This window comes from Melospiza georgiana, chromosome 12, assembly GCF_028018845.1.
Source record: "Melospiza georgiana isolate bMelGeo1 chromosome 12, bMelGeo1.pri, whole genome shotgun sequence".
In the NCBI taxonomy this organism is placed as follows: Eukaryota; Metazoa; Chordata; class Aves; order Passeriformes; family Passerellidae; genus Melospiza; species Melospiza georgiana.
In genome coordinates this window covers 1519391-1641286 of record NC_080441.1, presented here as the reverse complement: position 1 = coordinate 1641286, position 121896 = coordinate 1519391, and the positions used below count along the sequence as shown (strand labels likewise).

At 41.0% G+C, this 121896-nt stretch overlaps 2 long non-coding RNA genes across 7 annotated transcripts; both read left to right on the top strand.

Annotated features, from left to right (window-relative positions):
• Positions 1-7807: 7807 nt before the first annotated feature.
• Positions 7808-72795, top strand: LOC131088357 (uncharacterized). Of its 5 annotated transcripts, XR_009115101.1 has the most exons (9): positions 7808-7934; positions 13013-13117; positions 23996-24313; positions 26407-26576; positions 28754-28850; positions 29354-29641; positions 30019-30168; positions 58723-58806; positions 72663-72795. It is a non-coding gene; the product is annotated as an uncharacterized LOC131088357 (long non-coding RNA). The 5 variants fall into 5 exon arrangements; XR_009115102.1 differs by lacking the exons at positions 58723-58806; positions 72663-72795 and adding an exon at positions 35032-37056; XR_009115099.1 differs by lacking the exons at positions 58723-58806; positions 72663-72795 and adding an exon at positions 35032-37056 and having other exon boundaries at positions 30019-30901.
• Positions 72796-94292: 21497 nt separating this feature from the next.
• Positions 94293-106201, top strand: LOC131088356 (uncharacterized). 2 transcript variants are annotated; one of them, XR_009115097.1, is made up of 4 exons: positions 94293-100676; positions 100774-100911; positions 103753-103925; positions 105447-106201. It is a non-coding gene; the product is annotated as an uncharacterized LOC131088356 (long non-coding RNA). The 2 variants fall into 2 exon arrangements; XR_009115095.1 differs by having other exon boundaries at positions 94295-100911.
• The last annotated feature ends 15695 nt before the right edge of the window (positions 106202-121896 follow it).

Below are 121896 nucleotides of genomic sequence, written 5' to 3'. Positions count from 1 at the left end.
CTTCTGAGCATTGTTCAGTTTCCTCCTTTGTAATAGAACCCTATTAATTTGTCACTTATTTATACAGAACACATTACTTATCTTCATTCCTCATCTTTGTTTAGCTCCTGCAAATATATTTTTACAGCATAATCCTCTCATTTGATATTTCATTCAGCACTTTTTGTAAATGACATGACATTTTTCCTTTTCCCGCCTCTGAATCACTGAAGATTTTCTCAAGTGCTTTTGTCCTAAATGCATGTTATGGTCTCCTTAATTTTGTGCTTGTTATTGTGTACCCTTCAATCACAGCTTTCTAGATCACTTTATTCTTAATTTTTTGTATTACTTTTCCACTCCTGTTTTTGACACTATAATTACTATACAGACCTGACATTATGCATTAGGTTCCTTTACTATATTATTTTATCTGCTTTTAATTCTCATTTTAAATTTTGTTTTATTAGCAGTGTTTCCCTCCTGTTCTGACAACTGCACAGCCTATTCTGATTCTCCCACATCCCTCCTCATCCTGCCCTGCTTCTGCCTCCCTTCCCCACTGGCTGATACCATCTTGATGAATAAATTATCAAGATTGTTCTACAAGAAATCTGTCATGGGGTGGGTGACCTCTTTTAAATCTTTTAAATTTAGCTCTGAATTCCACATCAGCCCTCCATGAGCTGCTCTGATGGAAATGTGGAGGAATGGGTGCCTGGCAGTTCCTTCTGAAGCTTTCCTGTCTTTGTTCTGCTTTCCCATCCTTCTATAATTTATCACCTTTAGGACACAGTAAGTGCCTTGGAAAAGGATGTTTTGCCCCAATTATGGCTTGATTGAAGTAAAATTCTAACAGCTGTACTCAATACACAACCTTGGGATACTCTAATATTACATATTAAGAAATAAGCACACTTGGACACAAGAAAAATGTGTGGGTTTTCCCTCCACCTTTATTCTTTCAATAATAAATGATGGAAATGTCAATTTATGATTATGATAATCACTTCTAGATTTCACTTCAGTCAGGGTAAGGTAGAACTGGAAACCTCTGTTAAAACATTCTCTAATAAATTTTTCAAATGTTCTAGATTAAGGAAACATTTGTATTGCTTGGCTTTTATTAAAACCTTAAAGGAACTCCTTTAGCAGTGGAACAGAAGTCCCAGTGGAGACCCAGTGAACTTTCAAGGTAAAACATTCATTTTAATGTTTTCTGTTATGAAAATGGTGCAGAGATCCCAAACTTTCTATAATGGTAAGAAACATTAAAAAGCAACAGAGTAAAAACAAAGTGGTGTCCTGTCCCAGGCTGAGGAATTCTGAAACTCAGAAGTGGAATAGAGAGGGCAAATCTTCTCTTTTTTTGTACAAATGAAGAGTATTTTTAACATGTTAAAAATGCTAACATATTGCTAACATGTTAAAATTTGTTAACATGTTTGTGTGTAAGGAATAAGTGAAAAACTGATAACTAAGTGAATTCATTGACTGAGAAGGAGCTGAACAGCAAAGATTCTTACAGATTTTGATTTGTTTAAAAGCTGTTCTTCAAACTCTCAATGTACCTGTAGTTTATGAATTTCTGAATTTATTTTACATGGAGTTTAGTAGGCCCAGGAGATGTTTGGGGCACTCAGGTGCTGCAGACACAAAATCTGGGTGCAGGATGAGCATCAGAACCATGCAAGTCTTGCTGTATGAGCACCCAATCCCCACACAACAACAGCTCTCCTTTATTCCCATTATTGGATCACTGTTTTATCCTTTATGAGGTCTCCTTCTGCCTTTTCTGAGGCTTTCAGAGATGTGCTTTTATTACAGGAGCATTTAGAATTTAATTTCTGGTAATTGTGGCTCCATATTAACTGCATACACTTTACGTACATGAATAAGTCTCATTATGCCTGTATCTTTTCCCAGGAGAATTATCCAAGGGACAATATTCACCATGCTCAACTAGGCAAAGCAAACTGATCATTTCTGTGCCAGCAATTCTGAAAAAAATATAAATCCACCAACTGAAAATCCAGTCTTGAGAAAGCAAATCTTTTAAAGGAAGTCTCAGCCAGCTTTCTTGGAGGCATTATTCTCCTGAAATATCTCACATCAAAACAGAGAAAAATCAGTTTCATTTCATAAAAGTGTGGAGGACTGTGGGGTTTGTGTGCACAGGTGTGAGATGCAGGGAGAGAAGAGAAGAGCACACAGCTAATTCTTGGTTTGAACAAGGGTTTTTCTGTGTGCTGAAGGAGTCTGTGGGACCACAAAGGGAATAATTTACAGCAAACTTTGGAGGTTTTTGGGAGAAAATGATGTATTTTAGGGAACTGGGAAGAGAAATATCTGTATTTTATCAGAATGTGTTCCAGCCTGAAGAATGGCATTTTATACAGCACGAAGCTCTGAGGTTCAGAATTCAGCCATGGCAGAGTTTGGTGCAGATATGCAAAATGTGCATTTCACAGAAGGGTCAGGAGAGCTCTGAGAGCAGGACATGAGGGGTTGGTTATGGCCAGTAACTGCAGCTTGATCAGATGATAAGGGAAATGCAGATTGCAGTGGAAGTGTGGTGTGACATAATGCAAAAATGCCTGTAGAATTGCAGATGTACAAAACTGAGTTCCTCAGTTCATCAGTATTTGCATGCAAATGCAAGAAAATACAAGACTGTGCTGACCAAGATCTTACAGGGCTTTTCCACCTGTAACCATTGCAGGATTCAGCAGCGCTTGCTGCAGCTTTTCCCACCTCTGAATGTCCACTGAGTCCCCCTGTGGCTGCACAAGAATCATCCACACTCATCAGAATCTTTAGCTAAAGTCAGTAATTACTAAAAAAAAACTCAGATCAGGCATTTATTTTATCTTAAAGAGAGGCATGAAGAAACCAGCAGCTGCTTTGTTTGTTACTCAGTATACAAAATTTCTGTAATTTCATGTAAACCTTTTGGGACCTTGTTGTTTTTAAAAAGGGAAATGAAAAACTTTTTCAAAATTCTGCTCAGAACACAAATGGATTTGTTCATCTTCCATTTATTCTATATTCTTTTGATAATTCCACAGTCCTGGGGACTCTGCAGTTCTGGAAACTACTCTGCTCCATTATGGTTCATTGGTACTGGGAGAGGGAGGAGAACCTCCCTCATTTTTTGGATCACCACAGAAGAACTCTGAATTAATTCCAGAGGCTTTCCCCCTTCTGCAGGGAAACAGTGAGGATGAGCCTCCCTGACACTCCCAGCAGGATTTCTGGGCTGCTTGGTTGTTTATTTACCACTCCACTGTACAGCACTTACAGTGATATTTTCCATCTGCCCAAAAGTGTTTTGGGGAGAGAGAGACAGAAAGTGAATCCAGTACTTACTTCCAAGGCAAAAATCGATTTTAACCAGAACCAATGCATTTTTTATTCCTTTGCAGCTCAGGGCTGGCTTGGTATTCATGGTGCTTTTCCTCATGCAGCCCGTGTGCTGAGTTTCATTTGCAAAGAGGCAAGCACAGGGAGAAGCAGAGGAGCAGAGCCCTCCTCCCTCCTGCAAAAAGCAAATTCCTTTTGTGAGCATTCTGTCTCTCCATCAGCTGGAAACCTGCTGCCAGTGAAATCCTCCCCTGATGTCCAGTGCATCCTGGAGCAAATCTGCAGTTGTCTGAAAGGCAGTTTGCATAGAATCAGCAAACATCTGCAGGAATTCAGAGGGAAGAGGTAAAGCATCAGCACAGGGAGAGTGATCAGAGACAGCCAGGTGCAGCAGATGCAAATGTTATCAATGAGAAGCAAGGGAGCCAGGCTGCTCTAGGAGGCCCAAAATGCCCAGGAAAAACAGGATTTGGTGCCTGTCGTGACACACAGAACAGATGTGCAAAAAACTACAGGAGAAAGTCAAATGACACTGCTCAGCTCCAGCTTGGTGGGAAATGTTTGGTGTCACCAGCTTCTAATCTAATGGATTTACTAAACTCCAATCTAATGAGTGTGGTACAATTTTCCATGGTACTGATGAGTGTGGGTGCAATTTTCCATGGTACCCACTCAGTAGACATTGATGAACACTGTAATTGTCCTCGTGCTGATAACCTGCCCCAAAATCAGCATTTGGCACCCTCGTGCTCTGGCTGTAGAAGGAGAGCCATTCACACACACACAGGTGACTGTAATGTGCATTTTGTTCATTTGCTCAAGCACATCACACCCCAGATATCCAGTTTTATTTGCTTCTGCATTTTCAGGGCAGCAGAGACTGAATCTTCTTGGGAAGACCTGTTTATTTTGGTTTGGAAGCTCTTCCTTGGAGGTACAGTGGGCTTTTAGTGGAGTTCAGTGGAGTTTTAAAGTTTTTAGTGGGTTTTTAGTGGAGTTAAATGACTTTCCCCGGGGTGTGAGAGTTGGTAGGGACACAAAGAGCTGAGGCAGGGTTTTGTGGCTCCCAGTTTGTGTTGCCACCGCCAGCCCTGCTCTCAGCACTCCCATGTTCCACAGAGCTTTCCTGGCTGATACCAGGGGCAGAGGGGACATTTTTGGGGTGCTGTGTGTGGCCATGGGGCTCACACAAAGGGGACATTTGGGGTGCTGTGTGTGGGACCATGGGGCTCACACAAAGGGGATATTTTTGGGGTGCTGTGTGTGGCTATGGGCTCACACAGATGGGACATTTTTGGGTGCTGTGTGGGACCATGGGGCTCACACAGAGGTGACATTTGGGGTGCTGTGTGTGGCCATGGGCTCACACAGAGGTGACAATTTTGGGGTGCTGTGTGTGGCCATGGGGCTCACACAGAGGTGACAATTTTGGGGTGCTGTGTGTGGCCATGGGCTCACACAGAGGGGACATTTTTGGGGTGCTGTGTGTGGGACCATGGGGGTCACACAGAGATGACAATTTTGGGGTGCTGTGTGTGACCACGGGCTCACACAGATGGGACATTTTTGGGGTGCTGTGTGTGGCCATGGGGCTCACACAGAGGTGACATTTGGGGTGCTGTGTGTGGCCATGGGCTCACACAGAGGTGACAGTTTTGGGGTGCTGTGTGGCCATGGGCTCACACAGAGGTGACAATTTTGGGGTGCTAAAGGAAAAGAATTGAAATGCTGAGCAGCAAATTATGTCAATTTACCTCCTCTTCCACTGCCCTCCTTTTAACTTCCTTTTGTCTCTCTTAACTTTATCTCACATAATTTTTCTCATTTTATTCATGTTCTGATGATCTTTCTTCCAGACCAGATTTTTGTATGCATGGTTATACCCACTCTTCCCATACACATCAAGATGCCACTTTTATTCCTCTTATTAATGATTCTTCTCTGTTCTGGCTTTAAATTTTAAACACCAAAAGATTTTGGAAGTCTCAAAAATGTTACTGCTTAATAGTTCATATTTAACTCATGTTAAGCTGCTTTTATCTTCCCAATGTCAGTCCTTCTGACTGTCTATCTCCCTTTAGACTCCATGATCAGTTTGTTAATCATGAAGTAGAGAACTACAAATGTTTAGAAATATATTTCAATGAAAATTCACATGGTGGGAAGGTGTTAATAGAGAAAAAAGCTAGAACTTCTGGAAGATTCAGGTCACTCCTCAAGTCCAGGAGTAAGATTTACATTAGGGCCTGAAAAGCAAATTCCACTACTGACTGACATTTCTTTTTCCTGGAAAACAAAGTTTTGGAAACCTTTAATTCCCCACTGAAAGAAAAATGGAGCCATTTAATAGTTTTCAGAAAGGGGGAATGTTATTCTAAAGTTTATATTGGGCGTTTGCTTGTCGGTCCCAGATTCCATATCAAAATATTTCCATTCCCCAGCACTTTGAATAAAGCAGAACAGGAGCTGAAGGGCTGTCACAGACCAGCCTGGAACGGGGCCTGCAGCAGCTTTTGGTTCAGAATTCCAGCCCAGCCCTTTGCTGGTGGTTTCCCTGGCTCTGCTGAACAATTGCTGCATTGTAGGCAATGGTTTTAGACCAGCGAGCCAAATCCTGCCTGCCTTTCTCTTCAGCTTCTCTGGGAGTTCACAAGCAAAGCATCAGAGCTCAGAAAACGGCAAAAAGTCCCATTTGTGAGCTAAAGGGAGAGTTTGGGGTCGGTGGAATGCAATGATGAGGCTGCAATGCAGCCAGGCTGCAGGCAGGAGCTGTGAACCAGCCAGGTGCCTTTGGAAGGGCTCAAAGCTGTCCCCAAAGCAGAGGGAAAAGAGCAGTGGGATGAGAATTCCCTGTGGTCTGCTTCCAGGGGCACTGGGATGGGAATTCCAGGTACACTGGGCTGAGCATTCCTGAGCTTTGTTCCCAGGAAGATTGGGCTGAGAATTCCCTGTGGTTTCCTTCCAGGGACACCGGGCTGAGAATTCCCTGCGCTCTGCTCCCAGGGGCATTGAGAATTCTTTGTGCTTTGCTTCCAGGGGCATTGGGAATTCCCTGAGCTCTGCTCCCAGGTGCAGAGGCAAGGGGGAAGCTGAGGAAGAGGAGGAGCTGCTTTGCAGAGCACTCAGAGGAAGGCAGGGAGTGCCAAAGGTGGGAGAGCACCCCGGGCAGTGCCAGCACCCAGAATTTGTGCCCGTTCAGGTGAACACCCTGGACAGTGCCAGCACACAGAATTTGTGCCCGTTCAGGTGAGCACCCGGGCAGTGCCAGCACCCAGAATTTGTGCCCGTTCAGGTGAGCACCAGCAGGGCTCTGCTGTCACAAAGGCAATAAAACACCTGTGGGCTGTGGGCTATGGAGCAGCCCTTTGCAGGAAATGCAAAGGGAGAGCAAATTAAGGTGCAGAGACCTCATCCAAATCCAATTTTCTGAAGCATTAGAATCGCCTAAACGGAGCTCTGTGACTGGTTATTAAATTATGGGAAGTCCTTTATTGCCTCTCCCCACTTGCCTGGAGCCCTGAAATTCCTTTTGGTAAACAGGACCCAGGCAGGGCTGGGTTCAAACTGAGACTTTCCCCTGGTTCCACTCTATTGGAAGGAATAAGGAGAGATTTCTGATGCTCCTGCTCAGTCCCCAGATGGATGTAGCAGTAATTAGAAGGGATTTCTCTGCTCTTTTCCCCCCTTTACCAGTTCAGATTTTCTGGACAATAACTTTCTCCAGAGATTCAAGTGACAGTGTTTAAGTTAGGAAACAACACATCAGAAATAGCTGCTGGTTGCTGGATTGGCAGTGTTGGACTCCAAGAAGCCCCACAAAAATATGGCAGAAACTGGAAAAACTTTAATTTTTTAATCAATTTTCTTCCCAGCCCTTCTTTCCTCCAGTTAAGTGATGTTTTGAAATTCCTGGCTGTTTTCATCTGTATGTTGAAATAATTTGTTATTAAAAATGCTTCTGTGTTTTCCCCTTCCTTTTTAATTTTAAAGTATTTTCCTGAAGTTAAAATTAGTTCAGGGACAGTTAAGAACAGCAGAGATGCAGTGTTTGGCATTTTTTGCCCAACACTGCTTCAATAAAATATGTTTTACTGATTAGATGAATGTACATGAAAACTAAATGACATTTCCTTAATCAGATTGTCAAAAATCTGGGCAAAACTGACACATAACCCCAAAATTTGGACATGAATGTAACAGAGAGATTCTTTGGAACCAAAAACCCCCAAAAGATCAAAAAGCCTCTTTAATTCTTTAAGAAACTGTAATTAACTTTTGTAATAAACGTTCCTTCTAAATGGCTACACAGGGAAGCATCTTCTGAGAACAGAATATGAAATAATCTTAAGGCAATTACAAAGAAGTTTTTGATTTTCAAAATTTAGTATAATTACGTGATTTTCTTTTGTGTGCAAGCAGCCTTGGCATTGAACTCCCACAAAATGATGAGTCATGTGGAGCTGGTTGTTTCCCTGAGAACAGCAAGAAGAAGGTGAAAATCATCTTTTGAATTCGAGAGCCCAGGAGTGCCACGTGTGAATTTAATTTTACAGCAGAACCTATGGCACAGAGTTCCCCCGATGCTTGAAGAGGTGAGCTCTGAGCCCCTGGAGGCCTGGCAGGGTGGGCAGGGGTGGAATCTCATTCTCTGGGGTGTGGGGATGCTCTCAGGCTGCAGCAGAGCTGACTCCACCCAGGGTTTGGTTTCCCTGCCAGGATGGTGGCAGGGCGGGAGCTGGGAGAGCCTGCTTGAAATTATTATTGTGCATTGAGAGGTGAAGGTGGTGTGGGCACTTAGCAGGTTCCTCCTGCCAGGTTTGGCAAAAACAGAGAAATTCAATGTTCTACTGGGTGCCTGTGTGGGTGCAGCAATGGGTGCTGCAGAACAGGCAGGCAGAGGGACCCAGCAGTGACACCCTAAATCCAGTAGCTGAGTCTGTGCCCTTGCACTGAAAACTGCTCACCTCGGCTGTCTTAGCCCACAAAACCTTTTGGATTCCATCCCATTTTTGTCTGCACCCAAAAATCACTGTTAAATTACTTACAAATAATCTTTGTAATTTCTTTCAGCTTTCAAAGTCATCTTTACTGCTAAATTTATGTCTGAAGGTGCTTTGTCACATTGTGCACTGTTCTACCAAGATCAGAGATTCTATTGTAAAAAGACACTTTGGATTAAGCAGCACCCTCTGTATTTTTTCAGAACTGAAAATATTTTTTCTCACAGGTTTTGTTTTATATAAACAATAATCAGAATTGAGTTGCTTTAATTTAAGTTCCTTTAAAACCCACAATCAGATGTCAGTGGTGCCCAGTGACGGGATGAGCGGCAGTGGGCACAAACCATGATGCAGAAAATCTGTTTTAAATATAGGAAAAACACCTTTTTGGTAGTTAAGGTGGTGCCATAGGTTTGGGACAGGCTGAGAAAGGGAATTCCTGGAGAAAACAAAAAGCAGACTGGCCCAAGGCCCTTGAGTGGAGCCTGCTCTGAGCAGGGGTGGGAGCAGCTGAGCTCAGGAGCTTCCACCCCGGGGATTCTCAGACAAATATTAATCAGCAAAAGGGATTGTTCCCTGTTTTCCGAGAAAGGAAGTTGTAATTAATGCACCTTTTCAAAATGAGCTATGTCTCTGTTAACACAGTCTTTAGAGCAGGAATCTCTATTATGGCTCATTTTCCCCCTGCATTCTGGCCCTGGCAGGAACTTGGTGTGCCATCTCTCTTCATTAGGAGCTCCATGACACATTCCCAGGAGCAAACAGGGCCCCTGCAGGACATGTGCCGTGTGGCTGCAGAGGCACTCAAGGATAATCAAGCACATTAAACAATAATTTGATTTATTCCATGTTTGCTTTGTATGGGGATATAAAAACTGCCTGATGCCTAATGCATTTCCAGGCAGGCTCTGGCCATGGCACAGATGTGCGCAGGCAGTGACAATGCAGATGTTGGGTGCACAGTGACAGTGCAGATGTTGGCACAGCAGTGACAGTGCAGATGTTGGCACACAGTGACAGTGCAGATGTTGGCACAGCAGTGACAGTGCAGATGTTGGGCAGGCAGTGACAGTGCAGATGTTGGCACACAGTGACAGTGCAGATGTGGGCACAGCAGTGACAGTGCAGATGTTGGCACAGCAGTGACAGTGCAGATGTTGGGTGCACAGTGACCGTGCAGATGTTGGCACACAGTGACAATGCAGATGTTGGGCACGCAGTGACAATGCAGATGTTGGGCACGCAGTGACAGTGCAGATGTTGGCACAGCAGTGACAGTGCAGATGTTGGGCACACAGTGACAATGCAGATGTTGGGCACACAGTGACAGTGCAGATGTTGGGCAGGCAGTGACCGTGCAGATGTTGGCACAGCAGTGACAGTACAGATGTTGGGGAGGCAATGACAATGCAGATGTTGGCACACAATGACAATGCAGATGTTGGGGAGGCAATGACAATGCAGATGTTGGGCACACAGTGACAGTGCAGATGTTGGGCAGGCAGTGACAATTCTGTGCCCACAGCTCTGCTCTAGGAGAGGAAAAATATAAACCAAATTCTTTTTCAAGAATTTGTTTTCTTCCAAAATTTGTTTTTTCCCATGTTTATTTTTTCCCAAATGACAAATAAAACTAACTTATCAAAGGCAGAAACCTAAAAAAAAAATGTGGCAATTATCCTTTCAGTTTTCTCTGCATGAGGGTGAGCGCTTGAAGACATGAAATTTTTATGATAGACCTAAAGTCAACAATTTTTTTTTTTGTCTGAAGCAGGTAAAGTTTATTCTGATTGTACAGATATCGAGGGTTCTGCTAACTGAAAATGGAAATATAAGGTTAACTAGACAAAAAGTTAAAAGCAAACTTTATAATAACTCCAAAAAGGTGATTTTCCATTTCTTTGTTAACACATATTCTAATTTGGATGGCTGGAGTGTTGTGAGTAATCCATTGCTATGGAACATCATTTATAAAACACCACTTAACAAGTCTTGTGTGAAGTATCTATTATTAGCAGATTGTTGATTTCTAAAGAGCAGAAAAAACCATCAAAGTTAGAGGTGAGATAAAGGATGAAATTTCACTTTTGAAAGTAGTTTTTAAGGAGGCAAAACAAACCATGGAAACTTTTAGCAATTATTATTCCTAATGGAACACCATTATTTTAGAAATTCTTGAGGGGATAAATCCGGAGGTCAGGTTTAGAAACACACAGAAGCAGCAGCACGGATATGAAAAATAAAATGTCACATCTGAGAGCTCTTCCAGCACTATTTTGGCACAATATCATCCATTCTCCAGCCTTGTCCTGCAGCAGCAGCCAAGGTCACCCGCACCCATCCATCCCCAGGATGCTCCCTGGGCTGGGCTCTGCAGTGCAGAGGGGCAGGGTCCCCACTCCTCATAGACAAGGCTGCCCTGCACTCGCGCTCCAGAGTCTTCCCTTGCTGCCTGCTTTTTTATTTTATTTCATTTTTTACAAATTCCAGGTTGTTTTTTTTTTTCTTTTTTTTCTTTTCCTGGGATTGGGAGTGCAGGAAGGCAAAGTGTTCCTAAATGGGGGCCAAGCCCAGGTGGGCAGGTGTGGGATTTTCTGAGACCCCACTGAGGGGAGGAATGATGAACTTGACTCCATGTTCTTAGAAGGTTAATTTATTATTTTGTGATCTATATTATATTAAAGAATACTATACTAAGCTATACTAAAGAATAGAGAAAGGATACTTACAGAAAAGATAATAATGAAAACTTGTGACTCTCTTCAGAGTCTGACACAGCTTGGCCCTGTTTGGTCCAGCAGGTTTTACAAAATCTCTGCATTCTGATGCCAATGTCCATTTAGTAATGGCCAGTTCTGAAGGAACTGGAGCTGTGAAAAATGGGGTTTATGTCAGATATTGCAACTCCTCTTTAATTTCAATTCCAGAGAGTCAATCTTCAATCTCCCACTGTGGTCAGGGCACTGGAGCTCTGCATAATTCACAGGTTCTTTGATAGACAGCACTGATTATTAGCTTCTTCTTCTTTTTTCTTTTTTTTCTTTTTTCCTAATATTTCATTCTTTCAGAATATCTCTGCTTTTGAAGGCAGAACCAGGAAGTTTTTCTGAGGATAGCTACAACATATTGTATAAAAATACTTTTTCCAAGACTTGCTTACCAACAAGATTTTCCCTTTATTGTTTTTCTAAATTAATAAAATCAGTGTTTATTATGCATTAATCATCTCTTTCTATTAGAGAAGTGCAATAAACACATTTTATTCATTTATTTGTATGCTACCACTCAGATCCCCTCATGTTTAGATCATGGCTGGGTTATTCAGGGCTCTCTGCAGACCTATAACAAAGAAACAAGTGCTCCAGAGAATTTACAGTATACATGAAAGAGAAGATGAAATAACAGAGCAAGACAGACAATCAAGGCTGGGGAAGAAAAGGAAGATAAAAAAGTGAACAGAACTAGGCAGGAAACAAGAGTCACTCATGACTCCTGGTAAAACAAGGCACAAATGTGAGAGTATGATATTTGATCAAAAATGCTCTGAGATTCATGCACAGATGTTACAAAAAGAACTAAGATCTGCTTGCATTATTTCTAATTAATTACCTAAAATCACAGCCATCTTTACATTTTAGGGACTGAGACTCCCTGGCTCTGTTGGTATTTCAGGTTATTTTCCATTTCTCACAGAATTTTGAGGGTTTTTGTCCTCAGGGTCATTGGCTCCCCTGGTCTGCTTCTCAGTTTTGTCAGTAATGTTCTTTGTGGACAGTCATTTATTTCTTTGGGTGTTTTTTGTAATTAGTGACTGATTTTGAGAACTGATCTTTCATTCTCTAATTACAGAGATGCTGAGAGGTGAGTTTTATTATTTTTTTATTATATCTAGAATATGCCCTTGGTCAGCATTCTACATGACTGTCAGCTTTCCCTCTTAATTGCTAACTCAAGATTCAGAACATGTTTCTTCCATTGAGAAAACCTTGACCAAAGCTAGTTTCTATCTTCAAGGAAGATTATTTTCCTGTTGTCTGACATTCTTCACCGGGAAATGTTTAAATCTGAATTATTTCTCACTCTCTAGCTTTTCCTGTGCTCACATATTCCTCCACAGCCCCATGCCCTACACATGCAGGTGTATGGAATCCTTGTAACACCAGAGGAAAACACTTCTCTCTAAGTACACACCAATTAATTCCTGTTTCAGGACTGTAATGGCTCCTGTTCCTTGGTGATTTGTCACTTCAGCCCCTCGTGGACACAGCAGAATTTGGTGCTGCAGCGTTCTGGAATTCCCTCCACACCTGTGCTAAGGGCACGGGCCCTGCTGATGAATGCCCCGTGCTGCGAGCACTGATGTGCCATTAATCACATTAAGAAATAGGCCTAACAAGCCATAATTTAAAAGAAGGACTGTGTTCCCAGCTCTGCTTTTAGTCAAAGTGAAGCAGCCTGTGCATATCTCTGCATTGAGGGTGCACTTTTGGGGGTGTTTTTGCCATGTCCTTTTCCAGGCATGCTCCCCATCCCAGGGAATGGCACAGAGCTCCCTCCATGCCCAGGAACCCCCTGAATATTAAACTAATATCTGCTCAATATTGCCCTAATCACAGCCAGAGCACGGGCAAATTACTGACCCTAATCCTCATTTACCCTTTCTGTGACAGGATCAGGACCTGCTTGGAGGGCTCAGGAATCCCACCCAAAACTGGAGCTGTTCCCCCAACCCCACTCTGAAATTGCCATCAGCAGAAGCTGCATTGTTTGAACAGGTAAGTGACTGCAAGCAAGAGACAGAATTAGCATCATCTCTTCTTTAAAACTACACCTGCCATTTAAAGTTTTAAAGAAATGAGATCTTAGCCGAAATCACCTTTGTAATTTACTAACGCTCATTTCCATACAATTTTGTCAGAACAGCACAAACTCGGTGTTGACACAGCCTGAGCCTTCAAAGCTGGGCTCGGTTTGTGCAGCTCTCCTGTCTGTCAGGATGACACTGATTTTCTCAGATTTCACACAAACTTTCCACTCAACTCTCAGTATTTTATAGCCAGCTTTGAGCAGGTGAGGAGCAATTCCCTCTGATGCTGGGCACAGACCCTGAGCGAGCCCCTGCCACGCCACGGGTGAGTGCAAAGGGAACAAAACACACTTGGACATTGGTCTGTGGGTGGCTGTGAGAGGGAATGTTTGCTCCTCTGACCTGGCTCACGTTAATCCCTGAGCACAGCACCCCAGGTCCTCTCCTCAGAGCTGGAATTGCACCCAGGACCTGCCAGACCTCACACGTCCCTCCTTGTTTATATCTGAATTTTAAAAAAGCCAAGCATCTGCACCTGCTCACCTTGAACAGCCTTCTAAGAACTATTCCAGAAAGTCAAACCCTAACTTTTTACAGTCCCTCTTTGCAAGTAGGAGGAAAAAAAGATAGAAATATCACATTCCATGAGAGGAAAATGGGAACTAAATTTGCAAAGGTCACTTTTTACTTGTAGCTGCAAAGATCTGTTATCTCAGGTGTTGCAATGTCAAAATTCTTTTATTCACTGAGGTGCCGCCTCTCCTTGGGCTTGTGAAAATTCTCCTACAGTTACACACATTTAATGAGAAGCAAACAGGGTGTTTAAAACCCTGGACTCTGCAGGAGCCAGTGCAGGTAGAAGCATGAATTGGTTTAATATTCAGGTGTTTATTTCAGGGCATCGCAGCAGTAAAAAGTTTCTTGTCCATACACTCTTCAGGGAAACTGTGAAAGTCCAGAACAAATCACAGATGTATAATAATATTATTAAGCTTCTTAAATAATATTTTAAAATACTATTTTAAATAATATTTTAAAGTAATAAAAATAGTTTTAAATAATTTTAAATTTAAAATAACAAAAATAATTTAAATTTAAAATAATAAAAATATTATTTTAAATAATATTTTTAAACTTCCTAATTTTGTCTTAGCTGTCAGGGGAGGGGCTCTGCAGGTGAGAGCCCACCTGAGCCTTTCCCACCACAGAACCGGGTTCAGATCTGATAAAATCCGAGTTTGGAAACGCTGGTTTATCTGTTTGTGTAGGGGTACTATAAAAAGCACATCACCATGGCATCCCAGCTCTTTCCAATTAAAGAAAACCATTCCTACCATTTACTTAGCAGCTCTGACAATAGCCTGCAGCAGCAGTAAAACAACTTGACTGCCTGGCATTTTACAAGATAAATTCCTCACTACACTCTGTTTTTTCTTGCACTGTTGCTTGCAAAGACTTTAAAAGTTACTGCTCCTTCAGCAACTGGGACTGGTGGTGTTGCACTCATTTGGGCCATGGATCACTGGCTACACTTTGTGCCTTCACATGCCACTTTGAGAAAAATCAATTTCAGTCTTGAGGAGCTCAGACTGGTGTTGCAGAAGATCAGTGCACATCTCCAGGTGCTGCAGGGCATTGGCGTCTTGATGTGGATTCAACAAAACATGACATAGGTATGGTGCAAAATTGCTTGCTCTCATGCTAAGGGATCCTCTGAGGAAAGTTACACAGTAAATCGGAATGCTGGGAGGGCGTGCAAGGCACAGCAGCTGCAGTGAACACTTCCATGTTTCTCACAGTCTTAGCACAAAAAAACATAATTTATGTTGCTATCTATAAATGGCTGTGCTAATAAGTGTTGTAGGTACAACAGGAAATCAGATAATATTTAATATAGAGATTAGAAATAGCATGTAGCTCATAGAAAGAAGTATTTTGAGCCTAATAATAGTTGGAAGTATCTAAAAATCTTCTGTCTAGCATTAATTGTCACCTAAATCAGATATAATGTCAATACAGTTACTCTCTGCCTTTGTTTAAATTTTAAGTCTCTGCAGGGTTTTTATACATGTGCAAAGCTTGTGAAGAGGATCACTGACTTCCTTGGCCCTACTGTATTTCCACACAGACACAAGAGTTAATTTCTCAATGTCTGTAATTTGGCAGGGGTGTAGCCCTGTCTGTCTGAGGGGCTCGGGCTGCGTTTCCACAGGATGTTAACTGTGAGCACAGCAGAAATGCTGAGCCCAGAAAAGGCATTTTCTGCTGAGCTCTCAGCAATGGTCCCTGCCAGATCGTGTTTCTGATGGCTTTTGAAGGAGCAGCTCTGCCTCCAAAGAGGTTGTGCTAAACCAAGAATCGTCTGTTTGTAAGAACTGAACTTCCTGCTGGGCCAGGGGCTGCCTGTCCTGCTGCAGCTGGGTCAGATGGGCTCTGGTGCAAGGGTAAAGCAGAATATTCCCTTCCCTGGGCACGCAGGCTGCCCTGATGCGGATCTGTGCTCCTGTCTGCATCCCACCAGCTGGGAGCTGCTGCTTCTTCCTCCCCACAGCACCAGCAATGAAATCCCATCTGGAACCTGCTGGATTTCCTTACCTGGGCCCTCCCCAGCCAAGTGAGCCAAACAGAGCAGACTTAGGGGAATTTTGCTGATCAGATGATGGGGCTGGGACAGGTTTGGGGTTGCTCAAAGGAGCAGCTCCACCAGGAGACTGTGGCAGCATCACAGAATCACAAAATCACAGAACAACAAAATCAAAAAAAATCACAGAATCACAAAATTACAGCATCACAAAATCACAGAATCAGTAAATCACAGCATCACAGAATCACAGGATCACAGGGTCGAAAAATTACAGAATCACAAAATCACAGCATCACAGAATCACAAAATCACAAAATTACAGCATCACAAAATCACAGAATCAATAAATCACAGCATCACAGAATCACAAAATCACAGAACCACAAAATCACAGAATCTCAGAACCACAAAATCACAGAATCACAAAATCACAAAATTACAGCATCACAAAATCACAGAATCAATAAATCACAGCATCACAGAATCACAGGATCACAGGATCGAAAAATCACAGAACCACAAAATCACAGAACCACAAAACCACAGAATCTCAGAATCACAAAATCACAGCATCACAGAATCACAAAATCACAGAATCAATAAATCACAGCATCACAGAATCACAAAAACACAGCATCTCAGAATCACAGAATGAACTAGGTTGGAAAAGACCTTTAAGATCACCTTGTCCAATCTGTGACCTGGGATTATTGCACCAGCCCCGCTTTACCTGGAGAAGGAGGTGTGAAACAGCTTAATTGATAAACAGGGTGTGGATCTGAAACAAACAGAGGCTGGAGCTCTCCATTCCCAGTGGAAGCACCAAGCACTCAGCCCAGCTGCAGGCTCAGGAGCAAAACCAAGAGAACAGCAAGGAAGGGTGAGCAGTCAGACTTCTCTGATGATTTATTCCTATTTTCTTCTTTTTTTCTGCACAGTTTTCCAGAAGATGCAGTTAAACAAGCAGGTGTGGTATTGAAATACACTGTGCATTCTTCCCACAACAAATATGGATCTGTGCAGAGACAGCCAAAACTTCCCCAGTCATGCCAGCTTTGCTTGTGCTCTGTTTGGAAGGAGAAGGCAGGTGAAATTCCCTGCCAGATACCAGCTCTGTGCAAAAAACCAGATAAAGGAGCTGTACAATATGACCGAATTAAGAAATTCCAAGTCTATGACTCAACTTGATCATAAAGCCAATCTTCACTGAAATCTGAAAATGAAAATGAATTTCATGTGAAATATGAAAACCAAACAAGGATGTTACAAGTGCTTCTTTATGCAAATTCTGGATTTTTTTTTCTTATTGTTTTCTTTAAAAAACAGGTGGTAATGGTGAGGAGGATTTTGTGACAAATGATTTTGACATTTACGCATTTTGCTGAATGCTAGTGGACATTTGTAATTTATTGTAATGATTTATGAGCAAAGAAGCCTAACATTGTTGAAGTGCTGATATCTTTTCTGCAATTCTGGCAGATTTTTTAAACAACAATATTCTCCTTTTGTAATTCAGGGTTTCTATAGCACATAGAACATTTACTTTTGTTCCTACAGGGGAAATTTCACAATGACATCACCTGCACTTTATCTTCCTTTTTTGGGAATATCTTTGAGCACAAATCAGTTTTTACATTCCTGATTTTATAATACTCCAGTTTCAGATCATGTGTATCACAGGTGGCTGAACACCTAGTCATCCAAAATATTGGCAGGATATCCAATCTTGTTTAAGTTCCCTTCTAATGGGAGCAAGGCTTCTGTAGGCATCAAATACACTCAATATAGCTATTTTCAAGAAAATCTGAAGAAAGAATCACTTTATCTTGGAGGGGGTGCTGTTGTTCCACTTTTGTTAACAAGAGTTTTAACAACTATCAGGAGCCTGGTTGATAAATTAGAACATCAGAAAAATGAAAAGGAACTTTGGGCAATGAGTTACAGGCCACAATCACTGGAGCATTTTGGTGCACAGATCCCTGCGGTGTTTCCTGGTGCAATTTGAGCTTTTGATTTCCATCTCATTTTACTTAACAAAGAAATCTGCCCCACTCACAAAGAGGAATTCCCTCACTAGAAATGAGCTGTTCAAAAGCTGAGTGGAACAATGCAAACATTTCCTGGAAATCCTCCTTGTGTTTCTGTGGGATTGACTGTCAAGCTCTGAAATGCATTTGATGAAATTACGGCTGTGCAAACCCACTTGTGTGAGCCCTAGCATGTAATTCCAGACTGTTGTCATGCTGTTCAAGAATTGTTCTTCCTATACATTGGCTTTCCTGACCATATGCTTAAAAGTTTATTTTCAGGAGCAGAATCAGTTGATAGGGCTGAGTTATATTTATGTTATCTTCACTGGTGCACTTAAAGAAGGAAAAACTCAGTTTTGGAGGTTTTCCTAATTAGTCATCACCTTGAATGGAGTGGGCTCGAGGAAGAATGCCTCAGCCATGCTCTATTTTTCATTGCTTTCTGTTTGTTTCTTGTGTGGAGGGTAATGTTTAGAGCAGCATTACCGCTCATTACCCTGCTTAGGACACGACTGTTTGCACTAACTGCCAGAATCTTTTTTTGGAGAAAAATATACTTTTCCACTTAGTTTGCTGTTTCTAAATCCAACAAATATATCACATGCCATTTCCTTTTTTTTGCAGTTTCTGCAATACCATACTTCATGCACAAAGCTAAAATTATCTGTGTGTTCAATTTTAGGTGATTTCAAAATTAGCTCATTTGTGGAAAATATTTTGGAATGAGTGTCTAAAGCAACTCTACCCCTATCCCTTCTCATACAAGAGAAACAAACCCACATTTTTTCTGTCTTCCTCTCCTTGCTGCCTCAAGTGAAAAGCAGATTTTTTTTCTATGTTTATTCTCTGTTTTGCTGGGTTTTGGGACAACTTTGAAGAAGATACTCTAGGCAGATAACACAGAAAGAACTGAAACTCATAAATTAATTAGATAATCTCCTTCCAGCCTCAGCTGGCTCCAATGAGGGCTCTTTAAAACCTCATCAGATTGTTTGGAGCTGTAGTGGCTGCTCAGGAGGATCTGGAGCTCCTCCTGTTCATGGCCAAGTGTCACTCCACGCTTGCAATGATTTCCTCTTGTTAAGTCTGGGATAAAGGTGTCTTAGCTCAGCTCAATGACATGTATTTTAAATATTGAGTGGCAAGGCGGTTTAGAAGGCCAAAAGTGTGATTTCAATGTATTTAATTCTGGTTTAGCACCACTCATTGCCCCTGGTGGTTTTACTGCTCTGTAAACAGCAAATGTATCAGGGACTGAATCAAACCCAAACTCTGCGCCTCTATAAGGAGTACATTAACTTGTCAAAAACTCATTAAAATGATAATTTGTGAGTGTTTTAATGAAACTATTTTGACAGAGAGACAGGAGAAGCAGCAGAAGGATACAAGAAAACCGTGAGTTAATTACCTGACCTTAAAAGCCTCACCTAAAATATCAAAAGAAAAAAAAAAGTGTTTATTTTTGCTTCAATACTTGTGACACTCCTCACAGATACATCTTCTTTACCTGTGGTGCTATAAAGGACCTTTTTGAGACATGAATGATTGGGAGAAAAACAATGCTCTTACATTAAACATCTTTATTAATATGGATACTCTGTGATTTAGCTGTGCCTAGCTTCCAACCGAGATGTTTTGGAAGACAAAGTACAACCAGAATTTAGAATGAATGTGAGAAATAAGTATTTGTGGATGGATACTTCACTGAAAAGTCGAGTTTAATCCTTATTCAAATTGAATTTCCTTTGAGAAAGCTTAAGGCTATCAATCTATTATCAGACAACAAAACTGACTATTACTCATTCCAGTTGGATTTGGTTTTTTTTTTTTTATTAAATCTGAAAGAAGTGTGGTGAACTAATGTGTTTGTAAACCACAGCAGATTGACAGTCATGTTTGATTTGGGAACAAAAGAGCTTTGGTGCAGTTTGCTTTTCCTGATCCTTTTCCCTTTCCTTTTGTCCCTTGCTGGTTTCTCCTGCTCTGTTATTGTTGTGGTTTGTTCTTCACTCGTCCTGGGCTGAGTTAGGGCAGGGTGAGGGGTGTGAGGGGTGGGATTCTCACCTGGCTGAGGTCTCTGTGCTCACAGACACCCCCAATGTGACACAGAACTGTTTCCATGGCAGAACCTCTGAAACCTGGAGGGAAATCCTGGTGGCCATGGATGCCTGTGGTGGTGTTCACAGGGGTCTGAGGGTGAGGGGAGAGATGAGGATCTGACTCCATGTTTCAGAAGGCTGATTTATTGTTTTATGTGATATATTACATTAAAACTATACTAAAAGAATAGAAACAAAGGTTCTCATCAGCAGGCTGGCTAAGAATAGAAAAATAAGGAATGACAACAAAGGCTTGTGGCTTGGACAGAGAGTCTGAGCCAGCTGACTGTGATTGGCCATTAATTAGAAACAACCCCATGAGACCAATCCCAGATGCACCTGTTGCATTCCACAGCAGCAGATAACCATTGTTTGCATTGTGTTCCTGAGGCCTCCCAGCTTCTCAGGAGGAAAAACCCTAAGGAGAGGATTTTCATAAAAAGATGTCTGTGACAGATGCCAAGTGTGCCTTGCCTTCAGCAGGACAGAGCAGGGATGGGACTGGCCCTGAGCCCAGGGCCATGGGGAGCAGAGCTCTGTTCCAAAGGCAGGCAGCCTGTGAGAATCCCTGGGTGGTTTGGCCTGGAAGGGACCTTAAAGCTCCTCTGGTTCCTCCCACTGTCCCAGGCGCTCCAGCCCCAGTGTCCAGCCTGGTCCTGGGCACTGCCAGGTATCCAGGGGCTGCTCTGGGCACCCGTGCCAGGGCCTGCCCACCCTCACAGGGAACAATTCCTGCCCAATATCAAACCCCAACCCACCTTCCTTTACCTCAAGGCCATTAATGCTCATCAGTCATTTCCTCGTTGTCACTCTGCAGCTGTGCTCATCCCTGCCCTGGACCAGGGATCTCCTCATCTCTGAGCCTTTTATATCAACTCTATTGCTTTCCTCCCCTCCTGCTCTTTAAAATAATATTGATTTGTTTGTTTTGCCAAAAGAATGCTTTTAGGGGGCCAGCCAGGAGCAATGAAAGTCACAGATACTAATTAAGGCAGTCACACATTAATAGATTGCTTTTCTAGAGGTTTGAAATCACCATACGTTGTAAAGTCAAAATTAATCCTCTTTAAGTGACACGTAAACGAGGACAGGTTATTATTTGGAAAACAGGAGCAAAACCTGTAGCCTCTACCTCATTAAGTTATTTTGGTCCAGAACCACAATAATCAGCATTGCTTGGGGCTGAAACAGATGCCCAGGGTTGTGATTAAAGGAATGTTTATGCATATGTTTGAGATAAAGCCCCAGAGACGAGGGCACAGCAGGGTTCTGTATCCAGGCAGTTCTCCTGAGCAGGGAGGGGACAGCAGTGACATTGCTCACCTCCCTCCCTTTCTGGGAGCAATGCTTTAGGGAATAAAACTCGCACTAACAGCGGGAGTCCAGCTGAGAGGTTTTGCTCTGAATGTGCTGCTCAGTCACAGCACAAGCAGCACTTCAGGTGGATTCAGTTCCATTTTTTCCCCCCTGATAGTTGTATCATTAGGATTTTGCTTGAATTTCAGATGTTAAGTATACAATAACACAAAATGATTAATGGCCCATCCTCGGGAATCTGTCACGTCAATAAAACTGGTCTTTAATAGCTCTGCTACAATTCCCAAGCTGAAAGAATTTCAAGAGTCACTTAAGACAAAACCTATTTTTCTTTATCAGAATTCCTTAGCAGTTCTGTGCCTGAGCACAGAGGACAGGAAGGGCTCAGGAACCACGCAGAGGATTATTGCCCCATTCTCTCTCTCCTGTTCAGGCAGGAGAACAACAGAAATATTGCTTGCAGTTCCTTTCCTGTATCTCCCACCATCCCAGTGACCAAATTACCCTGTGCTGCTGGAAATATCACTGACTCCAATAGAATACAGGAGCTGCAAAAATTCCAAAAACATTAATAGGAATGTTCAAAAAACCCCTATTTGTTTCCTTTGTGACTTTTTGTGGGACCAAAAAATCCTTTATGAGACCTCATCCACTTCTCTTGGGGGAGTGTCTGGAAATCAGTCATGGATTGGATGGAAGGTGAGGACAACTTCCAGTTTTTGCATTGTCCATTTCTTTAGCCCCAGTTTGTGCCCCCGGGAAGGCAGATGCAGCTCCTGGGGTCAGGTAGGCCTGCTGAAAACTGAATGGCTCATAAAAAGGAAAAACAAAACAAAAAGCTCTAGATGTCTGGAGATGCTGCTGCTGAAAAGCTCCAAAATTACAATACTCAAACTGATTGCATGAAATTTCCAGCTGTTAAAAGCTGAACTTGATTCCTCCTTTAATCACTCTGAACACATAATACATGTCTAAAATTAAAGGTCATCCACTCACCCAGGGCCCTACAAACGTGCTTTGACATTAAAAGGTCTACAATTAAAATCCAGCAGGAGGGACGGGGCAGGGCTGCTCCTGGGGCCAGGGACCGTTTCCATCTGGTGCTGGGGCTGAGAGAGAGGGGCTGGGTGGGCTCGGGCAGGGGGACCCTCCTTGTGATGGATTCACAGGGGTCCGAGGGTGAGGGGAGGGATGAGGAGCTGACTCCGTGTTGCAGAAGGCTGATTTATTATTTTATGATATATATTACATTGAAAATATACTAAAGGAATAGAAGGAAAGGTTTCATCAGAAGGCTGGCTAGGAATAGAATAGGAAAGAATGGTAACAAAGGTTTGTGGCTTGGACTCTCTCTGAGCCAGCAGACTGTGATTGGCCATTAATTAGAAACAAGCACATGAGACCAATCCCAGATGCACCTGTTGCATCCCACAGCAGCAGATAACCATTGTTTGCATTTTGTTCCTGAGGCCTCCCAGCTCCTCAGGAGGAAAAACCCTAAGGAAAGGATTTTCCATAAAACGTGTCTGTGACAATGGGGATCAGCAGGACCAGGCACCGCCCCAGATGTGGCACAGCTGGGCTGCAATCAGGCTGCAGCCAAACGTGCCAGTGCCAAGTTCAGAGCAGCAAGGGGGGCTCAGCCTGGCCCAGGGCACCCCCAGAGCTGCCCCTGAGCCCTGGCAGTGAGAGCTGCAGAGCTCTCAAGGCCACCCCACTCTGATGCATCAATGTTTAGGAGGAATCCGGCTGTTCCTCTGCTTTTAAAGAAAATTATTTCTTTACCAGCAGAGCAGAGAGTCTCTTTTCCTTTACATTTCTGTCAAAAAACAATTGGTGTGTCAGGCTGCATTATGTCTCATGGTTTGGTGAAACACGAGCTGACGTACTGTAACCAAAAGGGATTTGAACATATCATGTCAGAAACTGGGAGCAGGAATGCAGCCTCTTGCTCTCTCTGTCTTGGCAGGAGTTCTTGTTTTCAACTCTTGTTTTAATTCCTCTTGATTGCCAATTTAAAAAAAAAAAATCACTGCAAAGACAAGTGTCCAGTTCTGCTGCCTATGCTCAATGTCCCTTTAATCTTTCCTTCTGTTCCTTGCGAAAATGCAAAAAAATAATGAAAACAGAAGAAAGTCTACCCAGGTCAGAGAATTTGCTTACAAAAATCACCTGTGAGACTTGACAACCTGAAGAAAGATTAATGAAAACAAAAAGAAATTTGGAAATTAAAGACACAAGAAAAAAACCCCAAGGAATCAATAGAAATCAGTGCATAAGAAAGCAGAGAAACCTGATGCCAGTCATCATCATTTTGGGGGATGATACACGTCAAAGAGTGAAACTGAGAGATTGGCAGGAATATTTTTAAAGGAGAAATCCAGGGCAATTTCTGCTGCTGTCTCAGTGTGATGGGATTAGGAGGCAGCCCCAGGCATCCCCTTGCCCTTGGGCAGTCTGGGTTTGTGTGCCCCTGACCTCTCCTGATATCCTGCCCAATTTATGAACTCATTCATTCACTGCACTGGCTGCTTTGCACTGGTGCTTTTCCAGACACTGAAGAGAAGGAAATATAATCCCATTAGTGTTTGCTCTCCTTCCCACCACTTTGTCACTCACTCTCTTTTCTGCCACTGCTCTGTGCCTTCTTCTCCTTTCCTTGGCTCTGTTCTTCCCTTTCACATCCCCTCAGCTCATTGTCCTTTTCCTTTCAACCTTCCCCTTTCTTGTTCTCCAATTGCCTTATGAACTCCATTCTTTTCCTGTAATATTTTACATTTTTGCTCACTAGAATATTCTTCTCTTGTCCTCCCCAGGAGCTGAATTTTGCTGGAAAGGGCTCAGAAGGAGCTGCTGCCTCCCCAGTTTCCTTCTGCAGTGAGAGTTGCCTGAGCTGGGGCTGCTTTGGCCTGCATTAATATTTACAGACCTGGTTTATGGATCTGAAGATTGATTTAGCACGAGAGTAATGCAGGGGAGCAGATGAGCCATGGGAATGGTGAGCTCTGCTTTGCTGAGATTCATAAATCCAAAAGCCACGCTGAGGTGAAGAGCTTTCAGAGGAGCAGCACCTAATGCCTGAGAATCATTGGATGTCTGAAGTCTTAAACAAGTTGGAAACTCATCTTTCACAGGTAACAAAAAATGATCTTTAATGGTTAAACACATTCTCCAAACTCTTACAGAATTACAGCCTTTCTCTTTAAAATGTATAAAGTCTAAGGAGTTCAAGGAACAGCAGTTTTCCCAGGCAGTCAGGTGATAAATGTGCTATTTGCTACCATCAGGTATGCATTTTCTTACAAAAGCACTGCATATTTAAGATACTCTTGGCACTCTCATCCTTTTCTTTTTCAAAAATTATGGGAGTTTTTTTGCCACGGAGTTTTTTGTCTTCTAGACACTAAACCCAATTATTTTTCAAGGTCAAACCATGCAGTACAGATTTAATTTCAGCATGGACACGTGAAATTGTAATCAACTCATAGTTATTATTAACTCCAACAGAATATTCCTGTTACAAGTGGAACACAGAACGACTTTTGCCACCCCTTGCTGCAGAACTGCTGTGCCTTCAGTCCAGCTAGAAAGGAACATTCTGGAGTAAAATGTGACATTCGGGGGTTGGTTATGCCTCTTATGCACAATAAATTCAGTGATGGAAGCATCAGAGCTCTGAAGCAGAGGATTTAACCCATTTACCCTCATTTAACCCAGGATTTAACCCCTGCTGGCAGGGACAGCTCAGTGTCTGCCACACAAACCTGGGGTTTGAGGGGACACGTTCCCCTCCTGGCAGTGGGAGGGAAGGCACCTGAGAAATGCACCTGGCAGCAGTCAAGGACTCTGCTTTCTCTTTGTGCTCTGCGTTATTCTGTGCTAGAGAAAGCGAGCTGAACTCCAGGGTGAGCCTGCATGTGTGTTTGTGCAGTCCGTGCACAGATGCTGCCTTTTACCTGTAAATCCATTTTGCTTTCAGACAAGCAGAAGAAACCATTTTCCTTGAACCACTGAGCTCTTCAAACTCTACCAGTGAGACATGCCTAAACCAGTCAGATTATTTTGCTATTTCCTGCACACTGTTTGATGTATTGTGAGCACTTCTCCTCAGTTTAGGGCTAAAAGCTTGACTTGTATAACCAAGGCCCATTATAAAAAAAAAAAAGAAAAAAAGTCAAAGGCAGCACACTGTGCAATTAAAGAGTAAAACTGCAAGAGAGTTCTGTTTTCAAGAGGGTTTTTTCCTATCAGCCCATCATGCAAAGTGATGTTTATACAGCTGCTGTGAGTGTCTCGTGTGTGCTATACCCGCACCACAAAAATGCACATTTGGGAGAACAGAGCTGGAAATGCACGGGAGAAGTCACTGCAGAGGAAAACCAAAATAGACCTGTGGGGACCTTCCCTGGATTGTGAATAAGGTGTGGAGCTGGGCACAGGGTGTGAGGAGAAGTGTGGTTACACATGCCTTGGCTCTGCTCAAACACTGAAAGGGATCCGGTGCTAATGGAGCCTTTTCCAGCACCATCCATTGCTCTCCTGGAGGAATGTGGTACCTGGTGGCACTTGTTCCTTGGCAGAAATGATGTATTTGGTGTTTCCATTTGGGCAAATCAGCCCAGCTGCGTCCCAGAGCCCTGCTCTTTGCTGAGCCCCACTGCAGCCCCTGGAACTTCTCTGGGTACTGAGAGCCAGCAAAGGAAATTAGCAAAACTTGGCAAAAGTTTGGGGAAAAACTCACCCAAACCCCCTGGGACTGCTGTTTGACTCTGTGTCTGGTCTGCATTCATTACTCTGATGGGAAAGTTTGAAAATAGAGCAGAAGTGTTGCATTGAACACAGTGGCTTTCAAAAATGTCCTGAACATCACTAAACTATCAGTGCTACCAGGAGGATCTGATCATTCCATGTTTGGCTGTTTTTACTGCTGAAAAATCTCTGGTCTTTATCAATTTGATATTTGAAGAGTCAAACCATTCCCCCCAAATGATTAATAGAATCCCCTGACATATAGGGGAAAAGGTTTAAATTTTTTTTTTTTTAAAGTAATCTAAGAATAAATTGTTTTCATATAGATTTTTTTTTTTCTGAACCTATATTGAAGCATTTGAATTGTGCTCATGGAGCTACATTTATAAGAAAAAGTATTATCTTTTATTAGATCACATAGTATATCTTGAAAAAGAAGCATCTCAGGCTCACAAATGCTTTCTTGGCCCCTCTGCAGGGATATGGAAAATAATCTTGCTGGGAGGAAGAGAGCTCAAGGGAGAATATAGATGTCCTGTTAATCAGGACATAAAAAAGAAAGGAGAAGCTGTGATGTGACAGTGACTGGTGGGAGAAAATCTGGCAAACAGCAGAGAGAAGATCGGGAGATATGACAATTTGGGAAATGTATGTATAATTTATAAACGCAGACTTATTTTATCAATTTCGTGTAGCACTCCTGCTCAGTCTGAATTTACCGTGCCGCTGGCTGGCTGGGGCTGTGCACAGATCACACAGGGAGCAGGCACAGCAGAGACCCGGGACAGATCACAGTGTGGGGGCTGCTCAGAGCAGCACCAGGGCCAACCAGGCTGCTTAAACCAAAGGGAACTGGTGGGATCAGGCTTTATCTAAATGGGAGCTGCCCAGGGAGGGCAGAGGGGAGAGCAGCCCTGAGAGCTGGGGCTGCAGGCTTGGGGCAATGCTCCTCACTGGGGTTAACCCGGTGTGGAATCCTTCTCCACTCGGGGTCACCAAATGGGGTGCTGCTGTTCACAGGGGCCCCGGGATGAGGGGAGAGATGGGAGTCTTGACTCCGTGTTTCAGAAGGCTGGTTGATTATTTTGTGGTATGTAGTATACCAAAAGAGAATTATACACTAAAACTATACTAAAAGAATAGAGGAAAGGATTTCATCAGAAGGCTTGAAAAGAATGGAATGGAATGGAATGGAATGGAATGGAATGGAATGGAATGGAATGGAATGGAATGGAATTATAATGGAATGATAATAAAAACTTGTGACTGACCAGAGAGTCTGAGCCAGCTGACTGTGATTGGCCATTAATTAGAAACAAGCACATCAGACCAATCCCAGATGCACCTGTTGCATCCCACAGCAGCAGATAACCATTGTTTGCATTTTGTTCCTGAGGCCTCCCAGCTTCTCAGGAGGAAAAATCCTAAGGAAAGGATTTTCCATAAAATGTGTCTGTGACATAGGCTGACCAGCAGGGCACAGGGCATTAATACCACAGAGGAATTGTCCAAATCTCCAGGGTCTCACAGGGTCACAATGTCCCAAGAGAAGCTTTGGATTGCCTGGATTTTCATTTGCCTTTTTGCCTTTTATTCTGAGAGAAGTCTGGGTGCTTTCTCCATTAACACGGCCTCAGCAATAATATAAATTTACAGTCTACACTCACTTTGTAAGGGCTGTAGGGTCTCACAAGATGAAACTGCAGTCTGCAGTGCTTTGTGTCTGGAGTGGGAGCTTATCTCATTCTCCTGGCTCCTGCTGTTCAGACTTTGGCTCTTCCTGCTCATTTTACTGATACAAAACGTTCAGGTTTGGCTTCCCATCAGTGAGTGTTTACCACAATCACCTTCCCTTCCTCCTCCCTGGCTATTATGGCTCTGAAGAACTCTAAATGAGGGCTGAGCACAAGTTTGTGTGTGTGTGTTCTCCTGCCCTGAGCAGGGAGGATGTTTGAGAGCAGCTGGAGAGGAGGCAGGGTGTCCTCTCCACACCAGCACAGGTCAGCGCACGGATGTTTGCTCTTCCTGCCTCCTTCAAAAGGTAAATACTGCCACGAGTTTAAATTGTGGGGTTTTTTTTTTCTTTCACAAGTCTTTAAGCATTTAGGATCACCAAGGTCCTGCTCCTGTGCAAACCACAGCAGGTCTGACAGAGGAACGGTGTGTTCGTTTTGACAGAAGTGTCAAATCTGTCTTGAGTTTTTTTTCATTTGCCATATAACGCCACTGAAGGAAGCACAGAGGAAGCACTTGAGAATTGCTTCTCAAAACCAAGTTCTTCTGGCAAATCAAGAGACTTTTTTCAAACAGTTATTTGCTATTTTTAGTTCCTGTTGTAATATCCACTTTTCTAGTTGCTTTTTTTTTCTGTACCAGAAGGAATAACAATATCTTTAAGGAGAAAACTCGATTTCTGAGGCTAGTCTTGGTTCTTAGAGCTAATCTTACTCTGTTTCTGATACTTTTTGTTTGTTGTTTATAACAAGAAGTCTTCTCATGCAAAGCAAACAGTTATGAAAATGTGTAAATATTTCTTTTGGAAATGGAGGCTTTTAAGCCAATTTCAGTGAAATTATGCTCACACTGATGTATCAGAGCAGAAGCAGCACACTGCATGTCTTGCTTAGACTGGGATGTAAAACTGCACTTTGGGGCAGCCTTGCTAATTTAATTGTTTCACTTCTGTGCAGCCTCTCTTTATTTTTTTTCTTGATTTTTTCAAATTATTCTGGAAGGCATCTTATCCCATTCTAGTGAATGTTCAATTTGCATGTTTTGAAATATATCTTTTTTTTAAAAAATTTGGAATCTGAAAACTAAACAAGAGAAGTATCAGGCAAAATGCAGAAAGGATCCCTTTAGCTGCAAATCCAGAACAAGAAAGAAGTTTTGGGATGTTCTTTACAGGAGCACAAGAACAAGGTAGGAGTGCAGTCCAAGGTCTCCTTACTCACATCCCATTTAGTTCTTATCAGTGTGATAATGAAGCACAGCTGCATTCTTTTAGCTGGTTTTAACATAGAACACTATAAACCAATATATATTCATGATTTATCTATTTTCTGACAATATAAATTTCTTTATTTTCTATATCTAGCTATAATAAAAATACGTAGATTATAAATTATAAATTTCTGTGTTTTCTGTACCTATATATAGTAAAAATAGATTAAAAATTATAATTTTTTGTATTTTCTATATCTGGCTATAATAGAAAGAGGTAGATTATAAATTATAAATTTCTGTATTTTCTATATCTATATATAATAATAATAGGTAGATTATAAATTTCTGTATTTTCCATATTTCTATATAATAAAACCAGGTAGATGATTATTATTGTGTCTTACCACTAGATGTGTAAGTTTAAGAGAGAATTTAAGACAGACATCCAAATTAAAAGCAGTTTCATGCTTTTGACTTAGAAATCATGGTGGTGCCATGAAGAGCTGGAATTCCTGAGCCTGTGTGGAAGGGCTGTCTCCTCCTCCTCCTCCTCCTCCTCCTCCTCCTCCTCTGCTAGGAGTTGGCTTTGCCTTTCCATTCCTCATGGCCAAGATTTCCTGACCAAACTATCTTTTTCCTGACCAAAGTTTCTTTTTCCTGAGCAAATTAGAGCCCAGTTCTGCTGCAGCACTCAGCACCAGGTCAGCCCCAGCCCATGATGAGTGCTCAGAAACCACAAGACTCAGTCCTCAACGGATGCTTGACAGGTGCTGTAGGCAAATGTTGCTTTAGCTCCCAAAAATTGCATTTGAAGGAGTCTCTGGCCTCAGGGATGCTAAGCCCGTGCTTCTGCATATTTCAGTTCAGCGTGGAGCTGAGGCATTGCTCAGGACATTTTATGTCCTGTTCCATTAGAGATTTGTCCATTTCTATTAACTCATGGAGTCTGAGAAATGGGAGAACGTCCTGTGAATTTCTCGGTGTAATATGTGAGTCCTGGAGTGAGCATGTAACACATTTTATTTTTTGTGCGTGTGTCTGTCCTGTCTGCTGACCTCCCTGTGTCTGATACCCATCTCCTACCAGTGCCTGTCTTGCAAATATTTCCTCTTCTGAGCAGAACATCTTCCTGCTCTTTCTCCAGGTGCTTTTAATGCAGCTGAGTCTCTGCTGGAGCTCTGAGCAGTTCTGAGGCAGTGGTGTCCCCTTGGATGAAGAAACATCACCCAGGAAACACCAACAGGGATCAAGAGTAGCTTGACCATCTCCTCAACCAGAGAAATCCCATCTAGAGGTAAAGGGAAGTTCCTAGCTGACTCCTTTCCACACTGACCACACACCCTGGTCCAGTGCTCAGCCAGCTGGAAACAAGAGGGTACAGAAAGATCCTTTTTGACTTATGTGCAACTTTCTTTTGGCATCTTGGGCTCTCCAGCACTAAACACAAATGAAAGTAAAATATCTGCAAAAAAACCCCAACACTCTCAAAAAACTTTTAAGAGCACCCAGTGCAAACCCTGCTCAAAGAGGGCTGGACAGAGCCATTGCTCAGGATTGTGTCCATTCAGGTTTGAGCATCTCCCCAGAATCATCAGGGAGGTGTTAACACGACTGAACAGCTGCTACAGCCAAAAAGCAATTACGGTTTCAGCAGGACATGGTTTGCTTAACAAGGCCTTCCCATTTTTCCTGATGACTGCTGGAACAGAGCAGGGATTTAGGAGGAGCGGAAGAAACAGAATTGGACTCTTTAAATAATTACAAACTTCTTCATCCTGTGTAGTGCCTGCACAGTGTGGAACCTGAGCAGGTCCTCAGAAGAGATTTAGGGAAATGTTGAGTCTGGTGATGAATAACCAGTGAAAAATCTTCCCCCGGATATCCCAGCTGGAATTCCAGCACGAGCTCACCCCAAGCTCTGCCACGTTTGGTGTGGAGGAGCAGATGTCCAACGCTGCTCCAAGAGCAGCACGTGGGGCAGCACTTGCTGTTGGATTTGTGACTGTGTGGTTTCTGCTTGGGGAGCTGTGAGCACGTGTCTTCTGTTATTGGAGATAACAAATATCTATTAATATTGAACTTAAATTTGGGTCTTTGCATATTTAACAACTGTATTAGTTTAAATATGCAAACAATAGCACTTAACTTATTCTGGATTTACTTCATCACTAAAATATTTGTGCTCCAAACCTGGGATATTTTACAGGTTCTGAGACTGACTTTGCAGACAGCTTGTCAGTGAGTGGGGGTTGCTTGTGTGGCCTGGTGAGATGTTTCTGACAATCTGTTGCCAGAATATCTGTCTATCAATAAGTTTATCAGCAGACTTCATTTATTAAAGAGAAAATTAGCAGCTAGCTTTGTTTTTCTTTTCTGCTTAAGGAGTGGAATGAATTACCAGTTGGATTGTTTTGCTGTTGTGTGTTTGTGGTGGTGTGTTTTTGGTTTTTTTCACCGCAGTATTTGCAGTTTGATTTGAATTACCCGAAGGCATAAATTCCATTTTCAATGATGAGGATTAAAAGAGAGCACCGAGGTGTTACTACAGTCAGACAACATCCACAGTGTCCTACATTAAGCATTCCCTGAAAGTAAAGATTTGCATGTTCCACGTTAATTATCCCACCTCTAATTGCACCCCCTTGCCACAATACCCTAATGAAAGTGCTATTTATATTAATAAAGCACCACACTCCCAGGAACAGCCCATCACACTGCTCCTCACTCTGCATACAAACCCTCTGAAATGGAAAAGGAGAGGAAGAGCTCTGCCCCAAGCAGAGAGCAGTGAGATGGCAAGCACAGCCCATCGCCAGTCACACCTGACTGCAGATCAAACCCCAGGCAGCCTCTCCTCCTCCCTCAGGGGTATTCCTCCTCTTCATCCCCTCAATTAGCATGGAAAATGAACCCTGTTCCTGAGAATATCGGTGACTGGGATTTAGCAATGCTCACATCAACGTGAACCCCAGTGCATTTTCCATGAGGAGGCATTTTCCATTGAGGAGGCAGCAGAATTCTGTTGTGAGAGTCCTGTGGCACCCCTGTTTGTCGCATTCTTGTCCTCTGCACCTGACAGGAAACTTGAAAAAGCCCAGACTATTGCACTTCAGAGGGAGAAATTTATTTTTTGCCTCTTCTCAGTGGGCTCACTGTGCTGGCTGACACTTCTCAGTAATATTTAATCTCGGTGTGGAGCTGATGCAGAGTGACTCCTCTGAAGCATCTTAGCCCTTCTCTTTAAAATAACTCTGTCACATATTCATAAACAAAAATAGAGGTCAGATAATGTTACTTGTCAGGTCTGGCTATGCCCTGGCTTTTATTAGAAAGTGTACAGAGACCAATCTTCATAAGAGAGCAGCACTGCTGCATTTGAATTACATGCTTTTTGTCCTTTTCTTATTTGAAAACCCTGCCTGCTTAATTTGGCAATAAATTAAGCACTGCTGTTAGAAGCAGATTTTCATTGAGACTGAAGGAGCAATGTCCCCGCTAAGGAGAAATGATTGCAGAGAGCAGGTCTGGGTCACTCATCCTCACCTCAGCTGAGCTCTAGGACTCTGGATTTGGATCCCAAGCAGATTTAGATTCTCTTCATGGCACGATCAGCCTCAACAAACAATGTCATTTTATTATCCTATGAAAGATGGCTTGATCTGCATATTTCCCTTTTCCCTGCTCCTTTCCCCCACTGGCCTGACATCTCTTACCCACCCTGCCCTCTCTCCTGTGCTCATCATGTATAAAGTCTGTGGCCCATAAGGCTCAAAAGGGAAAAAAAAGCTATTTATATTAAATAGATATATATACTTATATTAAATAGATATTTATATTAAATAGATATATATTTACTTATATTAGATAGATATTTATATTAAATAGATATATATTTATTTATATTAAATAGATATATATATTCATCTATATCAAGCATTCTATATCAAGCATTTTTAATACTTATATTTATTTATATTTACTTATATTTATATTAAATAGATATTTATATTAAAGAGATATATATATATACCCATCTATAAAATTTATTCTATATAAAGCAATTTTTAATGCTAAGAATTAATTTCTCAACAGGAAAGTAAAATTATCTAATAATATACTTTACTAAAGCTGTTCCATGGCAGTGAGCATGATTAAGAAAGAGCAGTTTTCATCCTGCAAATTATATTTTGAAATTAAATTTTAATAACACAGTAATGCTGTCACTCATGTTTCCTATATTTTTAATAAGTGAATTGATTACCCTTCAAATCTTGTATAAAACTGGATTTCTTTCCGATGACAAACTGAAAGTAGTGCTTTTCCCAAATTATTAAATTATAGAAATTAAGGGGAAATTCCTAAGAGATTTAATTTTCACTCCACATTTAATCTTCCCATTTGTGTTTATAGAGGTTTTCTCTGGCTCTTGTTTCTAAAATGAACCTCCTGGTGAACATTAATTCCCACTGAACCCATATGAGCAGACATTTATTGACACTGTTAAAATAAACTCAGTCCCTCCAAAGAGAGCTTGGTTATACATTTGAATTTGTCTATTTATCTTTGTTTTCTGTCCAAGCCAGTAGCCAACCTGAATAGCTCTCTTCTACTGGCTGTAATGACTTGAGTGCAAGAGCTTGGCAATTATTTCATTAATTCCACTGAATATTAATGCCTGTGGTTGCCAAGATATTTATGAGCTGCTTCAGTTCACTGGCCTTTTGGAGCTCACTCCCCTTGGAAACCCCTTCTCTCTCTAAGATCGGCACCTTCCCCTGAAAAATCCACATATTTGTGGTTTATTTTGCTTTTGCCACGCGGCATGAAGGGGAGTTTGTACTTTTCCCTGCCCACCTGCTTTTTAAACCAGAATTCCTATGGATTTGAGTGTTTTATGTGGAGCCTTTCCCTGCACTCAGGAGAGCAAGAACATCAAATTAAGGGTTGGGACTGCTGGATTACCCCAATTTCAGGATAATTCAGAGGAATTATGGACAACCACAACTTCCTGGAGCCCCCATCCATCCCAGCTGGGCTGTGAGGCACCTGAACAGGAATTCCCCCAGGCAGAGCTGATGTTAAACTGTAAAGTGCTATTAAACTGTATTAAACTGAATTCTCTTTAGTTCCCACCTTTAGTGTCAGACAGGCTCCACTGAGGAGCTCTCACTGGTGCAGAATTAACTCCTACAAGCAGGGCCCTGTGTTGGCAGAATGTTGAAAAACCTCCAGGATCTCATTCCCAGGGGCACAAACCTCACTGCCCTGTTGTCCCCTGACTTCCCCAGCATTAGTGTTTGCTTCCAAACAAAACCAAGACCTTCAATTACCCATACAAGTGGGCAGGAACACTCTATAAAACTGTAATTTTGGACCTTTGTCCAGAAAAAAAATCCATCCACGATCATGTAGGTGGAAGAAATTGCACCTTGTGGGTGAGCTGTGCACAAAGAGCAAATTCAAGAATAAAATGTTCTCTTAAACATGAAGTGTTTTCTGTTCATTAATGGTGCAGTCCTGGTCTGCAAATGCATCCTGCAAATGCCACAGAGCTCCCCTGGAAACCAGAAAAACTCTGGGAAGGGTCTGAGACAGAGAATTTCTTCTCCATGCCACTCAAAAAGCAGAAAGTGGAGCAGAAGAAATCTCAGCTGTTCAAAAAGTGGCTACATATGGTTCCCAACAAATCTTATAAGCTCGAATTTGGCTAATTCTAAAGAAAAGCTTCTAAACAAAGCCTGAGGGAAAACACTGGAAGAAAATTATTCAGTGGGAATGTGGGCAATTATTTGGGCATTACAGAGCAGAGGTTAAACTGCTGCTGGCAGCAGGTTCCTGCAAGGTAAGGCCAGATCAGCTGTTTCATCTGCTAATTTCAATTAGCTGATTTTCCAAAGTACAGACTGATGGAGGAGATCAGTCTAAACATTATTTGCTGCTTGGATCTGTAGGTTTCACAGCTGCCAGTAAATACTGAATTTCTCAGCAGTTCAGTGTCTCAGAAATGCTCCCAGTGGTGGATTCTTCTGGAAAGAGAGTTTGGATTGTCAGGAACCTCAGAGCAGCAGCCACTCTGGATCAGCCCCAGGGATGGGGTGGGATTTTTCCAGGCCCCCCATTCAGGCTGTGTTTATCCTGATTTTCTCTTGCCTCCTAGGTTTGCAAACACAACTCAGTTTCTCTGCCAGCTCACCCCTCGACCTTCTGCTGAGAGTGACATTCTAGCACCAGCTCTGGCGGCAGTTTGGGATGTGGATATTTATCCACTGCAGCTCTGGACCAAGCCCATCGATTCCCTGCGTGCAGAGGATGAAATGAGCCACTGGGCAGCTCTGACTTCCAGCCCTTGCTGGCTGGGGTCAGCAGGGAGCCAGCGCCCTTTCCGTGGATGACACCATGGCCTGTCACAGAGCTCTCATTTAAAACACTCCTCTCAAATAGATGAAGATACGCCCTAATCACTAATCAAAGAGCAGCTTTAATGCCTCAAAAATGTGGAGCAAGCTGCAGGCATCAGAATAAATTACAACTGAATTTGAGCAGTCATTGAGTAAAAAGTTCAGGGGCCATGCCAGGGAGAGCCCTGGGAGTGGGTGATCCATCATTAATTCAGCCTGGGAGGTCACTCCTGCAATGCTCCAAATGCCCATTAAACATTTACAGCTTTTTATTTTTACAGCTCTGTGCCGCATTCAGGGTGATGGGCACATTTTACAGAGCTGTTTTGTTCAGTTCTGCACGGCACAAGCTAAGGGTGTGATTAACACACAATTATACGCAAACCTGGATCTGTGGGTGTGCAGAGAGCACTGGGGTGATTTTTGTTTTCTCTCATTCCATTGCTTGCACTGCTCTTTCCCCTCCTGCTTTCACTGGGCCTTGGCAAGGGTAGACCCCAAGGCAAAATGCCTGCAGGCTTTCCTGCCTGTGCCTTTCCTTCCTGAACTCTGACATCCCAAATAATTCAGCAGGAACACCTCAGACCAGTTCCTTCCCTTCTCTCTCCTTACTCCCCTTCCTCTTCCTTGCAGCTTTATTGCCTTTATTAAGGCTAAACATTAATAAAACACCATTTGAATTCTTGATTTAAAAAACCACACGAAAAAGCTTTTTTGGGGGACAAAGGCTTTGGGGGGGGATGATAGAATATAAGGAAATGAAGATAGTGCAGAAGGTAATCTCAGCCCTGAAGAGTTGCAGCTGTATTAATTACCACAGATTAGGAACAGGCCACAGCTGTGTCTAATAAGGATGAGAGCTATAAAAGAGTGAGTTAGGGGGTGAGGAGAGGGTTGGAGTTTGTTTGCTGTGAGGAAGGAGTTGGTGCTGCAAGGAGCTGCTTGTGAAGCCTCACTGAGAAGGTATGGCACTTTTGCAATGAGATAACAACCTGAATTCACTGTTAATTTTGGTTTTGAGGTTGGTCCTGTGTGGTTTTGAGCAGATAAATGCAGCTGATGCTCAGCATGGTGCAGCACAGCACTTTGCACAATCCCATGCACCAGGGCTCACCTGCAGGGAGGCAAAGCCTTGGTGCTTGCTGGCATTCCAGGTAATCAGGCAAAGAAAACACCAGAGAGCCCAAAATTACCTCTTTTTGTCAGTGCTCGCCCTGCAAAGCTGAACTTTTCTCTTAAAACACCAACAGTTTTCAGAAGTTTGTTGTGGCAAAGAGTTCTTGGAGATTTTCCTTCTCTAAAAATAGAAACTCTTATTTATAGGAATTAAACTATCATGCATTAAAGAAAATTATTGCACCAAACATAACTTTTTCTTGAAGATAAAAATAAAATGCTTTACGGTTACGTGTTCAAACAGTTGATTTATTCATGCATATAAATCTTCCCAAGGATGTGTGCATTTTCAGTATCTTTTTTATGCCTTAATTTGCCGCTTATTCCAGAGTGCCTTTGTTAGAAAAATCCATGTAATGTCTTAAAAATATCAATTTGTGGTACTCAAATAGTAAAAAAATGAAATTAGAGGTTTGTGATGCATCTTTCCATCTGTTTTTACCTGCACAAAACTTAGGAACAGTGAGAAGAAAATGTCACTTCATGTCTAGTAAGTGCACACCTGATGAGGGAATTGGCTGCTCAGGCTCATAAAATGGCTTGGACTTAATAAAGCTGGATTGGCTCTCAGCTGCTTCCTGAAGGAACAAAGTTTGGTGTGTGAGGCTGTTATCTGTGCAAGAATTTTTTCATTGAACAAGTAATTCACTGTAATTAAAATAAAAATGAAATGGCTTTCACTGTAATGTCCTCAGAGAGTTTACCAAACTAATACCCTAACTACATAAAGGCAGAGGTAATTTTTCATCCATAAGGTTTTTATGGAAATACGTCCATTATTTCCCAAAGCAGAAAATGATACATTTTATTTAAATTGCATTTTTTAAGCAGGAAGATTTTTTTGTAATGGAGTTTTTTATACAGCACATAATTTATGGGCCCTGGGAACAGGTGATTAAAATGTTGCTCTCAGTTGAGGGGGAACCTTTGACACAGTTGAAGCTCACCTGTATTTACAATGAATTTTTCATAAATTTGTACAAATTACATAAATAAATATAAAATAATATAAATATATATATTATTATAAATATATATAAATATGAGAATAAATTACATTTTAGAAAAATATTATATATAATAACATTATGTATAGAAATAGATATTCAAAATAAATATAAGTAATGATAGAAATAATTATTATGAAATAATAGAAATAAATATAAATAATATATAAAATTTATACAAATACAATTTATGGATTAATCTCCACATGGAGCTTTCCCAGGACAAGAAAGCACAACACTTCCTGGGCCTATTTGTGTTTGTCAGTCTATTCTGTGTTTACAGGGCAGTTTATTTTATGCTCTGCTTTAAAAAAAATATATAAAAAATCAATATGGGCTGTTTTGAAAACAAGCAAACTGCAATTAAAGGCATTGATGGACAGCTCCATTAGCAGCCAATCTGGCCCATCTGTTCTGCCTGCTCCGAAGGGGTTAACAGCTTTTGGCTGGCACAGCCCTGCCAGGCTGGGGAGGGCACAGGGCAGGGCTGGGGCTGCTCCTGGTGCCCGGCAGGACTCGGCAGCAAAGGGCTCTGTGAGTTATCTCCTGAGTTTGTGGCTTCCTCTCTTTATCAGCAGCACAGCTTTCATCACAGGGAGAGACAAGAACCATGGGAGAGGCAATAGTTTTGTCGATATATAGATATAATTTGTTTATATATATAATTTATATATATAGATTATATAGTTATAATTTATATAGGTATATCTTTATATATAGATTATATCAATATAACTTTTATATATATTATATGTATATAGTTCTTTCACGGTATACTTCGTAAATTACAATTTATTATAATTATTGCTAGTCTACAAACTCTTCAGACTAAAATTAAACTTTTTGAGTTTCTCCAAATAGCACGGAGAAAAGTTCCTCCTTCCTGTGAGTACCTGGGCGGTGGCTCAGCCAAGAGGGAGAAGGCAAACTGTGGTAAAAGCAGGAAAACTGAGAATGCATTGAAGGGATAATTGAGGAGTCATCACCCCTGCTATTGATTCCCTCCCAGCAGGGAAAGCTCTGTAGCAGATGAGAGCCTGGCTCTCCATTCTCCCACCCTGCGGAAAAGTGGTTGTAGGGGAGCATTTGGTTATTGCTCTCAACTGGGTACAGACCCTCGAGGGCTTTGTTGGGCTGGGTTTGACTGGGTAAAAATCTTCAAGGGCTTTGTTGGGCTGGGTTTGGCTGGGTAAAAATCTTCAAGGGCTTTGTTGGGCTGGGTTTGACTGGGTAAAAATCTTCATGGGCTTTGTTTGGCTGGGTTTGACTGGGTAAAAATCCTCAAGGGCTTTGTTTGGCTGGGTACAGACCCTCGAGGGCTTTGTTGGGCTGGGTTTGACTGGGTAAAAATCTTCAAGGGCTTTGTTGGGCTGGGTACAGATCCTCAAGGGTTTTGTTGGGCTGGGTTTGACTGGGTACAGACCTTCGAGGGCTTTGTTGGGCTGGGTTTGACTGGGTGCAGACCCTCGAGGGCTTTGTTTGACTGGGTGCAGACCCTCGAGGGCTTTGTTGGGCTGGCTTTGCTTGATTCCAACACAGGCAGATTCTCTAGGAGATTGTTTAAGGAGCTGGGCGGGTGAGCTGTGCTGCAGTGGCCCTGTGTTAACCAGCCTGGGAGAGCAGCTCCAGTGTGCCAGCAATGTTCTGCAGGCTCCTGCAGGACTCTCTGAGCTCTGCAGCAGAAGCAGGAGCCTGCCACAGCTTTTGCACACCTGAGTTCATCCATCTCCATCACTTCTGAGTCTGCTGCAGCTAAGGGGTGTGAGAACTGCTGTGCCCTCTCTGAGAGCCAACCCCTGCAAGGGAGCTCCTCACAGCACAGAAAATCCAGGTGTAAAACCACAGCATGAAGCACAAAGTCGTTTAACAATGAGTCATCAAAAATGTCTCTGATCAATTAAAAAAAAAAAATCACAGAAGTATTTCTGAGAGGCTGAGTAACCTCCAGAGCAAGAAATAACACTTGTAGCTGTGAAAAGAACTAAGTGAACAGGGATTATAAATGAGAGAACTTTATTCATAATAATGTCATAGGAGGAACAAGTAGAGGAATAATATTACTCTATCAAATATCTTCTGTGTCTAAATCCCTGTGAAAAAACATAAGGAAGCAATTGAAAAATATTTACAATGAAAGGAAGGAACTTGAGGCTTTAGCATGGTGTTAAGCTCATGATGTAATTGGTGTTCAGAGACTTGAAGGAATAATTCACATTTTATAAATTCTAAATAATATTTTAATTTTACATGAGTATATCTCAAAAAGAAAAAAACCCTCAAGACTGAGAATAATATCTGGGATTTTTATGGTTTCTTTTTTTTTTGATGTAAGAACAGGATACTTATAGGTGAGGCAGCTTTATTTCAATTTTGGGAAAAGCAGCCAACCAAACCTACTCCTGCTTTTTCTTTCCACTTTTCCTACTCTGATCCCCAAGCAAATGTCTCAATGACAGTGCCCAGATGTACAGCTCCAATCAGTGGAAGATAATTAAAACTTGAGGAAAGTTTTCCTGCGCTTCTGCTTCCCCCTCCAACCCCATGGCCAGCCCCGTGTGCCGCTTGGCTTTAATTGCAAAAATCTCCATATTTTGCTCCTCATGCCTCAGGTTTGCTGCTCTGCAGCTCCTGTGATTTGTTTTGAAGTAAACTCGGCTATTGATTCATTATTAAGAGGGAGTGGGGTTAGCACAGCCTTGGAGTGAGGTTTTTCCAGGGGTTGTAATTTCTTGAGCAGAAGGCAGGTTCTGTTTGATTCTGCACTCTCTGCACAGAAATATTTTGCAGGCTGAATTTCCAAGTACTCTCCAGTACCTGAGCTGACTTATGTGCCCATAATGAAAGTTCTGTTTGCATCAAGAGAGATATCCTGCTATCCCTGGTGTCGTATTTTGCCCTCTCTTTTGGGGGGAAAAAGGGAAATAATGTTGTTCCAGTATTAAACATTCCAGTTACAGCTTTGTTCCGAGCAGACACAGCCTGGCAGGTTCCCACCCAAAGTTCCTCTGGTCAGCAGTGAGAAATCCCAGAGTGTCTGGGAAATATTTGAACTTTAAATGTGAGTTCAATGCCTGTGAGTGAAATTTGGAGGAGTTTTGCTGCTTCTTGTCATTTTAGCTTCAACCTTTGGCAGCCTTGTTGTGTGGACCCCCAATTAGTGCTTTGGTCTCCTTCCCAAAGGACTTGCTGTGTTTTATGTCTAGAACACATAAATTTTTATTTAATTAATGAAGGAAATGAGCAGAAGGTGTAAACCTCACTGTTCAGCTTGTAAATTGTATCACCAAGGTGTGGTGGGTTTGCTTTGCTTGCTTATTTAAAAAAAAAAACAAACCTAAGGTTATGGTCTCTATCCAAGTCCTTCCGTCCATTAAATTCTGAGGGAATTTCAGATCTGGATTTTGCATACTTTGAAAATCAAATTAGTCTTCAATTATTTAGGGACTTGTCTCCAATTCTCCTTCTGAATGCAAATTCCTGAAGACATTTCTTACCCAGAAGAGTGTCTTCCTCATAGATTAACATTACCAAAGTTACTTTAGAGTTTAATTACTGTTTTGTGTAGGGTTTAAAATCAATAGTCTTGCAGGGGCTCCTGCTCTGAGAACTGAAATTTACAGTATCTGCATGTCAGGTGTACAGCAATATTTTACATTATAAAGTTCTCCTCACCTTGCAATGGCACACGAATGCCTTTAGCATTGCAGCAGACCAGAAAACCCAGTCTAACCCAGAAATATGTCCTGGCCTATGAAAGTCCTTACAACTCTGGTTTCATTATGTTCATCACAATTACAGCAAGCCAACCACCCAGACTCCTTGCAGATGTCTTTAATTCATGAGCTTTGGGCCCATTTCTCATATGGAGTTTTTAAGGTTGTTTGATTTAACTTTTTAATTTTTTTTTTGTTGTTAATAGATTGGTCATCCTCATATCTTAATAAAACAAAAATTGAATTATATGCTCTGCTAAGCAAGCATGACAGGACTTTTGCTAGCAGATGTAGAGTGTGAAAACCTGTGGGGAAATCCCATTCACTTTAGGTTCCACCTGAGAACGCTGCAGTGCACTGCAAATGGATTCAGCCTGAAAAACACAGGAGCAGGGGAACAATGGAAATCAATGATTTGAACCTAATTAAAAAGGCCTGATAAAAATTCTGGAGAGCCAGATGGCAAAGTCAATTTCTCAGTATAATATCTGTGCAGATAAAGAATATGATTAGCTGTTGACATTCTGCAAGGGTAGAATGATCTTATCAGCAGGATGTCAAAGTATTTCTTTAACAGTATTAGACTGTGCTTTTATAACTATTGTACACCTGACTTAATGGAAATCATTTTTCTTCCAGGAAGTATGAGACATAATGTTTTCCTCAGATGTCACAGTGCAAAACTCACGAGTTGGTTATCTTGATAAAAGCTTTAGACTCTGACTGCTGAAGGCAGACACCTACATGACTTGAACATTAAAGCTGAAATCAAACTCCAATTACAGGTGGTGCTGAACACTTCTGTATCTCTCTCTCCATTTGTGTTTATGGATTCCAGACAGTTCTGTTGAATGAGAAGGAAATTTTGGACAAGGAAGTTTCCTGTACATGTGTAGTGAAGCAAATATTTCAGTGCCTTTGGCTGAGCTGTTTGGTTTTGTGCAAAATGCTTAAAAGGACAAAATGAATAAATGATGTGCTGGTTCCATGGCTAAAATAGTCATGCTGGAGAAAAGATTTCTGGTGGCTTTCAGCTCCTCCTCCGCTTCCTAGACTGGAGACACCAAAGAGGTGGTTTGAGAGTTTCCTGGGAGGGAGAAGGGCCAAACTGAAATGTTTTTACAGGAAGAATTAAATCTAGGAGCTGGACATGCCAGGCAAGAGGGGTCTGATCACACACCTAGTGAGTTAAACAGGACTTGCAGCCATACATCATTTTTTCTCATTGCCTCCCCTTGAGGTGCTGGCTGTAATCATTTCTAACAAAGGTTTCCACGTCCATTTACTGCTGTGTGCAGGGATCTGGGATGAACGTGGGTGCTAGCAGATTACCAGCCTTTAATTCTGGTTTGCAAACCCCTCACCTGGTGTTACTGATGTCAGCTTTTGGGAAAGGATGACTTGGGAGCTTTGTGTGTCCCTGGGCTGCCCAGGCTGGCTCTGTGCTGGGTGCTCCTGTCCCTGCACAGCTTCTGCTGCAGCAGCTCCTGGCTGGGTTCTCCAGACAAGAGCTGGAAAATGAGGAAAAGAAGCATTATTTGCTAATTGGATCCATTTCTCTGTGAAGTGCTCTGGATTTCAGGGCTGGAGCTGTTCCAGCCTGGGTGCTGGACACAGTCCAAGCTGCTTTAGGGACAGTTTGTGGCCAGGCCCCATCTCATTATTCCCTTTCCTGTGCTTGGTGAGTGATCTTTTACTGTGCAGAGCAGCAGAGACACATCACACTGAACATTTCTGGGGTATTGCTGAATGTATGTCTGAATGGGACTTCCTTATTTCTTTCACCCCTAAAGAGAAGCAATCTGCATTAACTTCTTGTATTTCATACAATGCTACCTTTTATTATGTGCGTCAAACTTCTGTGTTCATAAATATTAGTGTTTCTAACACAGCCATTTATTCTTTTGAATTCAGACAGTAGGAAACAGAAGTTACAGCTCTTCAAACAAGCCTCAATAATTATGGACAGCCTGTGAGGCAAGCAGCTCAGGTATCAATTTTAGAACAGATGAATCTTCCTTAAAGTGCACTAATTAAAGTGGCTTTAAAGATCTGGGCTGAGGATAAAGCAGATGATGCTGTACACCAGTAAAACACAGCTCTGTCTGACAAGGCTTGTCTGGCACACAGTGCAGGGGGAGCAGCTCTGAGCAACTGAGCACGGAAATCTTTCTTTATAGTTTTCAGATAAAATCAGAAGCAGAACTGCTGACTAGCAATTGGCAGAAAACAATATTCAGATCCCGGCTTCAAAGCAACCTCAATTACTCTGTTTCACTTGTGTATTTTAATTTAAACACTCCTCTGAGCCCCTTAATACCCTGACTGTGTCTCCCTGGGAGTTTGAAAGGACTGGCTGCATACAGCACATGGCTCATGGCAGTTATTGACTCCTGCCCTTTATGGAGATATTAGACCTCATTATGCTCATGTCAGAATTTGTCTCTGTCCATGCTGAGCATTTAAAGAGGAGTAACACTTGTTATAAGTGATAACTGATGAGGTGACACAGAGGAGGAGCATCTCCAGAGGTGCAGTTTGGGATAATCAGGGTTCAATAAGTGATCCCCAACTGCTGCTGGGCCCAGGAGCTGTCACTGAGGAATTGTTGCACAGGTAAATGCAGTAAATGCAGTCCCACTGTCCCAGTGGAAACTCTATTGACAGCCCTTCCTCCATCCTTCAGACAATTTAGAGCCTGAAATTCCTCCTACCGTGGAAACAACAAGTGTAGCACAATTCACCTGCTGCCTGATGCCTTTCTTAACTAAGACTGAAACTAATATGTTCTCTGGTAAAAGCTATACCTCTATTTCCCCCGTGATATAATTCATTGGTGATTGGATCCCATCTAATCTTCCTGGATTTTGAAAGCTCCATTTTTCCTTCTAATCTGTGTTTTGTACTGCTTAGATATCAAGATAATATTTGTAATGCAAATGACTGGTGCAGTTTGTATTTTTGGAGTTGAAATTGCAATAATCATTTAGTCCTTGGAGTGAAAGTCATTTTGCAGCCTTTATTTCCTCACCCTTCTGTTCCCCAGCCACTTGGTGTGTGTGGCTGTTCTAGGTCTGCGTTTCTTGATGCTGTAGTTAGTTCTGTTTTATTGTGCAGCACATCTGCAGCACTGCTGGGAGTGTTTCTGATGATCTCATTACTGGATCAAAGCTTCAGTCTCTTGGGTCACAACCCTGCTTAATGTTCTTGTGCAGACCCCTCCAGACTTCCACTAAAAACAGCATTTTGTGCTCATAAAAGCAATTGCTCAGGACATAAGCAGCCAGAAAAGGAAAAAAAAAAAAAAAAAACAGTATAAAAATTACTTGAGTTTAAAAAATGGGTTTGTCTTGCATTTAGGTGCCTCTGCTACTCTTGCCAGTACAAATACCTACCTGTGTTTTCTTACCTTGCGTAATCCTTCATTTGGAAAAAAAAATGCAAAGGTGTGGGGAGGGCATGAGAAGGAAGGGGTTTGCAGATCCTCTAGCAAAGAAGATTTTAATGCTTGAATAACTGCAATGTGAACTTATTGCCACATGTGATATTGCCTCTTGATTTATCACCTTGGAAACAGCCTGAAGTCTTTGTTTTGTGTAGTTGCTCTACTGTGATTTAAAAGGAGAGGATGAGTGAGACACAGATCTAATAAGATTTAACTCTTCCATGGCAAGAACATGTAATCAGATGTATATTAATTATATCTGTATAATTAATTATATGTATTATCATATATAATATATATGATGTGTTAATTACAGTATATAATATATAATTGTAATTGGTGGTATAATATTATATAATGGCTATATATTAATTGCTTGATTCTGGCCATAGTTTTTGAAATGGAGAAGTCTCCCAGGTGAATTAGCAGAGTCCCTGTCACTCTGTCAACTTCCATCCTTGTACCATTAAATTTGTTCTCCTGTCCTTGCAGGAGCCTTTTAAACAGATGATAGAATAAACATGTTAGGTTCAATGTGTTCATATTTCAGAAGTTTTGGGTGAGGAAAAGCAGGCTGTGCTGCTTTGCTGAGAATATCTGTAAGTGGCACTCCTGAGGCTGCCCTGCTGTGCTGCTGCTGGCTCAGAGCTGCAGGAGCAGACTCAAAATCAGTGATCAGCAACCTGTGCCAAGCTAAAGGATGCATGTCTGTGTTTGTGTGCCTGAGTGATGGAGAAGGGCTGGTTATAACCCAAAATAACCAAATAACCCACTCCTGGGCAGGGGGATGGCCTGGGGATTCTGCCTGAGTGATGGGGCTGGAGCTCTGTTCCACCCTGAGTAGCCTCCAGTGACCAGGGGATCCCAGCACAGCCCTTTAATGCTCTCCTGTTTTCCTCTTGACCATAGCCACAGAAAGAGAATTGATGTTTCTCACTGTGGTCTCTGTGTTGCTTTTAAAATCTTTACTGATATTAATTAATATTCTATCTATTAATATCTATTTAATAATATTTATTTTGTAATTTTTCTGCTATGAATTAATATTTATAATATTATATATAATATATGTAATATTATATTCATTATGTGATATACAAAAAATTACATTATATAATATATATTGCATAATATATATTATGTAGTATATAACATATGTTCTATACAATGCATATTATACATATATATACTATTATATAATATATTAAATATAATACTTATGACTTGTCACCATAATATAGAACATATGTTATATACTATATAACATATACAATGCATATTATACATATATATACACAATTATATAATAAATATAATACTTGTCACCATAAAATATATTATATAGTATATAACATATGTTCTATACAATGCATATTATACATATATATACTATTTATATAATATATTAAATATAATACTTATGACTTGTCACCAAATTTATTTACAAGCTGTGGTGCCAGCACTCCTGCTGAATGCAAACCTGGAATTCCTCTGCCTTGCTCTGGGAGCTCAGCCCAGGCACTGCTTGGAAAGACTCTCTTTTCATTTTGCAAAGCCCCACATTGAATATCATTTTGACCTTTTTAATATGCTGGGTTTAGAGTGCTCACCAGGCTGCAGTATTTCACCAAGTGAATGAGTGACAAAGTTTAGGATTTGGACTGGGGATTTAGGCAGGAGAGGACCAAAATAAATTTCCTTAATCTGTAGATGAGATAGTTTAAATAATCATGGTTTCCAGACTGTAATTTTCTGTTCTTCCTCAACAACTCTCGCTGCTACAGTTTCTTCCTGCAAATCAGAGTTTTTATTTAATCAATAGCATTGAAATTGTGCATGGAAGTTCTGTTCAGTTGCTTTTGTGCCTCTCTGTCATTATCTGAGTGGTGGGAGGTACTGACACCAGCACTGGGGTAAATTCTTCACATCAGCGACACAAATTTTCTTTCTTCTTTGGTTTTTAGACTGGGGGGAGTTTTGATTTCTCTCAGCTCACTGAGCATTATTTGATCTGTTCATCAGATTTTTTTTAAATTTGCATGCATTTGTCTTTGCATTTCTGCAATGCTGTATTGCAAGGTAAAGCGAATTGTAGATTAATATGCAAGTGAACAATGTAAAATAACTGGAGTATGCAAAACATAAGGAAAATTTTGAACAGCTCTTGGTGGTTGGAGGGGTCAGGGAAATATTTACCTGGGAATAAGTGCCTATCACTAATTATTTACAAATTAACCACGGCAATTGGCGCTGACTTTCCCCTCCCCTGTGGTGCCCTGAGGGAATTGAGGAGCAGCAGATGTGGGGAGTCCCCAGGAGCGTTTGCTGATCCCTGGGTAATGGGGAACAAACTGGGGGAGGTCCCAGGAAAGGGCAATCCTCACTTATACCAGAGGCTGAGGGGATTATCTCATCTGTCTCGCTGCTGAATCAATCTCAGCCCCTTTCCAACCAACAAAATTCAATTAACTTCTATGAATTATTTAGCCACACTGAAGTCTTAGATAGTATTAATATTTGTGTTTCAGCCTGTTTTGTGCAAGGAATATAAAATATTTCTTCTTTATCATCAATCAAGCTCCAATGTAAAATGTAATTTTCTATTTCACTGTTTTAAGAAATATCATCTTAATCTCACTTGATGTTGACTAAAAATGTTACATGGCAGCTGTTGCTTATGTTTGGATTATTAATTGCCTCAGGAGAATATCAGGGATTCGATGTCATTTAAATTATAGGTTTTTAATTTTTTTTTTTTAGTCGATGGCAACTTTTTAAACAAAATCTTTTAGTACTTTAATGCTACCAGGCAAACTGCAATCTGCTAGCACAAGCCTAGAAGGAAGGGTTTGAACAGTGTTGCTACAGTATTTATGGCTTTGACAAAAGAGTTTAGTTCATTTCTGAGGAAGTGTGCTCCAGAGAAGCTAAGAATAAAACAGGATTGACTTGTAGACAGGAAAGACTTATTTTGTGTCTCAAAAAATGAAAGACTGTCAGTCCTTCACTCACTTCCTGCACTGTTCTTAGTATTATAGCAAAGATCTAGTCATCAAAACTGAGAAATTAGGAATGTGAAGGCTTGACAAGCCCATCACAACAATGAGAACGTCTCAGTGGAATAACAGCCAGGCTTGCAGGGGGGAGAGTGACAATTCTCAGTGCTTTGGAGCCACCTGTGTCCAATTTGTGCTCAAGGGGTAACAAATCCTGGAACTCCTTTATTCCAGCTCCAGGCTGGGAGCTGCAGCCTGCAGGAACTTTCGGGGCTGCCCAAAACCAGAGGCCAGATGGAATTAAGAGATTTAAAAGCAGTTGTGGTTATTGAAGGGTCTTCAGGTGCATTTAGGGCAGACAAAGCCCCCCAGGGCCTACACCCAAACATGGACCATGGGTCATGGGTTTGCACAGTTTAAGTTTGGGCATATTGAGGGTTAATTTTCCAATTACAGCTTCAGCGAATGAAGTAATTTACCCCATGATAATGAAGGTAATTTACCCCAAGTTGGCTCCCCCAGCTCCCTTTTGTTCCCATCTCAGGGCCCGAGGCAGTGAGGTGTCCTTGGTGCCCAGCCTGGAGAGGAATGGTTGTGTTTGAATGGGGAAGCAGCAGCTCACACTGTTCATGAAGCTTAGAGCTGCACACTAAAGAGCTGCAGGATCACAAATAAATTAAAATTATAGAAGCTCCAATCCTAAGGCATCACTGCTAGCCCAGCACTGGCCCTCCTTCCTGAGCTGCTGGTTTGAACTGGTGGGAGATGGACGAGTGCAAACCCAGAGTCAGAGCAGGGAAGGTGTGAGCAGCATCTCCAGCCCTTCAATAATTTATCTCAGGCTTTTCTGGAGCGTTCTGCAGCATTCCAGGCAGCAAATGATGCAAATGAGTCATCCAGCAGATGTGGGCTCTGCCTTCACTCCAGCTGGGACAATCCTGCACGACATCCCCTCTCCTTGAACTATCATATCCTTCCCCATCCATCAGGTATTTTATCAGTCCCCTCTGTTTTCTCTTGAATTTCCTTAGGCTGATCTAATATTAAAACTTTATTCAGATTTTTTTACTGCATCTTTTCCATTTACTTTAATTAAATGTCTGAGCCTTGTGGATCAAGATAACTTTTATTAAAGTTAATAAATGGATGGTCCTTTCAGATCTGCTTGTATCCTTGCAGTTTGTCCTGTCTTCATCAAAGCCCAAGATTCCAGAGATAGAATGAGGCTATAAGAGAGATGGTAAACCTGAATACTGAGGAATTTATGACATGAATTTCAAATGCAAGTAGCTAATTTTTCCTTGAGGAAGCACAAGTGCAGTTCCCAATCAAGCTGCAGAGATGCCTTTGTGAAGCACCTCAGTCAGTCACACATCAAACACCATCAGGTAAGATAAGAATTTACTTACAAAAGCACCAAGGTTTCCACTGAAATTTGGCATGCTGATTGTAGATGCTGAATAATTTACAAGTCTCAGCAGTGCTGCCAATGCCAGGAAGAAATGCTAATTCTGGTACAGGAATGAGCTGTTCTGTAGCTTTGATTTTCCTCTGCTCTCACACCAAGCTCACCTTCCCAGAGAGGGGGGCTCAGAACTGATTTTTGTGAGTGTCAAAGCCGTGTGTGATGGGATGGCAGCATTTATCACATTGATGGAGTGCTGCTGGAAATGGTTTGTGTGGCACAACCCTACAAGTTCAGTTTTAAATTCTGATGTAGAAAGATTCATCTGCTTTCTCTTCTTCCCTTTCAGTTGTTTCTCTTGCATTTTATAAACAAGGGTTGGGGAGGAGAAATTGTTTGAAATGCTTTTTTCATTTGCACAAGGATTTCTCAGTGTCAGTAGAAATAACAGCATTGATGTAATATTTTAAAAATAGAACTGTACAGGAATTTTTTTTATTAATTGCTGTAGACTGTGGTCTTGTAGCTGAAGCAGAACTAAATCAGGTTTGTTCCCTTCCCTCAGCATCCTCCCAACACGTTACAATTCCTGTTCAGCAATATAAATGTTATACTGCTGTAGTTTGCACAGCACTGTTAATTCTCTGATTACTTAAGTAGCACTACTAATGCTCATTATTAGTATAGAACTCCATTAAGGTTTCTGCTGTTTCTTATAACAGTTCACCAATTTTTCTGGGATGTTCACAAACTGATATGTGTGTGTATATGTGCACACATGTTTATATGTAAAGATTGATGGTTCTATTAATTTACTGAGATTTTTTTTTTATTTCTGCATACCCGTGGCAATTTATTGTTAAAAAAAAAAAGAAAGGTGACTAAGAAATGTAAGAATATACAGAAATCAGTGGCAACAGTAAGGGATAAACTAGAGAAAATAGCATTTCCACTGCTTATGGAAGTGTCCATTCAGAAATGTAGCTCAGCAGCACCAAGGCAGCCTTGTAATAAAATCCAGAGATTTTAAATTCAGGTTTCTTGTTAGCACTTAAAAATCTGCCTGGACTTTGTGCCACAGCCGAATTTCCTTATGCAAATGCTCACATATATGTTAAACTGCTCACATATATGTTAATATGTGCACCTGGCCCAGCTGTGGGCTGTGTAATTACACTGACAAACCTGAGGACAGCTTTAAAGCCAAGTATTTGCTTAATTTCAACAACTGCTGAACCAGATTTGTACCTTCTACAATTCACAGGGTTTTTTTCATTTTAATGGAGTTTTCCACTTGAATAGAGGGAGCTGGACCTCCTGTACACCCTGAAGAAACAGTGAATAAATGTCCCTTGAGTGAATAGAGGAGTTCTGTGATAAATATCAACACTTACAAATGTAAGTTTGCATCTAAATCAAATGAATTTGTGGCATTTTATATTTGTCAGGCCTCTATTGTGTGTGGCATCACAGTGCTTAGGACAGAGCAGGCTGCAGAGCCCTCTGCCATCCACTAATACCAGCAAAAGTCACATTTATCAGGCTATTTAGCTGTACTTGAGCCTAATGCCAGGCTGATTGAAATTTTTTAAATCCAGGGAGTGTGAAAATAATTTAAAATTAATTTCCCGATCTTTCAGGCAGAACTCAATATCACAGTGCGGGTCTCCACAACAGGAAAGAAAACTGCTTAAGTCCAGTTTAGGATCTAACAAATGACTTGTTTGTGGATAAAATATTTTCTGGTAAGTGGTTAGCCAGACCAGGCTCCTGACTGAATAAATGTGACTGAGCCTAAGCACTTTAAAGTTTGAAAAAATTAAAAATAAGGTTAGAAAACCTGATTAAGAAAGTTTTAAACCTGATTAAGGAAGTTTTAAGCCTGCTCCAGTAAAATAGGTCTGTTTGAATAAAAAGTTTTAAAATGCTGTACAAATAGCAGAAGATAGGGCAAATTTTCACATGATACTATCTACAGGCTGATGAGGTTTATAAGATTGCCCTGCTGCAACAAATAACAGCCAAAATTTCCAAGTTTCTAAGCAGCTTGCTGCAAAACAGCTAAAAGCAATTATATAATTTAGATATGTATAAATGCTGTAAATTTGGGTAGCATGGCACTGATCCAGACACAGAGCTCTGCTTCCAACTCAGCTAAACAGGTTACAAAATAAACATTTCCTTGAATTTCCTTGCAAGTGTTCCACTGTCCCTCCACCCCTCTGAACGTGGAATTTTCTGTGCCTGTGCTTAGGGCATGAGCACTGATAGGAGCACTCTGAGAGTGGTGTCCTTTTCTGAGACAACCAATGCTAGGAAACCTGAAACCAAAAGGAGCCTCCTCTCAGGGAACAGGAGCAGAGTTTGCAGTATTGTGTTTTTGGGAATATTGTGTTTTTGGGAATATTGTGTTTTTGGGAATATTGTGTTTTTGGGAATATTGTGTTTTTGGGAATATGTTTTTTAAGTTTAGTTTTTAGAGCAGAATGTTTTGTCCCATTGAGGAACTCTGAGCAGTCCACTGTTGTTTGACAACAGGCAAAACAACCATTGGGGACTGTTCTCTAGGTTTGTTTTGTGTTTCACCAGGACCTCTGCAGTGAGATCAGTGCAAACCCTCCAAAATCAGAGTGACCTGTGGAGGAGGAGGGGAATGATTCCCATTCAGGTCCTGTCTGCACACAGATGTAAGCATTAGAGAGGTGACTGAGAGGTAACTCTATTTACTGTAGCTTTATTTTAATCCCCTGGGAATGCATTAGCATCCCTCTCAAATGCCAGTGTTCAAATCCTGCTGTAAGAAAACAAACAAGAAAGGGAACAGAAATGATTTAGGGGCAGATATTTCCCCGGGTTATGCAAATGCAGCCAAGGAGACACTGCTTTGTTCTGGGTTTCCCTAATTCACTGTAGTAAAGATGTATTAGATGGGTTCCCCTATTGGAAAATCATTTATCAGGATGACAGGTGAATAATGAATGCAATTCACTGATATTGCACCGTCTCCTCATCGGGGATTAGAGAAAACAGAAAGGAAGAAAACTCTTCTGGAGCTGTTCTAGGAAGGGCTTAGGTGAACTGCATCTCTTTGCCTCCTTGTAAATTCTGTTCCAATGAGACAGTGAGAGTGGCTGTTGCTGCTAATAAAGGAAACCATGGCCAACAATTCAGTTCCTAACTCGGCCCTGATAAGGTGGTCATGCTTGCCTGGGATTCTGTGTTTGCTGTAAACCACCAGCAGTGGTGGCTGCTCAGGGGTGTCCAGGTCCTGAATGCTGGATAGAAAATCTATAAATAATGCTGGAAATGCTTTTCAACTGAAAAACACCATTTTCACTCATCCCTAACTGCTCTTTGAAAGTTTTACTTGTAAGGCTGACATTCCTTATGCATAGTTAATTGTTTGTGGTGTATATTGCTCAGGCACATTTCATCTGCACTCAGAGGAAATAACCCAGGCAAATTGTGTCTCTGGCTGTTACTGACCACCACTGAAAATTTGGTTTTCTCCAGAGCAATATGAGGGTAATTAATGCTTCATCCTGGAACTCCTAGAGGTTTGCTTTGTCTTGCTCCTTGTGCTGGTGTGCAATATTCACCTGCAGGTGTGAATGGTGTGGGAGCTGTGTTGGGATGTGCTCACCTCAAGTGAGAGATCTCATCCAGCATCCAGATCTTCATCCTCGGGCTTTGTGAACCCATGAGCTGCAGGGCTTTGTGAACCCATGAGCTGCAGGGCTTCCAGACCATCCCTGGTCCTGCTCTGAAACCCAAACCCTGCCTTATTCATGGCCACAGCACTAAACAAGGCTCCTGCGAGTTACAGATGGTCACCAAATTGACAATGCATTTGCTGAAGCATGAATTTCCAGCCCAGTGAAGCTCTGCTCCCCCAGTGCTCAGGAGGCTCTGGGATAACTCGGAGTGACGTGCAGGGGTGTGCAGGCAGGCATGGGAGATGCACACAGCATATGTTGGATCTTGCTTTCGCATGGAGCTGAGGGGAATTGAGAGAGAAAACATCATGATCTTAGCAAAAGATCTCCCTGGAACAAGCAAACCCCCTCTCAGTGCCCATAGCTGGCTGCAGATGCCATTGGATCTCTGGCTCTTGGGAGGCACACCATAATTCCACAATTCTGGCCACAGACACGCTGGAGGCTCTGCAGCTCTCCCACATCCACCTGTGGCCACTGGCTGAGCCCAGACCTTCCCTTCGTGGCTGCAACTCCTGCAGTTCTGCTCTGAATAATGGAATTCCGGGCTTCTGATATGCAGCTTTAAATTGCACAAGTGTGTGCTTACTCAATTTAGAAATGTAAATTCACGTCTCCATCGTGCATATGGAACTTGGAGGCTCTCAGTGGACTGGAAATGAGAACATATGGCTCCCAAAGCCAGAGCAGGTAAGGGAATGTTTGACTTCACAGCATCAGAGTAGCCTGCAAGTCCATTCCTATAACCAAGATAAAAACCAGGATATCAGAAAAACCCCACTCATGTATTTATGTAAACACACAAACACACACCAGTGGTGCTACTTTAATATTAATGGGAACATATGTTTCACAGTTTTACATTCAGCTGTTTATTTTTGTTTTTCCTCTGGAACGTGCTTGGGTTCTGATGAAAATTTGGTGCTGAACCATCTGGTTTTAATTGCCTGGTTTGTTAATAGGTATCACTAGGTTGTTTTTCCAGCAGTTTTTTCCTTTTACACATTCTTTGGTGTCAGGGCTGAGGTGTAAGGATAGAAAGGGAACCAATCAGGTGCCTGAATGCAGCTGCAAATAGAATCCAAGGAATTAGGAAAAATTGCCTAGTTCTGTATCTTTATGATAACCTTATGATAATCTTATGTGATTCTTTAGATTGACAAACTAACTCAAAGGTCTTTTTTTCTAAAACTGAGAAGAAACATTTCAAATTTGAGTCTAACTTTCCATTGCCTCAAAACTATCTGGGCCAAAATCACTGAACAATTTCTGAAATTGTTCAGAAAAGCAGATTTAAGAAAGCTGCTTCTTGTTTTAGACACAGCATTATTAGAATTTCCCTGGGAGATCAGCAGCTCTCACCAAGATGTGAGAGACCCAAGCCCAGCTCTCAGGGGGATACAGAGTCACTGTCTATCATAATCCTTGTCCAAATCCCCTCTCTGAACCAGCTGCAGAGTGGATTTTTAGGTGCATATTCCACTACCCAGTTAAAGAAGTTGTGAGTTATTTCAAGTGGATTTTTCTGCGTTTTTATATCTGGAGCCAGCAATTACATTTGTATAAAATCTATTTAAATAATCTCCAAGCAGAGAAGGGAATAAGTCACCTAGGAAAATGGGGCAGGGAGCTATCAGTCTCTTCTGCAGCCCTAAAGATTCCTGCAGGTGGAATAACTCTGTGTAGGGCACCAAGAAAAGCATAAATCAATATCCCACCTAGGGCAGCCTGTGCAGGAATGTGAATGTGAGCTCAGAGCCTGCTCCCCTCACTCCTGCAGGATCCCCTGTGGGCTGAGGGACAGCAAACTCTGCCACCAACAGCACTTTGATCAACCTTTGATAACAAACTGGGATTTCTTTTAAAACAGGTGCTCCAAAGCTGCTCTTTCATTTGGGTTCTGATGGAAAGTTTGGATTGATTTAATTTCTTTTCATTTCAAATCCTCCTTTGACAGGATTTTTTTTTTCCTTATTTGACTTTATCTGAACATTTGTTGCCCCTCCGGTTTATCTGTGAAACAGGAGCATAAAATCAGTTTACCCTTTGGAAAGAATGGCCTCAAGCTCACCTATTTTTAGGACAGCAAGTGAAGGCTGAAAATTTGGATGGGTACTAACCAAAGACTCTATGTTCTTTGTGTCTGGTGGGTTTAATAAGAAAATGTTTAGGGAGGAAGAATGGAGTCTGTTCCTTCTGTTCAGCAGTGCTGTGGTGGTGAAGGCAGTAGAACTCCCTGCCTATTTTTCATTTCTAGTCACCCTTTAGAATAGAGGAAAGAAGAGAAAACAAAAAAAAAAAAAAAAATCATGGGAATTTTCTGATTCCTAATTCCTTCTCAATTGTTTCCTAATAATAAACGAGTAGCAGTAACAAGGTACACCTTGTGCTGGAACAAGCTTGGCATCGTTTTAGCCCTGCACAGTCAAGGAGAAGGGAAGGCTCCGGTCTCCCTGGAATTGCCAGGCCCTTGGATCATCTGGCAGGATGTGCAGCAGGAGAAGCACAGCTGGGTCTCTCTCTCTCAGGAGAATCCAGTGGAATACCCTGGTGTCAGGCTCAGCTGGCTGAAAAAAGCTGCGTGCCCAGAGTTGGCTCCCAGTTGCCTGCAAAATGCCTCTTTTCATCTGTCTTGCACTAACTGGAATTAGTTCAGCGTTTTGGATTTATTAATAAGTGTTTTAATAATATTCAGGGCAAACATCAGTCCCAAAGAAGCGCGGAGATGTCAGGAAAATTGCCATTGGAAATATCAGACTCTTGGAGACCAAAGAATGCAAAATATTTTCTAAAGAACACCATGAAAAGCTACAGTAGTCGACATAAATTCTATTTTATTATTGGTACAACAAATATTTTAAGCTTTGATTGAAATTATAAAGAAAATAGGACTAAAAATTAACATTAGCATTTCAAATTTAAAATAAGAAGGGAAAAACTTGGCCTGTCTGATTGCTAGATGGCTTTTGTGGGCCCTGGTCTTGAAAATATGTGCAAAGGTTTTTAACTTTTTGTTGGTGACTGGTGACTGCTGAAAGCTAAGAGAAAAACTCATGATGGACTAATCTAGCTTAATTTATTTTTGCTAATTGGTTTAACTTGATCTACTGTTTTGATTGGTAGATGTGCAGTTTTCATAGGTGGTGAGAATCACATCTAACAAAGGGGGTTGGTATTGTTGGGTTGTTAATCCAGTCAGTTCAGTGATGTGGAGATGGCACTGGCCACACTTCACAATGGAATAATGTACATTACATACTTGGCTGGCTGTAAAGCTTCCAGACCCCAAACTGTCAGTCTTGTGATGTCTTCATCTGCCTTTCAATAATTGATAAATATTCAGTGTCTATGGATAGGCTTGGAGAACAAACATTGTCTTATTCAGTTATCAAACCTAATTAATGAATCCAAAGCCTGTAACTGTTTACATTTTAACCTGGTTATTCCACCAAAAATTGGTTTGACTGGGTGGGTTGGTTAGTTGGTTGAATGGTTCCTTGGCTGGCTGGTGAGTTGGTTGATTCTTTGGTTAGTTGGTTGGTTGGTTCCTTGGTTGTTTAGTTGGTTGAATGGTTCCTTGGTTAGTTGGTTAATTCTCTGGTTAGTTGGTTGAATGGTGCCGTGGGTGCTTAGTTGGTTGGTTCCTTGGTTGGTTGAAATGGTTCCTTGGTTGGTTGAAATGGTTCCTTGGTTGGTTGATTGATTCCTTGGTTGCTTGGTTGGTTGATTTTGGCGTTTTTGGCACCCGTGTGTATTTCTGCAACCACCCCTCACAGTTTAGTCCACAGATGAATATCCCAAAAGTGTCGACAGCCTGAAATCTATCAGATTGCATCAGGTTTAGTGAGCAGCAGCTGGGTGGAGGACAGTGATGCTGTTTTCCCTGCAAGTGACAGAAATCTGTGGTTTCAAGCAGAGATCTCCTCAGGACAGGGCTGCTGAGAGCTGCCAGAGCCCTGCACCATGCAGAAAGGGTTAATTTAGAGCCCACCTGAGATCAAACACTCCCAGCAGCCCCGAGCCTGGCTCCCCACGGGCCCCAGCATGTAGAACAACCTGTCACTTAGCTCTGTTTGGCTTCCCTCGTGCAGTTCCCACCTCCAGCAATCAAAGCGTGCATTAGAGTCATTATCAGTTCTGTTGCTTTCCTTGTACCTGACTTTCAAATCGTCAGAACAATGTCTTTTGTTCTATAATAAATTAATTGTCTTTGAATCTTCTATCATTGGCAGATGGATCTCTTTGTTTAAATATAAATATGAAGATGCTGATTTATTTGGATTCCCCAGCACTGATTGTACGATAATTGTATCTTTTTGTGAATAATTGAATTATTTTCATATTATGTTAATCTCATTTCCCTTAAAGCCTGCCTGAAAATCAGACTGACTTATTTACATGTATAGGTGAATACTAATCCAGAAGGATCTATTTTTAGACTGCAAAATCTGTTTTCAAAGTTGTCCTTTCATGATTGGTGGTGCTGGTAAAAGCACTGCAAATGCAGCTGCAGGAAGTAGCATTTTCCCAAAACAACAGCTCATGCTGGTTTTGCTGCTGTAATTCTATCCTGCTGGTATTTTATAAATAAATAAATAAAACACAGGAAAGGACTAAAAATGCAGATCAGGCTCACATTATACTGCATACTGTGTAAAATATGTGCTTGGAGTTGCTGCTTATCTAAGAGGGTTTTTAATAATCAATAGCCTTTGCTGGTGCTATCAATTTGTAGCATCCAAGTTATGGAATGTGTTGTAGGGATTCTCCATCAATTTCACAGGCAGAATCCTGTAATGGAATAAAAAAAGGAAGCACAATTCATGCTTGAAACTGAAATTTTATTATTATCTCAATTGAAGCCTTAACACTCTGAAAATATCATTAATGGTGTGATGATGACTGTGCAAATTGTGTGCAGTCAAAACAAGTAAAAATAGTCCAGTACCTGCCACTTTATCTAGGTCCTGATGTCAACAGCGTCACCTGTGGCATCAGCACAGGGTACAGAAAATCAATAGTGCCCTGGGACAGTTAGGATATTGATACTTTCCTCTTTGGTGTGGTAAATTCTGCATTGGTCCATTTTCCATATATTAAAATGCTCTAAAACTTGATGTCTCTTCTATGGTGTGGAATTCCACATTACATCCAGATTTGCTGCACAAGGTTTGGGTTACATGTATTGAACTCTTGCTGTTTTCCTCTCTCTTATTCCTAAAACTGGCTGCAAGGCAACTCTGGCAAAATTTAATCCAGAATTTCAAACCTCCACATGTTTTTCAGTTTTCATCAGGAAAAAAATATCTGAGTACAAATTCCTTTAATATCAGTTATGCAATATTGATATGTTTTGGCCAGAAAAATGAAAGACCTTTCTTCGGCTGGAATATCAGCACACAAGGATATTTTATATTGCTGAATACCAGCAATGCTGATCACGACTGCTACTTCATGCTCTTCTTCCTCAGGAAAAAAATTTATGAGAAGTGAAAATACATCGATGATTAATGCTTATACCTGATCCTGTGAAGTGAAACCCATAGCATTTAACGTAATTTTAAGGTCAGAATTTCTTCCATAGATAGAAATCTATAATAGAAGATCTATAGAATAGAAGATCTAAATAGAAGATTTATAGAATAGAAATCTATAATAGAATATTATGGATTTCTATTCCATAGGAGTCCATATTAGACTTCTTCTATTACAGATTTCTAGTCTATAAACGGAATTAATTAATTAATAGAATAGGAATCTATAATAGAAGTCCAATATAGACTCCCATAGGAGTCTGCCTGGTGGGAAGTGTGTTCCAAGCCCAGAGTGTCTGGAGCAGTAAAACATTTGAAAGGAGAGGGATGTGTGTTGGCATGGCAACACTGCTTAACTCATATTTGCCAAGGCCACTGTAATTACTTAGCTGAAGCCACAGGTCACAGGAAGAATGCTATCAGAACTAAAATTGTTCCATCTTGTCCTCAACTTCCAGGCCAGAGGTTTCTAGATAAATCAAGAAGTGCAGTTTGACTGGAGGAACTCGCTCTCTCTTGCCTTGGCCTCGGCAAAATCTCATGTAAGTGCCCTTCTGATCTTGTGTGTTCTCGATGCAAATTGCAGATTGTTTTGGTGAAAGTGTCTTCTCTTGTTTACAGGATGATACGTCTGGGTATGAAAAGTGGATTGTTTACTTGTTTGAGGTGCCACTTTTGAGTGTGTTTCAGAAATTGCTACTCAATACCTGAGACCAACCCCGTATGACAGCGGGTATTAGAATATAAATCAGTATATCAAAATCAAAAAAGGTTCAGGAGGGATCAGTACAGAGCACTGTGCTTTCCTGCATTTATACAGGAAGGTGGAAATCTGTTCATTTGGGGGTTGAAAGGATTTGGTGTAAAACTGGAAGGTGAGAAGTTGGATTGCTACAAAACTTGCGCTCAGTTGTGGTTTAACTCATCTGAAAAACAAGAGCTGTGGTCTTCCCTCGTCACTATTACAGCTAAAAATTGTTCTTGTCAGCTCAGGAGTTTGATTTTTTTTGATCAAAGTTGAAATTACCTGATACCATTAAAGGCAGTTCATTGAAGATAAAGGTCGAGAATTTGCTCTCACAGTTGTCATGTCTTTCAGTAGGAGAATTCAGGAGTTGTTAATATTTCTGCCTCTCCAAATCCATTTAACTTGCTTACAAATCTTCATAGATTAAACAGTGGTAATTAAAATTCTAGTTAAAATAATTCAAATTCTAGTTGATGTTTAAACTTATGTTTTTTTCTTTGATTTCCTGAAGTTGCACACACGGTGTTGTAGAATTTCCCATGTAGAATTTGACATGTGGGCTATAACACCCACTGTTCCTGATAAATGGCTTGTAAAAGAAAGGCATTATGGATTTTAATGGTATTTAAGCTTTATTTCTATATTCTTCTTGGATTTATAATGTGCTTCTTTTATTGATCCATACCATTAATGCCGAGATATGCTGCATTTATTTTCTGAGATTGATCGAGCTCAGTGTGGTTTGTTGGCATTAACTGGGATGGGCACAAGGAGAGGAATCTTTGAGCAGAAGGAGCAGATCTTTTCAATGAAAAATTCCTAGGGAATATTTCTCTCACAGTATAGATTTTAGATACTAGTTTGAGTTACCAATAAAGATAGAGCCCAGAGGGAAAATTTTGCTTTGCTTCCCACAGATAGATTCTCAGCTGGTAGAAATAGGCTCCACTCCTTCCATTTCAATGGGCTTACACCACTTCACAGTGTCAATATGGGGAAAAAATATCACTTCCATCAGCCTTCCAGACAAATAACCCAGTAATTAATCTGAGTAGCATTCTCAAAATAAAAATGTGGAAATGTTCTTGTTGGAGCAGAAAAACAGAATAGCAAGGTTGTCTGAGTTCACACCTTGCTGAGGCTACTAATTGAAATTGAAAAATCAAAACAATTTACAAGAAAGCAGAAGCAATTAGCAAAAGAATATAACAACGGTGAAGTTTATCACTTGGAAATGATCTTATTTGTTCCTCAGAAATCTTTATGGATGAAATTTCCTTGGAGGTGTTTCTTTTGTAATTGACTCGTAGAGTTATCTATTAGTGTCTACCTATTAGTGTTTGGTGGTAATATTTCATTTTGCTCAATTTACTTAAAATGAGGTGCCAGGGGTTTTGTGACAGGGCTGGGGTCAAAATCAGAGCAGCCTTGGGCAGTTCCTGAGGGAAATGGGGAGAAAGGAACATCACTGCAGAGTGCTTGAATAAATGAAATGTTATCTTCAACCATCAGCTCATCACCCATCCTGTTCATTGTGCTGCTGCTGATTGCCTGGAGATTCTGGGTCAGTTCCTGGAAAAATCTGGGCTTTGGGGCTTGTTTGTTTTCTCTGTTGTTCCTAAAATGTTTTGCTGTTTTCAGTATTTATGGCTTGCTGTCTGTCTGACTGTCATCATTATCAAGACTTGTGGCTTATTGCTATTGTTATAAAAGGTTTTATTTTCACATGGGGATAATTTAAACTGGGAGAGGTTTGGAAAAGGCTGGATGAATGTTCCATAATGAAAGACTGCAGTTATCCCATCACAATATGGGTGTCTCAGCACAGAGGGTCTGGCTGACCTTTGGGCTATTTCCGTGGATTGTTCCCTGCTAGGAGTGCCTTTTAATGAAAGATCTAATCACTAATAACTTACTGGAACTCTCCTGTTTTGCTCTTCTTGAGGCTGCAAATCTCATTTCAGAAGTCCAAGGTGTAACTTCCATTTTACATTATAATATTAAAAAAATATTACTCCTACTACTCATGTTCAGCATTCAAAGTTTCATTGACTGAAGAGAAGTTCATTGACTCAAAGCACTTGGAAATCCCTTCTTGCTCAGTTGTGATGCTGCCAATTAATAGAATTAAGTCTCCCTGACCCAGGACTTCCACTGACTTGTACCCATTTTGTAGCTGAGATTCTCAACACAGGAGGATGAGAATGCAGGGTTTAGGCTGCACCTTGGGCTTTCAGAGATCCAAGTCTTGGTAGCAAAGAATTAAACATGGAGTTCATGGGGTGCAGAGCTTAAATTCCACTGCTGCGGTTTATTTTTTGTTTTGGTCTAAACGTAGCTTCTATTTGCTTTGTGTCAGTGAGAGGGAGAGAGTGGCCCCTCCTGGGAGGTGGGATGTAAAGGTTTGGACCATTTTCAGTAGGGCAGAGCTCAAAATTAGGCCTGTGGGTGTTTAAAGCTGTCTCTAACCCCCAGAACTGTGCTGCTTGTGCCAGCATCTCCCTGGATCTGTGTCCTGCTAGCTCATCTCTCCAAAGCTCCTCTCTGGCACAATCGTGCATTTCCCCCTCGTGCCAGGGGCAGGATGTGAGGCTGCATCTCCTGGGGCTGATCCAGCCGGTGCTGGGGATTTTAATCCCGCTCTGAGGGATTTTTGTGCCTTGTGAAGGTCTGTGCACATCTCAGCCCGGCCCAGGACTGCAATTCCCATGCACTTCACCAAAAGTTGGTGATGCAACAGTGAATAATTACAGTGTTTGTGCCCTTTATCTGCCGTTTGGTTGTCCTGTGCCTTCATTGTCAAAAAATTTGATCTTTTCCGACTCGGCATTAAATAGCGCGATGTGTTTGGCATCAGGATAATACTGCTGCTGTAAATTTATTATCTACATTGTGATGAACTCGGCTGAACTTTATTCACCATCCTGATTGTGATCTTTTAAAAGAAACCACTTCAAGCTGCAATAGGTACAAAGGAGAGCTATTAATATGATTAGAAAATAACTGAGTGTGCAATTTTCTCCTAAGAAATTTTCTTGTTCCCGTCCCAGTTCCCTGCACATACCAGAGAAGCTTCAAGTGTTTTAAATGTGTATTTCCTTTCTGCCATGTAGACTAAATTACTGTAACAGATTTGCATTTTTTTTTCTCCTACAATGCCTTTTGTACCTGCTTTTACATATCTCACAGTAGCACTGGTAAACAACAGAGCAGAGTGGGATAGGAGTGACATCTCCTGCAATAACTGCACTCCCACACGAGTCATTTCAGGGGGTGCAAAACTTGTTCACCTTATTACTTCATCTAAATCAATGCTGTAATCTGTTTGGTTTGAGGGATGAAGGGCATAATCCTGCTTATTGTACTGTGTGGGCAATTTACCCAATGATTTAATAAATATCACACCAAATCAAATTTAATGCAAAGATAGAATTCAAACTTGACGTGGTTATTGAATATAAACCCCCATGTCAAGTGGAATGAGATTCCCCTGGCGGAGACAGAGCCAGGAGCCAGCTCTGTGGGCAGTGAGGGTTTGGAGTTTGGATTTCAGTGAGAGACAAAGGCATTTGTCAGCTCTTAACGTGGCCTGCCCTTTGGAAGAATCTGGAGAATCTTTGGATGGGTCTCTTTGTGGAGAAAATGGACAAGGTGTAGTCAGATCTTTTGGGGCAAAGTAAATGGATTGCTCCTCTTTCCTGCTTAGCTGTCCACATTTCATGTCCCTTACTCTGTCATTATGATATAATTTGAATTTTCCTTAATTTGTCCTCAAAGTAAATTTTTTTTCTTCATTTTTATTTCTACCTCAAAAGCCTTTGTAATTTTTTTTTTTGCATAAATTTGTAAATTAACATTTACTAACCAAAAAAATCCCCAAGGATGTTTTGTTTCCTTGGCTGAGCAGGATCAGATGGGCCAAGGGAAGGGAGCAATGAGGGCTGTGCCCAGCTGAAGTGACAAATGCAAATTCTTCTGTTCCCTTGGATTAAAAAGGGCTCCCCTGAAGGGTAACTGAGCAGTGGCTGCATTACAGTGTCAGGTGCAAAACCTTTAATGGAGAGAAATTGCCTCAACTAATCCATTTGTCAGTAGGGAGGGGAAGTGGAAAACTATATATAACTTAGAAGCTGAAAGGTTTTGCCCTTCTCCAAAAGAATAAAATAATATAGCACTGAATAATGGGTTTGATTCCAGTTTTAAATTAGAAATCCAATTTGTTCTTATGAGCTCCCTACTCCATTTCTTACTACCCTCTCAATTCTGCTGGGTGACATTGGGAGATAAAGCAGAATTTACAAGATTGAAATAGGTAAATTTTTCTTAAAGGTAGACTGAAACATGTCCAGAGTGATGGATTGTAAATTGCATTGCATTTATTAATAAATGCCAAGTATCCCCAGATAAGATAATTAAGTTTTATGCTTAGAAATGTGCTAAATGTAGATGCCAAATCAATTCTTTTCATAATTAGTGTTACCTGTTGTAGGAGCTGAAAAATGGGATTTTTGAACCCATCTGAATGCAGTATTGTGTTATGGCCATATGAACACCTGCAGAGGAACCAGAACTGGCAGGAGGGGAAAGTGCTGTTAGAATAAGTGATTTATATCATTTGGAAGCACTCTCAGAAAATGGTCTCCTATAGAAATGCTATTTAATAATTTATCTCTGTTTAAGTTGGGATTTGTCTGCTGTGTTGCGTGCTCATCGTGCCCCAGGCTGGGAGGGATGAGATGACTCAGGGCACAATTGAGGTTATGAAAAACTCTGCCAAATGGCACTTCCACGGCTTAACTTTAATGGAGCAGAGGTCTTCTCAATAGTGAGATAAGTCAAATTTATTACCTGCTCCTGAAATGATTTTTTTAAAGGAAAACAGCACAGAAAGAGTCCAGGTTCCACCTTTCCATTCTGAGAATCCCACTTGCACTCAGAGAACTGAAAACTTGGGTGGTGGCTGGAAAGTCAAGTGCAAACCTTAGAGACTGGCAGCAAAATGTGTTTGGTGCAGGAACATCTATGTTCCTCTTTCATTTATTGCTTCTATGAAAATGGAAGTGTTTCTAGGGAATATCCCAGGGGAATTGTGTTTTTTAATTTTTCAATTATCAGTACTCTCTTGCTCACAGGATTTCAGAGTCCTTCATTACCTGCTGTCCACAAATGACATTCTTGCATTTGGTAATACAAATTAATGGATTCCTTCCTCTCCTCTGCCTCATGCAACCTTCACATTCTTCTCCTTGACTAAAATTCCCACTTGGAAAAACCACCATTTCAAATTATGAATCCTGTGGAGACACAATTGAGTCTGAACTATTTCTTACCAAAGACTTGGCCATTTATTGTGGCTGTAGTGTTGTATATTATTGTGTAGAGGACACTGCTACAGGGACAGCAGTGAAAACATGGGGGCCACAGCCAGAGGGGTCCCTGTGAGCATTTTCCAAGTCTCCAGCCTTCAGTTCTTGAGGCATTTCCTGAGCCAGAACTGAGCTTTGGTAAATTGCTGGGTGAAAAAAAGTTATATGTTATAAAATATAAATAAGTCATAAAATATAAAAATGTTATAGAAATTGTTAGGAAACAGATAATTGTAATTAAGTTTCTGGATGAAAAAAATGTTTAAATTTAAATATTTGCTTCCCTGCGTGGACACTCTTTTGATATCAATGCACAGGAATTGTCACTGAAGGATTTTGACCAGCATTCAATGGCAGAGCCCACATTTCATCTTGCAGAGGACACAGTGTGTACATGAAATTGCAGAATGTCATAGTTAACAGGATATTAGTTTAAGGACAGAGGTGAATGGAGGGGCTGTGATGAGAACCTCTCCGTGTTTTTATTTAAACTGTGTTTTGTTTAATAGCACAGTCTGTACTCCAGTCCCTAGAATGGAAGGAGGCCATGCCCAGGGTAGAGAGTGACGGTGTGTGGATAAGGGGAGGGAATTCCTGGCTGATTCAGGAGGTGTCAGCAAGGCCAGGGACAGACGAGTGCAGATGTGTCTGGAAAGGAATAACTCAGTGCCTCAGCAAAAGGCTATTGACTTTCTTTCTCTTGATGTAAGGACACCTACACTGAATTTTCCTCATCTCCTTCAAAGTGAGAAGTAAGCAAACCCTTGCAGCGCTCAGGAGCTGGACAGGGTGATGGATTCACCTTTCAGCCAGCGTGGCAGTGAAGGGTTTGTGCAGGGAACAGCCCTGAGCACTGAGGCTGAGCTCCACTGCCCTTCCAGGGCACCACAGCTCCTGCCAGCTTGGTGTGTGAGAGCACCCTGAACCCAGGGAGCGCTGTGGACAGTCCCCTCTCATCCCCCAGTGCTGTGGATGATCGCTGGGAACAGAGTTCCAAACCCCCTCTCCCTCAGAATTCCATTCCCCTCCTTTCCAAGGGTTCCCAAGGCTGAATTGTCCCCTTTTCCCAAGTCTGAATTGTCCCCTTTTCCAAGTCTGAATTGTCCCCTTTTCCAAGTCTGAATTGTCCCCTTTTCCAAGGCTGAATTGTCTCCTTTTCCAAGGCTGAATTACCCCTTTTTCCAAGGCTGAATTACCCCCTTCTTTTCCAAGGCGGGATTACCCCCTTTTTTCCAAGGCGGGATTACCCCCTTTTTTCCAAGGCGGGATTACCCCTTTTTTTCCAAGGCAGGATTACCCCTTTTTTTCCAAGGTTGAATTGATGAAGTCCCCCATGCCCACTCAGGATGCTGCACCCTGTGTCACCTTCCCCTCCAGAGATATTTGGCACTCAATCTCCAGAAGGATTTGCATTCATGGAATCCCAGAATATTTTGGCTGGAAGGGACCTCAAGCCTCTCCCATTTCCAGTGTCTCTGGTGAGTTTCACTGTTTGGAGAATTCCCCATCAGTGCCTTTGCTCCTGCAGATGAACTGTCCTCCTCACCCACCTCCATCACACTGGGTGAATTCTCCTCCCAACATCCCCAGCACACATCCTTGCTAATATCTGCTGTGCTCAGATGTGTCCCTCATGTAAATTATCAGCCTTTAAGTGCTGGCAACGTTAGCATATTGTTGCTGTAGGCTAAGTGTAATTCTTTTAATCTTGATGGTAATTTCCTGGTTAAATATTTTAAATAAATACATTTAAATAAATAACTTTGTACAAGGAATATTAATCATATCACAGTGGTATATTTGGATGTTTGGTTATTTCGGACTCTCTAGTTTTTCATTTTAATATTTGGAGTCCAATTTGGCAAAGAAGATTGTACCTTGTTAGCAACAATGTATTTTGATCAGCACTTTGGGTTTCTGTTGGTATCAGTGCACAGAGTGAAAAATGAGGGAGTGTTTGGAATTCTGTTCTCAATAATCATCTATGGCACTGGGGGATGAGAGGGGACTTTGTGCTCTGCTCCCTGGTTTCAGGATGGTTTAACACACAAAACTGGGGCAGAAAGGCAGGTTTTATGCCAGTGCCTTTCACCTGTTAAAGGTGAACAGTTAATTGTGGCTGAGATATTATTTATGTCCTTGTGAACTGCAATTGTAGCACAAATGCTTTTATTATATCCAGGACATTCCTGAAACAAAGGGATTTCATCTCAATTTATGCCAGCATTCACAGAAACGTGTTTTGGTGATTCTTGGCAGTCTTTCATTGATTTCAGGGCAGGGCAAACAAAAACCAACAGGTTTTCAGCAAATAGCCAGCTTGAGTGGATGATTGTTTTCTCACAGACAAAGACAATAATAATTTTAAAGTTTAAATAGTCAGGAGACAAGCAAGGGATGGAATCTGAGTTTAATTGTATTTTTGGCCTTGGCATGGAGGATTTCATAAAGGGTGGAGTTATGAGTGAGGGGATTTCATTTTACCTTGTGCTGTTGGTGCTAGTGCAGATCTGCTGTGATATCTTCTCCTGTTCCCTCCATGAGCTCCTCACAGTTTTAAGGCTGACCTGCAAAACGTGAAGTTTTTCCTGCTTGGAGAGTTTTCCTACGCAGAAAATACTTTAAACTCATTTTAGACTTCTAAGGAAAAAAATACTGAAAGCCTCAGAATTTCCATGGGGATTTCTGGATATTTGCTCCTCTGTGCCCCACCTTAGGGAGCCCTGGCTCTGTCTGAGTCCCAGCGCAGCCCCAGGGTCATGGTGGAGCATGATAAAACCTGGGTTTGTTTTTGTTTCCAAAACGTTTCTGCTGTTTTTGCTCGTTTTAGTGCTCTCCTCATGAAACCTGGTGGAGCTCAGGTTGCTGCAAATGAGTTAAACTGGGACACCATGGAGATAATTTCTTTTTATGGTACCATTGCCCAGATATGGAACAAGTCAAAAATTTAAGCTTTATTTTTTCACATAGCAAAATGCTAAATTTCCCTGAATGTCACCAAACAACAAAAAAAACCCCCTCCTATTGGAGGAAATGAACACATCCATTGCATATTTTTATGGATTCCATAGCATTTTGCTATTTCCTCTGGCTTAGTTTTATGTCTTTTTTGTCTTTCTGTCCTATTTTTCTGGCTTCTCTTTTTGCCCCGTCTCTGCAATAATGCAATTTGAATTTCTAGCGCCATTCCAATGAATGTTTCAGAAAAACCCTACACTTTGTAAGGTCACGATGGAAAGTCCTTTAAAAGTTAATTTTAGAAAACCAATTTGTTCCAATCAGTTCTGTATAGATGACGATTTCCTTGGCTCTGTGCATGCTTCACAAATATTTATATACAATTATCAGCACTTACAGTTTTCAAATAATATTTGTTCTCTTTTCCATTTGTTCCTGGTGCGTGGAAAGCCTGAATTTTCCTTTTTGGGGGGGAAGTTTTTATTTGTGACTAATTCCACAAGGCAGCTGAAAGCTCCCACGTGCCAGAAGAGCGGAATAAAGCACCCAGAGAAGGGTGGAGCTATTTTAATTCCACAGCAGAACCCTGGGTATTATTTATCTGATTATTGGATATTTTTTTGGCATTTCAAAGGGTCTGTGCCTTGCTCTCAGCACTTCTATCCTGGCTGGCACTTGCTCTGGCAGAGCTGAGAGGGAAACTGCTGCTGGATATGGAATAGGGAATTGTTATTAAATAGGGACTTGTTATTAAACAGAATTGTTATTAAATAGGGAATTGCTATTAAACATGATTTTTATTCAATAGGAATTGTTAGGAAACAGAGGATTGTTATTAAATAGGTAATTGTTAGGAAAAAATAATTGTTATTAAATAGGGAATTGTTATGAAACATAATTGTCATTAAATAGGCAATTGTCATGAAACAGATAATTGTAATTAAATCCATAATAGCAGAGATGCAGGCGTGTGCTGTGTTTGACAGGGTTCTGGGCACTCAGCATTAATTAGCTGCTGTCATTAGGCTGCTGCCTCTTGCCACAGTGCGACAGCAGAAATGCAGCAGTTCAGGATATGGTGACATCAGAAATACAGCATTATTCAGTTTTAAAAATGGGTTTTGGTAAAGCACATTTAAACCCACCCAAAGCATATCTGCAGGAGTGATTTAAAGTCTGTATGAGTCTTTTTCCATTAATTTTTCATGAGACAGGCAAAGTGGATAAATTATCTTCAAATTGGGATTTAGTTGTCTAAGTAACTTGTTACTTACTCAAACTTTTAATTAACTAAACTGTTCTCTTTATAATTCATATTGAGCAATTTCCTGCAGCAGTATTTCACAGGTGAAAATCCATGGGTTGCTGATTTACTGGATGAGAAATAAAATATGAAGAGAATGACTTGGAAAAAGATTTTAATTTATCGTTTTTTCATTTCACTTGAGGATGGCCTTATTTTTTGTCTGTGCAATTTCAATTTTTCCTAAAAGCATTATTTTATAAAAAATGGACATATATACCATCACTTTCTTAAGCTGTAAAGTTATTTAAAGGAATTTCAGGATATTCCTCATGGAACAAAAAACTACTGAAGCACCAGTTTTAAGGGTTTTATTAAAATACCAAAAAAAGAGAAATATTTTAGTAAAAGTAATACTCCTTTTTTTTTAAGTACTCCTTTTTTTTTAAGTACTCCTTTTTTTTTAAGTACTCCTTTTTTTTTAAGTACTCCTTTTTTTTTAAGTACTCCTTTTTTTTTAAGTACTCCTTTTTTTTTAAGTACTCCTTTTTTTTTAAGTACTCCTCTTTTTTTAATACCACTTTTTAAATAAAATAATCCAGAAGGAAACCCTGAAAAGAGCAATAGTTTGGAGAAGTTTTGTAATTTTCCTGAAAGAAATGCTGGTTCTTTGAAGGGGAATATCAAAGCATCTCTCCTTGTTATAACCTCTATTTTCCTCTTATTTGTTTCATCCTTAGAGGTTTTCTAATGTATTTTATAATGCATTTCTACAGCTTTACATTGCATTCTGAACATGGGTTATATTTCCAGAAAAACCTGAACATTTTCTCTGAAGTGGCTTTTGAGATCCACCTGAGTTTCCCTCGTTCTTGTGACAATCTCAAAAGAAATGAACAGGGAAATTTCCCTCATATTGCTATAAATTTTATATCCATTTTGTTTCATAGAGCGTTATTAAAAATGGTCAGCCTTATATCACTAAGAGAGAATTTTTCATTTTTGCCCCCCAATTTTGCCAATTTAACCCTTCCTCAGTTCCCGCAGGCGGAGCTGCTTGGACTCTTTGGGGGTTTCCTTTTCCAAGGTCTGACATTTCTCTCTGTAATTTCGTTTAGCCTGCCTCCAGCTCCTCATCACTTTGTAAATGTCAGATTTGCAAAATGCACACAGAGCTTTATAGAAATGTGAACAGTTTAAGTTTTGTCATCTCGTAATTCTGTCATTCTTACGCACTTCCCTCTTTGGGTTTTCCTCCTGTCTGAATTTCAACCTGGAGTTCCCATTTCTCCTTGAATTCTTCTATTTGCTGACTCTGAATTTAATATATTGGCATTTCCCCAGACACCTCTCGTTGCCACATTTAACACGAAGCCAGAGGAGAATTTGGGTGGGAAGGAATCTCCAGAGGACTCAGGAGCAGCCTAAACCTGCAGAGTCCACCAGGAGAAACACAAAATCTTTGTTTCTTGTGGAAATGAGGATTTTTAACAACAGGGAAATTTCAATTAATCATGTTAATCTCATAATAGTGCTACCTGGAGACTTCAAATTATGGATTAATTGAAATCATTTTTGATATATTACTTAATTTAGAGTTGGAAAATCAGGCAAATTGGGCATTATTATGATAAAGAAATAGTAAATAAGACATTGTTCTGTGTCAATTAAAAGGCTATGTAAGATTCTTAGCTGCTAATAATGAACCATAATGCAAATGGAGTAGACTTTTAAAAATTATTCTCCAAATTCCCTCTATACCAACTGAAGAACAGATAATGGCAACAACAAATATATTTTCCTTATATTTTTCTTAATGCATTTACTACTGTAATGTCTGACCATTTACACATTTAAACATAATAAATAGCTTTAATTTCATAGAAAGATGGAGCTTCCACTTCAAGGTGGCATTTTTTTAAGCAAATAAATGTAATAGATTTTTGCGCTTGCTTTCTTATCTAAGTGCCTCTTTATCTATTAAATACTTGACGTGCCATTTGCTGCTAAGTTATTGATAATTGTATAGACATTTTTATAATGACACAGAACAAAACACGATTGTGCAGAGTCTGCAAGGGGCGGCTGCAACATAAAACATATAATGAGCTAATGGATTCAAATTAATCACTGAATTAGTGAGGGGAAAATAGAGAGACTGGCAAGAAGATGCCATAAAACTGTTCCCTTCGTGCTGGAAGGGCTGGGTAGGAGGGAGCATCAATTCTCACATGTTCCTATCGCATCTTTTGTGTTTGTTTCTTTTTTGGGGAGTTTTTTATTTCTGCAGGAGTTTTGTGTCACTACAGGACGTGAAATGATCCAACATACACATACACAGCTGTTTTCAAGGTAAAAAAGGGAAGTTTAATTTCTGACTCCAGCATTTATAGTTTTCCCAAAGTGACAGTGCCACCTCTCCAATGACACTGGACAAACCAACAATCCATCAAATTTCCCCTCTTCCATAAAAGAATGCAAAACAATGAGTTATTTACAGAAAGTGTGTGAGAAAATTTGTTATAATAATGTAAATATCAGTAAGTTGAGAAAATCTTAAAAAATCAGGGCGACACTTTGCTCTGGCCCCACTTTGTGTTCAGAGAGAACACATTTCACACAGCACAGATTTTGAGCAACAAAGTCAGTAATGTTTCAAAAAGGGAAGAGATGTAAAGGTGTAAATAGAGATAAAAATGTAAAGGTGTAAAGGGAATAAGTGTGGGGTGTGCAGTTTTTCTTCAACAATTAACTGAATATAACCACTCTAAATATATTTATTTAGCTTTAGACTTTGAAGTACATTGGTTTATTCTGAAATGCCAGTAGATGGAGAGTTACTTTGGATATATCAGGAGAATGGGTTGGACTGAAAAGCTGAGTCAAAGCTGATGCTATCATGGCATGTAGGAAACAGGATGTATTCTGATGTTGTGCCCCACTAGCAGGCACATTTTATTCCTGTTGTTACCCAACTCTGTCTTTCAATAATTATTACTAGGGAGGCAGAAAAATTTTGATTTTCCTATTGCTTTCTGAGCTTTCAAATTTTTTTTACCTCGGGCTTTTTTTTTTCCCTTAGTTTCTGGTTAATATATTGTGCTGACAAAACTCCAAAGAACAAAGTGAGTTGGGGATAAAGGAATTAAAGCACCCCTGCCTGTCTGGGGTTTTCCCAGTGACTCCTGATGTCCTGATTTCCCTGTCTGCACACCCAGAGCAGCTTGGGCAGGGACTGAAATCCTGAAATCCCAAATCCAGACTCCAGCACCTTTCACTGGAGCTGCAAGGAAGGAGCTACAGCTTGATTAAACCTCTTTAGGATTGTATTTCAAGTCCACAGCTCTGAAAGTTGAGTAATAATATAATGAGTAATTAAACATGTGAATGAAAAGGTGAACCTCACACCGTGGGCTGAATCTGTTCAGGTTTTGCAGATTGTTTGAAAGGGAAAGGTCATTTATGAGCAAGCTCTTTTTTTCTTCTGTTAAGTTTCAAAAATCAAATACCAACCTAAGAAAAGGATAATTTTATAGCTCACATTGGAATGAAAACTACCATTTCCAATTGCATGTGAAATGGTTTCAGGAGTGAGTGCAATCACACTCAGTCGTCTCCACAGTCATTCTCTTCAGGTTGGAGTGTCTAGAAAAACGATGTTGATAAAGGGAAATAAATGCCATGTCCTACAATTCAATATTTCATCCAGATAAGATATAATAATGGGAACAATATGGGATGAAAATTACATCTTCATTATGAAAATCTTGAAGGTACCAAAAAGAAGAGAGCACTTTAAAAATATTAAATCCTCTGGACTGCTGCTGTGTGTTTGACTCTGCAGTGGCACAGTTTAAAAGTTTGAAAGTTTGATGTAACTCCTTAAAACTGATTGTTTTGGGATATTTCCCCCTCTTTTCTCCCCTCCAATACCTGTATGGGATTTTTTTTGCTGGAAGGACAACCCAAGGTGCTGTTTGCAGGTCCTGCTTGGTTGGTGTGGCCTGCACAGGGTGTTTTTGTGAGGGCATTACAGTAAATCCCCACAAATGGCTCTGTTAACCTTCACCTTGTCCTTTTCAGGGGTGCATTCCTTCAGTGGCACATGGGAGGGCTCTGGGCATAAACTGGGAATAACAATGGAATGATGGAATCTTTCCTCTGCCAATAGAAACTCCATAAAAAGTCTCCTTGTGACAGCTCCTAGTGTTTGATGCATTTCACTGGTAAGTGAGATCTCTGAAATTCTCTCCTCGTATTCACATCCACGTTTATTACAAATTCCAGAGGGACACAATGCATAAGAGGCTCTAATTTTCACCTTTGTATTTACATGAATGGAGGAGACTTTTCAATGCCAAATTTTGCTGTGAACAACTCCAGCAACGAGGGCTTTCTGTGTCTGAAAAGAATTCCTGTAACTTGAAAACGCTCAGTCTGTCACAAAAGACACAGAAAAGTTCCATGTGAACAAATTCCAAGTTTAGGAAGTGTTGTGACAGCTGAAGTCCAAGGGAATACGGTGGCTTTTTATTTTGCTTGAGTTTTTGTTGTGGTTTAGCCCCACCTGGCAACAGCCTTGCAGGATCTTCCTTGGTGGGACTTTGGGAAGCTTTGCTTTGCACATCGGTGATTCTGTGCGAGGGGATTGCACTCTGTGACCAAACTGCTCTCATTCCCTGAGTGATCCAGGTAAATCATTGTATTCTCTGCTGAAATTGTAGCTTGGAATTGAGTTAACAGCCCTTTATTCAGGACTCCCTCTGCCAAATGCACAGAGTCAATTTGGACAGCAAACGTTGCGATGGGCGTCATGGAAATTTGGCTCCACAGCACAGAGGTTCCTGCAGCTCAGCTCCACAGCTCAGGCCAGGAAAGAATTCAAAATCTGCTCCTGGTTGGGTGAGATCATCTGAAATTCCCCCCTCAGACTGATGCCCAAGCCAGGAGAACCCAGTCTCCCATCAGCTTATCAAATAGGAATTAAATTAATCTTTAATAAGTTCTGATGGTGGTGATGGCTCAGAACATCTGGCAGTTAATTGGATCTATGACTTCTGTGTATTTTTAAATAACTTCTAATGTGATTTCCTATACAACATCTGGATTTGGAGTGCAATTTCGGGAGTGTGTGCTGGATCTCATACATAAAACATCCACAATGGGTATCAGTGAGCATAGGAAATTAAAACTCTGATACCTTCTTTTATGTTGATTTAAGATTCCACTTTTTATTGATGGGACAGTTTGTTTTTTAATAATTTTAGGTTAGCATCAGATTTCTACATGATCAATCACTTGAGAAAATGAAGGGTAGACTGCTGTGTGGTATTCTTGGAAAACTCAATTCTCAAGCTTTGCTTTTTCATACAATCTCTTCTATTTCAAGATTACCACACCTCAACAGGAATACAAGAGTTTTGCTCTCTGCAGACACTTCTCTACTATTTTTCAATAGCTCTAAATTTAGTCAGTAAGGTAAATAAGATCATATTTTTAAAATTGTGGTGGTTATGATAAGTAAAAAATCATCCAGCACCATTTTAACCCCATCAAACCCAGTGATTCTTACACTGACTCTTTCATGTCTATTATTACTTGTGGTGTTGTTAGTGAAAAAATTATTAGTGATGCAATCTAACACAAACTTCTTCCATCTTTACAAAAATACAGCTCATTTCCTCTGCTGGCCCCTCATGTGTGGTACAGGTTCAGATTTCAGGGACAGCTGTAAAGGGAAAAGCCTTCTCCAACCTAGGGAATGGATGATAAATTCCTTTTGTTAGAAACAAAACAATTTATCAAATGGCCCAGCTGTTCCCTGGGTGTTAATAATGATCCCTTTTATTTGGGTGCTGTTTGGTATTTATAGCTAATTAACTCCCTTCTATACCAATCTGCCTTCAGAGAACAGAGAAAACTGATACAGATTGAACCAGAAGCAGTTAAATACATAGAAAAAAGTCAGCTAATTTACTCTAGAACAGTTGTTAGGAAAGCTCTGGGAGATATTTTCAGGTGTTTTTTTCTGTTACTGTGTCTTTATTTTTTAAAATTTTGCTTAAAGTTCAGAGTATAAAAACTTTCAGTTACAGAAACTCCCAAAATATCGTTTGCTTCTTATTAACTTTGAAGAAATGGAGTATTTTCAAGGTCAGATTAAGAAACTGTTCCACTGTTAATGCTGAAGTGTTGATGTACAGGTCACGTTTTGTAGCACTTGCATTAAAGATTTCTGCTGAAGGAAATCCTTTGCTGTTTTCCCCTTCCATTCCTTTGAAGGGAGTAGGTTTTGCTGCAGAAAAGGAGAATTCGGGCATTGTCAGTAGAATGTAGTGAAATGAGGGATGCTGGTTTAGGAAACAGCCTTCCACCGGAGATGGAAATGATTTAGAGAAGATTTGGTGAATGTTTGTTCACAGAGCACAGGACCCAGCTGAACTCCATGGTAATATTCTGCCTGTGCCTTCCCTCCACAGGTTTTGGAATTTAGGTTTTACAATTTGAGAATCTCAGTTACTGCTTATTTTGGAGAACACTACCAATTAAAGGAAATTAACAGAATTTTTAAGGCTTCCTAACAGGAAAAGCACCCAGATCATTTGGATGCTTGAGCGGTTCCAAACCACGTTGTTGTTGTTCTTGTTCTTCCTTCCAGTAACATTTTTGAACCAATATCAATTATTTCAGCTTGATGCTCCCACTTTTTCCAGAAATTGCAGTTTGGTGGGGACTAATATAAAATATTTCTTTATTTTATATAATCCATTTTGGACTGATGGATTTTCTGCTTCTTTTTATTCGTAGCTCTTGCTTGCTGTACATCCTTAGCAGAGGCACTTCAGGGTACATGTTCTACAAAGATTGCTGCATTTATACAGCCTTGTGAAATGATGTCTTACAGTTTTCCCATTTGTAAAATATGTGATAAAACTGCTCATATAAGTATTTTGGAACCTCATTGTTTGAAAGCATTTGTTAATCTTTAGAGGAGCCTTTCTTCCCATCACAGATAACAGATGTAAGGGACAGGAGGCCTTGGTGCTGATCTGGTTTATCTGCAGTGAGCCTCCTTCAAAAACCATTTCTGAGGAGCACATATGTGACTGCTTCTGTTGTGATATCCCTGGGCAGAGAGGTGGGCGTGGGAAACCAAAGCAGGAGGGAGAAATCTGGGAATCTGGAATGCTGGAGATGGGATTGCTGCCCTGCTGGTCCAGCCCTGCCCTGCTGGGACAGCACAGGTGGGGCTGGCACCTGGATCTGGCTGCTCTGCCCTTGGGTGGGGTGGGAAATGTCAGAGACGTCTTTTATGGGAAATCCTTTTCTTGGGATTTTTTTCTTCCTGAGAAGCTGGGAGGCCTCAGGAACAAAATGCAAACAATGGTTATCTGCTGCTGTGGGATGCAACAGGTGCATCTGGGATTGGGCTCATGTGCTTGTTTCTAATTAATGGCCAACCACAGTCTGCTGGCTCGGACTCTCTGTCCAAGCCACAAACCTTTGTTATCATTCCTTCCTATTCTATTCTTAGCCAGCCTTCTGACGAAACCTTTTCTTCTATTCTTTCAGTATAGTTTTAATATAATATATATAATAAAATAATAAATCAGCCTTGTGAAACATGGAGTCAGATCCTCATCTCTTCCCTCTACATAACACCCCTGTGAGCACGGTCACAGGGAAAGTGTGTCTTCTATTCAGGAAAAATTAAATTTCAGGGAATCCTGGAATGGTTTGGGTTGGGAGGGACCTTAAAGCCTCAGAAATGGTTTTTGAAGGAGGCTCACTGCAGATAAGCCAGATCACTACCAAGGCCTCCTGTCCCTTACATCTGTTATCTCTGATGGGAAGAAAGGCTCCTCTAAAGATTAACAAATGCTTTCAAACAATGAGGTTCCAAAATACTTATATGAGCAGTTTTATCACATATTTTGCAAATGGGAAAACTGTAAGACATCATTTCACAAGGCTGTATAAATGCAGCAATCTTTGTAGAACATTTACCCTGAAGTGCCTCCGCTAAGGATGTGCAGCAAGCAAGAGCTACAAATAAAAAGAAGCAGAAAATCCATCAGTCCAAAATAACCACATCAGTGCCACCCTGCCATGGCAGGGACAGCTCCCACTGTCCCAGGTGCTCCCAGCCCTGTCCAGTCTGGGATCCAGGGGCAGCCCCAGCAAATCTGGGATAATTTCCACCTCTCTGTCCTGCCCTCGTCAGTGAGGCAGCACCAGCAAGAAAACGACTCCTTGTCCCCCCTGCATGCACCAAAATGCTTTTAACCCAAGCACAATCCCTCTAGCTCTGCTCAGCAGCAAGAAAATATTCAAGTGTTATTCCAGTATTCAAATGGCAGGTTGTTTGTTTGTGTATTATTTAATTCTCACTGACTTTAAGGCAAGATAATGTTTCTATCTCTGAAGTTTAATAGCACAAGTGGGTGTTAATTCTGATAGAGTTCAAGAGCAATAAAATGCTGCTAGAATTCCACTGAATAGCAACCTGCTGTAAATTTTAGTCATGCAGTGCTAGTATCAAACAGAATGAGCAGCCAGGCTGCAGATGAGAGATTGAAACCACTTTGAACACATCTCAATTGGCAATCGTTAAAGAGGCATTTCTACTGATTTTGCATCTGGTATTCAGACAGAATTCCTAGTTCTGAAAATGTGGAAAATAAGTGGCTTTTATAAGGTAGGTAGTCTATTGGATTTGATTGTAACTTCAGTTGAAAACCCCTATCAAGAATATAAGCATGAAGAAAAATGGATTATCTCTATAATTCTCTCTGAAAACACAACTCAATGTGAATTTGTAAACATTGAACTACCTACAAGTCAAGGGAAAACGTTCTGCAGATTTCAAATACCTCATTACTTTTATTTCAGGGCTGATATTTTATTTTATTGGGCTTCAAGGTTTCTACTCTCTGACCAAAGCATCAACCCAGGGAACCTCTGGGAATGTCATCGTGGCTTAGAGAATGCCATATTTTATCTGGAATTGTCCCTTTCAGTGAGTGCTCCAGCCCCGCTTGTGTGACTCAAGTGAGTATCACAGCGGAAGGAAATTGAGGTTAAATTCAAATCCAAACCCTTGGCTGGAAGCAGGAGGGGGAGCTTCCTTTCCATTCAGTCACTTGGAAGTGTGGAGAATCATGGATAAAATGAATGCAGGAAAACAAATACCAAGGAGTGCTTTTCTTTTCATCCTCTTCTAGCCCATGCCTGAGTGGGTTCATGTCACCGTGAGTCAGTCACTAGAGGTGTGCTGTCTAAAAGAGAATCAGTATTTTATCTTGATTTTTTTCTACATATAATACAACCTTTTCCAGAGCTTCCTGATCACTGTTATTTGTTCCTCATCTCTTTTAATCCACGAACTGTCCCAAGGCTGTCTGTGCTCCTGGTCATCAGTCTGGAGCTGCTGCCTCTCCTGTGCTGTGGTGTTGTGAGGGTCCTCCAGGATGAGGTGAGAGGTGAGAATCTGACTCCAAGTTCTTAGAAGACTGATTATTATATTATATTATATTATATTATATTATATTATATTATATTATATTATATTATATTATATTATATTATATTACTCCTAATAGAATATATTATATATTATATATTATATATTATATATTATACATATTATATTATATATTATCTACTATAAAATAATATATTAATTATATGTATTAATTATATTATATTAATTATATTACATGTTATTATATTTATTATATTTTATTTATTATATATATTATATTCTATTTATTATATTCTAAAACTATACTAAAGAAAGAGCAAGGAGACACCAGAAGGCTAGACAAGAATGATCACAAAATCTCGTGACTGACCAGAGAGTCCGACACAGCTGGACTGGGATTGGCCATTAATTAAAAACAACTCACATGGAACCAATTAGAGATGCACCCGTTTGTAAGCAGCCCCCAGGCCACATTCCAGGCAATCAGATGATTATTGTTTACATTTCTTTCCTGAGGCTTCTCAGGAGGAAAATCCTGGTGAAGGGATTGTTCAGAAAATGCTGGTGCCACTCCTGAGCTGTGGAGCAGCAGCAGCTGAACCCTCCCTGCGTGTGGAGCTGCAAACCAAAGCAGAGCAGATGCCACTCAGCAGGAGAAAACCAAATTGTTTGTACACGTGGAACGGGATGGGAGTGCAGGGAAAAGGAGAGAGGGGAACGAGGCAGCTGGAGCTTGAGGAATTAAAAAGGGCTGGGCTGTAGATGTGAGGGAGCAGAATAAATCAGGAGTGATGCATGAACTCACAGAAGGACCAGCTTTTGTAATTTCTGCTCCTCACAGCATTAATTGCTCCTCTTTGCTTTGCTGCTCTTCACAAGAAGGCAGAAGTCAGAAAGAATCACTACATTGCAACTCAGCTGGGAGACAAAAAATAATTCTTGAGCAGCTTATTCATTATATTTAATAAATCTCCAAATAGTATTTACCAGAGATTGTTTACGGTCCCGTGTTCTTATATAATTTGTAAAAAAACCAACCCAAAGTGTCTTAAAATCGCTGCTTCTGAGGCAGCTCCTTCTGGGGGAGATGTTTAGAGAGCAGGTTGCTCACACGTGCTGTGTGAGCCCTTCCTTTGTGAATTAATTGGGTTGATGCAGAAACATCAAAACAGATTAAGAAAACCTGCCACGGTTTTCCCTTCCAGACTCTGGGACCCTTGTTTGGTACAAGTTCTGTGTAGGTTTTAAGATATGTCTGTGCATTTCAGCATATCCATATTTTTAAGGCTTTGCATCAGATGGAGCAAAAGCAGGCAGTGACAAGATTTGCAGGGTGTAGAGTGTACATAATCTGACATTTTCAGGACACGGATTTTAACTAATTTACACCATCAAGCCACACTACTTAAATCTGTGACAGCAAACCATCTTCAAATTTTATATGGGAATGTCTTCACTCTGCAGATCTGAGATCCATCCCTTTGGTTCTGCAGAAGTTAATCTTCTTTTCCCCTCCCAGGTTAGGGCTGAGGATCACTGCTGAACTTGCTGTTAATTCCACCTTTGCTCTTCCTCGTGTCCAGGAGCTCACCTGGGCTCCTCCCTTTCACAGAGAGTTCACAGATTATCCCTGCATGGATTAAACTGGCTTTTGGTCAGCAGCAGATTAGTTGGTGAGTTGGAATAAGAATTACTGTGGGCAACAATTTGCGCATATTTCAATGTATATATTTGAAATACTAAAAAACCAGCAGGTTTTCACAAAGGTGTGAAATGTCAATAATTATTTAAAGTTTCTGAAACATGCCACTATGTGTTTTATAATTAAAAACCAAGCTCCTTTACTGATACATCTTTTTCCTGCAAGTTAAATTTCACCCCTCCCAAGGATACTATTTGGATTTTTTCCTTAATGCGAAATTCCCTTCCAGCTTCAGAACCTGTTTTGTTTATACCCCTGTTGTTTTATGGGTGAATATTTAAATTGTCGTGCTGACCAAGCAGGATCAATATCTGACTTTGCTGCTGAGGTGAAACGTTCCCTATTTACAGCTCCTGGATGACAATTGCCCTGTGGATGCAGCAGCCTCTGCCACAATTCCTCTGTGCAATTCCTGCCTCTGTCCTGGACTGGCTCTGAGCTTAACAGTGCCAGGAGCTTTACTTAAATTTGGTTTGTGTGGAAACCTCTGAATAGCCATCCACCACTCCTTCTGTTCATTTACTTCATTGTTTATTTATTTCATTGTGAAATTATTGAATTTCATTTCATTTCACTTAATGTAGGCAGTTTGCTTTAGCTGGGTTTGTGTGGAAAACTCTGAATCAGCCATCCGCCACTCCTTCCGTTCATTTATTTCATTGTTTATTTATTTCTGTTTATTTATTTCATTGTGAAATTATTCAATTTCATTTCACCTAATGCAGGCAGTTTGTAACTTGTATGGACTGGAGGAAAGGTTCTGTCAGACCCTGCCTGGGTTAGCTGCAGTAACACCAGGCAGGGTTTTGTTCCTCACAAGCTCCATGCTGAAATGACAGGCTTTCCCTGTGATGTGCTACAGAAGAATGAGCTGCACTTTAGGGCATTCATTAGAAAAGATTCCTCCTATGCTTTCATAATATTATCTAATGCTATGATTAAAATCTTTATGCTTGTCAGAGAAATTAAAGTTATAACTATATTTCATTTTGTCTCAGAATAAACACTTGAGCTGAAACGTTGAGGAAGACAGGCACACAAAGTACCCCAAGCAGTCCAACAAATCCCCAAGTGCTCCTCTGGCTCAGCTTTCCTGGAATTAGTAACCCCTGGAATTCCCTTCCTTAGCAGGGGCTGCAGGAGGCTGAGGGATGGACAGGGGGCTGTGATTGAAGGGCTTGGGTTTGTCCAGAGCCACCCAGACCAAAACAGCCCCAAGGAAACCCCACCAGGTCCTGCTGGCTGGAGGAATTTTGAAGGAATTTGATTCTGCATTGGTTTTGATGATGGGATTTGTTTTTCTTGTCTTCTACACAGGCAGGAAGGGTGAGTTCAGCTCACACCTTCACTGCAGGGCTCAGAAGGTCACAAGACCCACAGTTACAAAGCCTTTTGAGGAGTTATTGACCAATAACTGATCTGAGACCTTGGAAAAGGCTCCCAAATTTAGGAGCTAGAACAGAGAATGTGGATTTCATAGTTTAAAACAGAGACACATAAACTAAGTAAAGTTTAGAGTTTAAGGTATAGAGAAAAAAAATAGTTACAAAGATAACAAGAAGTTTAGGATGCAGTGCTGTAGGTTTGTGTGCCATAACATGATTGGCTAAAAAGCTTACACTATAACATGTGTCCATAAAACAAAATATTGAAAGGTTGGGTCAAAACCATAAATATCCAAATCACATTCCAGAGCAGCAAAACATGGAGAGGCTGAGGCTTCTCACCTTCCCAGGAGAAGGAATCCTGGCCAAGGGATTTTTCAGAAAATGTCAGGTGACACGCATTGTCTCCTGTTGGAGCCATCCCCACGTCATGAATTGTTTCTGCTCTCCCTGCTCAGGGCTGGTGGCAGCACAGCAAAAATGGGAGTGCAGAGGAGACTCTTTGCAGTGCAAACACATTTTGGGCAATTAAGCTGGAATTGTTTACTGCTGTTGTTGTTCTGAGGGAGAATACGAATGAAACAAACGCGAGGTGATCTCGGTTGTCGAGCAGCACCCGGCACTGCTTAAATTCCAGGCAAAAAATTGTGTGTGATTACCAAAGGTAATTGTAACTTTGGGTTAAATATACCCAGAAAAAAAAAAAAAAAAAAAAAGAAAAAACAAAGGTAATATATAATTAAAGGTGGCAAAGGCAAGCACTTAAAAGTTATTACCCAGCAAAATGAATTTTTCCAGTAGAGCCTGGTCTGGGCTCCCTTGTGTGAGTGGATTCTTCCCACATGCATTGCCTGCGATTTTTAACTCAGAACCTGGGCTTTGTCTTGGACACCAAGACAATGTAATTCACCCAGTGAGCAGAGGTTCAATATTTCATTTAATTCTTACTGTTAATTGCTGTTTGTCTGCCTGGCTCGCTGGGTCCCCCAGGGTTTGGTGTGGGGAAGGAGCTGTTCATCACTGCATTGTCTGTGAGTGCCTCTCCTCAGCACAATGCAGGGGTGTCTCTCAAACATTCATTTGATTTATACCCTCTCATCCTGCTCCGTGCACATGGAGGGCTACTGTTTCCATTCCACAGATAAGAAAGTGAAAACCAAAGACACTGAGGACAAAAGCTTTTGCTAATTTCTGAAAACTTGGATTTCTTGTGTTTAAATCAACGCTTTGAATTTCCAAAACAGAAAAAATCCAGGTATTGAGGGGAAAACCCGCCACTACTACTGATTTCCCATGAGGAATGTTGCTTTAAAAAGTCTCAAAAATTGCAATAATTTTTATACTTACCAAATATAAATTTTGGGCTAAGTTTGCCTTCAGCTTTGCCTCCACAGGGCGCCAGGAGGAACTTGCCTGGTTTCAGGCTGGGTGGCAATAACACGATACGGGTTCTGTTCCAGTGACGTCTCTGTTCTCTGCAGCCCCAGCTCCTGCCAGCCCTGGATCACAAGGGAGAGGAGCAGATTTGCTCCTTTCAAGGCTGCACAACCTGAATGTCGCTTTAAACACCAGGCCCAGCCATAACTTCTCTGTTTCATTTGTTTTTCCTGGTTAGGTTCGCTCAATCCGTACCGAGAACAAACACCTTCAGGGCCTTTGTTCAGAGCAGTGTGAAGGAGCTTTGCTTGCGTATTTATTCCTCCAGCAAATTAGCTCAAAAACCAAGAGAATTGTTGCTGAGATGTTGCCACAATTACACGCAAGGTCTGCTAGACTGGAAAGCTGAGAAATCACCATAATGCCTCAGTCTTGTCCTCTTTGTGAATCCTCCCCTGTCACCTGTTGGGAGCCCAAAAGACCCTTGTGGTTCTGCAGAATCTTTTCTGAGTCTGCAACCTGAACTTTTGGAATGTTTGTTAGAGGGAAAACAATCCTTTGCTCATGTTTTTTCCCCTCTAAATGCTTCCCCAAATCTCAGTTTTATAAATTTTGTATGTGTTAATAACTTGCTCTTTGTCAACATGCTTAGAAATGAATCCTTGACAAACAAATTTCTTAGGCATGACAGTGCAGCTCTTAATTAAAAATATAATTCAGGCAGCAAAGAGCCAGAGACAGCCAGTGGAGCAATTTTTCATTGAAGAATGAGAGAAAAATAATACAGTCAGTGATATAATTTGAGCTTTTCTAACTCTTTTCTGCTACACAGTTTGATTGTTAATTTTAGATGAATAGAGAATTAAATGCTTTTAAGGATGTGAAAAGCCTGCAATCTCTTTCTTCTTTGTCCACCTTTGTTGAAGTTATTAATTATATATTATCTTTTTTAAATGTAACGTTTCCTCCTAATTAAGCTCTTCCAAAGGTAAGGAGGTATTCTTGTTTTTATAGATCATAACAATTGATATGGGAATTGGGCTAAAAGTGGTTTTGTAAAACATCAGATTGTCTTCAGACCAGAGGGGAGCCTGTTCTGCTTTACATATGAAGGAAAAAAACCTAAATTTACAAATCAGAGATCAAAATTTCGCCATTATATGAACATAGAGGGGGAAATGGGACAAGCAAGCCCATTCAGAGGCATTCCTTTTGGTGGGATTTGTCCAGCTATGTGTTTTGGAATAATTCCAGCATTTATATTAAAAAAAAAAAAAAAAAAAAAAATTTTTTGAATTCACCATGGAGGTGGCTCAGATCAATGGGCTTTGATTTGGAATTTTTATTCAGGTTCTATAGCATTTATTATTGGAGCTGTTTGATAAGTGATTCGGGATTGTTATTCAGGATCTATACCATTTATTAATGCAGTTTTTTGATAGGTGATTTGTAATTGTTATTCAGGATCTATACCATTTATTAATGCAGCTGTTTAATAGGTGATTTGGGATTTCTATTCAGGATCTATACCATTTATTAATGCAGTTTTTTAATAGGTGATTTGGGATTTTTATTCAGGATCTATACCATTTATTAATGCAGTTTTTTGATAGGTGATTTGGAATTGTTATTCAGGATCTATACCATTTATTAATGCAGCTGTTTGATAGGTGATTGGAATTGTTATTCAGGATCTATTTTATTTATTAATGCAGCTGTTTGATAGGTGATTTGGGGTTTTTATTCAGGATCTATACCATTTATTAATGCGGTTTTTTGATAGGTGATGGCTTCTGGAGAGGGGATAATGCAGTCAGTGCCCAGGATGTGACTGCTCAGCCAAACGAGCAAAACTGAGCCTGAAAATTGGGTAAATAGAGCTGGAGAGCAACGATTGCAGAATCCTTTTGTCATATTTGCTCAGATCTCAGATAATCCTGAGAGCAACACTGCGCTTACCCAACTAACAGAGAAGTCAGGTTTTCCTTAAAACACTCCATTAAACCCCTTCTTTTGTCCTTGTCCTGCATTTAGTCCATGGCTTGGGAGGAAATGCCTTGCCTGTTTGCACAAATGGAAATTATTATCAGTGCATGTGCAAAATTGCTCAACTGATTTGAAATAACAGGATCTGCACAAGCCAAGTGAGCAGTTGATGTTCCTGTGATCATTATTTCCTACCCAGCTGCCTACTGTGAATGTAAGTGTTCATTGGTGACATATATATCTATAGGAATGCAGAGAAATAGAGAGTAAATATATTTTTTTTCCTTTTATTTCCTAATTTCTCTGGAAATTAGGATCAAGAGCCCTTTGTGATGGTTGTAATGGAGACTTAATATATGGCTTCCTTTGATAGGAATGTGCTTATTCCCCTCTATTTTCTTTCTTAACTGAAATGAAAAAAATCTCAAACAAACAGCAACAGCAAACCAAACAGACCAAAAAAGAACCCCAAAACCAAACAAAACAAAGAAAAAAACTCCAAAACCAAACCAAACAAACAACAAAAAATCAAAATACAATAAGAAAACCAAACCAAACTCCCAAACAAACAAAAAAAAACCCCTCACATCTGCATTTGATAAAATTCAAAAAAAAAATCCTGCTCCTGCACAATCTTTAGTTTCATTAAGAAACCCCTGATTCTAATTCAAGTTACAGCACATGAAAATGAACAGAAATAACCCATCTGGTAACAAAAATCTCTTCCTTGTTTGCTCACAAGACGCAAAGTTCACTGCCTTTTTGGGACAGAATTGCAGAATTCTTCCCTCTGCGTTTTTTACTATCACAGATGTCATAGAAGCCTTTAATTCCAAGGGACTGTGACATATCTTTACCCCAAAATTTGCACTATATCAATGCTTTGCTGAATGGACCCAGGCTCTTAGAGATTCTGTGGTAAAAAGGGACAGAGTTTTACTTGATGCTCTCAGCAGTTCTGTTGGTGTGTTGTCCATTGCTTCAGCGTTTGTTTTTCCTTTTTCTTTTTCCCTTTCCCCCCTCTTTTTCCTGCTGTTTTAGCTTTGATTTAACTGGGAAAAGTTCCTGGTTCAACCAGATCTTCTCCAGGGAACTCTGATATCCAGCGGACATGCAGAAAAGCTCTTCCCAGCGTTCCTCCCAGCAATAAATGCAGATATTTCCCACTCTTCTGGTTTAATAAATCAGAGTTTTGGCCTGGATGATTTTGTAGAAGCCTCCCCAGTCCAGTGAGTTTTTCTTTTTGCCTGGAAATAAAAAAACCCAGGGTTTGTCACTGCAGGCTCTGTTGGGGCAGTGCCTTGGGGGGATGAAAGCTTTGTCTCCTCTAACCCCAAAAATGCCCTCACCTGCCACCACTGCTGCTTGGCATTGTGGAAATTTAGAAAACTTTATTCCCAGAAGGACCAGAAAAAACGATTTTTGCTAATATAGCTTTCCCCATCCTTCTCTCTGCATCCTTTTTCTATTTTTCCCAAGTCCTTTCTCTTTTTTGGTAATTTCAGCAGGTCAAGCAGAGGTTTGCTGGTCTCAGACTCTGATCAATACATTTCCCTACCAAAAATAAGCTGTTTTTTCTTCTGTTTTCAAATCAATACCCTAAAGTCTGAAAAACAGTTAAGCAAGCTCAAACCCATGGCATTTAAACAATGCTACCCCAACAGCCTTGTGTTCATGTTTACAGATAAAACTGCTGCTTACCTTGACTTGGAGCTCAGGGGCCTTTATTTCAAATATAATTCTTTCCATAAGTTTACACAACGTTGACAAAAATTAAGATGCTCCTGCTTTGTGGGTTTGGGTTTTTTTTTTTTTTGTTTATTGGGTTTTTTTTTTAGTTTTGGCTTTGGTTTTTTGGGGTTTTGTTTGTTTGTTTTGGGGTTTTTGTTGTTATTGTTGTTGGGAGTTTTGTTTTTGGTTTTGTTTTGGTTTGTTTTTTGGGGTTGTTTTTTGGTTTTTTGGGGGTTTTTGGGGGGTTTTTTGGGTTTTTTTTGGTTGGTTTGTTTTTTGTTTTGTTTTTTTTTTAATCTTTATATAAGCTATTTTTTTTCCCCACTTTTAACTTTTTTTTCCAAGTGCAGGAAACACTTTCAAAGCCACCCCAGGGAAAGCTCCAAGCCAGAGGACATACAACATTTTCACTTTTTCGTGCTTCAGGCTAAGATGGTTTGACTGATCCATCATCTGAGCAGTAGGCAAGGCATGAATCATGTATGAAATGTCAGCTGAAATGTTAGTGCACCTTCGTGTCATTAATTGCATTTTTTTAATCTTCCGTCTGTATCATCTACAGAAATTCCCCAACATCCACAGAGTTGCAGGGATAAAACTTGAGAGGGTTTGGTTTGGTTGTGGTTGCTTTTGTTTTGTTGGTTTGTTTCTCTTTCGGAGGGGGAATGTTTGTGGATTTTTGTTTGTTTGGGTTTCTCAGGGTACAAAAGTTGGAGAGAGACTTGCAGGGGGTTTTTATGACTGCTGTGCAAGGATTGCTCAAAATCTCTTCTTCTAGACAGAAAATCTAGGTAAGATCCTGAAGTACAAAGGAATTCCAATGGAGTTTCACCTCCCAGCAGAATTTGGCCACTATTTTTAATTAGGAAATGCAATATATCTTCCCTCAGAACTGTTTAAATTCCTGTAAATGGATCTCAAAAGGTACTCCAGTCCTGATTAAAATAAATGTAGTGTTTGATCTTCCTCCTTTGTGTGTGAGAGGACAGAAAAATCAGGTCAGAAACTGAAGTTATAGTTCAGAATTTTGTGTGATATTCACAGTTTGTGAATATTCCCAATTTGCTGTGGAATCCAGAATTTTTTCAGAAGATGTGGAGCCCAGTTGGGTTTGGCTGCATTGGCAGAATTTGGGTTTTTTACAACCATAACAGACTTTCATTGACATTGGACATTTCCTGCTGCATGTTGGGAACTAAGCAAATGAAATTATCTCTCTGCTGGGAATAATGCAGGTTTTTTTTGTCTGGAAAATCATCTGAATTCCCATATTTCTCTGATATGATGTCACTGGATGGACTCTTCCTTTTTGCTCTGTGATGTCTGCCACTTTCAGCTGTGGAGCTAAAATATTCTCAGTATTTTCTTTTGCAGTTATATTTGTCCTCTTTCTTGCCTATTGCTTTTATTAATATTAAATGTAACATAAATTCATTGCTGCTTCAGAATGCCTGAAATTGAATTTACTGTTCCAATATTAATACAATTATGAACTTCCTTCTGGAAACTCTCCATCCCAAATCCAAGTCACTGTTGCATATTCTGCTGGCCACGATGCCCCCCTGTTCATTTGCTATTAATACAGAAGTTTTTATGCTTTTTCTTTACCTAGGTACTTTCCAGATAAATGTAACCTTTTTCCGTAATGAAATTCTCAGAGTGAAGAATTTATTATTATTTTTATTCTTGGCACTAGCCTTGGGAAAGCAGAGACTTTGTGAGGAAACTCTTTCATTTTTCACTGCATGAGCACATTCCCCGACCTGCTCTCTGCTGAACTATGTTAATTTTCCTTATCAGCCTGCCATAGAAAGATAAACTGAGGTGTTTATCAAAATAAAATTTTGTGAAGGTTACATTTTCACATCCTCAGCTCCTTGACTTCATCCCTTCAGACAAAATGAAGCAATCTCTGAGTGCACAGGTTAAAGCAGAAAAGTGGCCCTTTCCCACTGCTGGAGATTTTCAGAGTAAATGGGAATTATTCCTGCTCTTTGCATCCCTCTGGATCTCTGGAATTCTGTCATTCCCCCATTCCATCTTGCTATTTGTATAAATATCTCATTTTAATTGAAGCCATAAACACAGAATTCGCCTTTTCTGATTTTTGTGGCTGTTTCAAAAATACTAATTTTATTGAACCTCAGGCCTTTAGTTACCTGGATTTTTTTTTTCACTCCAGTTCATTTCCTTGATAAGAATTAAAATACTTTCTGTTTCTACTGATGATAAATTTTCTTGTTAAAAAAAGACTAAGAGGCTGAATTCCTTCTTAAACCTTAAGGTACTCTATCAATCAAATATATTAAAACTGATTAAAACAAGCTTGAGGGGAAAAAGAAAATAAGAATCAAACATGTAATTTTTGAAAATTTAGCCTCCTATTTTGAATTATATCAGAGAATGAATAAATATAGTGACTTCCCAGAGACTTTGATAAAAATGCAGCTCAATACTTTAAAAAGTATTCCAGCCTATGGTTCAGATAAGCAAAGAGCAAAGGAGATTGGAATTACAAATCAATGATTTTTTCACTCTCAGGAATTGAATAGTTTATCAATTCCCCTTAAACATAAAAGAAATCACATTTGCAATCTGATTTTTACTTTTTAACTGCTATCTAAGGGCATTCGCCATAATTATGTTGGAAAAGCATTATGATGAGTCCAAATGCAGAATTTTTCCAGAAAAATATTTCAATTTATGATTTTAAGAAGGAAAAATAAATTCTGTGCTTTCATTTGCTGTTTTTATCCTTAAATCTTATTTATAAAGGTTGGGGAATATATTGTCTTTTCTTTAATTATCAAACGATTAATTTGTCCAAGTAGTCTGCAATATTTCCTGGCCCAAAGTAACAAACTCACAGGTTGTGGAGCAGCCAAGGCAGTTGCAGATGCAATTTTTTTTTCCAGAGTCTCTCTCAGCCATTTAAAAACTCAATAGTTGAGCTGAACTTCTATTGTAATTCCATCACAGTTATTTAGCTAAAAGAAGCAATTCCAGAATTTTCAGACAGGCCCATGATAGCAATGCATAATCCTTAAAATTGTCACACTGATATTACTTCAGACCTTTTTATGGCAAGATTAAAAGGGCTTTAATACCTTTCTCTCACAAAGTGGTGTGGAAATACTGCCTTCTCTGCTTCCTGAAATAGCTGCTCCGGCTTGCAATCATTTAAAAATATTATCGGGGGAGTTTTCAGGGCACAGAAGTTAAAAGATAAATTGTGCTGCTCCTCCAAATGTTAGGATATGCATGCTAATCTGACATTTCTGAGCGAGGGATGGAATAAAAACCTCCTGCAGTAGGAGAGAGGCTGCTGGACAATGGGTGCTCATTAAGAAAACACCAGCATGTGATTAACAACTACAGATACCTGCAAAATCTTCAGAATTCAAATTTTGTTTGAGAATCAGGAGAAATATTTGAGGATCCATTCATGTTCATGTGTAATGATCCTCACATAGAAAGCCACAACAGTGCACACCTTCCAAACAGTACCATTATTATTATTTTTAATTTCCTCCATTTATTCTTTCAAGAACTGCAGGGTGATCACTGGATATTGAAGGAAAGGAAGGAATTACAGGATTTTTTGTTTCTGCTTCTTGTGTTGTGTCAGGACAGCCAGGACAGTGTTTAGCTCTTGATGGAAATGTTAGTAACAGCAACTGAAGTTGGTATCTTGTATTTCTCTATGCAATATTGCAAAACAGAACTGATCAATGTTTTATTTTCACATCAGGACCCATTCTTCACCTCCGGGATTTTGAGAAAATCCTCCGGTCCCTGTTGGGATGTGGATTTGTTTATGTTTTAACAGGTAAAAACTCCAGGTGGGTTTCAGTGCAGAGTGTGAAACTCCATCAAGTGCAAGAAGATGCTGAGCACTCCACAAGCTGAGAAGAAGACACACAGATGTGAAGTGCACAGAGATTCCAACCCTTGTGTTTTGCCCACAGAACATTGAGGACTTTGGGTCTCTTCACGTCAGGTTTGTGGGCTTTGGGTTTCTTCACAGGCATGGGAATCAGGGATGCTGTAGAACTTTTGTTAGATGGTAGCTGAAGAGAAATATGAGCTGTGGTCCAATGTGTGTCTGACAGATGGCTGACAAGGTTATCAATGCAATTAGTGCTCATAAAAACCCCCAAAATGCCAAACCTGTGTAAGGAGAGGGAGCCCTGCAGAGCTGCAGGAGCTCAGGTGAGATGGAGAAGCACCTGAGAGAGACCACAGCCCTGGGTCCTGTGGCCCTGGTCTCTGCTCCTGCTTCTCCCCAGCTCTCTGCCAGCTCTGGGTCTTTACTGAAATCAGTTTATCCTCCTTGGGCACTCCAGAGAGAGGGATGGAACCCTGCAGCCCTGGGGCTGCCAGGAATCTCTGTATGGGCTCAAGGACTCGTTTGACCCACGAGCTGTTTCAATGTCAATCCATGTGATATCCTCAAAGTGTGATTTCAGAAAGGTTTTTTTCTCATTATTTTTTTTTCCCCATTTCTTTAACATTTTTTTCAGCCTGCTGATGGAATTGCAGGCTGAGATGCAGCAGAGGCAGGGACCCTCCCTGGGCAGGCATCAAGAGCTGCTGGGTCGCTTTCTGCCGAGTCTCACCCCACTCACTCCCAGCTGATAACTCAGCTGGATGCTGAGTTATGAAGGTTATGAAGTTTAACCTGATTCCCAGCCACCAAATCAACCACTGAATGCCAGCCTGACTTGAACAGACAGGAGATAATTGCGTTTAATAAGCACGTGTGAAATGAGGAGTTGGAGGCTCTGTGGTGAGAACACAAACAAACCCTTGAGAGAACAATGGCAGAATTGAGCAATAACTGCACCCTCCCATCTGCAGCTCTGCCTCTCAGCTCCTGCAGAAGAAAGGTAAGCCCAAATTAACCGGGGCTCTTTAAAAAGCTTGGATCAGTCTGATTAGTCTTTGCTCTTCTCTGCTTTTTAACCATGACAAGAAAATGCATCAGCTCTGCTGTCAGGAAATACTGTCAAAGAAATTTCCAGTGCTGTTGCTCTTGATTACCAAAGAATTTTTTCCTTTTTGCATTTTAGGTATTTAACAGCTTAAAATACTTCCCCAGTGAAGCATACACAGATTAATATTTCATTACAAGAACTTTATTACGTCACGTTTTATATTTTAAAAAAAATCCCAAAACAAAGGATGCTGATTTTCTCTCATTCTGTAAAAACAGAAACAAGAGGAATTAGGGCTCTCTAGCCCACCTGAGAACTAAGATCTGCTTAGCTTTGAGGCCAGTAGCAAGTATGAGGAGAAATAAATTTATTGGTAATGGAGTGACGCTCCACCATCGTCTAACCAAAGGAAGGGCTCTATTTCACTGTATTGTACATTATTTTTTCTATTTGTTCCTCTAATCTGTGCTAGAACTCCCCTTATATTAACATTCCTGAGTCTGGAAGCAACAAGTTTCATTGCTAAAGTTTGTGTTCTACTGAGGGCTGGGTGCCAAACGAAGAATTATCAATTTTTGTCACTCTCTGTTCATGGAGCCCGTGCCACTCATGGCTTACAGGCTTTGACAAAATCCTGCTGAATTTTGTGCCCACCAGAAATTAAAACTTCTCAGGTTTATCTGTAAGGAAATAACTCCACACATTTTTACTTTTCTGTGCTGCTGTTGCTTGTTCTGTTTCACTATTTTACTTTTCCTGTATGAATAGCCTGTAATGCACAAAGGATTGAAAGGCCCAGAATGGATTTCTGTCCTCAAACAAGGATGTTTTTAATTTTGTTCTCTCTCCATTTTCTAAAAATTCAATTGCTCTCTGTTTGCCTTTGAGCTGATGTTTTTGTAGAATTGTCTATCATAATTCCAGCAACATATTTCTGTGCAGCTTGGTCAGAGCCCAGAATTGTAAATGCAAATTAAGATTTTTTTTCCTCTCATTGTGCATTGTTTTTATGTCTATCAACATCACATTTTAGCTGACATTTTATTGCCACTTTCTCAAGCTTGCAATAAAATCTCATTTTATTAACATCATTAGATGAGAAACAGAAAACTTGGTAACTCAGTAAAGTTTTATTTCTATTTTTTTCTGCATATAGGACCCAGTACAAACCTCTTCCAGGGTAAAAGTTAACCTGGACCCCCAAACAACTTCATTTACAAACCTTTAAAAAGCCCTTTTATTAATCACAAGATCTTCTCTTCTTCTCTGATCATCTGATCTGGACTTGCATCATTTCTTGTCCCCTTCTCTCAGCCAAATCTGCTTATTTGACACCAGTTCTATGTCAGTAAGTTTGCAAAAATACTCGAGTGTCAATGTGCTAATCCTGAATGTGTAAATGCAGTGCAGGATATGGCACCAAATAATTCAGGAACTGCCCCCTGTCAAATGCACCCCTGCAAAAAACCTAAAATACCCCAAGTAACCTGAAAAATAAGTAAAAATCTAATATAAGTAGCTTTGTTTGCTTAGGAAGAGTATGTTTTCCAAACAAGAACAGTCCAAAGATAATTGTAGAAAAATAAGAATAACAATATTTAGGTTAACATTTACCATAAAAGAACGGGAGCAGATTATCATTGAAAAGCCTTGGAAAATATCTCCTGAAAATGTGCTGTGGTGGTTTTGTACAGAAAGTTCTGTAGAATATCCTTTATTCCTGAGCCAAGGGGAAGAATTACTGAGAAAGATTTCTCCAAGAGTTTGTGTGCCTTTCCATATGCCACAGTTTAACAGGCACTAGCAGGTCTGTTTGTATCATCATTTTTTTGTCTTTAAAAAAAGAAAAAAAAAAATTGCTTTTTGCTAGTTTTCATATGTTCCCTAAAGATTTTCATCTTGCAAATAAAAGAGCTTAATTATTTCCATAATGGAAGGATTAGTGTTCCCATGAGCAGATTCTTTCTGTTTAAAAGTCATTGTAGGTGTAATAAAATTCAAGCAGTTCATGACCAATGCAGCTGCTTCACAAATTACTGGAGTTCAAAAAATAAGAGAATAATTAAAGAAAAAAAAAAACACCCAACAAAACAACAAGAGAAAAGAGATTTTTAAAAGAGAGGATTAAAAATAAAACTAAACAAGCCCAGTGCCATCAGGTCAAACTAGTGGAGAAAAGTGTAATACAATAGCTGCCGCCTAAATAAGCCTTAATGTTCCTGTGGATTTTCACAGGAGGGTTTGGGGATGGTGCATAAGAGCTGCCAGGAGAGTTCCCGTGGACTGAATGGCTTTATATTGCACTATATTTATATACATTTTATATTTATTACATATTGACCCGTGGATTTGGGATTCTGTGCAGCCACTGAGTGCAGCCTGCTCAGGCTTTACCCTCTCCATTTTAGCCCATAGAAAAAAATTACCAACCTTGTGTGAGGACTTACAAGCCGCAAGGGTTTGAGTAGAATGGTAGTGGATTTGTCACAGGGTGAAAAAGTAGAATTTTTGGGGCTTTAGAATGGGGGTTCAAGAGGCAAGATGGAGGAATTTGGGCATGTCCTGTCCTTCTTCTTGTCCTTCATTTTCTGCTGTGATGGTGACACTTCTGGATTGGTTTAGAGTAGAGACAGACTGTTTAATGTAGGTGATAGGTGTTGGAGAATTATTGTCAATAAAGTACACACAGTTCTTAGTATAAAAAGCCAACACCACCCCGAGGGCAGGGACTGTGCCACAATCCAACCTGCTGGACAGACCTCAGCAGGTCTGAGAAAGAATGTGATAAATAAGAGAAAATAAACAACCTTGAGAAGCAGAACTGATGAATCTTGACTTCTTCTTCAGTTGTAGTGCTGAGGAAAAAAAGAGAATTTCTAATACCTCAAAAGTCATCTCAAGCAAAGAAACCTGAGACTCAGGAACAGAAGTTACCCAAAGAACGTGGCACCAAAGCAGTGCAGGAGCTCTGGCTGTCCCCAAGCTTTGTTTGTGCTGGTTCTAAAGGAGAAGCCTGATGGATCCAAGGAGTTTCCCAGATCCAAGGAGCTTCCCAGAGCTGCCTTGTGCAGCAGAGCTGGAGGCACAGGTGAGCTTGGTTCCCATCCATCCATCCATCCATCCATCCATCCATCCATCCATCCATCCATCCATCCATCCATCCATCCATCCATCCATCCATCCATCCATCCCTGCCTGCAGGGCTCTCTCTGCTGCACCTACAGGCTGAGGGCACAGAGCACTTGGTGTTGCACTGCAGATCTTCCCCTCCTTCCCTTCCTTGTTTCACAGTCCCTCTCTGCTGATGCAGAGGTCTCTTTATGGCTGGGAGAGTCTCACAGCTCTAAACTGCTCCTGTGTTTTCTGGGGACTTCACAAGTTCCCAGAGCAATTTAAACTCGGAGTGGTAAAGGAGGCCTGAAAAGTTCCCTTCCTTTTCCTTACCTTTTAGGAAGTGGCATCAAACTGTCCTTCCAAAATGAGTCTGCATTTATGATTCAGCGCTGTGCAGCAGCCCCAGGGCCAGCCCAGATAAGCTGCTATAAATCATTCAAAGCAGGGAGATAACAACACTCCTAGTTAAGATCCAGGTTTATATTATGTATGTTTATAAAACAGAAATAGGTGTCTCTGACTGAGTACCAACATCCCAGCCTATTCTGGGAAGTCTTTTCTGTGACTTATGTAGTCTTTGATCAGTTTTTACCAGTGTTCAGTGAACAACTTCGTGTTTACCTATATGAAGTTTTTAAAAATTATTTATAATTAAAGGAAATCTAGTATGTTGTATCAATAGGCTAGTGTCCCGCCATTGTGGAAACACTACTTTAAAATGTTGAATATTATCTTATGAAACTATAAAGAGGTGGTTTATGTTATAACTGGTCCAATTTAACTGATACAAAAAGATGCAGTCGTGCCATCAGTTCCAACTGTCCCTCTCTTTCCTCTATTACATTATATTTAGCACTAATGCAAAATGTGAAATAGAAACAACTGGAAACTGATGTTACAACTCCCCCCAAGCACTGGTTTTCCATCAGCTGAGTGAACTGAACTGGTTTAATCTGTGTGATGCACTGCAGGTGTCGGGGGAACAGGGAAGTCGCATCTGCCCATGGAAGTTTCCAGTTACCTGAGTTTGTGCAGTTACCCGTTTCTGCAGTTTGTGCACGCTGGGCAATCATGCTCCGAGTCCCTGGCTGCCAGCAGGCTCTGATCCCCACTCAGTGTGTGTTTTGGACTACTCTCTTTAAGAGGTGGAGTGCAATTAGAGCATCTTAGCTGGGTCTCTGCGTGGCCACGTTCCACCTCTCCAGAAACCCTGGCAGTGCTCTGAGCCTTTGTGAAGTATTAGTGCTGGCATTAGGAGCAATTCCTGATTTATTATTGTGTGTCACTTTAATTAACATGCTGTTTCACTCCCCCTTGCAGGCTGTTAATGAAGATGTTAAATAAACAGGACCAAACAGTGATCCCTGCAGAGCTGCACCAGACACCTCCCACCCGCTTGATGCATTGCCATTTTTCATTACCCTTTATTTGCACTCAGCCAGCCATTTTTAAATCCAAGTGACAGTCCTCCATGTCCAAGCCAATTTGAATTAATTTTGCGAGCAGAGATTTTGTAAGACACTACATCAAGTGTTTTACTCAGACCAGATATATTACACATGCTTTCATCCACTAATTTTCTAAAGCTATCAGAAAAAGCAATCAAGCTTTGAAGATTACTAGCACCCAGCCAGCTTTTTGCTGGTTTATTCACTTACAAAACCAATCTTGGCATTATTAAAGATTTGCCACTCCTTCAGCTGATGAGTGATTTAAAACAATGCATCTTTCTAATCCATTACCTTCCCAAAATAACACAGAGCCCTGATTATTCCTCTTAAGTGCTATTTTAGGGCTCTGTGGTGTGTGAGTTTAAATTGTGATTGGCAGACAGATATTTTTCTTGAAAAGGATCCGTGATTTCAGCAGCTTAGCTTATGTTTATTTTACATGCTTCCAGCTGTTAGCTTGTATCAGCAGTTATTCCTTATTCCCAGTATGGAAGCAAGCAGGTCCTGTGGCACCTCTTTAATTATATCAGGGAAGGAACATCAGACTGGCAGTACAGGTAAAAAATACAGTCTGGCAGGATTAGCCCTCACAAAACCAGATTTATTTCTTACAGCAGAGGAACATGCCAGTCAAAATAAACTTTCTCTCCTTATTTAATATATCCCTTCCCTCTATGTTTTATTGCCTGCTCATGCTATAAATTGTTATACTTAAGACTTCTAGTCAGAATTTGGGTTTTTTCCCCCTCTTTTGGCTTGTTCATCCCTTATTCTTCTGCCTGCCTAAAGCTGGAACCATTTATTCACCACCTATTCCTTCCCGTGGTTGTGAAGGGCTGTGTTTGTTTTCCAGATGTGGTTTGGGGCACAGGGAAATGTGGTGCCTGCAAGTTTCTGCAGACTCTTCACTAAAATTGGGAGGGTTTCAGGTATTTTTCCCTCCTACTAAACTCTGGTTTTTCACAGCTGCCCCCACTGAAACACTTTCTCTTTTCTCTGCCAGTGTCATTCAAATACAGTTCTTGGTTATTCCCTTACCTGGGGCTCAGCTCTGCCTCTGCTTTGTCAATGGGGTTTTTACTGAAATGAGTCCAAAAAGTTTCCTGCTACATTTCTCTAAATTTTTCATGCTGTTAACTCAGCTTGTTCAGGGTAAAAATTTTCAAACTGGAATGTCACCCTCACAAAAATGCTGAGTGTTTTGCTGACTTCTGTGAGTTTAGGGGATCCTACAATGGATGTTGAATTGTTTATTGAATGTGGTTTTTCTTTATGTCTTCACTCAATTTTATTTATCAAAATTAATGGTCTCTTGATTGAAGTCTTTCAGCTCCTAGTGGAGTGACTACATCAGAATACCCAGTGCTGAACTCCTTTGCATGTGTGCATGAAGGCAGAAAGAACATTGATTTTCCTCCCAAGGATAAGGGAAACAAAGGTCAGAGCTGCTCACACTCTAATTTATGCAAGATTAATGCAGAGAATACAGCAGAGTTCACTTAATGAGGGTGAAACATGCAGATGGGTGAAGACTTATCAGTTTCAGTTCTGATTTCCCAACTGAAAGAATATAAATACAATAATGTAAAATATCTTTAAAAAGAATTCCTGATTTAGAGGTAAGCAGTAGTGTGCAATCCTGTTTGAAGGTGGAAACAAGGAGCTCAGGCCTCATTTCCCTCTGCTCAGCCTTTGGAATATCCTGCATTTTCTGCTTCCACACTTGTGGAAAGGTGGGCACCGTTCTATCATTGGTGAGGCTGCACTGGTGGGACGATGCTGTCCCACAGAAATATTCCTGGGCTAATGCTCTCGTGGCTGCTGGAGGAAATCCAGAGGTTTGTGTTAATCAGCGTCTGCAGTCCTTAAAAACAAAGAAATTGCTGATGAACTCAGAATGGTAAGAAATGCCTGGTGTCTGCCGCAAAGTGCCTGGAGTGAAGAGTCCTCTCTCCACGGATTGACCTTCTGGAGCTTCAATTGTGCGTCTGCACTCACACCCAGCAGTGCTCTGCAGCTCAAGATTGTGTTGCCAGCTGCCTTTAAGACTCCCTTTTAGTCTCTCTTTGCTTTGCAGAGCTTTTCCTTAGCACAGTGACAGAGACACAGAGCAGACAAGGCAAAGCACAGAGAGAAAAAGGAGCATTGGTGTTACTGCAGCAGGAAAAAGCCACTGCCAGTGTCTGTGTGGAGCACTCCCATTTGTATAGTCTGTTGCTGAGAATGAAGCTCTGCTCCTTGGGAGGGATTTATTGTCCCTAAATGGACAGGTATGGATTTACTGTGGGTTTGAGAGGCTAAAATTAGTTTTGCTGCTGTGCATTCACAGGTCTGACTCTGCGTCTCCTCTTGCTTGGTGACCTGCCCCAAATCCAGGTCCTGTTCTGTCTCCTCCTTCTGAGCCCCTCACGTTATTATTGGTGGGCAACGGGCACACAAACGTTCAACCATAATTTCTCTCCTTAAAACTGGAATGGGGGCTTTGGAAAGAGCTTCATTTTCAGCAATATGCTGCAACTTCCACTCGAAGCAGAAATAAAAACGCCCATTTCACTCTGTAACTGACTTTAATCTCCAAATTTGGCACACTAACTCCTGAGAGGTTAACTGAATTTTCAGCTCACCAAACAAAAGTCCTTAAAGTGTATACTGGAGTTTTGCTCAGATTTTCTCATGTTTCATGGATTTTCTGAACTAGTTCAGCCCGATGTTGAGTTTTAAACAACTTCCAGGCATCTGAGAGAAAGAAAACTCCTGAACATGCAGCAGGAGCTCTGCATTCACCAGGATCTGGTGAGTTTCAAAGACTGTTCATAGACACCTGCTGAATGTTGTTTTTGGATGTTTCTAGACAATATTTTGTTGAAAAAAAAACCAATCCACTCTGAAAAAAATTATGAGCTCTGCCTCCCTTTTGAAATGCAAACATCACAGCTATCTATTCTTCTGTGCTGTCTCCTCATCTACAGTCAGTGCAAACCAGGGGGTCAAGGTAGGGCCTCGTGTGCCGAGTCTGAAGTGAGGAAATAAATAAAGTTCCATTGGCACCAGGTTCATGTTCTGCCTCCAAAGCTCTGCCAGGTGCTCCCAATCCTTTGTCTGTGTTCTTGGAGTCACACTGCTGGACTGGGAGGAAGAGAGGTCATTCACAGCTTTATTAAACATCTGTAATGCCTGTTACTTAATTAAAACCCAGCCTGATAGAAGCCCAGATTGCATCTGCCTGATAAGAGATATTCCACTGTTCTCTTACCGTGGAAACTGTTGTGTTTGACTGAGTTTTCCCTCTATTTCAGAAATCAAATGTTGAATTGATGAGCTTCTTTCTCCCCTCTGATTTCCAAAAGCAAAGAAAAGAACAATATTCATGTTGGCAAGAATTTCCTACAGCACTAAAATCTATTTCTGCTGTGCTGGCTTTTCTGTATTTTTCGTGCCTCTCTTTTGTTTCTAACAGAACTGGTTGCTTCCCCAAAAATCTTATGAGAACTTTCAGACTGCAATCAATTTCCAGTGTCTTTATGAAAGCAAAGCTCTGTCATTATGTTCCCAGAGGGATGTACCAGTAAACCTGAATCTGGGGAATAAAATTGGAGGATTACTGTTTCTTGTCATGTATTTCAGTTTTATGGTGTTGAGTACACTGGAATGGCTTAGTAGGGGCAAAAAACAACAGCAAGGAAGGGAAATAGCTATTAATGTCCTATCAGAGCTTGATAGGGCTTGATAGAATTTAAAAAAAACCCCAAACTTGTGATATCTTCAGCAATTGTAATTTCAATTACTTGCTAGCTAAAGGCAACTTTCACTGCTCCAAGTTAGGAAATCATGTAAATAGACTAATTAATATAATTTGCCTTGTGCTCCACTAAGAGAACAAAACCAAATATTTCATTTTCTAAGAGGAAGAAAAAAAAGTAAACTAAATATTATAAATATTCAGCCCGTCTGTAAAGCAAACATTGCCTTTTTCCTGTCATGCCCAGCATTTCTGAGGGATTCAGCAGGATTCCCTGGGATGGCGGTGCCTTGCTTTGGCTCTCCAGCTGCTCCCCAGTGGATGGCAATGCTCCTCTGTGAGGATGAGAGGCAGCTCTCCCAGAGCACCGAGCAACAACGGGGGGCTGCACGCGGAAAGGAGGCTTCATCATCTTCTATCTGCAGCCCTTTAATATCAAGAGACTTCCACAAAACTTGAAATGAGTCTTTGAAATGTTCCGTGCTGTGGAGGTAGGAAGGTACAATAAATAATATTTCTCTTTTTCCTCGTGTGGAATGGAGAGATAAAGCTATTTATAAAGCTGTGAAGACTTACAAATCATTCCAACAGGTTGTCATATGTTAATGTCAGCGAGAATTTAATCACCCAAGGTAAAAAAATCTATATTTTTTTTTTCTCCAATCCTATCTTATTTTCATAACTCTCTCTATTGACAGATTCTCTTGTGATGATAGATTAAAGGAATGCCCAAGACCAGAAAAATGTAAAATCAGAAAAAGTGCAGGGAGTGACCCAGTGGGTTGTCTTTAAACTGCGTGGCAGTTTTATTTTTTTGTTCTTGCAGCATTTACAGGATCTAATGAGGAGTCATTGCGCTCAGCACTGTGCACCTGCTGAACAAGGAAATACAGAGCTAATAAATGGACGGACTGTGGAGATCCAGATTTATGTAACAAGCAGCAAAGCTATCTGTGCAAACTCTTTGTGGAGTTGTTGGTTCAGGAATAAACAACCTTGCTTAGGAGCAGAACAGTTTTACTCATCAATTTATTAATAAAGATTTTTATGACAGCTGCTTGCCCAAAAAGCTGCTCAGTGACGGGTTTAATTTGCCATCTGGGACTGGAGTGCCCTGAATTCTTTGGCTTTTAGCCACTCTCACTCCTGTTAAAAGGAGACTCATCCTTTGGCTTTCCAGGTGATCCCGTGGTGAGTTTGACTTTATCCTCTGAACCAAAGAGGAGTTTTATAGAAAAATAAAGACATGCACGACGTTACATCTGTGATCACATAATTTTGTATCTAGCTCTCAGCAAATCCAGCGCTGGTGAGGTTCTTGTCCAGAGGAGGTTGGACATCCAGCATTCCTTGGTGGCCTTTGTCCTTTGTCCTGAGCTCAAATTGAAGTGGGGAAGGCTCAGCCCAAGCTTGCTGTGCTGCTATGGTGAGTATTAGAAAAAATTCATCTTAAAAACCCCCCTGTTCCCTCCTTCAAAATAATGTGATGCTGCTGATGGATCTGATGGCTTTGGCTCTTTCCCTCACTGCATATGAGCAGTACACAGAGCTGAAATGTGAAATCTGACTGCCTGTATTTCCCTTGGGGTCAGTGGGAGGGTGCAGAGCCCTGTCCTGGGTGGTGGGACACAGGTGAGGTGTCCCAGGTGGTGGAACACAGGTGAGGTGTCCCGGGTGATGGAACACAGGTGAGGTGTCCTGCATGGTGGAACACAGGTGAGGTGTCCTGGGTGGTGGAACACAGGTGAGGTGTCCTGGGTGGTGGAACACAGGTGAGGTGTCCTGCATGGTGGAACACAGGTGAGGTGTCCCAGGTGATGGAACACAGGTGAGGTGTCCTGGGTGATGGAACACAGGTGAGGTGTCCCAGGTGGGAGCAGGGGCTGGAAAGTTCCTTCCCACTCCAGAGGTGCCTGGTGCAGCTGGAAATGGAGAGGACAAAAGTTCAAACACATAAACAGCACCGTGGGGCTGAGCCCTGCTCGTTGTGCTGGGGACATTCATCTCTCCCTGGGTTTTTAGGACGTGGCTCTCATTTCCCTCTCCCTGCGTTTCACAATGCAGGGTGTATTTCCAAGCCCTTCTAAACGAGGGGTTCTGCCTGTTAGAAACACAGATTTATATTGCTGGCTCCCTGACGAAGGGCTGGCTGTCTGATGGTGTGGGGCTGGGGCTGTGGCACAGAGCAGGCTGTAATAGGAAATCAAATAGTTCATTTCACAGCCATCAAGTGCATGCTGAGCTGCCTGACTGCTTTATGCTGCTTTATCTTTGAGGACATAAAACCTATTCTTACTTTATGAAAACATACTTTGTGTTGGATAATCATTTCATTTACATATAAAGGTTACACTTAATAAAAATATATGAACCAAAATCGCAACAAAGATACAACATCATAAACCACCTTTTTTAAAGTCTGCTGCTTTTTCCCCTTGAAAGGCTTCATTGCCTTTAAGACAGGAGATATTGCTTCAGAACTAAAGATTTAAAGCTTTTTTCTTCTGCCTGTAGTAAAAGTAATAAAGCTTTTTATTGTACAAAGACTGTAAATATATTTAGCAATAATTTCAACAGCTGGAAGTGTCTAGATGTCTGTAGTGGAAATACAAGGATCATATTTACCTAGACTTGGCCTTGAAATTTCTATAACCCTTTTCTTTCCACCTAAGCAGCACCGAGCAGTTATTGGCTGTTATCTTGTAAACACTGCAAGACAATTTCGTGGAGAAAATGACTCTGTGCAGCCCGAGATCAGATCCTGCTGGAGCAGCAGCGCTGGGAGTGTTTTCTGTCCTCGTTGTTTGTGACAAGTGTTCCCTTCTGAGAGGAACCAGCCCTGCAGGTTGGAGCCCGGCACCCAGAGCTCCAGGAGCAGAGTCAGGGCAAAAACAAATCATAGAGAAGATGAGAATTATGGTTTCTGTCATTGCTGGTGTTGTCCTGAATGCAGGAGGTGTTGGGGTTTGGTGCAGGGGCAGCTGAAGCTCGCTGCCTTTGCAATTACAGAAAGGTGAGAAGGTCTGGAGCCCGGCACCCACCCCCAGAGCCCCAAGAGCAGAGATGTTCTTTAGGAAATCCATGGCAAAAATAATGATAGAAAATGTGAGAATTATGGTTTCTGTCATTGCTGGTGTTGTCCTGGATGCAGGAGGTGTTGGGGTTTGGTGCAGGGGCAGGTGAAGCTCGCTGCCTTTGCAATGACAGAAAGGTGAGAAGGTCTGGAGCCCGGCACCCACCCCCAGAGCCCCAAGAGCAGAGTCAGGGATGTTCTTTAGGAAATCCATGGCAAAAATAGTGATAGAAAATGTGAGAATTATGGTTTCTGTCATTGCTGGTGTTGTCCTGAATGCAGGAGGTGTTTGGTGCAGGGGCAGATTTAAGGGCAGGTAAAGCTCATTGCCTTTGGAATTACAGAAAGTTGAGAAGCAAACTTGCATCAGTTTTCACTGCTGCCAACATCTCCTTGCCTTTCTCAGTAAATATCTCAGCCCTGCCAGTGTTTCATCCCTAAATCAGGATTAATGCTCTTCCTTTCCTCCAGTTTCCTATTGTACTCCTGTTGACCCAGGAATACAAACACACTTTCAGCTCCTGAACCTTATTATCCTCTGAGGAACATGTGCAGGGAGACAAAGGCGCTCTGCAAGCAGTGAGCAGCCTCTTCCAATTCCATTTATAAAATAAAATAATTATAATTGTTCTAACTCTGTGTGGAGGGAAGTACAACCAATTATTGCTCAGCTATAATCACAAAATAGAAATGAAATGCAGGCACAGACACTCATTGTGGGGGAACAGTGATCAGTAAGTTTGAGTGTGGTCAGAATATCTGTTGAAATTTCCTTGAAGGGTAAATACTTGCAGAGTTTCCAGGAAAAAAAGGAAAAATATTCCAAAATATTAGTTATCTCCACAGAAATTGTTCTTTTGGGGTTTTGTCAGAGGTGCACTCAGGCCTTTCAGCCATTCACATTTTTCTGGACATGGTCTCCTACCCTGGCATGTCGAATGTGGATGTGACCTGCGGTAAAATGTTAATTTATTCTCCTATTGAATGGCTTTGATGACCTTTTGGTAGAGGCTTCTCCTCTTCTCAGCTGCCCTCTGCTCTGCCTTTTGCGCTCTGAAATTGAGGACACCACACTGAACCAGGGAAACTTTGATTAACAGAACAAACATTTCACTCAGGAAATTTTAAATTTTGACTTGTAATACTTCACACTTCAAAACAGCATGAAAAAATCATATCTTTATGTCTCAAAAGGTTTTGTGAAAATACTGAAACATCCAGTTTTTGACAGCATCTTGCCAGCTACTTGAATTTGAAACATGAGAAAAGTCTCTGGAGCATACAGGAAGAGTGATGATAGTCAGAAGGAAATGGATTGTGTATTGTTAAAAAACAAGACCTATCCAAACATGCAAGAGAAATGGAAGGTATCAAATCAAGACAAATGTTATTGTGCTGATAATAAGTTGGTTAAGACAGAAAAGTTTTCTAATAAGGCTGGAGGAGGAGACTGCTTTCTGATGGATGAGAGGACCACCAAAATGAAGAAAAAATCTGTAAAATAATGCATTTCTCACTTTCTAACAACAGCTGTTTTAAAAATTATTAATGAAACAGATTTGGGTAACTTTTAAACATCATATCTTGGTATTATTGCTAAATTTTGCTGCAATAGGCAGCAAACCCTGCACACCATGAATTTCTAAGTTGAAATGTTTCATGGTACACTTCAGTGGAAAGTAGAAGAGCATTTTTAAAAGTAGACATCAGTAGTGATTGGAAACGTCAATTAACATGGTGTAAACAAGCATGAGTTTGTGTATTTCTGTGAAATGGAATCAAACTGTCTCAGCAGTGGGCAAAGTTCCTTTCGGTGCCACTGAAAGGGAACAGTGCCATGGCTACAGACCTGGAGCTGATGGATTATACAGGCTATCAGATATAGATTATTGCATTATCAAATTAAATATTAAATCTGGGATAGGATTTACTGAATTTGATTGTAGGAAACATGCACTTGACAAGAGCATTTTTCTGGGATCCCTTGGGGATGGCAACGGAATTTTGGGTTTGTAAAACACAAATCACATGTTCAGCTGATAGAAATTGACAGTGATATTTAATACAATTCCACCTGGTTTATCAAGATGTTATGCTTTGGTCTAAAATGCATTAGTAAGCCTAATGCCCACCTGGCTTGTCTTAATAGCAATAGTAATCATAATAGTATTAGTAGTAGTATTAGTAGTAGTATTAGTAGTAGTATTAGTAGTAGTATTAGTAGTAGTATTAGTGGTAGTAATAATAATAATAATAATAATAATAATAACTAGTGTATTAACATTGTTACAATAATATATTATTATTAATATTATTGTATAATAGTATTATACAATAACAGATTTAGGTCTCCATTTTGGGTAATAAGATGTGTAAAGATACTATCCCCTACAAAAATAGTCCTCTATTGATGAACTAATTATGAAATATAAAGTGTCTGCACAGATAGAAGATTTGTTTTCTAAGCAGAGACAGGAGGTTGTCCCAGTACAGAAGCCACAAGGGTTTGGGCTCCACCTCTTGCAGAGAATAAAAGTGTGACACTGCTAAAAGTGTGACCTGACCAACCACAGCCACCTCACAGGACTAGTGGACTGGGAAGGGAATGAATTTAAATATAAATTTAAATATAAATTTTAAATAAAATTACAAAAAGGTGCTGCTATGGTTTGTGGAGGAGTTCAGTGGGATGGGGCTTAATAAATAAATGTGGCTACTTGGATGCAGACTGTTGAAACTCCATCACTTTGTACTTCCTTTAATGCTTTTAATTCTCCCCTCATAAAAAAAAATTCAAGTTACACAGTGTAGCAGTTGAGGAGAAGCTGACACAAATAATGGTGATTTTGATTCTGAAATGACCTAAATCTCTTTGTTTCCACCTCCAGGATGACACGGATGAACACTCCTGGCTGTGTTTCCTGCAGACCTTGCTCTCCCCTGCACCTTCGTGGCACAGACAAATATTCCAGTTCACAGAATGGGGACAATTAGAATGGAAGAAGTTTTTATGGTTTGACTTGGAGACTTTCATTGTGCTTTATTGGATAGTTAGAGGCATCAGCATCTCAGAAGTTAATGACCTGCCTGAAATCATGGGGATTTTAGAAGATGGAATGTTACTAAATTAATAAATATAACAAATATTAACTATTTCATGCAAGTATATGGTCTATCTGAAAATAAAGCTGAGAACAGTGCTCGGTTTTCACTTCAGAAGTGATGGTTTCATATACAACTACAGCATTTTTTATTTATGATGTTGATATTCAGAACAGAGCTGTGGATTATATTCATCGTGCCCATCTGGGCTGTGCTTGCATGTTAATTAAAACACAATTTCCCTTAATGTGGAGATGCTCTCTGTCTTCAGGCTGGGGCTCCTTCAGCAGGCTCAGGACAGCCTAAGTGTGGAGAAATGTTCCAATGGTTGCTCTTATGTTTATGGTGAAGGCGGGAAAGTTTTCCAGCTCCCCAGGTAATGAGCCTCCAATACAGGAAACATTTGGGGATGATGTAGGATCTGCTGAGGAAAATGGAAAGTATGATGAGAGATGAAATGAATTATAGACAAGTGAAGGAAATGGGGAAAGTTTTAAGAGAAATTGTTTTATATAGAATAGTTATTATAACACTTAGTCATTAAAACAGCAGTAATAAAATTATATTTATGGCTGAATAAGGAGTCTCGGTGTGATTAAGATATGGAAGCAGCTAATTGGACTGCTGAAATATTAGGATATTGAAGTGATGAAAAGTATACAAATGAAAATAAAAGTGCATAAAAATTAATGAGGAGACCGAAATAGGAAATGGAATAAAGGAAAATAAGAAATGAAGCAATGTGGAATGAATAAACACCCAGCTGGAAGACAAGGAGATCTTGAGGACATTGCAGGAGTGAAGGGACATCCATCGCCCCAGAGGTGCTGCTGGTGCTGCAGCTGTGCCCAGGGGCAGGGCTTGGGCTTTCTGGGGGTGCAAAGGATGAATTCTGCACACCAGGATCTCCACGGTGCAAGTGGGGCTGTTCCTCACTGTGTATGTCAGGTTTTTGAGGGTGCAAAGGATGATTTCTGCAGGTTTTCCCTGGTACAGGATGGGCTGCTCCTCACCCTGTGTGTGTCTGTGGGTGCACAAAGATTATTTCTGCAGGATATTCCTGGTGCAGGGTGTTCCTCACCCCGTGTGTGTCTCAGGCTTCTGTGGGTGCACAAGCATGATTTCTGCACACCAGAATTTCCCAGGTGCAGGGTGGGCTGTTCTCGCCCTGTGTGTCAGGTTTCTGGGGGTGCCCAAAGATGATTTCTGCTCCCCAGGATCTCCCAGCTGTAGGGTGGGCTGTTCTCACCCTGTTTGTGTTTGAGGGTGCACAAGGATGATTTCTGCAGGGTCTCCCTCTCTCTCCTTTCAAGATTCTTATAATAATATTTTTTTAAAATGTATTTTCCAGGCTTGGAAGATTTGGAAAAAATACTAACAATTTGGGAAAACATATGAAACATTTATGATGAAAACGATGAGATTTGCTGCACACTTCTCTCTGCAGCTTTGCGGTGATAAATTCGATAGAATTGTTACTGCAATTATATATCAGGACACACAAAGTTTATGCTTGCACATAAATATGAGATGAACTGTCCTGCCAAGCACTTTAAGTAGCAGCTGATGTTTCATTATGTCCCTGATTTACACCAACAAGGTAAGATATTTACAGTTAACTAACTCTGTAAATAATTTTGTCCTCTGAGATACCTTGATGTGAAATATGGTCAGGAATGAACAAAAAAACAAAGGGTTTGGGTTCAACATATTCTTTTATTAGGAGCAAAGAGCTTTACCTATATTTATCCATTTGAACTGAATTCTGTTTTACACAGAATTATCTGATTCTCCTCACTATAGGTACCTAGAAAGGCTGAACCCCCAAGCTCCATTCTTACTGCCTGTTGTGTTAAACAGACATGGTTTCAGCAATGTCCTTTCCTTGCAGGAAAATGTGGAATTTTGATTTACATCTGGGTCTTCAGTTTTAGATTATTTTTCCCCCTGAGAAGTGTAGTTTTATCATGACAGTGTGATGCTGTCCAGAAGGAAAAGGTACCCTACCTGTGGAAAGCCAGGCTCTCAAACTCAAATTGGGAATTTAGACAGTACAGAGGGAGAAGTTGTGTGTTAAAGCACCAGCAACAATTCCAGAATTGATAACAAATAAATAATATAGCTCTGCAAAGCCCACCATGGATTCTGGCACCCCCCTGGCTGTGCTCTGCTTGCTTCAGGTACCCCCAGTGCTGGGTGTGTCTGAAAATAGAGAATTCACTGGTGAATGCACAACGTCAGCAGCTGAGCCCGATGAGATGAGCAGAGCTCTGAGCCAGGTGGGTGTGCAGTTCCCTTCCCTGGGTGTGCAGAGCTGCCCTGGAGGGACACAGGGGCTCACTGAGGGCGTTCAGCCTCCTGCAGAACCAGCTGAACGCATCCGTGTGCTGCCACAAAGGCTCTCCTCCAGTCTGCCACCAGAGAAACCATCAGAGCAGTCCTTTGCATTAGCCCTGCTATTATTAGGATGATGTTTTCTCATCTAATATCCAGCTTTGAGCTTCCTTATGCCATTTAAACCTAATGCTTATTCACTATGGCCACGAGGAACAGATAATTCCATTCCTCTTTGCAACAGCCTTTTATTTTTCTGATGACTGCTATAATGTTGTCCCATTTTTCTGTCTTTAGGCAAACTACTGCAATTCAATTATTCTTTTGGCACAGGTGGTATTGATTATTCCTAAGTATTCTTGTCCCTAGCACTTTTGCCATTTAAACTATCCTCTGTTTTAAGAGCTAATCTCTACCTCAATAAATCTGTCATCTGGAAGCTTAAGAAAACACAACTATTTTTTTTTTTCATACAATGTGTAAATAAATGATGAAAGACTTTACACTGGGCATTGCAGAAGCCAAATTATAAATGAGTTCAAAAAAAGATTATACAGAGTCCTTATGGAAGAATGGTCCAGAGGGAGCAGCTGAAAATAAATTTCTGAATGCAACCTCTAACACAGGAGTTCTGAAATTATGGATTGTACCTGGGAGGGATGAACAAGGAGAGGGCTGTTCTTTACTTGCCTGTTTCTCACATCCTTTCTCTAAGCATCTGTTACAGGATGTTGCAGTTATGACCTTCTTTTGTGGGATTGCTTCATCCTTAATAAGCTTAGAATACCCCGGTTTGCATATGCATTTTGTAAATTTGTTGGCTTATTATTTCTGATAAAACTCATAAAAGGATTATGGGCCTCTTATCTGCTACCAGATTAATTGTGAGCTAAAACAGCAAAGGTTAAGAGGCTTGCCATTTCCTTTCTTCTCCTCCTGCAGATGGCTGCCTGAGTCTCTCTAAAAATATTTATCCTTCATCTTGTTCATTAGTTGTTGACCTATACCTTGTAATACAATCCTCACTCCTTTTTAAGATAAAGGAAAAAATTATGTAATTATGGAGATAGTCTCATTCTTTGAAACATCTAATTATTTTTTTTTGAACTGTCCTTATTTCTTGGTTTAAGTTTTAAGACAGGGAATTCCAATTCTGAATTATTCAAGAAAAGAAAAAAATCATAGTGCCTGTTTTTAAGTAGCATCATTTTGGTTTTACTTACTTCCCTCTCCTCCTTCCCTTATTTTTATTATTAAGAAATGTGGTTGAGATTGGTCTTTGGAGGAGAGTAAATTGATTCTGTACAACCTGAATATTATTGGTGGATGGGGGAAGAGCCAATTAATTGTATACCAGGGCTGATATCAATCCCGTTTCCATCTTCTATTTTTTGACTCATTTTGTAATTTCTTGGTAATGTTTATCTCCACCTGGCATTCAATGCTGTGACATGACCACCACAGAATGTTATTTTTATTTTATCTGCTCTGGCCAGGATTGTGTATGTTGGTCTCTAACCCTGTCCTTCCAGGGTGGGTTTTGCTGCAGCCCCTTCTTTCCTGGTGGGCTGCAGACACAGCCAAGTGCAAACATCAGCAGTTCTGTGCCAGTGGTGTGGTGGTGGGGCACAGGGGCTGCTCAGGGGCTGTGTGCGAGCTGTGGGGCACTCTGGGATGAAATGGGGAATAAAGGATCCCTCTGAGGGTTTGAAAGCCTGGTAAGTGCTGACAGCCCTGACCTGCCCCAGGTGGGGCATTGGCAGCCCAGCCCAGACCAGACCAGACCAGACCAGACCAATGCAATCCATCCTAGTTTAGCCCAGCCCAATCCCATCCTATCCAATCCCATCCCATCCCATCCCATCCCATCCCATCCCATCCCATCCCATCCCATCCCATCCCATCCCATCCAGCCCAGCCCAGCCCAGCCCAGCCCAGCCCAGCCCAGCCCAATCCAATCCAGCCCAGCCCAGTTCAATCCAATCCATCCTAGTTTAGCCCAGCCCAATCCCATCCAATCCAATCCAATCTAATCCTATCCAATCCCATCCCATCCAATCCAGCCCAGCCCAGCCCAGTTCAATCCAATCCATCCTAGTTTAGCCCAGCCCAATCCCAGCCCATCCCATCCCATCCCATCCAATCCAGCCCAGCCCAGCCCAATCCAACCCAACCCAATCCAGCCCAGCCTAGCCCAGCCCATCCCATCCCATCCAATCCAATCCAATCCCATCCAATCCAATCCATCCCAGCCCAATCCAATCCAACCCAACCCAATCCAGCCCAGCCCAGCCCAGCCCTGGCACTCTGGCTCAGGGTTTAATCCCATTCCCAGCTCCTGCCTCGTCCCCTGGCTCTGCCCAAGCCCCTGCTGGAGCTGTGCACCCCTGGCTGCAGAGCAGGTAAGGAATCAGGGGAGCCCAGCCCTGGAGCTGGGATTAGAGCTGCTGCCTCCTGAGGTTCCTGGGTGGGTTTTCGTGGGTTTGCAGGTGCTCTGTTCTGCAGTGGGTTTGGTCCTTTGGCTGTTGGGAGCTGCTGCAATGTTTGTTTCCTTACTGAAATCTTCTCTGAAGAATGTTTTGAAAGTAAATGGATTTTGGGCACAGTTCATGGCCGTTAATGCCAGCCTGTGCCAGCTTCGGTTCGTGGGGATGTGTTGGGTTAGCTGAGTGCTCCACTTGGCATTGTTTGCTGTTCCTGGTGGATAAGCCTGGAGAGGGGCACTGTGGGCAGCTGAGGGTGAAAGTGTTGGAGCTGTTTTCCATTAATCCGCTTACAAGTGTGAGTTAACTCCTTGAATCACAGGCAGTAAATATTTCTCGCTGGCCTTCACTTCGCTTTATGTGGCTCACCTGCTGTGATTTCAGAAAGGGAATATAAATGTTACTCTGGCACTGCAGAGTGGGGAGATGGCTGTGGAATTCTACTTGTTAATGAAAGCTGAAAATCTTCTGTGCAACTTCATAGAAGTGACTGAAGAGCACATAGCTAAAATCCTGCAATTTGTAATTATTCTGTTGGTACACCAGATTTTATCTGCTTGCAGAAGCCTCAGGCTTCCCTGAGGTTTTACCCAACCATTAATGACCACGTTAAAAATGAGTTTATGACAAATACCTGACTTTATTTTTGTTTTGGGGTGTGCTGAAATTATGGACTTTTGAAAGCAAAACCAAAATCCCTGTGAATGAGGTCAAAATGGAGTAGAAAGATTGGCTTCTTTGAATGGGTGTTGTCCTCCTTTATTTTTATTTTTAATTGATTGTTCTTGTTTTCCCCTGGAGCTGTAAGAGTCTGTTTGTTCCTTCATAATATAACTCTGTCACATACATGTAGCAAAGCAAAATGATAACTGATTTGTTTTATCTGATTCCTCATGGAGAAATTCTGCACAGTATACATGATGCATAAAAATAACACAACACTAATTGAGACATATAGATCTTAATTTAGATGAGTTCTTTTCTTAATTCTTAACAATTTACTAAGTGTTTTTATGAGCCAGATACCATTCCGTGCTTTCCACAGTAAGTTTTGTAATTAACAATGGATACAAGTGGCTTCAGGCAAGATCTTTGTGTGTGTATATATATATATGAGAGATGCTTTCTCACGTTCTGCAAATAAATTTATCAGAATTGCATAGTTTTGCTTTGGCAGGACCTTTATTGCCTTCTCTGAAGTTTTTAATATTTTGAGCACAGCAGTAACTTTTTTTCAATTGTTTGTGAGCTCATCTCATTTACGCTTTACTTGTTAGCTGAAAGTGGCATTGCTGGAGAAAATAAAATGGCATTTGGGGATGGGAATGCCTGTGAAGCTGTATCATCTGGCTTTTTGAAGATAATAAAAATGAAAATAACTAAATGCAAAAGAACAAAATTAATGATAGCTGATCTTATGTAGTGGAGTGTTCCTCTCCTAAAAACTTTCAATGGAGACAACAGTTACAAATTGTTTTGGAAAGCAAAGTCAGACTTTAAAGTGTACAAGAGGCAGCTCCATGGTCATTATAGTCACTGAACAAGCATGCAGGCAAACATCACAAAACTCAACATTTCAAAACATTTCCAAAGATGCAAGAATGCATTTGAAAGGCGCCCAGTTCTATCAAATAGCTCTGGATGAAGACTCCAGCTGAGAGCAAATTAGGAATCAGCCTGGAATGTGGCTGCTGGTTTTGGTTCAATCTGGTGCTGAGCATTTAATATCAATAGATTTGCTTCATCAGAAAAGTGGGGTTGGGATATTCCTGTGGATTCTATCACAGAATAATGCTTTGGGTGCTGTTACTGTGTTTGATGGAGCAAATGTGGCTCATTCTGACAAAGCCAAGCTGAACTAATCTTTCACTGCAATTTATAGTAATTTTATTTTTTTTTTTTCAATGTGTGGAGTTTTCAGAACTGTTCAAACTCAATCAAGATTAAAATGCCAAACAGGCCATGATTCTCCATTATTTTTGTCACCAGTGGACTTGAATCAGTTCCAGTTTGGTATAAGGTATTCTGCAGGTGAAGGTTCCTGTTAATAATCCTTGCCCATGAAAATGCTCAGTCTGTTAGGAGACAGTAAGAGAACACACTCGTGGATGGGTTTGGTAAATACACTTGGTTTCTAGAATTCTGAAATGCAGAAATGTTTGCAAAGCAGTGGGGTTCTATGATTGAGACTGGCTTCAACAAGTCCCTGTTTACACTGTTTTTTTCCCTAAACTGCTGGTGTGTAGCAGCCCCACACTATGGACTGCCCCCATGCTCAGTGTGGAATATTTTGGTGTGCAAAAAGCTCCTTTGGCTGGTTTTGTACCCAAATGAAAGGCAGCATCAGTGCCCTGGTGCTGCTGTGCGTGGAGCTGTGCACTAATGAAGGACTGATACTGAAGATGCATTTTTATCCCCACTGATGTTTTATCAACTAAACTCTTGTGCTGTACGTTTGAGTAATGAATAGAACACAACAAAAGCTGCTACATTTCTGTTTTGCTGCCAGAAGATGCATCTCGTGGGAAAGGTTAAAGCTAACAATATGATCACTTGGTGGCTTCAGCACTCCACTCAATCAAGGCCTTCTTTGTTCTAATTAGAGCTGCAGAATTGTCCCTGTGCAAGGGTGCAGCAGAAACCTGCAGGCTCTCAAATGGGCAACTACAGCAGCTCCTGCCAGGTGTTCAGGAAATGTCTCCTGAAGAGATGAGGGGAATCTTTGTGTTCAGGAACAGCTATTTCCCTGAAATTAGGGACATATTTAAAATGAAATGACTCTCAAAAAACCCCAAACTTTTCCTATCTATCTTCTGTCTTTTTCATAACCAAAACATCCTTTTTTGTTTCTTTTTTTTTTACTTGCCTATACAAAAATCTGGGTGGTTTTTTGTTGGTTGTTGATTTTTTCAGGTTTTTTAAAATATTCTGTTTAAATTGCCAAAATAACAAACATAGCTGATTATCAAAATTAATAAACTTTATATCCTTTGATCTTCAAAAAGACCTCTTCAAGACTGAGAGAAAAAGAAGTATTTGTTATTATTTTAGCATGAAATATTTTCAAAAATACAGTTGTACAAATGCTGACCCATGCATCTCTAATGGGCGTGCCTCACTGTAAGGGAACTTTAGTTTATCTTTTAGGTGTAAAACTAACTCTAGAACTTTGGTTTATCTTTTATTTTAGGTGTAGTTAGTATATAGTCCTCGAAATCAGAATTGATCTTCTGCTGTTCTTAAGCTTTCATCCTGTTGGGAGTGTGGTTTGTTCCATGTTATTTTATTTAATTTCCTTTCTGCCCCGTTCTGACTGAGCAGGTGCTGGCAGTGTGTGACACATGCAATGATCTCACTGCACAGCTGTTTGCAAGACACCTTTTCAGTCTCCTACTACTGTTTGTGAAATAAGGGATGAACGACCTTTAAAAGAAGCTCAGAACACTGAAAAATCAGTGTTGAAATCACTTCCCAGAGCCTTTGGGACACGCTTAGGGCAGATGGCAATTTGCCACCAAAGCACTCAAACTTTCTGAGTTACTTTAACACTGTGGAGCAAGTCACAGACAAAATTCTATTTGATTTCTGGTTATTCTTCTATTATGTTAAATGGGTCAAGCTTAAGAGAGGTTTATCCTGGAGAACAGCAGGAATAATGATGCCTTGCTGGAAATACTGAAATAAGGAATCTGTTGGCTTTTAAAACTTTTTAGTGAGAATCTCCTGGCACGCTCCTGGTAGTAGTTCAGAGAAAAGAGCCACATCCCATTTTCTGGGTGTTAAAATCTGCAGTCCTTTTTTCCTCTTGAGGAAAACATTCATGAAATTGTTGAGGACACTGGAACTTCCTCATGTTCATTACAGAAGAAGCCATTAGGCAGTAATTGAGGATATCTGGTACCCACCTTGGTATTCCAATTCCTGATGATTTTGGGTCCCAGAGTTGATTTTTACTGTTCCATTCAAACTGATATGCCTGGTTTGGGCAAGAATCTTACAGTCACTTACATCCTGTGGTTTCTAGTGAGATGTTTGGATCCCAGAATGAAGCAGATGCAAATGGAGCTTTTAATAACTTTATTTATGCCTACTTTTTGGTGGTGGGTCCTGGGCAATGTCAAGCAGTAGGAGATTATCCTGAACAGACCTCCTATTTCCACCAGCACTCCTTCCCGAAGTTCTAGTGAGCATATGTGTTAGGTATTTTTAAGTTTTGAGCAGTAATTTGGGAAATTGTAATCTTACAGACTTTCTCACCACCATGCAGGAGAGTTTTGATCAATATCTAGCTGCTCAGACTTCTTAGGGGCTTTAGTCTTTTTCTGTTTGAACAAATGCACAAAAAAGTCTCTTAGTGTTCTGTTTAATTCCATAATATCTAGTTCAGGTTCTATAACAAGGGTGAGTTTTCTGGCTTTAAAATTTGTTCCCCTTATAATGGACCTTTTTAACATAAATGTCTTGAGTATCTTTTTGCACTGTCCTTGGTTTTAGCAGTGAATGACAAATCTGCCTGATTGTTTTAGTGCCATTGGGTAGTCCCAGAAGAATACTCAGTCTTGAATTAAGAAACAGTATTTCTATAAAATATCTAGTAAATATTGAGTTCCACATGTGCAATTTGCAAAAGCCAATATAATCTGAGGGGGAGCTACCTGAAATAGACACTCTGCAGGGCCAAGGGGAGCTCAAGGGGTCAGCTGGGCCAACTCTTACTGATGACTGTGGCCAATTGTGCAGAACAAAACAGTTTGAGCGAGTCTCTTCAAGAAAAACTTGAAAATCCAGTCAATTTATTCCCAGAGAATGACCTAAGTGTGAAAGAACTGAGTCAAAACACGTCCTTAAATGAGTCTGATAGAAGGAGTGAAAATAGATCCCCTCTTTGCTGAGTGTCTTCAAGGGGCTGTGCAACAGACAGAGACACATGCTGGCCAAACAGCTCCCAAATGTTTCCTTCCTCTTGCGCTGATTATCTATATAAAACTCCATTGCTCCAGCCAAAATTTCATTTTCGGAGAATATTTGACAAAATGGGCCTTGCAAGGGAGGAAGAGTTGTCTTGTGCCTGGGAGTACAGCAGAGCTTAGACCAGGTGAGGGACTGTGAGACTTCTCAAAGGTGACAGAGAATTCTGTTCTGCTCATGGTTACCTGACCCTGCTGGTGGGAGGCTCCAGTGCCCAGCGTGGTTTGGGGTTAAAATTCTGGATTTTGTGCAGGGTCTGTGCTGGGAGGGACACTGGGAACGTGGTGAATTGGCAGTGGAGATCTGTGTGGCTGCCTGGGCATCTCTGCCGTGGGCTGGGGTCACTTGGGGAGGCCCAAGGGGTTTGGGGTGAAGGCCGCAGAGGAGGCTTCCCTTGGGGTGGAGGCCGCAGAGGAGGCTTCCCTTGGGGTGAAGGCCGCAGAGGAGGCTTCCCTTGGGGTGAAGGCCGCAGAGGAGGCTTCCCTTGGGGTGAAGGCCGCAGAGGAGGCTTCCCTTGGGGTGAAGGCCGCAGAGGAGGCTTCCATTGGGGTGAAGGCCGCAGAGGAGGCTTCCATTGGGGTGAAGGCCGCAGAGGAGGCTTCCCTTGGGGTGAAGGCCGCAGAGGAGGCTTCCCTTGGGGTGAAGGCCGCAGAGGAGGCTTCCATTGGGGTGAAGGCTGCAGAGGAGGCTTCCATTGGGGTGAAGGCTGCAGAGGAGGCTTCCCTTGGGGTGAAGGCTGTGGAGGAGACTTCCCTTGGCGTTTCTGCTGAGGATTTGCACTTGGCCCCGGGTCAGCTCAAAGGGAATGGACAGATGTGCTCAGCAGACCTCCTCCCTCGCCGGGGCAGGGGGACATGTGCTCTTTTTACAGCTTTGGGTGGTTTTTGTTGTGGCTGGCGCTTGTTCCTGCCTTTGAGGCTGGATTAGCTGGACATCTGCTGCTGGAGATTTTCTCCTCCCCGTCACAGAGACACGAGCTGCTGCCATGCCAGTTCTTCTGATGCCTGTCCAGAAGATTCCGCAGGCACTGAGACCTGCTGAGTTGTGAGTTTAATTATCCTGGCAGGTTGTTAGAGTCAAAACAAAAGATGGGAATTGCCGCTCTGATATCAGAAGCCTGTACAGGAAATTCCCAAAAGAATACATAAAAATGTAAACTGCTTAGTAATATGGCACTTTTTCTGCTCAAGAGCTGCCTAAATGAGTTCTATGTGTTTCTGGAAATTCCAGAGTTGTGATTGTGTTTACTTTTAATGCTTAATAGACACTAAAAATGACTTTTTATGGGGTGAAACTAAAATAAAACATTTGCATTTGTTGACATTTCCTCTGTCTGAAAAGCAGGAGATTGTTAACTGATGCCAATCAAATTTGGCATTGGATGCTATTGAGTTTGATACAGTTATTGGCTAGAATATGGCCAGAACATCTATTTTATATGTTAAATATTAGTGTACATTTCAATAACCCAGCATATAAAATACACTTCATTTTATTGCCTGTCATTAACCCTGCAGAGTCACCTTGCCAAGGTTCAAGCAAGTTTTGGAGGACTCCAAGAGTGTCCAAAACTGCAAATGATTGACTTTAGAACACTTAGACATTATTTTATTAATTTTTTTTCCAAGATTAGGTAACTTGCCATGCATTTAAGATGTCTGGTTTTTTTATGGGATGGGGCTGTCCATTAGAGGACAGTTTGATCCCACAAAGGAGAGGCTGCAGGGCAGCCCCTGCTCGCAGCACACTCTGATTTTGCCTCCCACATCTTGTGCAGTTCAGCCCTGGCTGTGCTGCCTGGGGAACCATTCTCACACAGGTGTGAAACCAGGAGTAAAGAAAAGCTGCTGCTGTTGGTTAGTCCTGTGCTTCGTTCAGAGCAGAGCTGCTCTTCAGGAAGACAAATATGATGAACTGATTTGCTGTGAAAAGCTGGCAAATGCACTGGCAGAGCACGTTTGAAGTCTGATAGATAATGATGTGAAAAGTGTGTGGCTGAGTAAAAAGTTTCCCCCACCTTCATTCCAGGTATCCTGGACAGCCCTAGATTTAAAAATAAAACCACAGCTTCTTGATATTTCTCATGTTTTATGGAAATATTGGGTGACAGTGGTTAAAATCCGAACAGACAGAATGTTAGGAAATTGATAGAGAGTGGAAAATAAAGGATATTATTGTCTCCTTCATATTGTCTGTGGGTTTGATCTTTGTCTCAGGGTGCATTAAAACTGCAGAAGATCCAGGAAAGAACACTGCACAATTATCAGCAGAATGGAACTGTTGTTTTTAAGTAACTCATGCTAGGAGCTTTGAGGCTGAGGAAAGAAAGCAGAGTGGAAGTATGAATTAGCTGGAGAAAGAGAGCAGGAGGGAGTTGTCTCTTCCATATGAGAATTAAGAGCTATCAAGCTCAGCAAGTGGTTGGCTCAGTGTGATTAAAGCAAACAGTTCCTCACACAGCATGGAGTTAAGCTGTGGAAGTTGTTGATCCAATGCATTGTGTGTAGATAATGAAATCTGTGTGGGTTCAAAAGCAATTGGACAAGTAGGCAACAAATTCAAATCATTAAGGCTTTCTGTATTAAAAAAAATATTACTTCTCTTCAAGAGGTTCTTGACCCCTGAATGTTTGGATTGCAGAACGTTCCCACAGAATGCTGTGAACACTCTGTCCCTGGTACTTGTCGTGTTCTCAGAGCCTCCTCAGACATCTGCTGGAGTATTGAACTGGAGGCATCTTTGGTTTGACCTTGTTTCCTGTTCTTACGAGTTGGAGTACTTGTGTGTATCTGGGTTAAAAAGAATGAATAATAAACTTTTAAAAATGTGGAAGGGAAAAGGGCTTGCATCCACTTCCAAGTACAAATATAAATTAGTAACTAGAATCACAATACTTCTATGATTCCTTGTCTCTGAGTTCTTGGGCTGCCACATCAGACTCACGGGCAGCACTGGTCTCACTTAAATTCTTTTGTTTTTTTCTGACAGAACCTGAGAACTCTGTGATCAACTCCAACCCAGACAAACCAACAAATCAGGGAACACAGCTAATGGGACACGTTTAACATGTGCTTTATTGGCACACATGGAATTGTGCTGTATCGTGGGCAAGCAGTACCAAGGTCTCTGAATAGGAACATGATCTGTTCACTCAGACTCAGAAATATGTGTGTCTTACAAGCCTGTCCTTTTGATTAACAAAGATGCTGAGCTCTTGTATAAAAGCGGAGTTTTTAGAGTTGTCAGACCTGTGAAAGAGATGATTTTTCTCTATGGAGCAGTTCTGAACATAACAATGTCTGCAGCGCTGTTTAGCATTTAATTGTATATTCAGCACTTTCTTGGGAAGAGAAAGATCTCCTGCTATCTGCAGAGATATTCAAAAGGCTTTCTCTCCCCATTCTTCAAAAGACCTTTGGACTGTTGTATTTGCCTTGCTATGCAGGAGCAGTAAAGCAACCTCTGGAAGCTGGTGAAGGAGTTTGGAGGGGCTGGGGGAACGGGATGAACTCCAGGGTGCATTTTGTGACGTGCCCCTGACAGACAGCACTGAAGCTCAGGGTGTGGGAGCCCAGGGGTGAGGAGCAGCTCCTGCACTGGCTCTGCCCGTGCTGAGGGCAGGAGAGGCTCAGGGGAAAAGGTGCCACGTGCCAGAGCCTTCGCTGCCACCTGCGCGGGGTCACCTGCCCAGGTGTGACAGGAGAGGGGTCCCCGAGCTCGGCTCCCAGCTCTGCCTCCACGTGTCTGTTATTTATGGAAAGAAGGGCCTTGTGGCTTCAGGGCATTGCTCTGGCTGTTTCTGGGGATTTGTAGTTGCCATTGCATTGATTTGTGGTCACCCCTGTGGCTGGAGAGAACAAAAACCCCCGAACCCCAAAGCAAACCCTCCCCTTGTCCACCCCAAAGCAGCCCCTCAGAGCAGGAGGAGGCTTTTGCTGCAAAATCGCATCCTTTGGAAGCTTTTTCAATCTGTGTAATTGCCATTGGCTTTTTCCTTCCTTTTATGCCAAACCTTTATGCAGTAATCTGTTTCTTAATCTATTTTTTTAATACAGTTCTACCACCATTGGCTCCTAACAGGTTGCTACATAATTTATTCTATTCTACATTACAGTGAAATGTGCAGAGCCAAAAGCTGTGGGAGTTTAGTGCAACCCCTAATGGAACATAGATCTAATTTGGAAATCAGAGAATTTTTTTATCTTAAACTCCTGGGAACTGATTTTTTGGATCAGCTACTTAGGAAATTTTTAGATAATTGTTAATTCATATTTCTTGGAGTTGGAGCTGTTGATCACATTGCTTCACTGCTCTGTACTTTAATTCACAGAAATATTTTACTTTTTCCTTTTTTACAGAAAATAATAATTAGTATAATACATAACAAATTCATTATTTCTGCTCTCAAAGTCAGTGATAAATGGCCATTGTCAAATGAGATAATGTTTTGTGTACTTTTTCTAACCAGCTAAAATTTAAAAAAAGAATTTAAAAAACCATAGCTCCATTGTTAGTGCTGTACCTTTGAAAGGTATTGAGCACATGCTCTGAATGGTATTTCAAATTTCTGTAATGTAACTCAGTGATAAAAGAAATACACAACTTTACAACAAAGTCGTTGCTAGGGATTGGCAGCATTTGCAAATTACCAGAACAAGTCAAGACCTCTGGAATAAGAACCCAATAAAAAAAAAAAAAGTTTCAGGCACATTAGGAGAATGTGAGCAGAATTCTCATGATAGACGAGAAGTTTTTAATAAAAGGAGAACCAAGAAGTTTAATGCCCTTAAGTTATTATAACTATTTTCTTTTAACAAGTAGACCAAAGCTGTACAGCAATGACAAAAATACAGGAAAAAAAGTATCTAGGTCTCCTATATTGCAGAAAAAAATTGATTAATGTATTCTGAATGGAAATTACCACTCACTTGGGTTTTTTCCCCCAAATTCTTTTCTGTTAGAGCCAAACAGCAGCAGTGAGAAAAGTCAGCTGTCAGTGAGGGTCCACAGCTCTCTAAGTGGACTGGAACTCTCTTGATTTCCAGTTTAACTCTTCATTTTCATCTTTAGTAAATTGTGGTTTCCTGCAGATTTGTGGCTTTTCTGTAGGGCTCTGCAAGAGTGGTTTCATTATTACAGGGTGTGAAGCAGGTTGGTTTAGGAATATTTTTCTATCTTATATTAAATATCACAGCAATAACCTGCTTTGCAACAATTTGTCTTTATGACCAGATCACACTGGGTTGTTGACATATTTTTGGGTGAGAAGACTGAGTTCTCCTTTTGGTCAGAGAAGGAACATTCAAGGCTTTTATTGTACCTGGTAACTGGGGATTAACCCTTCTTTAACCAGATTTCAAATCCTGAGTACCCCTTTCACAATGAGAGGTGAGTGCTTCTTTAGAGACTCAATATTTCCTCAGTTCTGGGTGCTGTGGGGAGGTTTTGGCTGTCAGTGTATGATGGTTTGTGATTAAACAAATGAAGCAAGTGGATTTTTTTTTTTTGCGGCACACAATCCATACACAGAGTAAGAAATACAATAATAGCCTGTAAAGACCTTTCTGGACATGCAAACTGACAAATCTGAGTGCTTCTTCCTTGGAAAATGTTATTGAATAGCTATTACTTGAACTGAATGAGTTAGAAAATTGTTATAATAGTTTTGCAGTGAAAATTGCCAGCTGAAGGCTAATTTGTAAAAAGGATTGAAGTCGATTGAATTACTTTTCTGGTGTAGTAGGTGGAAACCATTCTGGCTCTTCCCAAGCTGTGAGGCAGAGCTGTAAATGTGAGGTAGAGCTGTAAATGTGGTAGCTGCATGTGAATTAATGGCTGGCTTGGCTCTGCCAATCCCAGCCTGTGTGTGGGGGGGTCCCAGCTGTGGGTTTCTCTGGGTCTGGATTGAAGGCACTGAGACAGTAATTCATGTTTTGGACCCAGGTGTTTATTATTCTTATCAGTAAAACAGCCTCACTGCTGTGAGTTCTGCAGCTTTTCATTGGAAGGCACAAAATGGCCAACAATCTCTGGTTTCAGGGACTTTTAAAGCTAAACTATCCAATTCAGAGCTGACACCTGGATTATTCCCCCTTTTAACCCAAGAACTGATCCCAAAGAGCTGCAATGGGGACTTTCCTGCCCAATTACAAAATGCCACCCAAACCCATGGAGAAGGAGGAAGAAGCAGCATGAAGAACAAACCCAGGATGACTCCCTGTGCCCTCCATCTTCCCTCCATCCAAAACACACTAAAAATCCCAAACCCTCAATTTCTCACCCAGTGATACACCCACACTGCTCTCTATAATCTATTGCACACTTTTGTGGGTTCTGGTCTATTCTGGAGTTTAGGGAACTTTCTCCATGCATGAGGGTCAGAGTCAGTGCTGCCCTGGGCTCAGGGCACCCAGAGCAGACACAGGAATATTCCTGGTTTCCATGTGGGTGT